The sequence below is a fragment of the Apodemus sylvaticus genome, chromosome 22 (genome assembly GCF_947179515.1).
Source record: "Apodemus sylvaticus chromosome 22, mApoSyl1.1, whole genome shotgun sequence".
NCBI classification, from domain to species: domain Eukaryota; kingdom Metazoa; phylum Chordata; class Mammalia; order Rodentia; family Muridae; genus Apodemus; species Apodemus sylvaticus.
Window position 1 is genome coordinate 34,964,777 of NC_067493.1, and position 129,433 is coordinate 35,094,209.

At 50.0% G+C, this 129,433-nt stretch overlaps 1 protein-coding gene and 1 long non-coding RNA gene across 16 annotated transcripts; one reads left to right on the top strand and one right to left on the bottom strand.

The window, feature by feature from the left end:
* Nucleotides 1-3,801: 3,801 nt before the first annotated feature.
* LOC127672766 (uncharacterized) lies at nt 3,802-8,692 on the bottom strand. Its single transcript, XR_007975010.1, has 3 exons — nt 8,518-8,692; nt 7,002-7,246; nt 3,802-5,009 (listed from the first exon to the last, which is right to left on the bottom strand). It is a non-coding gene; the product is annotated as an uncharacterized LOC127672766 (long non-coding RNA).
* A 115-nt stretch (nt 8,693-8,807) lies between these two features.
* Nucleotides 8,808-110,609, top strand: Gtf2ird1 (GTF2I repeat domain containing 1). Of its 15 annotated transcripts, none has more exons than XM_052168231.1 (31): nt 8,810-9,071; nt 47,853-47,981; nt 51,386-51,527; nt 55,087-55,242; nt 56,840-57,023; nt 61,122-61,432; nt 62,283-62,372; nt 63,730-63,813; nt 71,273-71,456; nt 74,517-74,542; nt 76,394-76,502; nt 77,583-77,620; nt 77,932-78,012; nt 78,731-78,820; nt 81,899-81,946; nt 82,653-82,718; nt 84,003-84,186; nt 86,637-86,686; nt 86,881-86,937; nt 89,169-89,252; nt 91,738-91,921; nt 93,129-93,157; nt 101,253-101,333; nt 104,387-104,464; nt 104,979-105,171; nt 106,028-106,065; nt 106,737-106,814; nt 107,329-107,521; nt 108,173-108,210; nt 109,409-109,533; nt 110,383-110,609. In XM_052168231.1, the coding sequence occupies exons 2-31, from the start codon at nt 47,859-47,861 to the stop codon at nt 110,446-110,448; spliced, it is 3,210 nt and encodes a 1,069-aa protein (XP_052024191.1). In that variant the 5' UTR covers nt 8,810-9,071; nt 47,853-47,858; the 3' UTR covers nt 110,449-110,609. The 15 variants fall into 15 exon arrangements, with proteins under 15 accessions (XP_052024197.1, XP_052024199.1, XP_052024200.1 ...); XM_052168230.1 differs by having other exon boundaries at nt 8,811-9,071; nt 110,380-110,609; XM_052168232.1 differs by having other exon boundaries at nt 8,811-9,071; nt 101,274-101,333; nt 110,380-110,609.
* The last annotated feature ends 18,824 nt before the right edge of the window (nt 110,610-129,433 follow it).

Sequence of the window (129,433 nt, forward strand, 5' to 3'; positions counted from 1 at the left end):
TTTAGCGGGCGGTGGTGGCACACGCCTGTAATCCCAGCACTCTGGGAGGCAGAGGCAGGCAGAATTCTGAGTTCGAGCCAGCCTGGTCTACCGAGTGAGTTCCAGGACAGCCAGGGCTTCACAGAGAAACCCTGTCTCGAAAAAACCAAATCCAAAAAAAAAAAGATTTATTTATTATTTTATATATATGAGTACACTGCCGTTGTCTTCAGACACTCCAGAAGGCATTGGCTGCCATTACAGATGGTTGTGAGCCATCTGGGATTTGAACTCAGGACCTCTGGAAGAGCAGGCAGTGCTCTTAACTGCTGACAATCTCTCCTGCCCTGTTGGGAACCAGAGAGCTTGGCTCAACGCCCCCAGCTGAGCTGTTTGCACAGGTTTCTTGAGAGCAAAACATCCCGTGGCTTAGCTTGATTCCTGCCTTCCTGCCCGGTGTGGTACGTAAGGACTTCCCAGGTGCCTGACCTATGGCTATAATTGATTTTTCCTGTTCCCTTCCCTGGCCTCTAGTATTTATATTGCTGGTCTCTCAGTAAGGCTTGGGCATTCTCCTTGCAGAATGACCCGTGCCTGTGTTTTTTAATCCCCCAGGCCTACGCCCGATACTCGCAGCGCGGGCTAGGATTAGGGGCTTCCTGATGTAAGGTTTCCTGAATAAACTACTTTGAGAAGAGTCTCCCGTGTCGTCTCCCTTATTCCGCTGGATGGATAATGGCGGCGATACTGCCCCAGATTTTGTCTCTTTACCTCTTCTGGTTTGTTTTATCTATGGTATAAAGGAGGAAATCTCAGCACATTCTCAGCGTGTGCTCTGCAGTAAGCTGTGCTCCAGCCTCTCACTGAGGGGGTATCTAACCAGGAGCTTTACCACTGGCCACGCCCACAGCCCCTCCCTGGGGGATTCTAGGCAGGGGCTCTACCACTGGCCACGCCCCCAGCCCCTCCCTGGGGGATTCTAACCAGGAGCTTTACCACTGGCCACGCTCTAGACCCTCCCTGGTGGATTCTAGGCAGGTGCTCTACCATTGAGCCACACCCCCCGGCCCCTCCCTGGGGGATTCTAGGTAGGAGCTCTACCACTGAGCCACGCCCCCAACCCCTCCCTGGGGGATTCTAGGCAGGCATTCTGCTAAGTTACATTCTTGACTCTTTATCTCATTTTCATATTTACTTTATTTATAAAGTATGTTTGTGAGACAGAGTCTCATGTATCTCGTGTTGGCTTGGACTAGTTACATAGCTAAAAATAACCGTGAATTCCTAATCTTCCTGCCTCTACTTCCCAAGTGCGGAGATCTCAGAAGTGTGCCGCCATCCATAGTTTATGTAGAACTGATGATGGCCCAGGACTTTGTTCCTCCTAGGCAAGTCTTCCACCTACTGAGCTACATACACCCCAACTCCTATTTTTTGTTTTATTGAGATAGAGTGCTTCTATGTAGCTTAGGCAGGTGTTGAACTCGCAGCCATCCTCCTGTCTCACTCTCTCAACTTCCGAGATTGCAAACATTTGCCAACAGGCTTGTCTAAGTTTCTTTTTTATTTAAAAATATTTTTTTAAGTTTTTAATGTTTTAAGTTTAAATATTTATTTAGGGATTGGGGGATGTCACTGAGCACTTGTGGAAGTCAGAGAGCAGCAAATAGGAACTGGTTCTCTCCTTCCATCATATGGGTCCTGGAGCCAAACTCAACTCATCAGTCTTACGGAACAGGTACCTTGACCATCTCTCCAGCCCTTAAGATTTAAAAAAAAAAAGAATTATTTTATTTATTTTATGTATGAGCACACTGCAGCTGTCCTCAGACACACCAGAAGAGGGCATCAGATCCCATTACAGATGATTGTGAGCCACCCTGTGGTTGCTGGGAATTGAACTCAGGACCTTTGGAAGAGCAGCCAGTGTCCTTATTTATTTTAGATGTATTTATTTATTATATGTAAGTACATTCCAGAAGAGGGCATCAGATCTCATTATGGATGGTTGTGAGCCACCATGTGGTGGCTGGGATTTGAACTCAGGACCTTTGGAAGAGCAGCCAGTGCTCTTAACCGCTGAGCCATCTCTCCAGCTCCAGCCAGTGCTCTTGACTTGAGCCTTCTCTCCCACCCCAAAGATTTCATTTTTAAAAGGATAGATAAACAGTTAATTATCTGATAAACTCCTGATCCTGAAGACAGCAGAAAAGCCACCGGCGGTGTCAAAAAGGAAAGGCAGAAGTCTGAGGAGCCCTGAGGGGCAGCCCTGCTGCTCGCTCCCAGGCTGCGGCAGAACCGCCCTACTTCTTCGACCTGTAGCTTCCCAACCTGTAAGCCCTCTGGTTCCCTGCTCTCACCTTTTGACCTCTTGTGGGCTCATCCTAAGGAGTCCAGCCTCGGGCTTCCTCTGAGTTCAGACGGGGTAACCAGTCACCTGTGTGCGTCCATTCCATCCTGGTTGCCTAACTCCAGGAAGCGAGGAGCAATGGATGTAGGCTGTCCAGCCTGGCATCAACAGAACTCAGGCTGGCCTATTGGAGGCCAGAGACCCAGGTCTGGGCGGGGCCAGAGACGGGGTCCTGTGGACAGTCGACCCTGCTGACCAGCAGGGAGAGGGCAGAGCTTGTCTGTCCCAGGAGCTCGTGGGGTGACGGGGAAGCAAGGTGTCCCAATACACCCACTTTTACAAACAGCCAGTGGGGTGTGGAATGCGTCTCAGTGGGTAGAGGGCCAGAGCCCATGAACCAGGTACTCTTAGGAGGTGTGTGCAGGAGAATGGTTTTCAGGCCAGCGGGGAACATGATATCTGGTTACACACACACACACACACACACACACACAGGCATACTGCATGCCTTTAATACCAGTACTCAGGAGGCAGAGGCAGGCGGATCTCTGAGTTTAAGGCTAGCCTGGTCTACAGAGTGAGTTTAAGACACCCAGGGCTACACAGAGAAATCGTGTCTTAGAAAAAAAGAAAAAAAAAGCCCGACAACAGAAGTCTCTATCACATGACCAAGTGGAATATTGGATGTAGCAGGGCAAGGTTTCTTTTTTTTTTTTCCTTCTTTTAAAGATTTATTTATTTATTATATGTAAGTACACTGTAGTTATCTTCAGACACTCCAGGGAGTGAGATCTTGTTATGGATGGTTGTGAACCACCATGTGGTTGCTGGGAATTTAACTCAGGATCTTTGGAAGAGCAGTCGGTGCTCTTAACCGCTGAGCCACTTCTCCAGCCCCGCAGGGCAAGGTTTCTATTGTACTGTTCCCTGCTCTTTGCCTGGAAATGGAAATCTATGACTGTCCATTGGGCCTTTCTGGAAGGTAGTGGGAACCCAGAGGCCCAACTTTCCTTCTATTCCTGCTGCCAGATGGCAGACCTCAGTGTTGAGTTCAGAGGGTCTCAGGCCACAACACTGCAGGGCCCTCAGCTCTAGGATTTGGGGTGGAGAAACCTTCTAGAAACCAACAGACCAGCAGAGGCAGCCGGGACCATGGTGTGGCCCCTCACCAGACCGCTGAGCTCCTTGGGTTTTTTTTTTTTTTTTTTTTTTTTTTGGAGACAGGGTTTCTCTGTGTAGCCCTGGCTGTCCTGGAACTCACTCTGTAGACCAGGCTGGCCTCGAACTCAGAAATCCACCTGCCTCTGCCTCCCAAGTACTGGGATTACAGGCGTGCGCCACCGCCGCCACCACCACCCAACCTCCTTGAGTATTTTATGGGCTTCCTCTCAGGGAAAAGCAGACCCTTGTTTTAGGGAAGAAAAGAATTGGAAGATGAGCCAGTGTGAAGAAGAGTTGGAGTTTATTAAAAATTGAAAGAGGATCCAGGTGTGGTGCCCATGCCTTTAATCTCAGTACTTGGGAAGCTGGGGCAGGAGGATCTCTGTGAGTTTGAGGTCAGCATGCTTAACCTAATTCCAGGCTAGCCAGGGCTCCGTAGACCCTGCCTAAATGGGTGATGGGGAGCTGCGGGGGAGAGAAAGGTATTCATTTAAGGGAAATTAAGACACATGACACACATAACAAAGAGTCTGGATGCGGGCTCCTCATGGACGAGTCGCACTTAAATATCTTAGGAGTAGACAAATATACCATTTCGATGGCTCTCAGCATCTCAAAGGGTTGCTAAGCAACTTTCTCCCCCCTCTTAATTTTTCTTTTACATTTATTTATTCATTTGAATACATTTGCGCATGCTCCGGCACCCTAACTTGGAGGTCAGAGGACAGACAACTTGTGGGAATTTTTTTTTCCTTCCAGTATGTATCCCAGGGACTCAAACTTGGGTTTTGAGGCTTGGTAGCAGGTGCCTTTGATAATCGGAATTCTAGGACAGGGACCTTGGGCAGAAAGATAAGCTGACAAGGTAAAACAAGGAGCCACTGGGGTTACTTACCCAAGGGCTTTAATGTGAGACTGATAGAAAATTACAGGTTTGGGGCTGGAAGGAGAGAAGTCTCAGCCAAACGCTGCCTGTGTTGGAGCCTTGCAGTCTCAGTTGGAGAAAGAGGCTTCAACCAGATTCCAGGGGCCTCCTCTCCCTTCCCACACCCTCCTAATTTTCTCATGTGTGTGTGTGTGTGTGTGTGTGTACTTGTATACATGTGTGTGTGCATATGTGTGTATGTGTGATATGCTTGTATTCATGAGTATGTTTGCATGTGTGTGCATGCAGGCATGTTCCCCTATTTTCCACTGAGTTTGCTCATGCATGTGCACATGTGTGTTTGTATGCACATTCATGTGAGAGAATGGGGACACACTGGGCACACGGAGAGGAGAGAAGACGGGCCTCACCTCTACCTGTCTGATAGACCCTGCAATGTATATACCACTTCTTTAATAGGCGGCGTGGGGGTCAGGGTGGGGCAGGTCCGAGACAGGGTTTCTCTCTGTATCCCTCGCTGCGCTGGAACTTGCTCTGTAGACCAGGCTGGACTCGAACTCATAAAGATCCACCTGCCTCTCCCTCCTGAGTGTTGGGATTAAAGATGGCTGGTGTCTGTTTTTAAGTGGGTTCCTGGAATTGAAATCAGGTTGTGAGGCTAATGGGGCAAGCCTGTTATTGACTTAGTCATCTCCCTAGCTCTCTCTCTCTCTCTCTCTCTCTCTCTCTCTCTCTCTCTCTCTCATCTGTTCCTAGAGCTGACACAGTTAGGCTGGCTGGCCAGCAAGGCCCCAGGTATCCTCCTGTTTCTATATGCCAATGCCGGCTTTAAAGGCATAGGCAGCTGCGTCCAGCTTAATACAACAGCAACAACAAGAACAACAATAATAACAAAAACCTTAAATTTAATGTAAAAGGATGTGTCTATATGCGTGTGTCCGTGGGTGTGCGAGTACACGCACTTGTGCACGCATACACGCACGCGCATGTGTAGGTGTTGGATTTCCTGGAGCTGAGTTGTGAGAAGCCCAGAGTGGGTGCTGAGGACTGAGCTTGCGTTCTCTACCAGCACGCATGTGCATGTGCTCTTCCCTGCTGGGCCATCTCTTCAGACTGCACGTCTGGCTTCTTGCCTGGGTTGTAGGAACCAAACTCAGATCCTTGTGCTTATAAAGAAAACAAGAGTCTAAGCAACTGAGCTATCATCTCAGACTCTTTTCATCTTTTTTTAAAAAAACTTTTATATTTATTTATTTATTTATTTATTTAATTCACTTTACACCCCTCTTCCCAGTTCCTCTTCTTACAAATCCTTCCCCCATTATCCCCTCCTTCTCCTCAGAGAAGGGGATGTCCCCCTTCTTGGCTGTCCTAGAATTCACTCTGTAGACCAGGCTGGCTTTGAACTCACAGAGATCCACTTGCCTTTGTCTCCCAAGTGCTGAGACTAAACTCATAAGTCCCCCACAGCAAACCCCTTTCATCTTAAGGCAAGTTTTCACTATGCAGCCTGGGGTAGCTTCCAACTTTTAAATCTGTGTGTCTGAGTTTACATACGCACGTTCATGTGTCATGGCCCAGGAGTGGAGGTCAGAGGGCAACTTGAAGGAGTTGACTCTTGCCTTCCACGTGGGGGGTCCTGGGGATCAAACTTAGGACCTCAGGCTTCCCACTGAGCCATCTTGCCAGACAATGAATTTTTGAATCCCCTGCCTCAGTCCCTGAAGAGCTGAAATAGCAGGCATGTCCCCAGTACCCAAAAGACATAGAGATTACATGGAATGTGACTTGTATCTAGCAGACATTTAATAAGCGATGGCTGCTCTCGGCATTCTACACGGTGGGGGTGGGAGTCAGGCCGTAGCTGGCAGAGAGGCTATGGCAAGGGGGAAGTGGAAACCCAGACAGGGGAAACTGCGAAGGCCAGTCCCGGGTCACTTGGATAGAAGCAGGATTTGAACTCACACACCCCCAGTGGCCAGATCGTTGATATTTGCACTGGCTCTGGTGTCAAACCAGGGCAAGCACCGCGCAAGTGGGTCAGAGGGCCTGGTTAGGTGGCCCCGAGGCTTTAGCAGGTCTCTAGGGGCTCATCACCTATGGCCTTGTTTCTGATCCCTGGTGCCCTGCCCAGACCCCTCTGTAGGCCCAAGAGCTCTTCTGGTTGGCCCACTGAGGACGCTTGTGAGCCTGTCCCCAGAGACAGTCATCCAAGGTCACTTAGTTTGTCACTAAGGTCTGGGCTTAATGTGTACATATGAGGAGATCTGGAAAGGGACCAGGTAGGTTCTGTCAGGATCTGGTTGATTCTTTTTGTCTTGTTTTGGTTCAAGACAGGGTTTCTCTGTGTAGCCCTGGTTGTCTTGGAACTCACTCTGTAGACCAGGCTGGTCTTGAATTCAGAGATCCTCCTGCCTCCCAAGTGCTGGGACTAAAGGCGTGTGCCGCCACTGCCTGGCAGGATCTTGTAGATTCTTTTTTTTAGAAATTAATTAATTTTTTTACACTACATATTTTATTCCCCCCACCCGTCCACCCTCTGTCTGCCCCCTGTCTCTACTCTTGTAGATTCTTGTTTGTTTTTATGACCACATATCATGTAGCCCAGGGTGCCCTCAAACTTACTTTGTTCTTAGAATGACTTTGTCCTTCCCGTCCTCCTGTCCGTGTCTGTGCCATGTCATCCGGTTTTATGTGGGGCTGAAGGTCAAACCCAGGGCTTCAAGCACGCGCACCAGCCATTCCACTCACGGGCTGAGCTATAGCCCTAACTCACCGGGTGTGAGAGTGTTTTCACTTTTGAGACAGGATCTTACGGGCCAGCCAGGCTTCCGACTCTCAGACATCCTCTTGCTTCAAACTTTCAGGCTCTAGGATTATAGATAAATAAGCTTAGCTCTTTAATATATATATGTTTATATATATTGTATATAATTTTATTTATTTATTTTTAAACAAGGATTTTTATATATGTATATATGTATATATGTATGTATGTATATATGTATATATATGTATATATGTATATATGTGTATATGTGTATGTATGTATATATCATATATTATATTATACATTATATATTATATACTATATATTGCACATTACATATTATATATTACCTATTACATGTCATATTATATATTATATATTATATATTATATATTATATATTATATATTATATATTATATATTATATATTATATATTATATATTATATAATATATATTATATATTATATAATATATATTATATATTATATATTATATATTATATGCTTTTGTTTATTTTTAAACAAGGATTCTCTAAGTTCAGACTGGCCTAGAATTTTCTATGCTGCTCAGTCTGCCATGAACTCACGATCCTCCTGCCTCAGCTTCCTGAGTGCTGAGACTACAGGCATATTCCACCATGTCTGTCCTATATCTGTTTACCTTTATCATACTGAATTTGGGGCACAGTCTCCCTGGGTGGTTTGGGGACTTGTCTGGTACCTGCCTCTCTGCTGTGCCTATTCCAGCAAAGGCCTAACTGAAGATTGCGGGGTGGGGGGGGGAGGGGGGGGAGGGGGTGTTACCTGGTTACCAACTGCTGGGTTGACTTGGGGCATATGGCTTTGGGGAGGTTGGGGGTGTCCCCCTCCCCCATTTAATAGTATACAGGAGATCAGATGGAGGGTAAAATAAAACTCAGGTCCCAAAACTCTGTGTGGTTGCCCTCACCTGTAATCCCAGGATTTGGAAGTAGAGGTGGGAGAGTCAGGAGTTCAAGGTCATCCTCAACTACATAGAGAGTTTGAGGCAGGTGTTGGGTAAGTGAAACTGTCCTAAAATAACAACAAGAAGGGTTTTTTTTTTTTTTTTGGGTGTAGTTGTATAAGTAGAATGGTTGCCTTACGTACAGAAAGCTCTGGGTTCGAGTCTTCCCAGGTATAGGCTATAATCCCAGGGCTCGAAGGTAGAGCCAGGGGGATCAGGGGTTCCAGGTTATCTTCATTTTCAGCTCCTGAGTGTTCAGGACCCTAAAACAGTTTGACTGTAACCAGGGCTTTATGGGATTCCGAAATAAAATAAATAAATAAATAAATAAAAGGGCCTGGGCCTGGCCCTCCAAGGTAGAAACCTGGGGTCCCTCCCTCCTAACCTTGGCTACTCCAGGCATAAGAGTGACCAGCAGGGCAAACCACCTAGGGATCCTCCAGGCGTCCTCTGGGTGACCTTGATGTATTCTGGTCTCTCCGGGGAGGGGGTTCTAATCCGTGGCTGGGGGAGTCTCGAGGCCCCGAGGTTGTGAGTCCTCCCCCACGGTGGCACGGGGCGGGCCGTGCGGGCTAATCCCGTATGTAAATGACAGCCAATGGAGGGTGGTGTTGCGCGGGGCTGGGATTAGGGCCGGGGCGAATGGCTGGCAATCTTACTGGGATTACAGAACAAAGAGAGAACCTCCCAGAGCCCGGGCTCGGCTTCGCGCTCGCTCCGCGCCCCGCCCTCCGCCGCAGCCCGCGCCGGGGGTGGGGGCCCCGCGCAGCCCCCGGCCGGCCGCCCGCACCGCGTCCTCCCTCCTTCCCTCCCTCCCTTCCACTGATCCTGTCCCCCATTCCCGGATTATTAACTCAGCAACCAGAGGCGACTGGATCTACCGAGTCCTGGCCACCGGGCCCGGGCCGGGGCGCCCGGAGCGCTTGGGGATCCTGCAAGGTAAAAAAGGAGAAAGTTTGACTGGGGGTGGGGGTGGGAGTGGGGGATGGGAGGGAGGCTGATGGAGAGGGGGTGCTCTGGAGCTTGCTTTGGTTCTGAGCCCTTATTTTGCAACCCCCCCCCCAAACCTCAGTGCGTTGTGTGCATGGGAGGTCCCTTCCCCTCCCCCTCCAGGTGTCTCAATTCTAAGGCCCGCCTTTTGGGGGTGTGTGTGCACGTGATCGGGATTATAATTCGAGTTTGGAGGGGGATGGGTTGGGATGGTCAGCTTCTTCCCTCCGGATACCTGCTGGAATCGGGGAAAGCAGACACCCCTCTCACCCTCGAATTCCCTGGAGGTGGAGAGAGAAGCGCCCCACTGGCCTGGAGCCCAGCAGGCCTGGATACAGTCGGGCGAATGAGGTCAGTGGTGTGCCCTGTCGGGGGAGGTTGGTGGAGGGGGCGTCGGAAAGAAGCTTTCCTCCCCCCACCCGCTGTCCTCTCCCGTTTTCCAACGCTCAAGCTGAGTCCGAGCACTGCCCCAGAGTGGTGGTTTCTTTTTTTGGGGGGGGGGGGGGATCATCCTGTAAAGGGTCTGGTTTGCGTGGTGGGAGCCGGAGCCGGACCTCTTTGGATGCTTGGGGGCGAGTCAAAGAGACTTAGGGTGGCAGTTAAAGGGGCACAGAGGGTGCCAAGGAACAAGTTTGAGGGAGCTTGGGCTGTGGGTGGTCTCTGAGTTCTTGAAGAGGAGGGGGAGGGGCCGAAGGGTGCTTAGAGTCTCCCCATCCGGAGTCTCTAGGAGTGATCGCGACCGGTGTGACACCCAGCTTTGCAGCCGGTCCGGGAGCTGAGAGGGCGACCTTTTCCTGGCCTCTAAGACCCAGGGAAACTGGGGGGACCGTGGCTCTCAGAGTTTGGCTGCTCTGTCAGGAGGCGAGCGGAGCTCCAGCTTGGCATCTGGTCTGGCGACCCGTCCTCCCTGGAGTAGACTAGAGGTGGCAGTTCCTGGGTCCCCATCCTGGGGAAGCGAAAGAACTCAGGAGCTGGGCTCAGCGATGGAGTGCGTGTCTGGAATGTGGGGCGTGAAGGCTGCAAAGGCGGGGGATTCACAAGGGGCTCAGACTGCAGGGCCGCTCCCGGGAGCGCAGTGGTCAGTGCTCCCTGTTCCTCTGTTGGGGCCCTCCAAGACCTCTGGCCTTGGGAGGTGCCCTGATCCGTTCATTTATTTTAGCAGCGTCATTCCCAGAGGGAAAGGGCACCGACATCGATTATTTATTCTATTTGGAGCAAGAGGAAGTCGAAGGAGGCTGGCGGCTGGCAGCTGGGAGGGGCTGGGCAGTGGGGGCATCGAAATGGGGGGTGCCGATGCTATCCCATGCCTCTCCTTCGTAAGTCACCTGCTTGCGACTCCAGGAGTGTGTGAGATCGACTTTGGCCTCTTTAGAAAATCTACCAGTAGACCTAGAAACAGGCCTAGCATGGAGAAGTGTGTGTGTGTGTGTTGGGGGGGGGGGGTGTCAGACCCCCCCCCCCCCAGCCTGCTGGGCTGTGGAAGGCTTGCACTGTATCTCATTCTATAGCCAGCTCTGAGGATGACCTAGAAATTGCCAGTTCCAACTCCAAAGGGTCCCAGTGGATTCTAGCCCAGGAAACAAGGAAGGACCGGATCTGTGTAGCTTCCCTTGGCTGGTTATTGGCCCTGAGAGTTTGGTCTTGGGGACAGTCTCTTGAGGGGCATGCCTAACTTAAGCGAGTGCTTTGTTGTCTAGATGCAGGGCAGAAGAAGGGTCATTCATTTCCAGGGTACCAATTGCCATTTTAGTTATCACTGAAGGCTGGCTCGAAGGAGCCTCTGACACGCGGCAGTCTACGGCTTGGTACTTGGAAATAGTCCGAAAGGCAGACATAATAATAGAGGTCTCGTAAGCAGCTGCTCAGTTGCGGCGTGTGCAAAGATCGGGGTGCGTGCACGCTTGCTCGGGTAATAGCTGGGTTGTTGGAGACCTGAGTCGAGCTTCCCTGGTGGGAAGGCTTGGGGAGGGGGATTCACCATGTTCTGAGTGTGGCCTCGGGACCACAGACAGCATCTCCTGGCCTGGACCCTGGTTTTTTTCTCACGTTGGCCCACCTGTGACAGCCTGGTATCACTTGGGGGACCTTTCAGTCGGCCTGACTTAGGGGGCGCTGTATAAGTGTGCAGTATTTTTCTCTTTTCTTTTGAACTTCAAGACCTGGCTAGTTACGCTTGGTCCCAAGAGCCTGCCACATCTGTGTTTCCTTTCCGTCCTGGCTTTCTCCTGAGCCTGTTTAGCTTGTGTGTCCTTTTGGTTACACTAGATATAAGTGGGAATGAAGGGTAGCCACACACACACTTGTTGAGCGACTGCATGTCGGAATGAATGATTGAGTGTGTGTGTGTGTGTGTGTGTGTGTCTGTAGGCTGACACATGCTCTGTGGTCCCAGGCTAATTACTTTATAGTTCAGGCTGACCTGGAACTCAGGGCAGTCCTTCTGCCTCAGTCTCCCAAATGCTAGGATTACACCATGATAATAGTCCTAGTTTTTTCTGGGACATCTTTCATTCCTGGTTCCCAAGGGACACCCCGTCAATTACTCCGACCTGTGCATTCCCCTAAATACAAGTCTCTCACTGTTTCCCAGTCTTACTGCACCTCTGTGTTCAGGAATGTGTGTGAGTGTGTGTGTGTGTGTGTGTGTGTGAAGCAGCCATTGACACAAGCCAGGTTCTTTGGGACAAGCCAGCTGCCGGGGGTGTGCAGAAACCTTGATGGACACTTGAAAAGCAAGATCTGTGGGGGTTAATTCAGAAGTCCCACAGAACAGAGTGGGAGCCTGGCTGAGAACTCAGACCTCACACAGAGTTGTTTTTTTTTTTTTTTCCTTTTCTTTCTTTTTAAGCAGGATCTTATTATGTAGCTCAGGCTGTCCTTGAACTCATGATCCTCCTGCCTCAGCCCTCCCAAGTACTAGGATTGCAGGCAAGTGTTCTGCCTGAGCTCCGACTGCATAAGGACACTCCCAGATGAAGAGAGGCGGAGACATAGACCAGAGTAGAGTGGTCCCAGCAGAGACCTCCAGAGGAGGTTGAGCCTGGAGAGGGGTAGATTTCGGGCCTCTGGGAGCCGGAGAGCGCTGACCCGCAGGCACGTTGTGGCCTGATAGCCTTAATTGGAGCTGGGGACATAGTGCTTGGCGCCTAATCATGAGGATCTAAGAGCAAGCCTAGCTCCCATGTAAAAAAGCAGGCATGGCCGTCATGTATGACATTCCAGTACTGGGTAGACAGAGACCGATGGACCCACGGGGCTCGCTGCCCAGTCCACGTAGCCCATTTGGTGAATGTCAGTCCCAGAGAAAGGCCTGGTCTTAAACTAAAAAAACCAAGGCAGTTGGGAGTGGTGGTGTGGCCATTGCCTGGGGATGAATCTCTCTGGGTTCGAGGCCAGCCTGGTCTACGTAACGTAGAGAGTTTCAGGCCAGCTGGGGTAATATTGAGATTGGTTTGTCTCAAAAACAAACCAAACACAAAATCTAGAGATGCCTCTAGAGGAGCCATCCTTGAAGTTGACCTCTGGCCTCTGCTTGCACTCACGTGCGCGTGCATGTGCACACTCAAATACACACACACACACACACACACACGCTAAAACAGTAGTTCTACCTTTCTTTTTTTGTTTGTTGTTGTTGTTTTTTTGTTTTTTGAGACAGGGTTTCTCTGTATAGCCCTGGCTGTCCTGGAACTCACTCTGTAGACCAGGCTGGCCTCGAACTCAGAAATCCTTCTGCCTCTGCTTCCCAAGTGCTGGGATTATAGGCATGTACCACCATGTCCGGCCCTGGTTCTACCTTTCTAACACCGAGACACCTTAATTCAGTTCCTCATGTTGTGGTGATTCCCCCCAACCATTAAATTATTTTTGTTGCTACTTCATAACTGTGACTTTGCTACTGTTATGAATCATAATGTAAGTATCTGTGCCTTAGATGACCCCTGAGAAGGAGTAATTGTTCAACTCCTTCTAAATGGGTCCTGTCCCACAATACTTCTCTGTTCTTCCTACGGGCAGCTCTTCACGGCTGTCTTGTCTACCTTTTGGTCTTCCTGTTTTGATGGTTATTTATGTTCAGTGGTTGTTAACTGCGGGAGGACAGGAGCAGCATGGCAAGCTGGGGGGGCCCGGCCTGGGTTCCCCCTTGCAGTTCACCTCCTGCTTTGCCCTATGACCCAAGAGGAATCTTTGCCCCTGCACCTGTGCCTGGCCGTGGTTAGGCTCTCTAAGGACCGAGCTGACCTGGTCTGTGATTGGATGCTAAGTCGGTTTCAGACACAGTGTCCTAGGGGATGGTAATGGACAGGGGCTCAGTGCGGGCTCTGTGGAGACGGTTTAGGTTTTCTTCAGTGGATGGACTTTATCCTTCTGTGGGTGTGGAAGGACTCATGGAGCAGTCCCCACAGGGAGTGTAGGACTCTTCATTGCAAGCACCTTTCTTCCTGACCCTGAGTGGAACCTGGTGGCCCTGGGGCTATTTGCAGGTCCACCTGTCTCCTCCCTTCAGGACCACCTGCTTCTGAAGTCCAGATTTAGCCAATAAAAATAAGGACGCCTGGTTAAATTTGGACTGAAGATAAATCAGGGATGACACAATCCTACTGAGAGCTACTGTTCATTTATAGAGCACCCTGAACTGGAGATCTTGGGGTTTTGTAAGTGTCGCTTTTATTTCCTCAGATGAAGGGATGAGATGAGAGACTTACCCAAGCTTTATGAGTACATGGCTTGGGCTGAGCCCAGAGCCTTTTCCTTCTCTGTTCTAACTATCCCTAGGTCTACACCCGGCAGCTTCCTTACAGTCTACTCTTCGAAGCTGACTGATTTGTTCCAGCTTCTCTTGGCTTCTGCCTGAGTTGCTCTGCCTGGCCTCACACTAACTTCGGCAATAGTCTTCAGGCTCCTTCTCATTCTCTGGCTCGTTCTGTCTTCACCTGTGTCTAGCTTGTCCTCTCTGCCACCTGCCTCTGTAAAAACTATCTTGGTAAAACTGCCATGCACAAATCACAAACGCGCGCACGCGCACACACACACACACATACAAACACATACACACATACACACACAAACACACACACACAAACATACACATACACACACATACACAAATGCACACGCATACACAAACACACACATACACACATACACAAACACACATACACACACATACACATACACACAAAACACCTCTTTTTTCTCTCACTGCTCTTACGTAGCCTCTCTTCCCTGTGCTGAGAGTTGGGCATCTCCTATTTCTGACTTATTCTGTCAAATCTTTTTCTGATTCCTCACTTTGACTGCCTCTCAGTTACACACCACTTTCAAACATGGCTGCTTCCTTCTACTAACTAACCTTACCTTCATTGTTAGGGATTAAAGGTGTGTACTAAGGGCATGCCCATATTCCAGCCAGATCATACTGTAATTCAGGGTGTGTCTGCGTTCTAACTGGGTCATAGAGACCTAGAAGGTCTTTGGAAGTGAACCTTAGCCAGAGCAGCCATGTTGCTGTATAAGAACTGACCCCTGACCCCCCAAGAATCAACTTCATGAGTGTACCAGGGTACACGTATATGTGTATATACACACACACACATACAAACACACACATACACACACATACACAAACACACATACACACATACACATGCACACACACATACACACACATACAAAACACCTTTTTTTTTCTCTCACTGCTCTTACGTAGCCTCTCTTTCCTGTGCTGAGAGTTGGGAGTATTCCTTCTCTGACTCATTCTGTCAAATCTTTTTCTGATTCCTCACTTTGACTGCCTCTCAGTTACACACCACTTTCAAACATGGCTGCTTCCTCCTACAAACTAACCTTACCTTCATCATTAGGGATTAAAGGTGTGTGCTAAGGGTGTGTCTGTATTCCAGCCAGATCATACTGTAATTCAGGGTGTGTCTGCGTGCCAGCTGGATCACATCTTTGTATATGGTCCCTTGCCAGAGCAGCCATGTTCGTGGATTAAAATTACTTTATAGGGTTTATCTGCTATTCCTATAGCTTTGTCCTATAGGGGACTGAGGGTATGCCGGCAGAGGAGTGGGCTGGGGTCACCTTACGGCTCCCGGGACAGTTAGAGCAAGCTGGCTTGATATATAGTTCTCTTAATTGTGTGTGTGTGGGGGGGGGGGGGGGAAGAGGGGAAGAATAGGCCAGAGGTTAACAACCTTGGGTATTTTGTTTCTTAGGACCTGAGTCTGTCTTGTATTGTTTTTTCCACTTTTGTTTCATTTGTCTAGATTTATTTGTGTGTGTGTGTGTACATTCATGTGTGGGCATTTGGAAGACAGAGGGGATGGATCTCCTGGAACTGTAGTTACAGGTGGTTGTGAGCCACCTGCCACATGGATTCTGGGAACTAAACTTGGGGCCCCTTGTATATTCAGTACATGCCCTTAGCTGCTGTGCCATTTCTCCAGCACCTTCACCTTGACTCTTGAGACAGAGTCTCTCACTGGCCTAGAACTTGCCGAGTAAGTTTTTCTGACTAACTGGTAAGCCCTGGGAACCTGCCTGTTTCTGTTTTCTCAGTGCTGGGATTACAAATGCCTACCCCCTCCTTTAGTTATTATTGTGTGTATATCATGGGCAAGTGCACCAGGGTGCTTGTGTACAGTTCAGAGAATAACTTTCAGGTATTGGTTCTCTCCTTCAACTATATGGGTCCTGGGGATTGAACTCACACCAGGACGGTTAACAGCTAAGCCATCTCACCAACTCTTCATCTTTTTTTTTCTTACAGTGGGCTCTGGGACTTGAACTTAGACTTTCATGTTTGTGCTGCAAGCACTTTGTATATGTGTGTGTGTATGTGTGTGTGTGTGCGTGCGCCTGCATGAATGCATGTCTGTACATGCATGGGTGCTCACACACATGTGTGCATGCATGTTCACATGTCACAGCTTGCATGTGAAGCTCAGAAAACAGGAGGTTGTTCCCTCCTCCCACCTCGTGGTTCATAAAACTGAACTTGGTTGAACATCAGCCTGGTGGCAGGTGCCCTAACCTGGAGCCATCCCATCTGGTGTTTTTAACTTCTTTAGTGGAGTTTTAACTAAAGTGGAGGAGTGGTTGACTTCTCCAGAGGTGTCTGGGTGACATGAAGATTTAGGGCTCTTAGATCCCAAGTGTGAAAACCTCTTGTTTTGGGGTCTATGTCTGGGAGGCAGAGGCACAAGAATCTCTAAATTCAGGGCCCAGACTAGTCTACATTGTGAGTTCGGGGTCAGCTATGTGGTAAGGCCCTGCCTTAAAAGATTTATAAAGCCAAAACGGAATACCAGGAGACAGTTTAGTTTCTTTCCTCTCCTCATTTCAGTGTCAAGATGGGGTGTCACTCACGTCTCTTCCTGTGATGGTCACAGGCTGGAGAGAGGCTGCTTCTGCTGTGGGGACATGAAATGGCACAGCAGCTGTCTCTGCCTGTTTACTGTGGCTAAAAGTGAATACTGCGGGCTGGGTAAGAATTCATGAATGAAGATTTTTAGTTTGAGGGTTAAGGGATCCACATCTGGCAAGAGTTTTTGTTTGTTTGTTTGTTTGTTTGTTTTTGAGAGGGGTATAACTCTGGCTGACCTGGAACTTGCCATGTAGACTAAGATGGCCTTGAACTCACAGAGCTCTGTCTAGCCAAGTGTTAAGGTTCTCTGTACCCACTGTGGGAGCCTCTTGATGCTGGTGTGTGTGTGTGTGTGTGTGTGTGTGTGTGTGCGCGCGTGCGCGCACGCTCTGATATGGGTGTGAGGCACACGTGGGGGGGGATACAGAACAAGTGCTAGCTCTCCATTTTATTTTATTTTATTTTATTTTATTTTATTTTATTTTATTTTATTTTATTTTTATTTTTATTTTGAGACAGGGTTTCTCTGTGTAGCCCTGGCTGTCCTGGAACTGACTCTGTAGACCAGGCTGGCCTCAAACTCAGAAATCCGCCTGCCTCTGCCTCCCAAGTGCTAGGATTAAAGGTGTGCGCCACCCCTGCCTGGCTCAGGATTTTATTTTGAATTATCGATGTGTGACTGTGGGTTTGCGCATGTGTGGAGGGGGCTGTGGAGTTCAGAAGAGAGCCTCAGCTCCCCTGAAGCTGGAGTTACCTACAGGTGGTTGTGAGCTGCCAGACATGAATGCTGGGAAACAAGCTCGGGTCCTCTGTAAGAGCAGCGAGTGTTTTCAATCATGGAATCATCTTGCCAGCTTCTCTTTTCCTTTTCTTAAAAACCTACCCTTGCCGCACAGGGTGGCTTCAACCTTGTGACAGTATCTAACTCAGTGCCGTCATTTAGGTCCCATCTCTTCCTGCTGTACAAAATGAGGTTAAATCCCGCCCCACCTCCACCCCCACCCCCCAAGCCCTAAGACAGGGTTTCTCTGTGTAGCCCTGAGTATCCTGGAACTCGTGTAGACCAGGTTGGCCTCGTACTCAGAGATCCACCTGCCCCAGCTCCTGAGTGCTGGGATTAAATGTGTGAGCCACAGTTGTCCCGGAAATTTGCTTCTTATAAAATGTAGACTGGGCTAGGGTCAGGGAGATAGCTCAGCGGGTGAAGACATTCACTTGATGTACAAACTTAATGACCTGAGTTAAAGCTTTGGAACCCATGTGATGGAAGGAGAGAACCAACTTTTTGGTACCCTGGCATATTAATGTCCAGCACATACCTTACACACGCGCGCGCGCACACACACACACACACACACACATCAATGATAAAACTATAACAAATGTAATATGTCGATAATGCTTCTGATCTTTTTGTTGACAGAATAACTCTGAGAGGGGAGTTGGGTTATTTGTGGTAGCATTGACCTGGAATCCCAGCACTTGGAAGACTGAAGCAGGAGGATTATGAGTTTGAGGCCACAACTGGGCTGTGTAGCAAGATTGTTTCAAAACTAAAATCCACTCTTTGGGATTGTGGCTGGAGAGATGGCTCAGCTGTTAAAAAGCTTTTGCCCTTCTTACAGAGGACCTGGGATTGATTCTGCTCACAAACACCTGACATTCTAGTCCCAGGCTATCCAGCGCCACCTCTGGCCTCCTTGTGGTACTGCATGTGTACACATGGTACACATAAATTCATGTTAGTGCATGCACATAAACATTGAGAATGAAATGAAAATAAAGGGAGTGTTTATTTTCTCATCCATTCATTGGTCATTCCACCAGCCAATGGGAAATGCACAGGGTGTATGCCCTTAGTGGTACTCTGTAGGAAGCATGGAGGAGACCCTCCCACCGGTCATGGCTGTGTATGTTCTGGAGGGCTGGCTGCAGGGTAGCTGGTGACAAGCCTGTACCAACACAGGTCTTTCTTGGTACGCACACCAACCAACGTGATCCCACCTTAACCAGGACAAGGGGCAGTCCTTCAGTTCCTTTGTAGTGGGTAGCACGCTGCCATACCTGACAGTTACGTTCTGTCTCTAGTCTTAACATTTCTAGATTGTCACATGGATGGCGTGACAGAGTGTGTAGGCCTTGGAGACAAGTTTCCTCTACTCATTATTGTCCTTGGTGTGGCTCAGACTGGGAATAAATCCTTTTGATATCTTCCTCCCCGCCACCATTGAACCAATGGCCTCGCATTTGCTTGGCAGACATCCCATTGCTGAGCCACGCCCCCAGCTCCTCCCTGGGGGATTCTAGGCAGGGGCTCTACCACTGAGCCACACCCCAGCCCCTCACTGGGGGATTCTAGGCAGGGGCTCTATCACTGAGCCACGCCCCCAGCCCCTTCCTGGAGGATTCTAGGCAGGGGCTCTACCACTGAGCCACACCCCAGCCCCTCACTGGGGGATTCTAGGCAGGGGCTCTACCACTGAGCCACACCCCAGCCCCTCACTGGGGGATTCTAGGCAGGGGCTCTATCACTGAGCCACGCCCCCAGCCCCTCCCTGGGGGATTCTAGGCAGGGGCTCTATCACTGAGCCACGCCCCCAGCTCCTCCCTGGGGGATTCTAGGCAGGGGCTCTACCACTGAGCCACACCCCAGCCCCTCACTGGGGGATTCTAGGCAGGGGCTCTATCACTGAGCCACGCCCCCAGCCCCTTCCTGGAGGATTCTAGGCAGGGGCTCTACCACTGAGCCACACCCCAGCCCCTTCCTGGAGGATTCTAGGCAGGGGCTCTACCACTGAGCCACACCCCAGCTCCTCCCTGGGGGATTCTAGGCAGGGGCTCTACCACTGAGCCACACCCCAGCCCCTCACTGGGGGATTCTAGGCAGGGGCTCTATCACTGAGCCACGCCCCCAGCCCCTCCCTGGGGGATTCTAGGCAGGGGCTCTACTTCTAAGTCACTCCTCCTGCACCTTACTGGGGGGTTCTAGGCAGGCAGTCTACAATACAGCTAGATTCCTAACCATTCTGTTTGAGACAGGGTCTATCTGAGTAGCCCATTTTGTAAGGGTCTGAAACTCTTAACCTCCTGCATTGGTTTTCCAAATGATGGGATTATAGGTGGTCCACACCAGGCCTGTGGCTCCTCTCAGTTACTTGGATAGGACCCTGTGTCGTGGTTGTGCCACACAGACATACACACACACATCCTAGCTATGTCTCAGTGACAGTCTAGGCATTCCTAAAGAACTTGTGTGCTCAGTTTGGAACTATCCGAAGTGGGAGAACCTCTTTTTCCTTTGTACAGGGGCATCTCTTATACCCGCTTTGAGAGCAGACTCTGGGCCAGGAATGCACCCACCCCTGGTCTCAGGAGCTGGAATTTCATCCCTCGTTTCTGGTGACTCACACAGCGAGCTCCTGAGATGAAATTACACCTTCCCGCTGCTGCCCCCGGGGCCTCTGGTCCTGGATCCTCTGCAGCCCAGGTGGGCTCTGGAACAATCTATGCTGTAGGGCTAAGGAGAGCGGTGGTTGGGATGGTGCCAGGCAGGGTACCAGGCAGGGAGCCGTCTGCCGGGTGATGTCATGTCCATCTCTTCTGTTCCCTTGCCCCAGGAGTCAGCTGGGAGGAGGGGGTGGTCCCGGTGATGTGTCAACAACCGTAGCTGTTTGCTGTGGACATTCTAAATTTCTTTTGTGGGTAGGGAAGCAGGATGGAAGGGCCATGTGGCCCTCACAACTGTGACTGATTTATGCGAGACAGGAGAAAGCTGCATTTCCTTGGTTAGCGGGGGTGGGGGTGGAGGGGTGGGGGAGTGGGGGGTGGAGGTTTGGGGGTGCATGTGCAGTGAGGGGGGTGTCTTTGTATGAAGAGCCTTCCTTCTCCTTCCTCTTTTCTCCCCTTTTTTGAGACAGGGTCTCAGGTTGCCCTCTAAATTGGTATTTAGGCAAGAATGACCTTGAATTTCTAATCCTCCTGTCTTCGTTTCTTAAGGGCTGGGATTATATGCGTTTACCCCTCATGCCTGGCTTAAGTGCTGGGGATCAAACAGTGTTTGTGCATGCTAGAGGCAAGGTCTTTACAATTGAGCCCTTGTCTGTCTCTGTCTGTCTGTCTGTCTGTGAGTGTGTGTGTGTGTGAGTGTGTGTGTGTGTGTACATGTACCACAGTGCACATGTGGAGGTCAGAGAGCAATTTGTGGAACTCTGTTTTCTCCTTTCACTGTGTGGATTATGGGGCTCAAAACTCAGGATGTCTGGAATGGTGGGAAGCGCCCTTGCCAGCCAAGCCATCTTGCCTGTCCTTTTTTGAAATGACATCTTGCTATATATAGCTCAGGCTGGTCTTGAACTCTGGGTCCGACTCTCTCAGCTTCCTGAGTGCTGGGGCCACAAGTGTATACTACCGCTCCTGGCTTAAATGTGCTTTTTGTTTCTTCTCATGCCTATTGGCCTGCCCTCCCTCTCCCTTCCTGCGCTCTGCCCTCTCCCTCCCTCCTCCTCTCCCTCCTGGTACTATGTCTAGAGACCAGGGTAGGACACATGCTAGACAAGCTCCCCCAATTAAGCTACAGCCCCAGTTATGAGTTTAGGGGTTTCAAAACTTTTCGTGTATGCATGGTTATTCTGGCCTTACTCTGACAAGTTTGGCCAGCCTCAGCACCCACCCCCACACCACTGTGTCCCTGTACTCTGTCCCTGTCTCATGAAGCCCATAATGGTTGGACCCTTGGGGCCAGCACTCATCAAGAGCCTTGGGAAGCTCTGGGCCAGTGACTGGTGCAGATGGGACCCAGAATACTCCCAGGTGGCTCGTGAGTAGATCGGGACCCCTGCCAGCCCGCCCACCTTCAGGGTGGTCCTTGCGGCTTCTGGGGGTTCTTGCGACTGGGCCAGGTTGGTCTCCTGTTTATCTAGGAGCTGGTTTTTCAGGAATAGCAGCTTCGGGCAGCAGGGCCCGGGCTTAGGGTGAGTGGGGCCCTGCAAGGGAGGCGACTCCCCTCTTTGTGTACCCAGGCTTCCAGGTGTCTACGACCCAGCACCCGCCCTGCTCCAAGGCAGGTGGGCAAACCGCATCCTCCTCTTTGATCCGGATCCATCGCCCGCCCACCCTGGGCCAGCCACAGCCTGAGACTCTGTGGTCTCAGCACCTCCAAGCTGAAATGCTCTTTGGTCTTCCTGAGTCAGAGGCCATGGCCCTGCCGCAGGGCGTCCCCAGCTCACAGGGGAGTTCAGTGCAAACGTCAGGGCCTTTGAAGCCAGGCAGGAGTGGGTTCAAGTCCCAGCTTGACCACTGACCTGCTGAGTAGCTTTGGGCAAGGGGCTTCACCTTGGGGACAGAGTAAAGCATCATGGGAGCAATGAACAATCTTAGGGGGAAATTTTCTTGTTTGTTTGTATGTGTGTGTGTGAGTGTGTATACACATGTACGTGTACCCTGGTACACTCATGAAGTTGATTCTTGGGGGGTCAGGGGTCAGTTCTTATACAGCAACATGGCTGCTCTGGCTAAGGTTCACTTCCAAAGACGTTCTAGGGCTCTATGATCCAGTTGGAACGCAGACACACCTGAATTACAGTATGATCTGGCTGGAATATGGGCACGCCCTTAGTACACACCTTTAATCCCTAATGATGAAGGTAAGGTTAGTTTGTAGAAGGAAGCAGTCATGGTTGAAAGTGGTGTGTAACTGAGAGGCGGTCAAAGTGAGGAATCAGAAAAAGATTTGACAGAATGAGTCAGAAATAGGAGATGCCCAACTCTCAGCATAGGGAAGAGAGGCTGCTTGAGAGAAGAGGGTTGGGGGTGGGGAGGTGGGGGAAAGAAGGAGGGAGAGGTGGGGGGAAGGGAGAGGTATGTGTGCAGTTTTATAGAGACACGGGTTGCAGAGAGAATAAACAAGATGACACGGGTGAAGACAGAAGGGACCAGAGAACAGATTGCAGAGCAGTTCAGGCAGAAGCCGAGAGAAGCCAGACGGAATCGGTCAGCTTGGAAGATTAGACTGTATGGAGGCTCCCAGGCAGAGGCCCAGGGGTAGTGAGGCCACAGAATAAAGTGCTCTGGGCTCAGCCCAAGCTAAGTGTGGCTTGGGCATATACACCTAAGAAAATAAAAGGGACATTTATAAGATTTCCCATCTTACCTGTGGGTCCCAGGGACTGAACTTGGGACATCAGGCTTGGCAGCAAGTCCCTTTACCTGCATAACCTCCCCCATCTCTCTTTTGAAATGGTATCTTATGTTAGCCCCTGATGGCTCATTTAGTAGCCAAGAATGACTTTGAATTTTTGTTGCTTAAATGTTTTGTGTATATGCATTCTCTCTCTCTCTTTTTAAAAAAGATTTAATTATTATATGTAAGTACAGTGTAGCTGTCTTCAGACACCCCAGAAGAAGAGGGTGTCAAGATTTTATTACAGATGGCTGTGAGCCACCATGTGATTGCTGGGATTTGAACTCAGGACCTTAACTGCTGAGCCATCTCACCAGCCTGTGTGTGTGTGTGTATGTATATGTATCTATATATGTGTGTATGTGTGTGTGTATGTATGTGTGTATGTATATATGTATGTATGTATGTATGTATGTATGTATGTATGTATGCGTTCTTGTGTGTGAATGTGGATGCATGCATGCCACATCATGGCACTCTTGTGGACATCACAGGAGGACCTGTGGTGTCAGATCCTTCTGTTATCTTCTTTGAAGCAGGGTATTTTGTTCCTGGTTATGATCTCACAGATGGCTAGCCGGTGAAGTTGTGGGATTTCTCCTGACTTCACCTCCTATCTAGCAGTAGAAGTAATGGGCTTACGGGTGTGTGTTTCAGTGTCTAAATTTGTACGGGTTCTGGGACTTGAACTTGGGTCCTTACACTCACACTGCAAGCACTTTATCCACTGAGCCATCTCTCCAGCTGATAGATCAGTTGTTTTAGAAGCCAGGTACTGACATGGTTACTTAGGGCAAGCTGGTTGCCATCCCAGATAACAGTTGCTGTTTTGTTGGCTTGAGATAGAGTTTCACTATGTAGCCCAGGCTGTCCCCCTGCTTTGGCCTCAAAGGCATCACCGCACCCAGCATAAAGAATTTTGGTTGTTTGGATTTGTTTTTGACATTTTGAGGCAGGGTTTCTCTGTGTAGCCCTGGCTGTCCTGGAACTCCCTTTGTAGACCAGGCTGGCCTGGAACTCGTAAAACTGTGCTCGCCTCTGCCTCCTAGTCCCTACCTCCTCTGTCTCCCAAGTGCTGGGATTAAAGGCGTGCTGCATTCGCCATCAGCGCCACCTCCTCCAGGTTATAAAGAATGTTTTTATGTTACCCGACTGTTTCCTGGGCCCAATAACTGCTTGCAGGTCTCAGCTTGGAAGGCCTTTTTTTGTGGTGAGTGCCCTTGATCTTCTCGGCTTCTCCAAGCTTGTGTTATGAGTTTCTCCTAGGAGTCCTGTCGCCTGAGTCTTGAGGCCCAGCCACAAATGAGAGAGGTGGCCTGCTGTCTGTCATGTTCACGGACGGAATAGTCAGTTTCCATCCAGTCAGACTGGACAGAGCTAGTCTAGCTCACAGCTGCGTGCCTGAGCACCTTGCCCTGTACTTAAGAGGGCCCAGGGTATTCCTGCAAGCGGACATAGATGCCAGATTAGGATCACAAGTACAAGTCCAGTCTGGGCTGAAGAGCAAGTTCAAGGCAAGTCTGCACCACTCACTGAACCCGCTTCGAAATAGAAAGTAAGCCCGGTGTGTTGGCTCGTACTTTTAATCCCAGCACTTTGGGAGGCAGAGGCAGGGGCATCTCTGTGAGTTAGACGCCAGTCTGGTCTGCATAGCAAATTTCAGTGCAGCCGGGCTACCTAGTGAGACCCAGTCTCAAACAAAATAAAACAAAGAATAGAAAGTAAATCCAGACTCAGGTGGCGCAGACTGCTGGGATTAAGATCAAGAGGATCAGGAGTTCAAGGTCAGCCTCCGTTGTATAACAAGTTCAAAGCCAGACCAAGCTACTGAGATCCCATCTCCTGCCACTGGACCCCCTGGACTTACTGCAGGGGGCTGATGGCCTTGAATCTTCTGAGAGGCTGTCAGCCAAACCATGGGGAGCAAGACAGGGATGGCTCATCTTTAAAACTGGCCAGGGCATCGTCTAAAATACTTCGTGGAGGAAAAGATCTTGATGGGGGTAAATGGGATATCTTGGATGTTGTCCCATCCTGGGATGAGTTCTTGCAGTCTTGGAATAAAAACCCTAGCTTTTCTATTTGCCCTTAAACTCAGGATCATCCCCGCCAATGGAGGGAGGAATGTCTCGCATGAGTCACACACCCAGCTGCCTGGGTTTTATTCTGGTATAGGTGTTGTGTCTCTAGTGGATGGGCTGTATCCATTCCCTCTCCTTCCCCCTCCCCTTCTCCCGTCCCCTCCCCCTCCCCCTCTCTCTATAATTTATTTTGATTTTATGTGCCTTGGTGTTTTGCCTGCATATTTATGTCTGTGTGAGGGTCTCAGATCGCCTGGAGGTAGGGTTACAGACAATCGTGAGCGGCTGTGGGTGCTGGGAATTGAACCTAGGTTTTCTGGAAGAGCAGTCAGGGCTCTTGACTGCTGAATCACCTCTCCAGCCTTCTGTATCTATCTGCTGATGGTTTCCAAGGAGCTCTGAAGGCTTCTGAGCATGGGTGTGAGGAGGAAAGGTGGGCAGGGCAGGGGCGGGGCTTAGCTGTAGAGTATTTACCTAGAATCCCCCAGGGAGGGCTGGGGGCGTGGCTAGTGGTAGAGCCCCTGCCTAGAATCCCCCAGGGAGGGGCTGGGGGCGTGGCTCAGTGGTAGAGCCCCTGCCTAGAATCCCCCAGGGAGGGGCTGGGGGCGTGGCTAGTGGTAGAGCCCCTGCCTAGAATCCCCCAGGGAGGGGCTGGGGGTATGGCTCAGCTGTGAGATACTTGGCTTGCCTTCAGGAGGCCTTGAGTTGAATCCCAGGCAATTGGGAGGTCAGTGAGAGTAAGCCTAAAGGATTGGAGCATGCTTGTCCACACCTGCAATTCCAGCACTCCAGAGAGTGAGGCAGGAGGCTAACAGGTTCCCATGGTAGCAGTGCCTGTCAGACCTTAGCCATGTGGCCTCAAAGCCCAGCTCCTTGGCGAGCCTCTCTTTGGAACCTGGTGGATCCTTTCTGACTTAGCCAATGCCCCTCCATAATTGCTTTTTCCAAACTTATCATTTCACCCCCTCTAGCTCAGTTCCTAGTTTTTCAGATCCAGACTGCCATCCAGTCGCCGGTATCAGTAACCAGTCACTGAAAAACCAGGAGCAGAGCCAGCTGGGATAGGACTGTCTTCAAAAGTAAAATAAAAACGTAAGCTCTTCTGTTTCTGTCCTGGGAATTGTAGCCTGCTCATGAAGCGTGGGTTTCTGCCCATTTAATCAGAGTCACCCAGCATTAGGTAGACTGGCGTAGGACTGAGGCGGGGCGAGTGGGGCTTGGGATAAAATCCATGAAGATCTGCTTCTTGGATGTTGTGGTCTCTAGGGGTTAGAGTAAGTGCTGGGGAGCCCAGTGGTCAGGGAGAAGCAGGGGAGGTGAGTGGTTAGCAGGACTGTGTGGCCGAACGATTATAGAGAATATCATGGCATTGATTCAGAGAGTAGAAGAGACCCGACTAAGGAAGAAAAGGCTGTAGACTGTCCTGCTGGGGCGGAGGCCGAGCGAGCCCTCAGATAACTGACTCCTAGTTTAAGTTCCCTTGGCACATAGTGAAACTGAGGTTGTAGAAGCCAGGCATCCTGCTCCTTACTGCACAGCCTTTCCTGGGGGCTCCTCTCTCATCCCATTGGTTCAGAGGGTAGAAGGGCGGGGCAGTGGGCGGGGCAGCCAGCTCAGAAGAGTGAGTCGTCCCTCCGCCCCCCCCCCACCTCCGCCCCCCAGCCAGCGCCCAGGGTTAGATCATCCCAGAGCCTTTGGCTGTTTTCCATGCAGCCTTCATTTCCCGACATGAAAGGACCTGATGCCCCTCCACCTCCTGGATCTTCTCAGAAGGCGTGTTTACGTCTGGCAGGGGGGTCTCCAGAGACACCAGCCAGGGCCTCCCACCACAGCCTCGCCCCTGGGGCTGGCGCTGCCTCAGTTCTGCCTTTTCTGCACTCCATCCTGACATCCATACTGTACTGGAATAAATATATTGGGATACCAGTGTGGAGAAGCATGCATTTCCCGCTGGGAATCGGGGTCTCCTGGGCTTCCGGCTGAAAGATAGGCTTTCATGTCCTGCTCTGTCCCACCTGTCTATGGGGGCCACATGGACGGTATGGAGGTGACGTCAGAGTGATGGAGGTGGGGGAGAACTTGGTTATCACAGTTGCTCAGGAATCAGCACTCATGGTTGCCTAGCCTGGTGTCAGACGGTGACCATGTGGTCTCACATGTATCCCTTCACCCTGTCGAGAGCTGTTGATAATCATTTGCCTGTGAGGCTGCAGAGGTAAGGAGAGGAACTTGTGAGGTGAGCCACGCCCCCAGCCCCTCCCTGTCGGATTCTAGGCAGGGGCTCTACCACTGGGCCACGCCCCCAGCCCCTCCCTGGGGGATTCTAGGCAGGGTATCTACCACTGAGCCATGTCCCCAGTCCCTTCCAGGGAATTGTAGGCAGGGGCTTTACTACCGACCCACGCCCCAGCCCCAGCCCCTCCCTTGGTGATTCTAGGCAATGTTAGTATCTTCAGGAAGGTTTAAAATGCCAGTGCTGGCACCTTCTACCTCATCTGCCATCTGTCACCCAGATATAACCATTTATGTTGAAGATGTCTCACCTGTATTACGATGATCCTGTCAGAATTATCTGGCCTAGAGCTGGGGGTGCAGTTCCATTGATAGAGTACTTGTCTTATATACAGGGGACCCTGGGTTCCATTCCCAGCACCACATAAACCCGGTATAATGTCATATACCTGTGACCCCAGCCCTGGTAAGGGGAGGCAGGAGGATCAGGAGTTCAAGGTCATCCTCAGCTGCATTGCTAACCTGGGCTATTTGAAACCCTCTTAAGCCATCTCAAAGCTGTTTGACAGCACTGTCTTAGTGACGTGTACGCCGGGTGTGCACCTAACACTGGAACTGGCCAACAGCGCTTTTCTCTCAGCGTTTTGTGGTTGTCCCTTGATGTGTGTGACTGCTTATAGAGTACCTGTTGTGTAGCAGACCCTGTCGTTGGCTCCGTCTATCGGCAGTGGTCAGAATGAGAAAGGAGGTTGGTTGGGGCCGCCGTCTCCCGCTACATCGAGCTTTTGGGTCAGACTACCACACTGCTTTCCCACCGGATGGCGTATGAGAGACAGGCCCCGGTGTGGGGTCCTTGACTGTGCTTTCAGATGGTCGTCTGAGTTTCTAACCAGTGTCTGGGCCCGTGGAAAGGCCGTGGGCTCTGGGTGTCCCGCTGGACGTGGGTCCTTCAGCTCTGCGTGTAGGTGGCTTCAGGAAACACGGTCCCTAACCCTGAGTCGTGCCTCTCGCCATTCAACCAGGCTTTCCTCCCTAAAGCAGGAAGCTCTGTGAAGCCCACCATGACTCCCACAGCTTCCACCCTCCGCTCCGATGACCTCTCAAGTCCCTGCCCGCTACGGTTTTGGTGTCCTTGTGTCTCTCCGTCTCTCCTGACCTTTGACCTGTCTCCCCCGAGGTTGTCAGTGGCCAGTCTCCCACCTCCCTAACTCCGTCTTCCGATTCTTCTCTCTCCTATACCTCTGCTGCTTTCTTGTCCTCTGTGGTATTCTCCATAGCTCTCTCCAGCCCAGGGGCCCCGCCTGAGGCCCAGGAGCTGCCTCCGTGGCCCTTGAGCATCCTTTATTCAGAGTCTCAGCCTCTTCCTTCCCCCCTTCTTTCTATCCCAGGGTATTGGCATCCCTGTGAGTGTTTGAGTTGGGTGTCTCTGGGATTCCTTCAGCTGTCTTTCCTCAGGACCTGATGTGCCCCTAAATCCCTGCTCTGACATTTCCCTGCCTGCTTCAGGGTTGACCTCATCCTCGCTTGTCTTCTCAGAGTTCAGTCCTGAACCTGGACAGCTTTCCGTGTGCCGCCCTCACCGCTGCTGGGCATTGCACCTGTTTTACGGCCTTCTGTGTGAGGCTCCTGTTTGCTGGGATGTCCTCGGTCCCAGGGCCTTAAGGCCCGTCGCGGTTGTCCTCACCCACCACCTCCTGCTCCTCATCCCATCACTGCCAGCCTGATCCCCGCCTCGCCCACTCGCCCAGCCTCCAGCCGAGGCTGCTGCCCTGCTCAACCCTGACCGCGACCCGTGGGCGGTCCAGGCTGGCGGCTGGGTTTCCTGGGCAAGCCAGTCATTTGGCAAGCCTTCAAAGTCTACTCGGCTCTGTGGCCTGGGAGGTGGGTGCTTTGGGCTGGGGTGGGGCAGGCGTCCCCCTTGATGACCGCATTGCTGAGGTCAGCTCTGGCATCATCTCCTGTGGGGAGCCACTCCCACTCCCCCCTCCCCCTCCCCCTCCCCCCGCATCGCCTCCCATCATTTTGTGCTTCTTGCTTGCCACTAATTTGGTCTTTTGACGGTTTTTGTTTGTTGAGGTCAGGTCTTATATAGCCCAGGATGGCTTCAAGCAGGCCAAGTTTACGATCGAACCCAGGGCTTTGTGCTTGCTGGGGAAGTATTCTGCTGAGTTCCTACTCCACCACGTTTCTACCCTGGATGGAATGCAGTTATAGTCAAAGGAACAAATACTGCTGGTGCACACTTGTAATCCTAGCATTTGGGGAAACTGAGGCAGGAAAACCAGGAGTTCAAAGCCACATTGAATTCAGCTACATTGCAAGTTTGCAGCCAGCCCTGGGTCCCATCGTTAGCACCACGTATGTTGATGTGATATATGACTGTCTCTGGCATTTTTCGGGATGAACCAGGGGAATCAGGATTCAGGGTCCTTTTCAGCTATGTTGAGAATTAGGGGCCAGCCTGAGCTGAGACCTAGCCTCACAAAACAAAATAAAACAAAACAAAACCCCGACCATTTCTAATTTCTACCTTCGTGTGTGTGTGTGTGTGTGTGTTTGTGCGTGTGTGTGTGTGTATGCACACGCACACACAGAGGGTATGGCTGGGGCTCGTTCCTTCTCCCAGTCACAGGCTGCCCTGTGAGGAGCAGTCACCCGCCCCAGGAGAGGCCCCGCTGCCTAGAGATTAGTCTCCAAGGCCACGCTGCCAGTTGCCATAGGCACTCCGGTCCCAGATAGCGCTGTGATTTCTCATCCTGGTCACGCAGGCGGCTGCCAGTGTCGCCTGTGAGGAGCCAGTGAGCCAGGAACCAGGAGCCAGGAGCCAGGCTTTAAATAACTGGTGGAAACCTGACCCTCCAAAGGAACTGTCTGCTTACCAAGGCCTGGCCTCCCCTTCTGGGGGCATGTGCAGGGCACCTGCACCCCTTCCGCTATAACCAGGGCTTCTGGGTGGGGGTAGGGGGGCCTTGGAGAGACATGACAGAGTCTCCGTCTGAGGAATCCAAGTCTCAGTACATAGGGAAGGACTCAGATCCCTACCCTGAGACTGACCCTTGCACTTGAGGACTGTGTAGCCTACTCCCTAGGATTCCGGACTTGTGACGATGAGGGACTTCTAAGAACCAGACCTGAAACACATCCCCGGCCCCCACTCCACTGCCCCAGTATGCTAGAAGGTGGCGTGAATCCTGGACCTGAAACCTAGTTCCTGCTTCCTGGCTTTGGCCTTCCCCGGGGCCCTGTTTTCCTGTCCTGAGGGTGAGGCCACAGTGCTGCCTGTTGGTGTCTTTTGTTTTTAATTTTTAAATATTTACTTTAAATATTTTTTAAAATTACTTTTATTTGTTTCTGCCTGTGTCTGTAGAGGTCAAAGGGCAACTTTCAGGAGTGACTTCTCTTCCTTCTTCCATGTCGGTCCTGGGGATTGTACCCATGTCATTGGGCTTTGGAGGCAAGGGCCATCTCCAGGGATCCTATTTTGTTTTATTTTGAAGGAACGAAGCTTCTGTCTTTGCTTCCCAAGGTAGTTAAGTGCCTGCAGCAGGGCGCCTTAGGTCATTTATGAAACAGAAAACAGTATAGAGGGTCAAGGGGTAGTGTTGCATGCCCGAGATTCATGCACTTCGGAGGGGGCCACAGCCTTCGCTACTTGGCAAGTAGGAGACCACCTCTACTAGAGGGGACTCGGCTGGGGACTCGAGGATGGAGCTCAGTTGGCGAAGTGCTCACCTGAATGCGACGCCCTCCGTGGGCTCCATTCCGAGCACCACGGGCCACAAACTGTCACCATGGTGACACACGCACACAATCATAGCCCTGAGATCAGAAGGATGAGAGTTCAGGGTCATCCTAAGCTACATACTGAATTTGAAGCCAGCCTCAGCTACATGAGATTCTGTCTCACAGGGGAGGAAGTGGGGAGAAAAAAACAAACAAAACCTGTGCAGGGCGTGGTGGCCCATACATGGCATCCTAGCTACTGAGCAGGTAGAACACAAGTTCAGGGTTAGCCTGGGTGACTTACCAAGAGCCTGCCTAAAAGGAAAATGAAATAAACGTGGAAAACACTATTTATTCCGAGCGATGACTAGAATAGAAATTTTTTTTTACACCCCAGATCCCTTTACCAGCTCCCCAGTTGCCTACTGTCCCTCACTCTCCTTAGATACCCAACCCTTTGCTTCTCTCTCCATGTGTGTTACGTGGTGTCTGCGTGTGTACGATGCGCTGGGCTTGTCTACATGTGTGCAGTGCACACGGGTGGAGACCCGAGGCTGACGTTGAAACCTTCCTTCCATTCACTGACATGGCTTAGTTTTTATAACTTTGCTCTGTGGGTCCCTTGTCTCTGCCTTTTTTTTTTAATTTATTTAAAGATCTATTTGTTTGTTTTGTGTATATGGGTACACTGTAGCTAGCTGTACAGATGGTTGTGAGCCATCATGTGGGTGCTGGGGATTGCGCCTTCCGACCCAGAGATTTATTGTTATATGTAAGTACGCTGTAGCTGTCTTCAGACACATCAGAAGCGGGCGTCAGATCTCATTACGGATGGTTGTGAGCCACCATGTGGTCGCTGGGAATTGAACTCAGGGCCTCTGGAAGAGCAGTCAGTGTTCTTATCCGCTGCCGTATCTCCAGCCCTTGTCTCTGCCTTTTAAGGCTAGAGTTGCAGGGAGGCCGCCACACCCCCCTCACCATTTACTTGGGCTCTAGGGGCTCCCTTCGCTGGTTCTGTGTGTATGGGAAGCATCTTAACCACGGAGCCATTTCTTTAAACATTTATGTTGTTTAAAAAAAAAGTCATGCATCTGTTTTTACATTTCCATGTAGAGGCTGGAGGGCAGCCTCCTGTGCCATCCTCAGCTACCAGCCACTTTGAGTGTTGTGTGTGTGTGTGTGTGTGTGTGTGTCTGTGTGTATGCATGTATTCCCATGTGCATACACACGTTCTTTTGTGTACATTGTGCATATGCTTGTGTGTCTGTGTTTGCGCGCGGGCACACGCGCATGGTACGTGCATTTGCATATGTAAACATGCAAATGTTTGTGTCTGCATATGTGTCTGTGTGTGTGTCTGTGTGTGTGTGTCTGTGTGTGTGTGTGTGTGTGTGTGTGGCCATGGCACAATGGTCAGAGGACAATCTCCTGGATTGTTCCTCCATTCCATTCTCCGTTGAGTCAGGGTCTCTTATTTTACCACCGTGTTCTCCGGCCTAGCTGTCCTGCTAACTGTGTCCGGCTTTTTCACGTCGTCTCAGGATTCAGAGTCTGGCATCTGTGGCAAGAACTTTTCCCCACTGAGCCACCTCCTGGTTCTCTGTGACACGATCTGTCACTCACTGGCCTGGGGCTCATCAGTTAGGCCAGTGAGCCCCAGGGATCTTTCTGTCTCCTCAACGCTGAGGCACCGCCACGCCCAGCCTGATGCCACATGGGTACTGGAGATCGGACTCAGATGCTTACATGGTAAGCACTGCGCCCGCAGAGCCATCTTGCCATCTCCCCTTGCCGCCATTGCTGCCGCGGCCACCGTCTGACTTCCGAGGCCTGGGTTTGACCTGGCTTTGAACTCTGTATAGCGTGAACTTTCGCACCTGGAATCTTTCTTCATCATTTCGACATCCAGCCCTGATGTTGCGTGAGGTGGAGGTTGGCCTGCCTCTGATGTGTTTTCCAGTAGAGGAGGCTCCAGGGAACAGACAGGAGGCGTACTGAAATCGTGAGGTGGAAGGTTTGTTTCTCTAAAACACCTCATCTGCTTGAAGAAGAAAGGATGTCCCCATGAATGATGGGGCATGCCTGTAATCCCAGCATTTGGGATGCTGAAGCAGGGGGATTGTAAATTCAAGGCAAAAACTGGGCTACATTGAGAACCTCCCTCAAGAATCTATAGGCTGTGGGACTGGGTAGGCTCAGAGGGTAATGACATGACATCAGCCCTGTGAGTTTGCCCCATCTGGTGGAAGGAGATGTGGACTCCTGAGAGTTGTTCTCTATTTGCCACATACTGCCTCTAATAGACTGATAAATGTAAATCAAACTTCAAAAATAACCAGACAAATCACAACACAAAAACAACCCATATGTTGTAGATTTAGTGTTGTGGTAGAGCATCTGCCTAAAATCCCCCTTTGAGGGTGTAGGGGCGTGGCTCACTGGTAGAGGCCCTGCCTAGAATCCCTCGGGGAGGGGCTGGGGCGTGGCTCAGTGGTAGAGCCCCTGCCTAGAATCCCCCAGTGAGGGGCTGGGGCGTGGCTCAGTGGTAGAGCCCCTGCCTAGAATCCCCCAGGGAGGGGCTAGGGGTGTGGCTCAGTGGTATACACTGGTCTATTAAGCGTAAGTCCTGGATTCTATATCCAGTCTTAAAGGGAAAAAGAAATTTGCATTGGTGAGTGACATAAGAGTTATGCCATGGGAGAGCCTGGGGAGTCCTGGTGTGACCCAGGGTAAGGATGCAGAGCTCTTGAGACATCGCCTGTCCCTGCTGGACCTTCGTGGAGGTAGCTGGCCGAGGGGCACATCTGTCTGAGTGTCAGGACACACTGTACGCACATACTCAGCAGCTGAGGGATGGGTTTTGCTTTCTTCAAAAATTATATTATTATCTATTTGCTTATTGGTTTATTTTATGTTATTTGAGAGAGAGTCTGATAGAGGTCAGACTCCAGGAATCCATTCTCTTCTGCTACATGAGTCACAGCAGGACTTGAACTCGAGTCCCCGGGCTTGGTGGAGGTGCCATTGTTCACTAAGCCACCTCTCTGGCTTCAGGCGTGGTTCTCTCTCCTCCTCCTCTTCCCCTTCTTTCTCCTGCATTGTCTTTTGGAGATAGGACATGTCGTCGTAGTCTACACTGCCCTAGAGTTCACTATGTCACGAGGCTGACCCTGAACTCCTGATCCTCCTTCCTCTGCCTCCTGACTGCTGCCATCGCTAGCTTGCCCAGCACACTTGCAGAAGAGGCATGTTTCTAAGTTGCATGAACTTTTCTTCTCATTTTATTTCCCGTCATAGCTGACTCAGAGAGACAATGTGAGCTGTTGTGACCTTGGCTATGTTTTATCTGAGCCAGGTTGCACAGAAGGGGCCAGCTGCTTGTGTGTGTGTGTGTGTGTGTGTGTGTGTGTGTGTGTGTGTGTGAGTGTATGTGTGTGTGAGTGAGGGGGGCAGAGACCATCTTCAAGTGCTTATTTTATGTTCTGTATGCTCACATGTATGTCATGCGTGCATGGAGAGGTCAGAGGATAACTTGTGAGAGTCAATTCTCTCTGGCTGCTGTGTGGATTCCTTAGATCAAATACAAAACAAACCCTTGGGCTCGGTGGCAAGTCACCTTCACCCACTGAGCCATCTCACTGGCCCTGGTTGGTTTGCCAAGGAAAGGTCTCCTGGATAGCTAGCTTAGGCTGGTCTCGAACTCACATTCTCCATCTTCCTCCTCCTGAGTGCTGGGATAAATGTGTGCCACCTGAGATCCTCTTTAGAGGTCAATGGGGGGGGGGCTGATTCTGTCCATCCAACCTGATCTGTTTCCCACCCCCAAGAGGAAGGCTTCCTTGGGCTGTAGGGATATCGACGTCTCTAGTCTTTCTCCCATGTGATGTGTGTGAACTCGGAAATCCTAGACTCAGATCTTGTGGAGAGAGAGGGTGGGCCCCTCCACACCCAGATGTTAGCCTTAGGATGAATTTAGGCGGTGCCTGTGGAGTGTACACAGTAAATTTTTGGACTCATATCTTACTTGTGGTCCTCAGCTCCTGACTGTCTTTATCTTGTAGAACTGAAAGGCTGAGCTAGGTGTGGTGGTGCGCACCTCTGACCCCAGCCCTTGGGGCACTGAGGTAGAAAGAACCGGAGTTTGGGGGCTGTCTGGGAGACTTAGACCTTATCTCTCTAAGCTAAGCTGGGTTGGACCTGGTTAGGACTTGGATGGGAGACCCTATCTTAAAAGATCTTTGAGCGGTGCACACCTTTAATCCCAGTATTTGGGATGCCGAGGTAGGAGGGGCTCTGGGAGTTCAAGGTCAGCCTGGTCTACAGAGCTAGTTCCAGGATAGCCAGGGCTACAAAGAGAAACCTTGTCTCAAAAACAAAACAAAACAATAACAACAAAAATATATACGGACACTCAGGTGTCTGAGAAGTCCAGAAGAGGGTGTCAGATGCCATAGACCTGGAAGTACTGATGGCTGGGAATTGTCCAACATGGATTCTGAGAACTGAACTTGGGTCCACTGCAAGGACAGCACACGTTCTCAACCACCATGTCATCTCTTTAGCCTCTTGCCTTTGCCTTTAAATTTTTTTAATTTAAATAAATATAAATATATATTAAATATAGTAAATATTAAATATATTAAATTATATTTTATATAATACCATATTAAATATAATATATTAAATGTAAACATTAAATAATATATATTGATTTTACTTGTATGGATACTTTCCCTGCATGACTGTGTGTGTATTAGATGAGGGTCTGGGGCCCGAGGAAGTCAGAAGGTCCCTTGGAATGGAGTTACACAGATAGGTTAGCGGAGCTGAGAACTGAATCCGGACTCTCTGCAAGCGTGAGTGAGCGCCTTGACTGCTGAGTCATCTCTACAGCCTCCTCACTTTGTTTTTAGAGACAGTCTATTACCAGGACCTGGGGCTCACCAGTTAGTCTATCCTGGCTGTCCAGTGAGCCTCAGAGACCTGCCTCTCTCTGCCTGGATAGACAACCACCAACCCCAGCCTTTTATGGGGGTCCTCTGGGATGAACTCCAGTCTGTATGCTTCTATGGCAGACACTTTACCATCTAAACCTTCTTCTCATCCCCTCATAAAGTATCTTAAATGATGAGCCAAACAAGGACCAGCAACAGGGCTAGGCTGGTAAAGGCGCTTGCTGCCAAACATGACAACCGGAGTTTGATCCCTGGGACCCATCGCGAATGAGCCAAACATTGTCCTGTGACCTCCACAGGCGCACCATGGTATGTATGTGTGCACACACGTAAACAAATGTAATAGAAGTAAATCAAAAGAGACCGATCAGGCTGGGTGTGTTGGTTCTGAAGGGAAAAAAAGTGAACTAACACCAGTGGTCACCTCTGTTTCCCGGTGGCGGAAGTCGTCTGACCAGCTGCCTCGCGGTCCTGCTGCTGTGACGGAGGACTGTATCTCTCCACACCGTGTGTCCGAATTAACTCTTCCTTAATGTATTAACTAATCCTTGCAGGACTCTCACTGTGTAGTCCTGGCAGTCTGGGAACTCCCACTGTAGACCAGACTGGCCTTGAAATCTGACCTACCTTCCTCCTCTTTAAGGGAATGAGTGTTGGGACCAAGGTCGTTCCTACACCACCTCACCCAGCTTATCTGGTATTTTATCAAAGCCAGATAAGTAAGATGTCTGAACTGTTAGGATATAAACACCACCAGTGGGGAACTGTGAGTCTTCCAACAGATTCAGACTATATCGTGTGTGTGTGTGTGTGTGTGTGTGTGTGTGTGTGTGTGTGTGTGTGTGTGAGAGAGAGAGAGAGAGAGAGAGAGAGAGAGAGAGAGAGAGAGAGAGAGAATGGGTATATATCCAAAGCTAGGTGGAATTCTTAGTATATCGTAGGCCAGGGTGGAATCTGCTATGTAGCCCAAGTTAGCCTAGAGCTTGCAGCAATCTTTCTGCCTTTTGCTTGAGTGTTGGGATAGCGAGAGTTAGCCATCATACCTTGAGACGTTTTCCATAGGAATGCGAATCCTTAATTTTTGGGAAAAAATGTCCTCATCCTAATTTATGTGTATTTTGCCTGCATGTGTGTTATGTGCATAGCATGTGTGCCTGGTGCCTTCAGAGGCCAAAAGAAGGTATCAGGTCCCCTGGAACTGGAGTTAGACAAGGTTGTGAGCCACTATGTAGGAACTGGGAACCGAACCCACTGAGTCCTCCGTGCGACTTCATCCATCACAGCTCCCTGCCTTGTTTCTTCTTTTAGGCTCTGGTAAAACGCCTGCAGTAAACAGAGGTGGGTCAGTCTCTGCGAGACTGTCATCTTCCTGGAATATCAGGAAGGGTCCCGAGCCTGGTGTAAACCCATAAAGACGACCACCAGACCATATCCGGTACTTAGCGTCTGAGTGTATCGCTCAGGTCTGTGGATAGAGATCTCTGCTTTGTGTGCATTGTAGAACCCGGTACACCAAAGACCCCACCACCTTGTCAAGGGCAGCTCACAACACAGGCTTTGGGCTCTCTGGTGACCAACCAGAGATGGGCTATGTCCATTATGAAATGCTCCAGGAGACCAGCTTGTGCTGCCGAGACTCAAACTCGGGACGTCACGAATACTAGGCAAAGATTCTACCACAGAGCCGCATCTCTAATAACCTAACTCTTTGAGACAGAGTCTCTCTTCGTAGCCCAGGCTGAGGCACAACTTGCTATGTATGGGGGCGCCTCCACCCATCTTGAATGCCTGTTTCTCCTGCCTCCCCCCCAGTGATAGAAATTTAGGCCTGTGCCACCGTGTCTGGTGTATGTGATACCGAGGACGAAACCTGGGTTGTCGCCCATTGGCCAATGCTCTACTCACTGAGCCTTCCCATTCTCACAGCCACAGTGGTGGCACACACCTTTAATCTCAGCATCGGGGAGGCAGAGGCAGGTTGTCAGAGAAACCCTGTCACCATTCCTGCACCCCCACCCCCACCCCCAAAAAGAAAGAAAGAAAGAAAGAAAAAGAAAGAAAGAAAGAAAGAAAGAAAGAAAGAAAGAAAGAAAGAAAGAAAGAAAGAAAGGCCTAGGCAGCCGGGAGCTGGACTGGAGCGTTCTCTCCCAGCTATGGGTAGAACACTGACAGGGTTCTGGAACCCACGGCCCTGGGCAATTCCTTCCCCTCTGGGCAGCTCATACAACAGGAAATGGGGACTGTGGGTTGCTGAGGGCCAACAACCTTCTTCCCCCTCAACCTGGATGGGAGACGCTGACTTTTGTTTGTTCTCTCTGCCTTCTTTTTTGGAGAAACACAAGCATATGGTGCGGAGGCTGTGTTTGGGTGGCGTGCGTGCCTGACTCTGCCTCTCGCATTTGCCTTGTGAGTTTTCTCTCCCGCATTGGCACCGCCACCTGCTCTTCTGGTCCTCGGGACAGTGATACTGAGTCAGAGAACCTTTCCTGGCTCCAGAAGATTCTAGATCTCTCCAGCAGCTCTTGTTGGGGTTCCAGTGGGGAAGAGAGTAAGGAGTTTATTAGTAGCAGACCCAGACCTGCGATTTGCGGAGTTCTGAGCCCCTTGGGAGGCCTTGTGTGTCTGTACCTGGGGCCTGAGGACAAGGGGCGGGGGGTCTGTCTGCTGAACAGTGTAGGAGCCTGTCCGGATGGCCCCGGAGTGTAGCAAGAAGTACAAGCCAGACCCTTGAGACCACAGGCATCTCAGATTTGAGGTTTCCTTGGATTTTGGAATATTCGTGTCTGATCACGAACTACCTTGGGGACGGGACTCAAGTCCGAACAAGGAATTGGTTCCTGTTGCAACTGTACCTTATGCATGTAGCCTGAAGGTAATTCGATATTTTTTAAATTTATTTTTTTTATTTTTAATTATGCATACACGGATGTGTGGGTGTGTGCACGTGAGGAGGGGCTTTGTCTAGAAGCTAGAATGACAGGGCGGGAGCCAGCCAGTGTTGGTCCTGGGAACTGAACTAGGGTCCTTTGGAAGAACGGTACCTCGCCTTAGTCACTGAGCTTCCTCTCCAGCCCCGTGATTTAAAAACACCATTTATTACATTTTTACCAGGTGAGGAGGGGCAGGCGTGTGCCACGGACAGCTTGCAGGAGATGCTTCTTAGATCATGGGGGTCCCAAGGACTGAACTCAGGTTGGGAGACATAGTTCCAGTGTCTTCATCTTGCTGGCTGGTGAATTGGGCTTTGTATTGTTTTATTTTATTTATTTATTTTTCTTATGTTTGGCGTTTCTTAGACAGAGTCTTGTGTAGTCCATGCCGGCCTTGAGCATGCTATATATCTATGGCTGGTTTTGAACTGTGTACTTGGGTGTGGGCGCCTCTCCGTGCCTCTGAAGGTGCATGCAGAGTCCAGAGGTACCTGTGGGGATGTCTTCCCAGATCCTTCTCTTCCTTATCAGTTTGGGACAGGGTCTCTCACTGAACTTGGAGCTGGCTGGGTTTTTTGGTTTGTTTTTTGTTTTGTTTTTGTTTTTGACAGTCCGCCTGGCCAGTGAGCCTCCTGGGATCTGCCTGTCTCTTCCTCTCAGCACTGGGAGTAGAGGTGTGTGCTGCTGCCGCACCTGGCTTTTCTGTGGATGCTGGGAAGCCACACTCGCGTGTTATGTTTGCACAGCCGGCACTCTCCTACTGAGCCTTCTCCCCAGGTCCCTGGTTTTGAACTCTTGGATCCTCCTAAGTGCTCTGAACACAGCAGGATGCCTTTATACCCAGAGGATCCACTGGTTAATTGGTAGATATTTCTGAGACAGAAATCTTATACAGCCCAAGCTGCCCTGCTTCTACCTCCTAAACGCTGGATTCTCAGCAAGCCCAGCCATGCCTAGCAAGTTTTTTTTAAATCTGTTTGCTTGTTTATTTAGAGCTAGAGTCTCATTATATAGCCATGGGTGGTCTAGAACTCACCCTGTAGACCCTGCTGGCTTCAAGCTTAGGCTGAGCCACAACCTTTACCTTCTGAATGCCAAGACTACAAGGACGCACTATTGTGAAGGTAATTTTGGATGATCTTTACCTAGGCCTCCATAAGGCTACAAGAGGTCAGGATAGATTCCTGTGGCATCTTATCAGCCAGCACTCAAGAGTTTTAGCTTCTAGAGCATTTTGGATATCACATTTTCAGATTAACGGGGCTCAAGCTATAAACAAGGCACCGGAGACAAGAGAATCTGTATTACCTCCTTTATGGAGGTAGGACCCGGCTCCCTCTGGTGGGTCAGGGAGAATCATTCCTGGCCTCTGACCTTTCGTGGCATTGGCGTGCCTTGGCTTGGGGGCCATGTGTGTTGGTCGATACTGTGACAAAATACCCAGAGAAACTGTTTAAGTGGAGGAAAGGTTTATTTTTTTGACTCATAGTTTCTAAGGACTCAAATTCCGAGGTCTGCTGATCCTTTTATTTGGATCTAAGGTGAGGCAGGGCCTTATGGTCCTGGGAGCAGGAGGTGTGGGGATCATGGGGATGGAGGAGGAGGAGGCTGCTGTCCGCTGGTCTTACGGCCTCCAGGAAACAGAGAGAGAGATGGAGAGGGAGAGGGCAAGGTGGGAGGAGAGAAGAGGGGTGGAGGGAGGGAGAGGGAAAGGAAAGAGACAAGATACATCCATCAAAACCCAGGCCCCAGTGACCCACTTCCCCCGGCTGAGCCCCACTTGCTCCTAGTCCTCTCCACTGTGACCCTTCCGTGGGTCAGCGATGGAGTACCCTCCGGATCTCACCACTCTTCAGTAGCATCATCAGCTAGGGACCAAGCTGTCAACAGACGAGCCTTTGGGGAGACACAGTATTGCTAAGTCACAACACCAACCGCGTTCGGTTCTTCAAGCTAACCCTCCCCTTCCCCCCACCTCCCCGCCCCCTTTTTTTAATCTGAGAAAGGGTCTCACAGTGTAGCCCTATGTGGCCTGGAACTCACTGTGTATGCTGGCCTTGAGATCACAGAACCACCACCACCACCACCACCAAACACACACAAACACACAAGCTCTGTGATGAAAAGCGTTGTGTTCAATCTACCTGTTCTGTGTCTGTCCTTGTAAGAATGTGGCACGAGGGGTGGTGGTGGTGGTGGTGGTGGTGGTGGCAGCGGCTTTAACCCCAGCACCCAGAAGGCTGAGGCAGGTGGGTGTGGTGGCGCACGCCTGTAATCCCAGAGGCAGAGGCAGGCGGATTTCTGAGTTCGAGGCCAGCCTGGTCTACAGAGTGAGTTCCAGGACAGCCAAGGCTACACAGAGAAACCCTATCTCAAACAAAACAAAAACAAAACAAAACAAAACAAAAAAACAAAAAACAAATGGGCTATTGAATACCCAGGAAGCCCAGGGTTCTATTCCCAGCAGCACATAAAACAGGGTGGAAGTCTACAATCCCAACACTCAAAGAGGAGGCTGGAGAATCTGGAATCCTAGGTCAAGGCTTGATAGGCGTTATAACAGCCTTGTAGCCTTTGGCTACATAGTGACCAGCCTGGGCTACTTGAACAGTCTCGAAAACTTTTTTTTTTATTTGCTTTGTTTTGTTTATTTGTTTTTGAAACAGAGTCTCTCTGTGTAACCCTGGCTATCCTGGAACTCATGTGTAGACCAGGCTGTCCTCGAACAGAGAGATCTGTCTGCTTCTTCCTCCTGGGTGTGGCTTACAAACTATATTAGAGTCCTCGAGACTTGTACTTGTGCTTATCCAGAACTTGGGAAAGAATGGAGGACTCTGAGATTGCCTCTCCCTCCCTCCTGCTGGCCAGTGTGGACAGAGCGGCGTGAGCCCCGGGGCCTCTGCCAAGGCTGTGCTTTCTTGGCATTGACCCTCTTGGCTTCGCGCCTCTTGGGTGTCTTCACTTCTGTGGCTCCGCCCCTGATCTCTGTGCATCAGCCCATCAGCCTTCCTCGTTCTTTTCCAGTTGGGATGTACTTGTATTTTCATTGTAGCATGTTTATTTATTTGGCGAGTGTGTGTGTGTGTGTGTGTGTGTGTGTGTGTTGACCTGCCCAGGCACACACATGCAGAAGCCCAGCAGAGACATCCTGTGTCTGCCTCTGTTGTTCTCACCGAGCCAGAAGCAGGTCATTTTGGCTGGCCTTGTTGGCCAGCGAGTGCACGCTCAGTCAATCTCAGCTTTTCAGATAGACACCGGGGATTTGAACCCAGCTCCTCACTTTTATGGAGTGGGTTGTTTTACCCACTGAGCCATCTCTCCAGGAGACAGTACAGAAGAGAGAGACGGCAGGTGAGCCCAGCTCCCGCAGGGCCTGCCTTGGTCACAAGGCTGTTGGATTTCTTTGATACCTTTTCATTGTATTATGTGTGTGCACATGCGCACACTGGTGCTCGCGGTGTCGCTGCACGTGTGTACGACTCGTGGAAGTCAGTTCTCTTTTTCCGCCACGTTGAGTCCTCGGGATTCCGCTCAGATTATCAGGCTGGGTGTCAGGCACCTATGCCAACAGGGAAGCCATCTTACCTGGCCTGGCCTTGTGTCTTGAGGTCCACTCTCACTGTGTAGTCAGAGGCACCTGTACCTCGCAATCCTCCTGCCTCAACCTCTCAAGTGCTAGGATTATAGGCATTAGCCACCACACTGGCCTTTCATGTCCCTTCTGGTGGCCTACTCTACTTGTTTTGGGGCTGGGGCTTCTCTTTACTGGTCTGATCCTCTCCCCTCCCCTCTCCTGACCTTCCCTCCCCTCCCCTGACCTCCTCTCCCCTCCCCTGGCCTTCCCTCCCCTCCTCTGCCTTCCCTTCCCATCCTTTCCTCTCCCATCCTCTGGGCGCTTAATTTGCTTATCATACTTTATATTTCCTGTTTTTCATCTAAGTTAAAAAAAAAAAGTCAGGTTTTTACTTTACCTGGCTTATGTATTGATTAAAAGTCAGTTTTTAAAATTAGTGTTGTGTGTGTGTTCATATACGTGCATGCGCCATGATTTGTACACGTACAGATCAGAGGTCAGTTTTAAGGACTTGGTTGTCTTCTACCATGCAAGTTCCCGTGGATCAAACTCGGCATTCTTGGTGGCCGGCGCCTTCACCCATCCTGCCTGCCCTGTTTCCCCTTCACATTTGTTCTCCTAACATATCTGGGCCTGAGGTGTCTCTTGACTCCTGTATACAGCAGGCCACTTCCCAAGGACCTCACCGGGACTGTCCTGGAGACAGGAGGGTCCTGTAAGCCGAGCTAGCTAGATTTAGGATGGCCCCACAGGCCAGCTCCCTTCTGTCTCCCAGGCCCTCTGGCTCGGAGTCCCCGGTTCTCTCCTAAGTAGATTAGGACCTTGGCCAGGAGGAGTCAGGACAGTCTGGAATGAACTGGAGGTCAAGAGTGCCAGCTACTGCTGCTTGCCTGGCCCTGATTTGATTTGGGCCTGGGCAGCTGGGGGGTTGGGACTGACCCAAGGGCTCAGAGGAGCTGGCAGCCATTGCTGTAGGGCTTGGCTGTACGGGAAGCCTCAGGCTCCTGGGCTCCTGGATGTCTTGGCTATGAGTGAGTACAGTTAGCCAGCTGACCCTCCCCAGCACCCCATCAGGGGTGACCTAGGGCCACAGAAGGACCAGGACAAAGTCACCAGCAGCCTCTGTTTTTTCCAGAGCATCCTCACCATGGTCCCTCTTCCATATCCCCAAGTGGTCTATCCTCGACGTCTCTTCACAACACAGAGTTTTCTTTCAGTTTTTTGAGACACTTTCACGGTGGAGCCCTGGCCGGCTTGGAACCTGTTATATAGACCACGTTGGCTCCAAACTCAGAGACAGGCACACCACTTGCCTCCCAAGTGCTAAGACTAAAAGTGTGTACCATTACATCCAGCTGTTTTTTATTTTCCTTGTTAATCTGTTTTGAGACAGGGTCTCCTATCCCGGCTGGCCTTACACTCACTGTGCAGCAGATGATGTCTTTGAATTCCTAGTCATTTTGCCTATTTCCCAAATGCTTGGAATCATAGGTGTGTACACCTGGCTTGGCTTATTTATTGATATATTAATTTATTTTTGTGATGCAGAGGATGGAATTTAGGACTTTGAACTTGTCAGGCAGGTGCTCTACCACTGAGCCACGCCCCCAGCCCCTCCCTGGGGGATTCTAGGCAGAGGCTCTACCACTGAGCCACGCCCCTAGCCCCTCCCTGGGGGATTCTAGGCAGGGGCTCTACCACTGAGCCACACCCCCAGCCCCTCCCTGGGGGATTCTAGGCAGGGGCTCTACCACTGAGCCACACCCCCAGCCCGTCATTAGAGGATTCTAGGCAGGGGCTCTACCACTGAGCCACACTCCAGAGTCTCTCTGGGAGATGGTAGGCTGCTGGTCTACCATTGAAACCATGCCTCTAGCTCCTCCCTGGGGGATTCTAGGCATGTGGTCTGTGGCTGGACCATATGCACAGCCCTCCTTTTAAATCGTTTGTTATTGGTAGAGATGGAATTTCACTAAATTTCTCAGGATAACTTGAATTTGCTCTGTAGCCCAGGCTGGCCTTGGCCATCTGAGTAGCTGAGATAATGAGGGCCAGTAGGTTCTGATAAAACCATTTTTTTTCCTACATTTTTACTTACTTATTTTGGTGTGTGTGTGTGTGTGTCTGCGCACATATGCCTGTGGAGGTTAGAAGACAACTTGCAGGGGTCAGTTCTCTCCTACCATGTAGGCCCTGGGGGATCAAACTCAGGTCCTTAGCCAAGTGCCTGTATCCTCTGAGCCATTTCACTGGCCATAAAACCAGTTTTTTCCAGTAGTCCAAGAGCAGATCTGAGCCTGTAGAGGAACTTTAATCCAGCAACTTGGTTATTCTGGCAAGGGATCACATTCGGAGACCTAGGTCTATATGATCTGACCGGAATGCAGACACGCCCTGGATTACAGTAAGGTCTGGCTGGAATACAGACACACCCTTAATATGCACCTTTAACCCCTAACAATGAAGGTAAGGTTAGTTTGTAGAACGAAGCAGCCATGTTTGAAAGTACCATCTCATTGAGGGGCAGACAAGTAACGACTCGGGGGGAAAGGTGACAGAATGAGTGAGAGACAGGACACGCCCCACTCTGGTACAGCCTGGGAAAGAGAAGCTACATAAGGCAGCAAGGTGGAGAAAGGCGTGCGTGTGGAAGTTTTGCTGGGAAGGGTGGCAGAGAACAAGCTAGACACAGGTGAAGACAGAACGGGTCAGACAATGAGGAGGCAGAAGATGAGGACATATTGCCAAAAGTACGAGGCCAACCGGGGGCGATTCAGGCAGGAGCTGAGACTGAATTGAATCAACTTGGAAAATTAGATTGTACGCAGCTTGGGAATAGGTTTCATCTCCTCCTTTCCTTTGAGGAAATACAACATTTACAGGGCCAAAAACGGGTCCAGAGATGCTCTCTGATCTGATGTAATGATCTGGTGTTTTTTTTTTTAAATATTTATTTATTTATTATATGTAAGTACACTGTAGCTGTCTTCAGACACCAGAAGAGGACATCAGATCTCTTTATGGATGGTTGTGAGCCACCATGTGGGTGCTGGGATTTGAACTCAGGATCTCTGGAGAGCAGTCGGTGCTCTTAACCACTGAGCCATCTCTCCACAGCCCGATCTGGTGTTTCTTGCTGAGGCGTTTTCTTATCCCCCTTATGATACCTTACGGCCCCTGCTGTTATCTTGAGTTTCCCAGGTCACAGCAGCCAGGTTTGGAGAGTGTCTGGGATTCTGTGCCTGGCCCGTTGTATACACACACACATCAGACAATGAGTTGGGCCCTGAGGGTCAGCCGTGGTGGACAGATGCAGTTTGGCCCTTGCAGTGTTTACTGTCTGGGAGTCAGTGGTAGTGACAGTAGACATCCTCAGCTTGGTGCCTTTTTAGGCTGTGGGCCTGAAGGCCTTGCCACCTGGCTGTTGGCTACCCCACCCAGCGAGTGTCTAGAATCCCTGTTGACAGGTGGCAGACAGGTGGCAAACAGGGTGTGGATCCACAGCTCTATGGCTGGGTGACACACCCATCCGGGGCCTCAGAGGGCCCTGGCGAACAAACCCAGAGAGTGTCCTGCCTTTGTTCCTTGCCTCCTTTTACTCAGGCTAGTGAGGGGCAGGCACTCTCTGGGGCAGCTAGTGGGACCCCCTCACCATCCCCTTTCTTAGGATAGCTCTGGAAGAACAGGTTCTAGCAGGCCACCAGCAATCAGCAACCCTGCCTTTGGATTTAGGCTTTAGATCTTCAAAAGAGGAACTGTGAGGAGCCTCAGTGAATCAGTCCAAAGTCCTCTCCTAGAGAATCCCTAGTTTGAGGAAGTAGCGTGTGGCTATCTGCACCTGCTCTAAGTCCATGGCCCCCGTCCAGGAAGCAGACGCAGGCTTCAGCAGTGGCCTTGATCTGGGAGCTCTTGACCAAGCCCAGAGGTGTGTGCAGAGCTGAGGGGGGGCAGGCAATGCCCAGCTAAGCCACGGGTGAGGCAGTCAGGTGCCTTTCCCACAGGATCAGTCATAGGGATGTGGACACAGGCTGGTAATCTCCATTCTTCCCCCCTCCCTCCCCAAGACAGGGTGTCTCTGTGTAGTCCTGGCTGTCCTGGAACTCACTTTGTAGACCAGGCTGGCCTCGAACTCAGAAATCCACCTGCCTCTGCCTCCCAGAGTGCTGGGATTACAGGCGTGCACCACAACCGCCGGCTGGTAATCTCCATTCTTGACAGGCAGAAAAAGGAAGATCTTGAGTTCAAGCAGCCGGAGCTAGAAAGTAAGGCCTTGTTCAAACCACGTGGGCAGTGGGCAGCCATGAGGGGTGTGAGCAGGAGAGGGCTGTGACTGGCAGTCAGAACCTGTCATGGTATTAGGCTCATGACAGACTAGTATTGGGTTATGGCTAGACAGCCATGGTATTGGGCTCAGTTTGGTGATGGATTGAATCCCTAGGTACTTTTCCTTGGAGCGTAACCCTCAGCTGTGTTGCTGGTGTGTGCCTTGTTGTGAAGTGACGTGACCGAATGTCTTCCCCAGGAAGTCACTGACAACAATAGATTGAAGAAAGAATTCTATTGGAGGCTAGCGTGGAGAATGGGTGAATAGTTATACCCAGAACATGGGTGTCTTGGTTACTGTTACAGTGCTGTGAGGAGAAATCATGGCCAAGACACCCTACAGGAAAACAAAATCCACTTAAGAGAGGGCTTGTTTGCAGTTTTAGGGGGTTAGTCCATGGTCATGATTGGTAGGAAGCAGACAGGCGTGGTACTGGGATAGTAGCTGAGAGCTTTATATCCATATCTGTGGGTAGAAGGCAGACAGAGACACACTGCCTGGCTTGGGCTTTCGAAGCATCAGAGCCTACCCTGAGTGACACACTTCCTGTAGTAAGCCACGCCCACTCTAATAAGACCACACCTCCTAATCCTTCTCAAACAGTTCTCCAACTGGGGCTAAAGCATTCAAACATGAGCCTGTGGGGGCTCTTCTTTTTCAAACCACCACAATGGGCAAGGGGTTACTTGTCATAATGGGGTGACATAATGGACCGAGAGGTTATGTCCGTCAAAATCTCTTATTGCTGGAGACTAGAGAGATACCTCAAGTGGTAAACTTCTTGCCTTGCAATCAAAGGTAGCCGAAACACCCATCTCATCATGGTTAATGTCACTTATAAAAAGTTGCATCTCTGGAACTCTGCCCCATATTCCTACCCCATTCTCTTACACACAATTGCTCCACATTTATAATCTTTGGGAGGGGCCTTGTGAATCTTACAATTCTCTGAGCTTCCAGAGCTTTGGAAGCTTCTGAGTTTCCTGGGTCTTGAAAGCTTCCTGAGCCTTATGAGTTTCGTGAGCTTCCTGAGTTGCATAAGTTGCCACCTCCTTGAGTCTCAGGAACCCTCTTCTAAGAGGGAATGTTTAGATTCTCTGAGAATGGTTCATTCAAATAGGAGCAAATAATTATACTTTATTCATTTAGATACCTGTAGGTTTCTACAGTAGCTGCTGTCTCCTGGTCTGTGGAAGTTCACATCTCTGCCGTAGCTTTGAGGCCCTTGAATAGTGGGCAGAAAGGCCAGCTGGCACTCTGACCCTCTTGTGAAGTCCAGATGACCCTGGGAGCCAGGTCTGTCTGCCTACCCAATTATACCATGTGTCTACTACCCACAGTGTCCTCTCTGTTCTCTCTAGGTGACCATGGCCTTGCTGGGGAAGCACTGTGACATCCCCACCAACGGCTGTGGGTCTGAGCGCTGGAACTCCACCTTCACCCGCAAGGACGAGCTCATTAATAGTCTGGTGTCCGCCCTAGACTCCATGGTGAGTGTCTGGCCTGGTGGGAAGAGGGCCCAAAGGCAAGGTGGGAGAACTGAGAGGTTATGTCCATCAAAATCTCTTATTGCTGGAGACTAGAGAGATAGCACAAGTGGTAAACTTCTTGCCTTGCAATCATGAGGACCTGAGTTCAATCCTCCAGAGCCCAGATAAAAAGTCATGCCTGGTGGCCCACACCAGGCATGTCGAGCAAGTTCGAGCTGGTAGATGACCTTGCCTTAAACATAAATAAATTGAGGAGCAATAGCTGAGGTTATCCTCTGGCTTCTACACATGCACACTTATATATAGTTACCAGGATATGCATGTATGCATACATACATACATGCATATATACATGCATGCATGTATACACATATACATACATACACATATGCATACACACATGCATGCACACATACATACATATATGCATGCATGCATACATACATACACACATGCATACATACACACATACATGCATGCATGCATACATACATACATACATACATATGCCTGGAATCATAGTTGGGAGGGTGCAATAGGAAAATTTTGAGTTCAAGACCAGCCTGGACTACAAAGTAGATCTGCCTGTGTTCATTAGCATTTTAGGGAGGTCACCCAGCGTGATCAAGTACGTGATCAAGAGTTCCTGGTCTCCTAAGCATAGAGAGCCTCCTTTCTAGATAGTTCTGAGCCCCGTGTATCCTGAGTGTGACTGTCATGGGCCCTGATGGACCGAGCCACCAGCAATGATTCGCATTCTCAGCATTTTGTCTTGGGTCCGTCTCTCACACCTTAGGCCGTCCTGAAACTCATGGCGTCCTCCCTAGATATTCCTGTTTGCTTTTGGCAAGTTCTGTGCTGTGTGACCCTAGGACAAGCTCTTCTTAAAATGCTCATTGGCATGAAGACCAGCTTTTGTTTTATGTTATTTTATTTTATTGTTTTGGTTTTTTGAGACAGGGTTTCTCTGTGTCGCCCTGTCTGACTCTGTAGACCAGTCTCAAACTCAAGGGTCTAGACCCTCTACCACCCAGGAGCTGGGATTAAAGGCATGTCATACCATGCATGCCTCAAGACCAGCATTCATTCATTCATTCATTCATTCACTTATTTATATTTTATGTGCACTAGTGTTTTGCCTGCATATATGTCTGTGAGGGTGTTGAATCACCTGAAGCTGGTATTTCAGACAGATGTGAGCACTCAGACAGATGTGGGTACTCAGAATTTAACCTGGATCTAACCATTCATTGCTCTATGTCACCAGCCCAAGAGCAGCATTTATTAAGTGCCAACTGTGTGCTACTGGGTTTACAGACAGGATTTTGCTTTTGGGGGGTTTTATATACTGTAGTTCTGGTTCTAACCAGGTAAGCCAGTTTGGTTAGCCACCGAAAATTTTGTGTGTGTGGGGGGGGGGGGGGGCGGGGATCAGGGGGGAGTTGTGTGCACACATGTACAAGCCACAACTCCACCTTGGGTTTCATTCTTCGGGTGCCATTCCCCTTGTACTCTATAGTTCAGACTGATCTGGAACTCACTGTATAGCCCAGGCCGACCACAAACTCATGGCAGTCCTCCTGCCTCAGAATCCCTGAATGCTGGTATTACAGATGTGAGCCAGCTAAGCCTACAGCACCTAGGACTTACGGGGTGTATATCTCCAAGTACTGAGCAGACCCACCCCTGCTTAGCTTCAGAGGTAGGATAAGGCCAGGTGCACTCCGGGTGGGATGGCTGTAGATCACCTTGTCTTAGTTTTGAGACAGGATCTCACACTGGTTCGAACTCATTAAATAGACGAGATTGGCTGGCCAGAAAGCCTCATGGATTCTCTTGTGTCAGCCTCCCTAGTGCTGGGATTGCAAGTGGGTGCCACCGTGTGTGTGTGTGTGTGTGTGTGTGTGTGTGTGTGTGAGAGAGAGAGAGACAGAGAGAGAGAGAGAGAGAGACAGAGAGAGACAGAGACATGTGATTGCACCTGTGTGTGTGTGACATGTGATTGTACCTGTGTGTGTATTACATGTGTTTGTGTGTGTGTGTGTGTGTGTGACATGTGATTGCACCTGTGTGTGTGTGACATGTGATTGTACCTGTGTGTATTACATGTGTTTGTGTGTGTGTGTGACATGTGATTGTACCTGTGTGTGTATTACATGTGTTTGTGTGTGTGTATGTATGTGTGACATGTGATTGCACCTGTGTGTGTGACATGTGATTGTACCTGTGTGTGTGTATTACATGTGTTTGTGTGTGTGACATGATTGTACCTGTGTGTGTGTATTACATGTGTTTGTGTGTGTGTGTGTGTGTATGTTACATGTGTTTGCATCTTTGGCAACACACAGCAAGAATAATCTAGAAAGGATTGTATGCTTGGAAGGCCAGTGACGACTTGACCATGCTGTGTGTGGAGGCCAGCGTCTTCCTCCATTGCTGTCTGCTGTCCTGAGGGGGATGTTGCCCTAGAACCTAGCCCTTGCCAACTGGACTAGCCTCTAGCCAGCTTGCTCCCAGGATCTCCTGCCTACACCTGTCAACTGGTGGGACACACCCAGCATTTAGAGAGGCATTTAGAGATCCAAACCCCTGGTCATTACACTCTGCTGCAAAAGCTTTGCCCGCTAACAGCCCCCCAACCTCACTCCCAGCGTTTTCATGTAAGTGCTGGGGATCGAACTGCAGTCTTTGTGCATGGAAGGCAAGCAACTTATCTACTGCGCCATCTTTTTTTTGTTTTGTTTTTGGTTTTATTTTTGTTTTGTTTTGTTTTTCGAGACAGGGTTTCTCTGTATAGCCCTGACTGTCCTGGAACTCACTCTGTAGACCAGGCTGGCCTTGAACTCAGAAATCCACCTGCCTCTGCCTCCCAAGTGCTAGTATTAAAGGCGTGCGCCACCACCACCCGGCTCTACTGCACCATCTTGACAGCCCTTCTTCTAGAGATTTCTTTTTCCTGTAATCAGGATATTGAAATTCTACTGCCACAGTCTTGGATTTGGTTTGAGACAGGGTTTCTCTGATAGCCCTGGCTGCCTTGGAACTCACTCTATAGACCAGGCTGGCCTCGAACTCAGAAATCCTCCTGCCTCTGCCTCCCAGAAATGCTGGGGTTACAGGCGTGCGCCGCCACCACCCGGCCTACTGCCACAGTTTTGAGAAGCAGGCTGCAGGGTACATTTCTACAGTTTATGGAAGACGGTCACTACCCTGTGTCCCAGTGCCAAGTGACCAGATTGGTCTAGAAGGTGCATCTCATCAACAGCCTTGTCTCTGTAGCTAGGGCTGGCCTCCAATGCCTAATCCTGTCTCAGCTTCCCAGGCGCTGGATTACAGGCACACACTGCTATGCTGGGTCCCAGGCTGGTCTGGATTTAGCTCACATACCCACCCCTCCCCCACAGTGCTCGGCGCTCTCCAAGCTGAACACGGAGGTGGCCTGCGTGGCGGTACACAATGAGAGCGTCTTCGTCATGGGCACCGAGAAGGGAAGGGCGTTCTTGAACACCCGGAAGGAGCTCCAGTCAGACTTCCTCAGGTTCTGCCGTGAGTACCCTATGCCTTCCATGGCCGGGACCCTGCTCTTTCTAAAGGACAAGGGTTCTGACCCATCCCTTGTTTCCCCTGCTTTGTCCAGCTTAAAGACACAAGGTTGTTCCAAATGGAACCTGCAGAAACTGCCCAGCAACTCCTGTCACTGAGCCTCATAACTACCCACAGCTACGTGCCCATTTTTAGAGGGGAACACTGAGACCCAGTGCAGTCACCCAATTCTACAATTCCACTGTAGTTTTCAATGGTGCTCAGGATCGAACCTGGATCCTTATGCCGACCAAGCAAGTACAATGGTACTGAGCTTAACCACACCCTCAGCCACTGGTCTACTTGTTTTTGATGATTGTTCTCTTTTTGTCTGTTTCGTTTTGACTTTATATTCTGTGTATATAGGCAGTTGCGCGCTATGGCAGGAATACAGACATCAGGAGATTTGCTACAGTCAGTTTCCTTTTCCACCACTAGGAATCGAACTCAGATCTTTAGGCTTGGCAGCAAGCTTCTTTACCTGCTGAGCCATCTCGCTGACCCCTTGCTGTTTTAAGTCAGGGTCCTCCTGTAGCCCAGGCTGGCTTTGAACTCCTGGTCTTCTTGGTTCCAATTTCCCAGGAGAGGAAAGCACTCACCACCAGTTCTGCTGTACAGGATGCGGGGGTGGAACTCAGGATTTCACGCCTGCTTGTCAACCATTTTGCTAAGTGAGCCACATTCCAAGCCCCAGTTGATACTTTTTGACTGAGTATAATTAGGGACCAGCCACAGTTGTTCAGTTATTTAGCCACGTGTGAGTGTATTGCACGTGTAAGCTCACACCAGCCTTGTGCGGTGACGTATTGTTGATCATTTTGGCCAGGAAGTGCTCAGTATACATGGGCTGTAGGTAAGAAGGCTCTGAGGCAGGATGGCCCCAGACGTAGTGTCTGCCTAGAATCGCCCAGTGTGGTGGCCCAGAAGTAGAGTGCTGTACTTAGCACTCCCAAGGCCCTAGGTCCCATCCCCAAAACTGAGCAGCACTCCATGCTGGGCTCTTGGCCTGAAACCTCTTTACCTCTCCCAGAGGGTCAGGAAAATGTCACCCATGGTATGCAAAGTGAGAAACTGAGTCACGGTGGGCCTATTATCCTAACCCAGAGGCTCAGCTCAAGATTGAAGATATGTGTATATTAGTCAGGAACAGAATTTATAGGGGAAAAAATTATTACATATGTATAGGTAATAATTTTTTTTAGGTTTTTTAGAGTGGCTGACAGGTTGAGAGCCAGCTAGTCCAACAATGGTTGTCCACCAACAGAAGGTCCAAGAATCCAGTAGTTGCTCATTTCCTGAGGCTGGAGGTCTTCAGTACACACTAGAATCTGGAAGAAGTAGGCTCTAATACCGGTGAAGGAGTGGGCGTGCTAGCAAGCCTTGAAGTGAGCAGGCGAAGAGTCAGCGAGATTTCTTCTTCTGTGTCCTTTATACTGGCTGCCAGCTGAAGGTGTGGCACAGATTAAAGGGTGGTGGTGGCTCTGCCCACCTCAAAAGATCTGGATTAAAGGTTGATCTTTCCACCTCAAAGATTAGAAGCTTTGAGTCTTCCAACTTCAAATGATTTAATTAAGAAAAAGTCCCTCAGGCTGGAGAGAGGATGGTTCAGCGGTTAAGAGCACTGACTGCTCTTCCAGAGATCCTGAGTTCAATTCCCAGCAACCACAGGGTGGCTCACAAACGTGTGTAATGGGATCTGATGCCCTCTTCTGGTGTGTCTGAGGACAGCCATAGTATGCTCACAAATAAAAATAAACACATCGGAAAGGAAGGAAGGAAAGAAACAAAGAAACAAGCAAACAAAGAACTTCTTCACTTACTTGTCCTTTGGGTTTTAGTTAATTCCAGATTTACTCAGTTTGACAACTGTCTTAGGGTTTCTGTTGCTGTGTGAAGACACACCATGACCAAGGCAATTCTTATACAAGAAAACATTTAATTGGGGCTAGCTCACAGGTTCGGAGGTTCATTATCACGGCAGGCAGACACGGTGCTGGAGAAGGAGCTGAGACTTCTACATCTGGATCCTCAGGCAGCCGGAAAAGAAAGTCTGGGCTTGACATGGGCTTCTGAAACTTCAAAGTCCACCCCCCCCCACTTCCTCCCACACCTCCTAATCATTTCAAATAGCGCCACTCTCTAGTGACCTAGCATTCAAATATAAGAGCCTGTGGTGGATCAGTCTTATTCAAATCGCTGTAACAAACCGGAGTAGCCACCCCACCCCCACAGTGTGCAGGTTCAAGGTCAGGACTCCAGTTCTCAGATCCTTCCTTACTTCTTCAAAGTCGAGATAGATCTGGGGGTGGGGTGGGGTGGGGGGATGCCAGGGGTCCCCGTGGACACCCAGACACTAGCCATGGATGGTTTGCTTGGTGGCCACCCCAGACTAATCCAGCACTGCATGTCCAGTTAGCAGATCTATAGGTGGATCATATAGATACTTCCCAGACTGTAGCCTCTACGGCTGGGCTCGGGTACTGGGTGTGGCAGGGTCTTCCAGCCTCCCACCCCAAGCCTCCCTAGGGACAGTGTATCTTGTTTTCCACAGCCAGAAAGTCACTATTTCGAGCATTCAGAATTGAGATCTTTTATTTCAAGCTTGGAAGGTTTCTAAGGAGAGCTAGCTCCAAGCCGGAAGGGGCCACGAGGCCCCTTTACCCCTGTTCTCCCCTCGTTCATCCTTAACGTAACTTGACGACGTAGCTTCAAGTATGTCTTTAATCCCAGGACTTGGGAAGTGGAGGCAGGTAGATCTCTGTGAATGCAAGGCCAGCCCCACAGGCTACATAGAGAGATCCTGTCTCCAAAAAACAAACAAACAAACAAACAAACAAACAAAAAAACCCACCAATATTTCATAAAGATATGCTAACATCTCCCCCAGTGGGGAGGGGGAACCCTGGGAAGCTGGGGGCTGTGGGTTAATTTGGCTAGCGATTCCTGTTTGCAGTCTTACTGTTTCAGAAGCTCAGGCAACTGGTCACGTCACACATCACATGTCCAGAGCAGGGAGACTTTTTGCCCTCATCTCTGCTCCCTCTGTTTCATACAGCTTGGAATCCCATTTCCTAGAAAATGGTGCTGCTCAGCTGGGCAGGTTAGCCATCAAGACAATTCTCCACTAATATGCCTGTGCCCATAGGCCCATGGATATTGATCCGTGGTTTTCAACCTTCCTAAAGCTGAGACCCTTTAATATAGTTCCACATGCTGTGGTGACCCCCCCCCCCTCAACCATACAATTACTTTGCTGCCCCATAATTGTCATTTTGCTGTTGTTGTGAATTGTAAATATTTGTTTTCTGATGGTCTTAGAGCAACTCCTGTGAACTCATTCACCCATCCTCAAAGGGAGGGAAGGGTGGAGACCCTCCGGTTGAGAAACGCTGGTCTCGCTAATTCACCGGAGACTTGACCTTTTGAGATTGTGGCGAGTTGACAGTTAAAGCTAACTATTTAAAGTGCTCGGATGTGCCCCTACTTGACACCAACCTATGGCCCGTGTGCTCTTGTCGCACAGGGGGACCCCTATGGAACGACCCAGAAGCAGGACACCCTAAAAAGGTGCAGCGCTGTGAAGGTGGTGGCCGGAGCATCCCGCGGTCCTCTCTGGAGCAGTGCTCGGATGTGTACCTGCTGCAGAAGATGGTAGAGGAAGTGTTTGATGTTCTTTATAGTAAGATCCTTCCTCATTCCATTCCGGAAACGGGTGGGTGGGAGACCAACCTACCCACACCTGCCTTGTGTACTTCAGTCCCATCCCGCTCTGACCACGCTCAGCCACGCAAACCTTACCCACCTCATCCGCCACACTCCTCTCTGCTTAGCTCCACCCATCCCACCTCAACCAAACGCCTTGTTTAGCCCCACCCACCTCAGCCTAATCACACTCTACTCTATTTAGCCCCACCTACTTCAGCTATTTGGCCCCACCCACCTCAGCCCCGCCCTCATTCTACCCAGCTCAATCCAATTCGACTCCATCCTGCCTATCCCTGCCCACTGGGGTCAGATCCAGTCCTTCCTCGCCCAGTCCCACCATATCCAGGTCTGCCCAGTTTTGTCCTGTGATCCGCGTCCTAGGTCCTAACCACACCCACCGTAACCCAGCCTTATCCAGCCATACTTCCATGCTAGTCCCACCTGCTCTGCCGGTCTCCGTCCCGCCCTAACCGATTTAACTCCTCCTACCCCAGCTCTGCCCTGCCCACTTCTGCTCCGAGCTGTTCATCCCTTTCAGCCTGGGTGAAATCCCTGCCAAATCCAATTTAGCCACACCTATCTCCAGCCAAATCAGCCTATTCCTGTCTGGCCATGCCCTACCTAACTCAACCCTGCAGCCTCGCCCACCTCAGCCTAGCTCTGCCCAGCACTACCACGGCAGCATTAGCACAGCTCTATCCATACCCAGCGAAGCCCCACCCACCTGCCCAGTTGTGTGCAGCTGTGCCTCACCCAGCCACACCCCACAGTGCTTAGCCCCACTTACCCACCCCTCCCACCCCCCTACTCTCGCTCTCCACCCTCCTCAGCTGTGTCCTACCCACCTTAGCCCAACCCGCCCTAGCTCAGCCATATTTCTAATCCAGCTCTTGCTCTGTCCCTCCTAACCCAGCCTGTTCTATCTAGCCCTGCCTAGCCTCGCTCTACCCACTTTAGCCCTACCGTACCCTGGGCAGTCCTGTCTACTCCGATCCACTGTCCTTCAGCTGTGCCCTGACGCACTCAGCCTACCCAAACCCAGCTTCCCCCTGCCCAGCAGTGCCCCACCCAGCCCTGCACACTTCCGCCCAACTCCTGCACTGTGGGTACCCCCACCCCCTGAGCCAAACCAGAACCCCCAAGACATGGCTTTCCCTACTCTCTAGCCCTTTTCCAGCCCCAGCTCCCTGGCATGAGTGTCCCTTTCCAGTCACCTGTCTTGGTCAGCCACGTCTTACCATCTCCCCACCCATATCCTGCCTCCTGATTATTCTGGAACCATAGCTATGTTTCCAAAAGATGAACCTGAGGTTGAGCTTCCTATCACCTATGAAGTTCGCTCCACCAGCCCGGCACTTGGCCCTTCCTTGTCCCTGGCTCCAGCCCTCAGATGTACACAGTGGGGCTCTGTCTACAGCCTTGTGTCGTTCATTCTATAGTGTGTGTGTGTGTCTTCAGAAAGGAGGGACCCAGAGCCCCTCTCCCAAGGGGAGTCACCTCGCATTGCCTGGCTCCAGATGTGCCTAGCCAAGCCCAGCCAGTACTGAGCCTCACTGTTCACTCTCTGACAGGTGAGGCTATGGGCAGGGCCACCGTGGTACCTTTGCCCTATGAGAGGCTGCTCAGGGAGCCGGGGCTACTGGCGGTGCAGGGGCTGCCCGAGGGCCTGGCCTTCCGGAGGCCAGCAGAGTATGACCCCAAGGCACTCATGGCCATTTTGGAGCACAGTCACCGAATTCGGTTTAAGCTCAGAAGGTGAGTAAGCCTGTCCTGGTTTCATTTCTTTTTGCTGTGTTAAAAATACCTTGACAAAAGCCCATGAAGGGAGAAAAGGTTTGTTTGGCTTGCAATCCTAGGTTACCATCCATCACTGTAGGGAGGACACGTCAACAGGAATTTGAAACAGCGGCTCACATTACGTCCACAGTCGAGAGCCAACAGCGATGAATTCAGGCATGCGTGCCAGTCCTCAGCTTGCTTTCTCTATTCTTAGACAATTCAGAATCCTCTGCCTAGGGAATAATGCCACCCACAGTGGGCTGGGCCTCCCTGTTTTAGTGTACCCAAGACAGTCTTCCTACAGACATAACCACCGGCTAACCTAATCTAAATCTCTTTGAGACTCTCTTCCCATGTGATTTTAGATAATGTCAAGTTGAGGGTTAAAATGGTGTGGTGTGGTGGTGTGAGGCAGGCGGATCTCTGAGTTTGAGGTTAACCTGGCAGATTCCAGGCCAGCAAGGGCCACATAGTGAGACTGTCTCTCAAAAACAGACAAACAAAGCCATAGCCAGCCAGAGAGCGGAAGGCTGTAGACACCCTGAGGGGATCCTTTTGGGAAAACCTTGGGTCTAACGGAGGCAGCTAGGGTACAGCCCAGCCGTGATCTGAGTCAGGGGCTGACTAACATTTTCCCAAGGGATCAATGTGTTAGTGTCCAGAAAAGAATTCTGGCTTAGGGGCGAGTCACATATAGGGTTTATAGGGTCAGGGACACATGATGACGATGTGTAGAGTTGATATTGTCACACAGGATTGCATGTCTATAATCCCATCACTTTGGGGAAGTAGAGGTAAGAGGATCCGGAGCTCGAGGTCATCTGCAATTGCATAGTTAGGGCTTCATTGCTGGGAAGAGATACCATGACCAAGGCAACTCTTACAAAGGACACCATTTAATTGGGTCAGAGGTTCAGTCCATTATCATCCTGCCAAGAAACATGGCAACATCCAGGCAGTCATGGTGCTCCAGAAGGAAAGGAGCGTTCTACATCTTGATTCAAAGGCATTGAGAAGGAGACTCTTCCGCACTGGGCAGAGCATGAACACTAGAACACCTCAGAGTCCACCTACATAAGGACACACTTCCTCCAAAAAGGCCATACCTTCTTCTAGTGTCATTCCCCATGCACCACCATATCCCACTCCCTGACCCTACAGACTTGTTCAAACACACAAGTCCATGGGGGTGAAAGCAAGTCACAGCATAATATAAAATACATTCAGTTCAACTTCAAAAGTCCCCATAGTCTATCACAATCTCAACAATGTTTAGAAGTTCAAAGTCTCTTCTGAGATTCATGCAATCCCCTATAAAATCCTCTGTAATCCTCTATAAAATCCAAATCAAAAAAGCAGATCACATGCTTCCAACATCACAAGATGTACTTTATCATTCCAAAATGTCACAGAGAGGAAATGATGGACCACAGCAAGTCAGGAAATTAGCTGGGCAAACTCCAAGCTCTGCGTCTCCACGTCTGATGTCAAAGCGCTCTTCAGATCTCCAACCCCTTTCATCTTCGTTAATTGCAACAAACTCCTCTCGCTTAAGCAGCCTCCATTGCCCAGTAGTGGCCTTGCTCAGCAAGTAGCCCACGGCTCTGGTGTCTCTAACATCTTGAGGTATCCGAGGCAACTTCAACTTTACAGCTTCTTGATCCAGTGTCTGGGCTGCACACACAATCTTCTGGGCTCCTCCAAAGGGCTGGTGTCGCTTCTCCAGCTCTGCCCTCTGCAGCGCTGTGGGCTTTGGTTGACTCCACTCCCATTATTGTTGCTGTTCTTGGTGGTCATCCTATGGTACTGGGATTCCCAATGGGTGTGTGTGTGTGTAGGGTCTTCCATTGCAAATAGGCTTCACCAATGGCCTCTCATGAGTTTTTTTCTTGGTGCCAAGTCTCAGCTAGTTTGCATGACCCCTTCAGTTCTGGGCAGTCACTTGCAACTGAAGCTGCACCTTCACCAGGGGCCTTTCCACAGTGCCAAGCCTCAGCTGCTCTCCATAACCCCTTCGTGCCTTCCAAACCAGTACCATCTGGGTGATTCTTTCCTATTATCAAGTACAGCTGCAGCACGAGGTACTACCTTAGCTATCTCTGGAACTCAACTTGTTTGTCCTCTCAGAAAACAATTTCCAAAAGATTTCACCTCAGTGATGCTGGTTTCTTCTTAATCATCACCAATTTTTTAACTCCAGCTAACCAGCATCAGTTGTCCCAGTGGACCCTTCCATTCTGGACTCTAAAGCCAGAGCCACCTGGCCAAAGGTGATGAGTTCTGCTGCTTGCTGGGGCTGGAACATGCCCCCACCACCACGCCCCCTTTGTTCTATCACATTATCACCAGGTTTCTGTTTTCTAACTCCTTCACTGCCTAACCTTGGCTCTCCAGGCACCTGCTCTTAGGCTGACCTTGAACTCATAGATCTGCATGCCCCTGTCTCAGTGCTGGGATTAAAGGCATGTACACTGGACTTAAACTTTTCTTTACCTTTTCACAAGATCTTTATAAGTTCTGGATTATAGTTCATTCCATATATAGTCACATTGACACCTGAGAATAACCATCACAACCCATCCTTTGTCATTTTGACACATAATGGTATCTCCAAATGAAAACAATAGCCAGGTCACAATAACACCTAATGTGATATAACTATACTTTGCTATAACTATTCAACTGCAAAGGCATAAATCAGCTTAGCTGGGTGGGATCTTGCCCTGAAGTTACCAGTCCCTTAATTCCATTTAATATTGAACACAGGATTTAGCTACATTTTTGGTGCCCCTTTAATCTTTAAGCCATACATTTTGTATTTTTCCTTTCTAACCTTGCTATCTTTCATGAAAAAAAATGTTCCTTGTAAGAGTGAACCAGGTGACAAAGTGTAAACTAGGCATTTTAGAGATTTCCTTTGTCGGGGCAATTAATCTGAATCTCTTCACCTTAGCCTCAGGTAGACTGTTCAAAGACAAAAAGCAGCTACATTCTTTGTCAAATTATCCCAAGAAAAGTCTCTAGGCCATACACTAAAATTCTCCTCTTCTGAAACCTCTTGAGCCAGGCCCACACTGTTCAAATCACCCTCAGCTTCACTGTCTTCCATGCTGCTACTAGGATGGCCCATTAAGCCCCACTTAAAATATTCACTGCTTTCCTAATCCCCATTCCTCTGAACACAAACATGGTCAGACCTATCATAGCAATACCACAGTCCCTGGTACCAGTTTCTGTCTTAGGGATTTCATTGCTATGGAGAAACACCATGACCAAGGCAACTCTTACAAAGGACATTTAACTGGGGCTGGCTTACAGTTTCAGAGGTTCAGTCCAGCATCATCATGGTGGGAAGCATGGCAGCATCCAGGTAGACTTGGTGCTGGAGAAGGAGCTGAGAGTTCTAACATCCCCGATCCAGAGTCAGCCAATAGGAAATCTTTTCCGTACTGGGTGGAACTTGTGCTCTTAGACAACTCAAAGCCTCTCTACACAGTGACACACTTCCTCCAACAAGGCCACACCTTCTTGTAGTGCCACTTCCCATGGGCCAAACATATTCAGATTGCCGTAGTGAGTTTGAGGGTACCTTGCTTAAATGAGAGCCTGTCTCGAAAACATGAATGAATTGTAAATGTTTTGAGTTGAGAGATCCAGATGGCCTGGATGTGAGCCTGGGCCATGATGAGATTCCTAAGAGGCTGATCGAAGGTGAGGTCGAGGCTGGGCCCAGGTGGATACCACAGAACCAGCATAGCCATGGAGTTCATCTTCCCAGCAGTGCAAGAGCAGGAAGGACAGATGGGATGGGAAAGAGCCCGATGGGATGGGATTGGTAGCTTGGAGCACTGAGGCGGGCTTGGTGCAGGCCTGGGTCTTCCAGTGGTTGACCCTTGGTACCAGGTGCATTGTACCCACAAGGTGGGGAGCCTGGCTTCCATCCCACCCCATCGGAATACCTGTAGTAGCCCAGGTCTGTTATATCCTATACAGTGTTACTTTGTCTGTGGTGGGAGGCATTTACAGGGAAGAGTAGATATTTAACAAAGTCCCCATCTCTCCTCTCTCACCCAGGCCTCCTGATGACAGTGGGCAGGACACAAAGGCGCTGGTGGAGATGAATGGTATCTCTCTGCTACCCAAGGGGTCCCGAGACTGTGGTCTGCATGGCCAGGCCTCCAAGGTCGCTCCCCAAGACCTGACCCCCACCGCCACGCCATCCTCCATGGCTAACTTCCTGTACAGCACTTCGATGCCCAACCACACCATCCGGGAACTCAAGCAGGAGGTGCCAACCTGCCCGTTGACCCCCAGCGACCTGGGCTTGGGCTGGCCCGTGCCTGAGCCCCATGTCCCCAGCACCCAAGATTTCTCTGATTGCTGTGGTAATGCTGTAGTGGGGAGCTACATGTCTCTCTGGGTGGTTACCTCTCAGGAGGAGGTATTTCTGGGCAAGGGTGGGGTTTGGCCAGTTGCATTCTGTGGGGACCCAGTTAAACTTCGGCCTCCACAGATCTTGCATGGGATCAAGAGGCATCTAGAGAGGCTCCCATGAGGAGACTGTAAATAATCTAATCAGGGATGATAAGATAGTTCAGCAGGCAGAAGAACTCGCCAACCAGTTTGACGATCTGAGTTCAATCTCTTGGGGCCCACGTGGTGGAAGAAGGAAATCCCACAAGTTATCCTCCGACCTCCACACATGCACCAGGTGTGCACGCCTATGGGTGCACGGAACAGCTGGGGTATGAAGAAGATGTGGGCTCTATCCCGACTGTGTCCGACAGGACAAACCTCTCACAGGGCCTCAGTTTCTTCATTTGTAAAATGGGGATGCTTATATGAGCCCGAGTATCCCTTATCGAAGATCCTCGGGATCAAGATTCCTCAACTAGACATTTCAGCTTTGGGTGTTGGGTGTTGATATAGCTCAGTTGACTGAGCTCTTGCTTAGCTAAAGGCATTAGTCTCCAAGCCTGATGATGTTCAATTCGTGGGACCCATATATAGACGGAGAACTGCCTCCCACAAATTGTCCTCTGATCTTTATAAGTAGACGTATAAATGTAATTAAAAGGGTGAGATTCTAGTGTCATGGCGCCCGCCTCTGGGAGAGCAGCTAAGATAGTTAGGGATCGAGCCTAGAGCCTCAAGATCACTGGGCTCAGTTCTAGTTTCTCTTGAGTATGTGGGGGCCCCCTCCAAAATGTACGCCTCTCTTTCCCCCTGGTTTAGGACAGACGCCTGCAGGGCCTGCTGGGCCTCTCATCCAGAATGTCCACGCTTCCAAGCGCATTCTCTTTTCCATTGTCCACGACAAGTCAGGTAGGCTGGTGTCCTTGGCGAGGACCTGGTCAGAGTGGTTTTCTGCTCAGACACTCCTGTGAGAAGGGAGGAACAGGTTTTTTGCACAAGGAGTGACAGCCATGGGTGTTACAAATATCTCTAAACAGTAGCTTAAATTGTTTGTAGCCTGATATATATAAATATAAGTAATCTGGGGTCTTAGTGTACAGGATGGTACCACCCATAGTTGGCATAGGTCTCCTCACAAACATACCTAGAGGTTGGTTTTCCTGGTAGTTCTGAGTCCTGTCAGGTTGTCAAGCAGGGCTGATGACCGCAGCAGATGAGGAAGTCCGTTTGAGTGTAGCATCCCTCGTAAGCCTGTAAACATGGTGTCAGCCGGGCTGGGACTAGAGAGCCATGGGTAAGGTCACTCTTGCAGCACCTGGGCTAGCTTATATATCGGGTCAGCTGACCAGGCTCGCAAGATGGCAGCTGGCATTCTGAGTTAGTGACCCACCACTGAGGACAGAGGAGGGAGTCTGTATTTTCATGACCTCACTTCAGAAATTACTGTCACAGCTGCTCTATGTTATCCATGAGAAATCCAGAATGTTCCCACCAGTTCTCAGAGAGGGGGAAGAATTAGATTCTTCCCCGTGAGAGAAGAAATATCAAAAAAAGCTAGGTGTATGCTTTTAGTCCATCATCCAGGAAGCAGAGGCAGGAGGATTTCTGTGAAGGAAAAGGGAGTCATGTATGAAGCTGAGGTGCAGGAAGCTCTTGTTTGAGGCCAACCTGGGCTATACAGTAAGGCCCTGATGAAAAAGAAAGGAAAACTGTATGTGGGGCCTGGGAACGTGGTTGATCAGTCACATATTGTTTTAAGAGTCCCCCAGTGTGGAGGTTGGGAATGGGCCTAGAACTACTCAATGAGGGGCTGGGAGCTTGGCCCAACGATAAACCACGTATCTAGCAGGTACAGGGTCCCTTAGCTTCTTCCACTAGCACTTGCCTAATTTGCTAGACATGGTCATCCTAGAGCTCAGGAAGGCTGAGGCAGGAGGATTTCAAGTTCCAGTCTGGCCATGTCTACATAGTAAACCCCTCCTTTCTCAAGAAATGTGGTGCTTTCCCAGGCTTTTGGTCTGGGGAGCCTCAGGAGATGCAGACGTGGACACGGGGTGGGGGTGGGGCGCACGTGAGGGAACAGGGGGCGCTGTCTGAGCAAACCCGTATTTCACAGGGGCTGAGGTGACAGTGAGTGGGAGGCCTGGGTGCTGTAGAGTAGCACCCTAAGCTCCTGGAGGGAGGGTGGCAGGAACGGGGGACTCGGACAGGAGGCAGCCCCCCAGTTTAGGGACCAGTCCTCACTGGGCCTTCCGTGTTTTGATAGAGAAGTGGGATCCCTTCATCAAGGAAATGGAGGACATCAACACCCTGCGGGAGTGCGTGCAGATTCTGTTTAACAGCAGATACGGTGAGTGGGCGGCCGGCCCACCGGGTGAGCATCTCATTATGTGTGGCAGTCGCTTCTGTTCCCCAACACAACAGCATGAGCCATATGCCGGCGCCCGCGCAGCGTCAGCGGGGATGACATCCTGGCATCCGGCGTGGGCTCTCCCCTGTCTGGGGAGAGGGTGGTTGTGTCAATATTTCCTTCGCAGATTCTTTGTGGGGGTGGATCGATGGCAGATCCCCAGACCTTACGTCACCTATGGGGAGATAGATGGGCAGGGGTATTCATTGCTCTCTGTTGACTTAGAGTGTACCTGCAACCCTCTGCTGTTTTGGTGTGTGTGTGTGTGTGTGTGTGTGTGTGTGTGTGTGTGTAGGCCAGAGGAGACCCTCAGGCATCATTTTTTAAGCATCATCTACCTTTTGTGTGTGTGTGTGTGTGTGTATGTGTGTAGTTGTATATGAGTGTGCAGGCATGTGTGTGTGTGTGTGTGTGTGTGTGTAGGCATCATTTTTTAAGCATCATCTACCTTTTGTGTGTGTGTGTGTTGTTGCTGAGACAAGAGTCTCTGCAGCCTAGGCCAGGCTGACACTGCTGTGTAGAGGAGACTTACGTCCCTCTTGTGATTCTCCTGCCTCTGCCTGACAGCTGGGTTTATAGGCACGCACCACCACATCCAGTTTTACATGGAGCTAGAAGTAGAATACAGGGAGGGATACCTTAAAAGTTCTAGACCAGTGAGGTGGCCCTGTCCCCCCCCCCCCCCAAAAAAAGTTGGGGCTAGAGAGATGGCTAAACAGTTAAGAGCATTGGTTGCACTTCCAGAGGTCCTGGGTTCAATTCATGGCAACCACATGTGGCTCACAACCATCAAGTTATTAGGTAAACATGGGGGGGGGGGACACACGTGCGCACGCGTCACAGTGTAAGAGCAAAGGTCAGAAGATAGCTTATAGGAGTCAGCTCTCTCCTTCCACTTTGTAGGTTCCGGATCTGAAGCATGGACTGACAGACGGGCCTGGCCCTTTTAGCCCCTGAGCAATTGTCTTAGGCTCCTGTTGCTGTAATAAAACACCATGACCAAAATCAGCTTGGGGAGGAAAGGGTTTATTTTTCTTTCGGCTAATGTGTCTCAGTCGCCATCCATCACTGAAGGAAGGCAGGCTAGGAATTGGAGCAGAAGCCATGGAGGCAAACCGGTTAGTGGCCTGCTCGCCTGGCTTGCCCAGAGCTGCCATCGGGGTGCGACTCTGCCCATCTTGAGGTGGGCCCTCCCACATCAACCATCAGTGGAGAAAATGCACCACAGGCTTCGCCATAAGCCAATGGGGGCGTTAAAACTAGCCAGCGCAGCCATCTTGCTGGGAGTCCCCTGTAAACGTTATCTTCTATCCTCCTGTTGTAATTGTCACCTCAGAGGCCCTGCCTCCTCCTGCTAACCCAGCCTCAGTCCTATACTATCCCATGTAGGCCTAAAGGGTTCTCAGCCCCGAGACTTAACTGCTGAATGAGCTCGCCCTTTTCTCGTCCTTTCTGGACTCGGGCTGCCTGATTCAACTCAGTTGTTCTGGCTCAAACCTCCTCTCTAAGCTGACTGAGTTCAAACTGGCTTCTGACTGAACGCTCTGCCTGGCTGCATACTAACTTTGACAATGCTTTCATCTTTTGGGGCCTTCCCCTTCTCTAGCCCATTCTGTCTTCACCTGTGTCTAGCCCGTTGTCTGTCTGTCTGTCTGTCTCTCTTTCTCTCTCTCTCTCTCTCTCTGCAACCCATCTCTGTAAAACTATCCTGGTGCCGGGCAGTGGTGGTGCATGCCTTTAATCCTAGCACTTGGGAGGCAGAGGCAGGTGGATTTCTGAGTTCGAGGCCAGCCTGGTCTACAGAGTGAGTTCCAGGACAGCCAGGGCTACACAGAGAAACCCTGTCTCGAAAAAAACAAAAACAAAAACAAAAAAACAAAAAAAAACAACTATTCTGGTAAAACTGCCTTTCTCCTTCTGCATTGCTTTCTTTCTCTCTCTCTCTCTCTCTCTCTCTCTCTCTCTCTCTCTCTCTCTCTCTCTCTCTCTCTTTTTCTAGACAATGTTTCTCTGTGTAGCCCTGGCTGTCCTGGAACTCACTCTGTAGACCAGGCTGGTCTCGAACTCAGAAATCTGCCTGCCTGTGCTGGGATTAAAGGATTGCGCCACCATTGCCCGACTGCATTGCTTTCTTAAGTCACTTCCCTCTCCTCTCTCTCTCCTGAGAGTTTGCATACCCTATTCTGTCAAATCTTTCTCTGATTCATCACTTTGTCTGCCACTCAGGTAGGCATCACTTTCAAACATGGGTGCCTCCTTGTACAAACTAACCTTACCTTCATAGTTTGGGATTAAAGGTATGTATTAAGGGTGTGTCTGTACTCCAGCCAGAGGGATTAAAGATGTGTGCTAAGGGCTGAGCCTCAGCTTTTCCAATAAACGACAGTCTCAGGATTCGCAGTGCGATCAAATATCCTGCAACAGTCCTCACTTTGTCCTGATCCTTTGAGACAGGGTCTCTTACTGGCTTGGAACTCACTAAGTAGGTTAGTGGAGCGGACCAGTGAGCCAGGGGCTCCATCTGTCTCCATATCTCCAGTGTTGTAGTTGCAAGTGCAAGTTGTCTCTCCTGACTTTGTTTTGTTTTGTTTTGTATGGTTGGGACAGAGCTTCTCTGTGTAGCCCTGGAACTCGCCCTGTAGACCAGGCTGTTGAGTTCAAGAGATCCTCCTGCCTCTGCCTCTCAAGTGCTGGGATTAAAGGCATGCACCACGACTGAAGGCCTCTCCTGGCTTTTTCCGCACTAGTTGTTAGCATCCAAATTGGATCTGTATGTTTCTAAAACACTGAATTTCAAAGTGCAAAGCACTTTACCAACTGAGCTAAGACTCTGTGTGTGTGTGTGTGTGTGTGTGTGTGTATTTATTTGCATGCGTGTGCATGTGTCCATTACATGTGTGTGCAGGTCAGGGGACAGCTTTCAGGATTTGAGTCTCTCCATCCATCACTTGGATACCAGGTTTTGAACTCAGGTTTCAGACTTGGTGCTGAACGCCTGGTGCTGGTTCCTGCTGAGCCAGCATCAAGACCCCTTGTCTTTTTTGTGGTGTTGTCGTTGTTGCTTTGTGTGTGTGTGTGTGTGTGTGTGTGTGTGTGTGTGTGTGTGTGTAAGCTGGATTGCTGGATTGTGAGGACAGACTTCAGTTCATTCTCTCCTTGTCCCAGGTGTGTCCCAGGGACCTAGTCCAGGTTATTGGGCTCTGCAGGAAGCACCTTTCCCGCCAAACCATCTCTCCTCTCCTCTTTTGGATTTTTGGAGGCTCGGTCTTACTCCTAACCTAGGCTAGCCTTAAAATCACCATTTAGGCCAAAGTGCCTCAGCACAACAAATACTGGATTATATCCATGACCAGTTTACCTGCCTACCTTCTTTCCTTCCTCCCCTCTCTTTCTTTCTATATGTAGTTGCTTGTCTATTTATTTTGAGACAGGGTCTCACTTTACCTAGGCTGCCTTTAAACTCCCAGCGTAGCCAAGGATGACCCAGTGCTCCTGATCATCCTGCCTCCACTTTCTGACTGGTCCATCACAGGTGTGCACCACCATCCCCAGTTTTATTCAGTGCTGAGGATGGAACTTGGGACTTTGTGTGCTAGGCAATCGCTTCCCGAGTCCCATCCCAGCCCCTTCACTTGTTGTTTTTGTTGTTGTTGTTTTTTGTTTTTGTTTTTGTTTTTGTTTTTTGTTTTTTGGATTTGGTTTTTTTCGAGACAGGGTTTCTCTGTGTAGCCCTGGCTGTCCTGGAACTCACTCTGTAGACCAGGCTGGCCTCGAACTCAGAAATCTGCCTGCCTCTGCCTCCCAGAGTGCTGGGATTACAGGCGCGTGCGCCACCACCGCCTGACTCCACTTGTTTTTTTAGACAGGTTTTTTCCCACTACGTAGTCCAGACTGGCTTTGAAATCATAGCCATCCTCCTGCCTCTGTCTCCCCAGCACTAAGATTCCCAGGTATTCACTACCATTGGGCTTCCTCCTTTGTTTGCCTTGCTTTAATGTGCTCTGATTGACAGGTCTTTTAAACTTTGGGGAAGTAAACTCTGTAGGAGATGACTCAAAAGCTGAGTGTTGTAAACTGTTAGGAGCTTGTCTCAGGGACAGAACACCTCAGAAAATCGTGAGACACAACATGATGGGCATGAAGTTCTCCATACTGGAGGATGGGTGACTTTGTGTCCAAGTGCCATGGTAGCCAATGCCTAAAGGGCACAGGCATGCAGATGCATGCGGCAGTGGGCACTCACACGCAGATGCATGCAGCAGTGAGCACTCACACGCAGATGCATGCAGCAGTGAGCACTCACACGCAGATGCATGCAGCAGTGAGCACTCACATGCAGATGCATGCAGCAGTGAGCACTCACGCAGATGCATGCAACAGTGGACACTCACATGCAGATACATGCAACAGTGAGCACTCACATGCAGATGCATGCGGCAGTGGGCACTCACATGCAGATGCATGCAACGGTGGACACTCACATGCAGATGCATGCAGCAGTGAGCACTCACATGCAGATGCATGCAGCAGTGAGCACTCACATGCAGATGCATGCAGCAGTGGACACTCACATGCAGATGCATGCGACAGTGGACACTCACATGCAGATGCATGCAACAGTGGACACTCACATGCAGATGCATGCAGCAGTGGCCACTCACATGCAGAAGCATGCAACAGTGGACACTCACATGCAGATGCATGCGGCAGTGGGCACTCACTCACATGCAGATGCATGCAGCAGTGGCCACTCACACTCACATGCAGATGCATGTGGCAGTGGGCACTCACACATGCAGATGCATGCAGCAGTGGCCACTCACATGCAGACGCATGAGAGGGTCCCAGAAGTGTTAGAGAGGGAAGCAGACCTGTAGTAAAGAGATGGAAATGAAAACCCAGTGCAGATTGACTATCAGCCTGGAGTAGATTTCAGGGAGTCTAATGCCAGGCAGTTCAGGGTCAGCCTACGTAAAACATACTGCAATCCGGGGAAAAGGTTTCCAGGCAACAACCACACCAATCAGTCTGATTCCTGGGATATAATAAAGCTTAAGGTGTGACTACATAGAAACTCTTTTACAAAGTCCATGTGACCCTGAAGGTGGGATCTACAGCTAAGAGGCCTAGAATCTAGTGTGGTCTCTGACCGATAGCATAGAGGTCAGCAGGCCATAAAGTCCGTGTGACAGCTCCTCCAAGGAAGACTAACTGTCCAGGGAAGGAGGAGTCTTGGGTAATTATTCTGGGGATTTGATTTGCTTCTATAGACAGAAGTCACCCAGTCATTAACAAATCCACTCCCTGCCTTCTGGGCGGGAAACCAGGTATTTTATCTCCTCCTCTAATAGAGGCCCCCTCATGTTTACATTCCTGATTTCCCTGGTGATCTGTGGGCACAAGGACTTTTGTGTTCTCAACTGTATAGTTCTATAGTGTTCTCAACAGATAGATACAGCTATGTGTGCTTGTATGCAAATGCATGTAGCTGTGGGCGGGCCTTTATGTGCAAAATTGTAAGGTTCCTGGGCCCTTGTGTGCAAATGCATACAATTGTGAGAACTTGGATATGGCTGCCTACCGCAGTTGGCATGAGGGTCCGGGAGTCCACAGTGCTTGCTGAGGTTGCAAAGATGCCTTAGAGGAGGCTAAGGTCTCAGGCTAGAGAGTCAGGTGCCTTCCTGAGATGGTGGTGCCTTTGCTGACTGGGCTGGGACTGGTGGCCTGGGCCTCCTGCGTAGGGTCTGGGGCGACCTAGTTGGCTGGCTGTCCAGGAGTTGCCTGACATAATCAGGGGAACCCCCTGGGCTGTAAGGAGGTGATGTGGAGAAGCTCTGGGTCTATGCAAGAGAAGGAGGCCTGGGTCAGAGCTGACAAATGCTAGGCTACAGTTCCAGCCCCTAGTTCTATCTTTCTGGTTTCCGCCTATGCTTGTGATAGGCCAGTGACAGGGTAGGTAGGTGCATATGGTGGACAGAGACACAGACAGAAAGACAGACACAGGGACAGACACGAGGCATGGTGGTGCACACTTGGAATCCCACCATTTCTAGGGGCTGAGGATTAAGGTGTACAGGCCTGCCTTGGCTATAGACAAAAGACCCTGTCAGGAAAGCTGAAAGAGGCTGGGATATGGCTGTCTTGGTAGAGTGCTTCCTTAGCATGCTTGAAGCCCTGGTTTCCATCCTCAGCATCATATAAACCAGGTATGACGGTGCACACCTGTGATCCCAGCTCTTGGGGGGAGGGGGATCCTGAATCCAAAGAGACCCTCCCCCATATCAGGACAAAAAAAGTTTCTTGAGGCTGTCCCCGCGTGGCCATGAGGGTCACATGAACTCCACAAATCGCTGGCCCAAACCCTGAGGGCAGGGAGGGTGGCTCCCCAGACAGGAGGTGGGGGGTGGGGGAGAAATGACTTGACAGCTGCCGAGATTTCCAGGGTTTAATTTGACAATGAGCTAAGTGTGACTTCACAGTGTAGAGCTCGCTGCCAACGCTGCCAACAGACAGGCCTGGGACAGGTCAGAAGGAATACAATGAGCTGTTCTTGAAGCAGCCTGGTCTGTTGTGCCCAGTTCTGACTTGACCAGCGAGTGCCTTGAAGGGCAGCTCTGGGCTACACCACGCAGCCCTGAGGAAACCAGAAAAAGGCCAGCGCAGGGACTAGCTTGCCCAAAGAAAATAAGTACTATTCAGAGGTTGGAATGATGGTGTACCTGGTCTGCAAGCCCAAGGCTGGAAGGCTGAGCCAGGAGGATTGCTATGAATTTTATGCCAGACTGGGGACTAGAACAGGATCCCGTCTCAAGGAGATCCAGGAGGGGCAGCAAGATGGCTCAGTTGGTAAAGGGGCTTGCGGCTAAGCCTTATACCCTGGAACCCACATGATGGAAGGAGGGAGAGACCTGACTCCTGCAAGTAGTCCTCTGACCTCCACACGGGCTGCGGCCCTTAGCATTGACTCCCAGTCAATAAATATAAACCTTCTAAAGTGTTCAACCAAGGATGCTGGGCCGGGCTGTGGTGGCATAGACCTTTAAACCCAGCACTCAGGAGGCAGCTGGATCTCTTAAGTTTGAGGCTAGCCTTGTATATAGAGTAACTTCCAGGATAGCCAGGGCTACACAGAGAAACCCCTTGTGTGTGTGTGTGGGGGGGGGGATATGTGGATGAGGTGGTACTGTTCTTTAATGCCTGCATTTGGGAAACAAGACAAATCTCTGAGTTTGAGGCTAACCTGGTCTACCTAGTGAGTCCCGAGCCAGCCTGGGCTATTTAGTGAGATTTTGTCTAAAACGAATGGAAAGAAGCACAGCCAGCAGTGTTAGACGGACTGTGGCTGACGCCTTATCCAGGGACTTGTCTCTGACACTCACCCTTGTTCTTACCCTTCCAGCGGAAGCCCTGGGCCTGGACCACATGGTCCCCGTGCCCTATAGGAAGATCGCCTGTGACCCCGAGGCTGTGGAAATTGTGGGTATCCCAGACAAGATCCCCTTCAAGCGGCCCTGTACCTACGGAGTGCCGAAGCTGAAGAGGATTCTGGAGGAGCGACACAGCATTCACTTCATTATCAAGAGGTGTGTGAATTGGCTCAGTTCTATGAAAGAAGAGCTGCTTAGAACGGCCCAGGGAGGGCCTGGGGGCGTGGTTCAGTGGTAGAGCCCCGCCTAGAATCCCCCAGGGAGGGGCTGGAGGCGTGGCTCAGTGGTAGAGCACTTAGCTTGCACACAGGAAGTACTGAATTTTTCATCCTCAGAATCACAAAAGCAAAAAGAGGAGCAGATGCTTCTAGAACTCAGGACTGTGCTCTGGGGACCCTAAGTCTGTGAAATGTGCCCTCCAGCTTGGGCACCCTGTGAGGGCGTCTGGCTTTTCCCCCTGCCTTTACAACATCTCTGAAAAATGATATGAAACCCCTCCTAGTCTGACAGTACCTCCCCCAACTCTGCACTTCCTAAAGAATGGTCTCCTTGTTAAGTCTGCAGCCGCTGGGTCAGGGGGTGGGGCTGAGAGGGGAAACAGGGCCCCCAGACAGGAAGCGGGTTCCCACTGGGTTACTCTCCGGCTGGCTGCTTCAGGCCTTGTGATGTCCAGATGTGTGTGCGCTCCCGCAGCTCCGGGAATAGCAGGGACCCCTTGATCTCTTAGAGGAAAAACCGGAAGCCGCCTGAGCGTAATCTAGACACCCATCTTAGTCTCCCTGACTGGTTTTTTTGTTTATTTCATTTTATTTTATTTGTTTGTTTCGCTGTGTAGTTCTGGCTGTCCTAGAATTTGAGGCTGGCCTCAAACCTACCAGATCCACCTGCCTCTACCTCCCTCATGCTGGGATCAAAGACGTGCACCACCACTGCTGGCTGTTTTGGTGTCTTTTATTTTCTGTTGGCTTTTTTCATTTTTAAAGACATGATCTGTATACTGTGAGCTCACTGTGTTGCCCAGGATGACCTTGGATTTCGGATCCATCTTTTTCCACCGTCTAAGTGCTAGGATCACAGGTCAGCATTCCTGTGCTGTGCATTCCCAGTGGCTTCCTAAATTATGTCAGACTGATCGGCTAAAATAGGTTTGTGACATTTCCACACATTCCTATCAGGCACTCTGACCGTAGTCTGTCTGCCTGTCTCTCTCACGCAAGCACGCGCACACACACACACACACACACACACACACACACCAGTTATACACTAATTTCCCCTGTCCCGGTTTCGTTTTTGTTGCCGACTGGAAGGAAGCAGTGTCGGATTTTATTTCCACTTCCGGGTTACAGTCCACCATTGAGGAAAGTGGGGCAGGAACTCAGCACACTAACTCACTGCCTGGCTCAGCCCTTGCTCTAGCTGAGCTTTCTTATACAGCCCAGGACCACGCCCAGTGAGGGCACCGCCCACAATGGGTAGGGCATCAGTGTACACGATTCCTCACAGACACGTCCACAGGCCAGTCTGATGTGGGAAGCTTCTCAGGTGACTCCACTTTGTGTCACATGGACTCTTGGAAACTAACAGGTGCGCGCGCGCGCGCACGCGCGCGCACACACACACACACACACCACCCCTGGACTCCTTTTTCTTTGGAATGATTTTTTTTTCTATATTCATGCCTATAATAACTGCCGTTAAGCACCATGTGGCGGTGGCAGCACACACCTATGATCCCAGCACTCTGGAGGCTGATGCGGGTGGATCTCTGAGTTCAAGACCAGCCAGAGCAACACAGAGAAACCCTATCTTGAAAAACCAGAAAAAGGAAAAAAGCAAAGCTACTGTTGTTAGGTTTTTGAGACAAGGCTTGAATACATAGCTTATGGCTGGACCTCAGGGTCCTCCTGCCTTACCTCCCAGATGTTGGGATTACAGGGCAGTACCTCCGTCCCTGTCATTGTTGTTGGCTTTAGATGTTTTGGATCGTAAGCCACGCCTGGGCCTCTTCCCCTGCAATTGGTCCATCAGTGGCCTGACCTTGTCATGGGGTTCAAGGTCTCTGTGGGTCCCCTGTGGTAGAAGCCTGTGTGGATGAACAGACATATCACTACAAGGGCCTTTCTTCTAGATGTCTCTATGATACCCTAGTGTCTGCCCTCACATGCCTACCTTCTGAGAATGCCTCTGAAGGAACCCTCATCAGCGTCCATAACTATGACCTGTCCGGTGGCTTCGAGTTGCTTTTTACTGAGCCTGGCCCTTAAAGACACGGGTATAACAGGGTCTTAGTGAGCAGGTACGGGGTGGTGGTGGTGTGATTCAGTGGCTAGAGCCGCCTGCCCTGCATCCACAAAGCCCTGGATTCTATCCCCAGCACTGCAAAATCCAGGCACAGTGTTACAGGCCTGTAACCCCAACACGTAAGAGGGGGAATCAGGAATCCAAGGTCACCTTTGGCAGCCTACGGAGTTCAAGGTCAGCCTGGGCTCCAGGAGACCCTGTTTCACAAAGAGCAAAGCAGAACGACAGAAAACCTCTACAGGTCTTTCATGGCTGGAGCAGTCACTGGACAGGAACTTGAATTGTTCCGCTGCAGCCAAATAGTGTTGAGAGCTGGCCCCTTGTTGGCATAAAGACCAAATAGGTCATGGGTTATGCCATCCGTGGCTCTGCAGAAACACGTTCTGAGATTTCAGATTTTCTCTGTTATAGTTATACAGTTCCTTGTTGCTGTGACAGAACTCTGGACAAAAGCTACTGAAGGAGGAAAGGCTTCCGTGGGCTCACAGTTCGCCGGTGCATTCCATCACGGCGGGAAGGCGGGCAGGGGGGAGCGTGGGGTCGAAGGTCACTCAGTGCATTCCCAGTTGGGAAGCACAGACACGAGCGCTGACTCTCAGCCATCCTTTGTCTTTTGATTCAGTCCAGGACCCCAGCCCATCGGCTGCGCAGCCCACACTTAGAGTAGATAGTCCCCCTCAACCAACCTAATCTAGAACCCCCTTCGTGGACTTGTCTAGAGATTTGTTTCCGTGGCCATTCTGAGTCACATCTGGTTGGTAAGATGAACCATCATTTCCCAACTCCTGCCTGCATGGGAGGTCAACCCCCGTGCCCTGGTCCATGGCTCTAAGAGGCACGCTGGTGGCATGTGTGGCATCTCTGAAGGGACCAGCCTGCGCCGCGCTCACACTCTCTCTGCTCTCTTCCCAGGATGTTTGATGAACGCATTTTCACAGGTAAGTGGGTCCCAGCAGCTGGGCTGTGTTCTGGAGTTGGGCTGACCCTGTTACCCTGAGTCCTCTTCTTCATCGTGGGCTTTTGTGTGGTCTCTGGGATCTGGATGATTGACAGACTGGAATCCTGCAGAGTTTAGAGCCTCCTTGGAGAAAACTGCAATCCCATTTGCTAAACACACAGCCAGGTTCCTTTTGGAATGACCTTGTTTTTTGTTTCTGTTGGTGTGTTTGTGTGTATGTGTGTGTGTCTGTCTGTCTGTCTGTGCCCTTGTGTGTGCTTGTGTGAATATGTGTGAATGTGCCCAGGTGCATGTGTGTGTGTCTGTACCCTTGTGTGTGTTTGTGTGAATGTGTGTGAATGTGCTCAGGTGCATGTGTGCGTGCGTGTGTGTGTGTGTGTGTGTGTGTGTGTGTGTGTGTGTGTCTGTGTCTGTGTGTGTCTGTGTGTCTGTGCCCTTGTGTGTGTTTGTGTGAATGTGTGTGTCTGTGCCCAGGTGTGTGTGTGTCTGTGCCCAGGTGTGTGTGTGTCTGTGTGTCTGTGTGTCTGTGTGTCTGTGTCTGTATGTCTGTGTCCTTGTGTGTGTTTGTGTGAATGTGTGTGTGTGAGTGTGTGTATGTGTGTGTGTGTTTGTGTGAATGTGTGTGAGTGTGTGTATGTGTGTGTGTGTGTGTGTGCACGCGTGTGTCCATGTGGAGGCCAGAAGTTAACACTGGGTGTCTCTCCTACAGCCAGTCTGTGTTATACTTTTGGGGGACAGATTGCTCAGATTGTGATTTGTGTCATTCCCCCCCCACCCCATGTCTGTATTGAGTGTAAGTCACTGCATCTTCTCCCGTGAAGGCTGGGGCTCTCTGGACAGATTTTCTGACATGGCAGGCACCTGTATTGTATCCACCTTGTGCTCACCCTTAACCATGTGCAGACACGAGTCTGTTCCCACTCTCACAGATCGATAAAGCAGCTGAGGCGCAAGAGAAGTGAGGCTTTGGCGTTTCCCTTAGGTGCCGTGGTTCCCAAGCCTGTGCCGTGACGGTAGGGCACACCTTGTACAGGGAGGAGATCGATTTTACCTCAGCCACAAAAGCTATACATGGGGCCTGGTACCCCGAGCCTGAGCCTGAGCCCCAGGAACAGCTCTGCTCCCTGGCAGCTTTCTAGCCTTGGGCATTGTCTGTAGGCCTCAGTTTCCCCATCCGTGACATGGAGATGATAAAAGGAGCTAGGTAGATAGGCGGTGGTGGTGCACACCTTTAACCCTAGCACTTGGGAGGCAGAGGCAGGAGGATCACTGAATTTGAAACCAGCCCGATCCACAGGACAAGATCCAGGACAGCCAAGGCTACCCAGAGAAACCCTGTTTTGTTTGTTTGTTTGTTTGTTTGTTCTTTTTTTTAAGGTGGTACCCACCTTCTAGTTTTTGGTTTTATTAAACAAGAAAATGACCCTTTGGGACAAACCTGGTAGTGGTTGTGGCCTTTCTCCTGAGGCTCATACATTATCATGTCCTGGTAGAGGGCAGAGATAGCCTTCCAGATGAGGGCAGCATATAGACGGATGGATTCCTGCCTGTTTCAGACACAGCCCCAAAGAAGAGATCAAATGCACACCCCACCCTCCCAAGTGCCCCGAGAAATGTCCTGCCGAAGCCACTGCCCAGGTGTCTCCTACCAACCAGAGAGGCCCTGTCTTTAGGGGTTCACAGACAGGTCTTAACTGTTATAGCCCAAGCTAGCCCTGAACCCATGGCAATCCTCCAATCTCGGGCTCCCGAATATTGGGATTACAGGTATATGCCACCACATATTTGGGGGTGACTGAAGAGCCATCATTTTAAACCCATCTTCCCACAGGGAACAAGTTTACCAAAGACCCCATGAAGCTGGAGCCAGCTAGCCCACCAGAAGACACTTCCACAGAAGTCTGTAGGGACAGCATGCTGGACCTGGCTGGGACTGCGTGGTAAGGGCCCTCGTCTGCTCTGGGTTAGGCCTGTGTCTGTGCAGGGTAGGAAGGGCAGGCTGAGGCCTGGCTGGTCTCCATCACCCCACGCAGGCACGTGGTTTCCACACGAGGACCCCAAATACGTGTCTTCCAGGCCAGGGAGAGACGAAGTGGGGCAAGAAAACATGGAGGACAAGGTCTTTCAGCCGTCAGGATCTTGAGCACCTTCCTTGGTTCCTCACACTGCTTGTCCCTGTGTACAACCCGCAGCCACTTCGCTGGCCCTATTCCCCAACCCAGGCTGGGAACTGAGAGGGGCAAGATCTGGCCTTGTGGACTGCAGGTGTGGCTCAGTGGTAGAGCCCCTGCCTAGAATCCCCCAGGGAGGGGCTGGGGGCGTGGCTCAATGGTAGAGCCCTGCCTAGAATCCCCCAGGGAAGGGCTGGGGGCGTGGCTCCCCTGGCTGAGAAGATGGAGATGAGAGTGAGAACCCAGGGCCTCAGGAAGCTGGTGCCTCGGGATGCTAATGTAGGGTAGTGAGCCCGGTTCTGTGAATGCATAGGCTCCGGGACGCATGATGTTCTTATTTATTTTTGATGGGTTTTTTGAGACCAGTTCTCAGTATGTAGCACTGTTTGGTCTTGAACCTCCTATGTAGACCTGGCTGTAATCTCTGGGTCACAGAAACTCACCTGCCTCTGCCTTCCAAGTTCTGGGACTAAAGGCGTGAGCCACCGTGCTTGGTTTAAGGTTTTTATTTTGTGTGTATATGTATGTGTGTGGTGTGTGCATACGCACTCTTTGAGTATAGAGGCCCAAGAACACCAGAAGAGGGCGTTGGCGCACCAGAGCTGGAGTTACAGACGTTGTGAGCCCACCGCGTGGGTGCTGGCATCTGTGTTTGGTTCCTCTGCTGGAACAGCAAGCCTTTCCCTGCTGAGCCAGCGCCTCGGCCCCTTAGCTGAATTTTCTGAGACAGACGCTCTTGGACTTGAAGCAGCCCTCCTGAGTCTCAGGAGTCTGCCGCCCTCAGACTTGGGGGGCGCTTTTTTGAAATGTGGTCACCCTGGGTCATTATTGCCCCTTCCTTTCTCTCAGGTCAGACATGAGCAGCGTCTCGGAAGACTGTGGGCCAGGTGAGGAGCCTCGCGACTCCCTTGTGTATGTTCTGTGGCCCCAGAACCAGGAGGGTGGCCGCCAGTCCCCAACTGACAGCCAGGCAGAAACCAGCCCAGGCTGCGAGCCCACAGTAATTGGGATAGCTCTCTACCCATGGCCATGCCCCAAGAATTGCATTGCAAGCTGCAGAGCATGCTGGGAACTCTCTGGGGAGGGGAGGAGCCTAGCAATCAAATCCTGGTATCGCGACAGCCTAGGTCTGCAGATGCGCACCCCATCTTCACCCCGTCCGTGCCCGTGCCTGACTGGGTTCTTGTTCTCTTTGCAGGAACCTCAGGAGAGATAGGAATGTTGCGGCCCATCAAGATCGAGCCAGAGGAGCTGGACATTATTCAGGTTACTGTCTCGGGTAAGAGATGCATCCAAGGACTGCTGGTGTTTCTGTTCATGGCCCGACATGTTGGCAGGAGCTGCACTGCTCTGCTGCCCTGTGCCTACACCATCAGGCCAAGTGCTCCAGCACGGGGCCACGCCCCCAGCCCCTCCCTGGGAAATTCTAGGCAGGGGCCCTACCACTGAGCCACGCCCCCAGCCCCTCCCTGGGGGATTCTAGGCAGGGGCTCTACCACTGAGCCACGCCCCCCAGCCCCTCCCTGGGGGATTCTGGGCAGGGGCTCAGCCACTGAGTCACGCCCCCAGCCCCTCCCTGGGGGATTCTAGGCAGGGACTCTACCACTGAGCCACACCCCCCAGCCCCTCCCTGGGGGATTTTGGGCAGGGGCTCTGCCACTGAGCCACGCCCCCCCAGCCCCTCCCTGGGAGATTTTGGGCAGGGGCTCTGCCACTGAGCCACGCCCCCTTCTCACTTTTCATTTTGAGATAGGATCTCAAATCCTGATAGGATATCAACTCCCTGAACCCACTCTGTGGCCCCGGGAGACCCTAAAGCTTTCAGTCCTGCTACTTCACCTTCCTGAGAACCCAAGTCATCAGGTCACAGGCTGTCCCACCTCTGACGGCATGGATTCGTGATCTGTAGACCTACTCAGCTAACCCATTGGGACCTCTAAGGGACCATGATGGGTGGGACATGTAAGACACCCTCATCATTCAGAGTTTCCTTTTAGATCCTTCACCTACCTCTGAGGAGATGACCGACTCACTACCTGGGCATCTGCCCTCAGAAGATTCCGGTTATGGGATGGAAATGCCGGCTGGTAAGAGGTGGGCTGGGGCTGGCCATACTGGGGACTTACCACCCTGGGGGACCACAGGATGGACAGGCGGGTCAGGAAACCCTTGCCTTTACTGGAGAAGACTCGACACACATGGGGTGTGTGGGACCATCCTTGTCTGTGACTTGGGATGTGTCTTGGATTTTGAAATATTTTCACTTGATCAGATGCTTTGGGGAACTGGGTCGAGGCGGTGGCGCATGCCTTTAATCCCAGCACTCGGGAGTCAGAGACAGGTGGATCTGGAGGTGTTCAAGGCTAGCCTGGTCTACAGAGTGAGTTCCAGAATAGCCAGGTAGCCTGAGCAACACAAGTCTCAACAATCAAGGGGGTCTGGGGGAGCATTGCCGTTGTGTCTCCTGAGTCTACTGGTCAGTTCCTTTGTTGGAGGTTGAGGTGCTTTACCAGACCAAGAGCACAGCATGTTTGAGGGACTGGGTTTCCTGCCTAGCACCACAGGGTGTGAAAAATTAACATAGGAACATATAACTCTCTGAACAAGCCAAACCTCGAGGAGCATTAGTCCCAGCACTTGCCGGTAGAGACAGGAAGATCAGAAGTTCAAGGTCATCCTTTGCTGCATAGCAAGTTCTAACCACCCTAGGCTGCACGAGACCCTGTTTCAAAATACCAAAAATGCAAATTAGAGTCTGTTCAGCCCAAAGCTCCTGTCACGCAAGCTTGATGACCTCAGTCTTCCCAGCCTCACACATACAACAAATAAAATAAATTCAATTAAAACTTCTTTTTCAAATGCGCTAGGAATGTGGTGCCGTTGGCTGATGGTTTGCTTTTTTTTTTTTTTTTTTTTGGTTTTAGTTTTTTTCCGGGATAGGGTTTCTCTGTCCTGGAACTCACTCTGTAGACCAGGCTGGCCTCGAACTCAGAAATCCACCTGCCTCAGCCTCCCAGAGTGCTGGGATTACAGGCGTGCGCCACCACTGCCTGGCGATGGTTTGCTTGATCATGCGTGAGGCCCTGGGTTCCATCCCCTGCATCACATACATTGGGCGTGTTATCACATGCCCCATATTCCCAGCCCCCGGGCAGAGGAGATGAAGAGGATTAGTAATAGTAAGTCCACTCTGGCCTTAGAGAATTCAAGCCCAGCCAGAGGTATATAAGAGTCCATGTCACAATACTGAGGGCTGGAGCGTTGTTTCAGATGTTAAAAGATGAGGATGTTGGATTCTCTGGGGCTGGAGTTACAAACAATTCTGAGCCCACTGATAAACGTACGTGCTGGGAACTGAACTCTGTTGCCCAATAAAGCAGTGATTGCACTTAACCATGCAGCCATCTCCCCGGCCCCAGGAAAGTTCTTCTGTCTTACTTTATTTTAGGCAGGTAACTTAAAGGTGTGCTGTGTACCAAACCCAAGGCCTTGCACAGCCCAGAGAAACGCTGTCCAACTGAGCTGCACCCCCAGCCCTGTGTGTGTGTGTGTGTGTGTGTGTGTGTGTGTTTCTTTCTTAAACTCTGAGATAGGACCTCACTAAGTCCGGCAGCTAGTCCCAAACTGGCCTCAAACTTCCTATCATCTTGCCTCAGCCCCCCATGTTGCTGGGATGACAGCTGTTCTTGTTTTATTTCTTTTGCATGATAATATTCACTGCTAAAAAAGCAGTGTGGGCTGGGCTGGAGAGAAGGCTCTTCAGTTAAGAGAACTGACTGCTCTTCCAGAGGTCCTGAGTTCAATTCCCAGCAACCACTTGGTGGCTCACAACCATCTGCAATGGGATCTGATGCTCTCTTCTGGTGTGTCTGAAGACAGTGACAGTGTACTCACATACAGGGAATGTTGGGGAGGGGAGGGTTTATTTGACTCAGCCCCGGTTACAGTCCACCATTGCAGGGGAGTCAACCTTGAAGCCTCTAGCGGTGTCCGTCACATCTGTAGACAAGAGCACAGAGACTGCTTAGTGCTTAGTGCTCCTTTTGCTCACTCTGTTTTACACTCGAGGACCCAGACCCAGGGCATGTGGCCACTCCCTTTCAGTCTGCCTCGTCCCACCCATGTTAGATTAACCTAATCGATTCAGTCCTCCACAGACATGCCCACAGGCCCGTTAGGGTTAGGGGAATCCTTATTAAGGTTGTCTAACCCCAGCCGGGGCGGCGGTGGTACACACCTTTGATCCCAGCACTTGGGAGGCAGAGACAGGCAGATTTCTGAGTTCAAGGCCAGCCTGGTCTACAGAGTGAGTTCCAGGACAGCTAGGGCTACACAGAGAAACCCTGTCTTCAAAACAAAACAAAACAACCCCTCCCCCCAAAAAAAGAAGAAAGAAAGGAAAAAAAGAGGTTGTCTAACCCCTGGTGATTCAAAATACCTATAAACAGAGGCCAGAGAGATGTCCCTGTGAGGAAAGGCATTTTTGTGTGTGTGTGTCACATCAGCAATTAAAACAAACCCATCACAGAGGGTATGCATTGCCTTGGATCTTGAGACAGGTTCTTGCTACACAGACCAGGCTATCCTGCAATCCATTGTCCTCCTGCCTTAGCCTTCCCGTGCGGGATTATGCCGCAATGCACAGCCTTTTTCCTGTAAATATATGAGGTGTGTTCATGTCTTTAATGCATCTTTTGGCGCCAGAAATGGAACTCAAGGCGCAGTGCATGCCAGGCAAGAGCACTGTTGCTTAGCTGCTAAGCTGTGTTCCAGACTCTTGGATTTTTTTTTTTTAACACATAGTCTCACTGTGTGGCTCAGGCTAGCCTTGAACTCTGAAACCTCCAACCTCAGACTCCCAATTCCTAAGATCACAGGTGTGGGCCTCCCTACACTGAATCCTGGTGCGTTCATTTCTGTCATGCCAGGAGAATGGGCCCTTCTGTTCTTATTCTTCCCTGAGCTCCTAAGTGTCTAGGATACAGTGGCAGCAGGCTGGTCCCTGCAGGGGTCCATAGAGGACGATTGTGAGTCTATATGTGTGTCCTGATCCCATCTGGAGACAGTGTCCTCAGCCTCAGAGTTGAGGCTCTCTGGCCTGGCTTTCCCTCGTGTAGTTTAGCTTCCCCGGGCAGCGTTTCCTAATGGCCTCTGTTTTCTCATAGACAAAGGCCCCAGTGAGGAACCGTGGTCAGAAGAGAGGCCGGCGGAAGGTGAGGCCCTGCCTGTATCCCATAATTCCCTCTCCGTGCACTCTAGCCCCAGAGAAATTCTCCCTTCTACTCCATCTCTAACACCCTAATTTATTTAGGTTGGGAGACCCATGTGAGGTGTACCAGATGGGAGAACTGTGTTAGAACTGGCAGGCATCGGTCAGAATAAAGCTTTAGCTTAGGCTTACATGCACAATATAGCTGCCTTCCTTGAAGGATTCTAAGCTGAGTTGGGCCCCTCAACTTCCTGAGCAAGCTATTAGGTTTCAATATGTAAAACTAGCTTTCTGTATAGAAGATACATTAAGAAAAACTGCTTTTTCTTTCTCTGCTGAGCAAAAAACAGGGTAGGTGGTAAGAGTACAATCCTGTTAATTACTAGCATGTCTGCCCCTAGAATAAAACAGCCTCTTGTCAGAGGTGAATGCCACCTTGTAGAACCCAGCTTGATATAGGTGGATCCCTGTAATTAGGAAGTCTTTACTGCCCCCTAGTGGCAGCGTGTGCAAATTACAGGCTTGTTTTGCACCCACTAACTAGGTAATACAAAATCCAGAAAGTACAGGCGTGGGTAGAGCTGCCTTTTTCCTTGTTCCGTTCCAAAGTCTCACCACAAGTTCATTTCTGATGCCTCCAGAGCTGGGGTGTAAGCTAAGCAACAAGTTTCTGTACCCAGGAAACTCATTACGCTGCCTATGCCTTTCAGAGAGCCCTGGTGACGTGATCCGGCCCCTGCGGAAGCAGGTGGAGATGCTGTTCAACACGAAATATGGTGAGTATGGAAAGGGACAGGCTTCTAGGACAGAGACAGAGACAGGACTGGGAGCCGCCTTCATGATGGGATCACTTAACTGATTGGTCCACATAGTTCACCTATGGTAACAGCCTCTGGCCGAGAACCCCACCCTGCTGGCCTTTTGGTTCACACCCTCTTCCTCCAGATCATTCCCTGGCTCATGTGCTCTTAGCCTCGGCCACAGGCCTCGTGGACAGCTGTAGGCCTTCCTGGAAATTCACAGCAAGAAATGGCCTTACTTGGAAAAGTCCGGGTGTGACTCAGTGGTTTTCTTAGACTCCAAGGGGCATGGCACAGAGGTAGAGAGCCCATTCATATAATCTTGTTAGGAGGGGTAGAGGCGTAGCTCAGTGGTAGAGCCCCTGCTAGAATCCTCCAATGAGGGGCTGGGGGTGTGGCTCAGTGGCAAGCCCCTAGAATCCTCCAATGATGGGCTGGGGGCATGGCTCAGTGGCCGCACACCTGCCTAGAATCCCCCAGTGAAGGGCTGGAGGCGTGGCTCAGTAGAAGAGCCCCCAGAATCCTCCAATAAGGGGCTGGGGGCGTGGCTTAGTGGCCGTGCACCTGCCAGGAATCTTCCAATAAGGGGCTGGGGGCGTGGCACAGTAGGCGCACCCCTGCCTAGAATCCTCCAATGAGGGACTGGGGGCGTGGCTCCGCAGTGAAGTGCTTGTTTAGCACACATAATGCCCTGGATTCCACCCCCAACCCTACAGTAAAATAAGGAAGAGTCCAGGAATGGACGAGATGAAAGAGCCTGCTTTCTTTGGCTCCTTGAATTTGCCAGGTGCTGGCTTCTCACGCGGTCTCTCGCCCCTTCCTCACACGGCCCTGTACCCTAAGACCCATTTTACAAATGAGGAAATCCGAGGTTGGCTGCAGCCATGATGATGAGGCTGCTCAGGGCAGAGAGCCTCAGACATGGCTCCACCTAGGTCCGGCATGCCACGGGGCTGTGTGAAGGTTTGGGGGTTTTGAAGGCAGTCGGGGAGAGAGCAGCAGTCCCGTCCCCGCAATACTCGGGTTTCTATGCTATGAAGGCATGAGTGGCTTTGGGGTTCACATTCCTGGGCTGTATGCCTCCAGGCGAATCAGGACTTTTATTCAGCCTGCCGACTAGGCGTGCTTTTCTCTCCTCTGGCAAGTTTATAGGGCTCACCTGAGCGCTGGCTCTAAAGCCCTGCCACCCGCAGCTTGCACAGAGAGATGGGGGCAGGCATTGGGGTTCCAGGTTGCCTCACGGCAGCCATGTATTTGCAGCCAAAGCCATTGGTACCTCAGAGCCGGTCAAGGTGCCCTACTCCAAGTTCCTGATGCACCCAGAGGAGCTGTTCGTACTGGGTCTGCCTGAAGGCATCTCTCTTCGAAGACCCAACTGCTTCGGGATTGCCAAGCTGCGGAAGATTCTGGAAGCTAGCAACAGCATCCAGTTTGTCATCAAGAGGTAAGGTCTGGGTCGGGCGTTCTAGGCTAACCAAGGATATACGCAGTAAGACCCTGTCTCAAGACAAAATAAACAGAAATTTTAAAGGACTTGAGGGCGGGACTGGGGAGATGACTCAGCCAATAAAGGCCTTTGTCGTTTAGCTTGATGGACCTGAGGTTTGTTCTCCGGATTAGTGGTTCTCAACCTGTGGGTAACTACCCCACAGGCATGGTTAGGGGTAGGGTGGGAAGATGGGGGGGGGATCCAAAAGACACTTTCACAGGGGTTGCCTAAAACCATGGGAAAGCACAGGTATTTTCATCATGATTTATAACAATAGCAAAATTGTGAAGTTAAAGCGTAAATGTTGTGGTTAGCAGTTACCACAGCATGAGGGACTCTATTAAAGGGCCACGACATTAGGAAAGTTGGGTAACACTGCCTCAGACCCAAACCATGGAAGAAGAGAACTGACTCCCTCAAATTGCCTTCTGACCTTGACATATGTGCCATGGCCTACATGCCCCTCACTCCCCACCCCACCCCCCAACACACAATAAGTAAATAAAATGTAACCAAGAAAGGGCTGGAGAGATAGTGTCTTAGGGTTTACTGCTGTGAACAGATACCATGACCAAAGCAACTCTTATAAGGACAACTTTTTTTTTTAAGATTTATTTGTTTATTTCATGTATAGGAGTACACTGTAGCTGTCTACAGACACACCAGAAGAGGGCATGGGATCCCATTACAGATGGTTGTGAGCCACCATGTGGCTTGGCAGGCAAAGGCGCTTACCTCCAGGCCTGATGACTTAAATTCTCTCTCCGGGCCCACGTGGTAGAAGGAGACTCTTGAGCTCTGTTCTCTGACCTCCACCTGTGAGCTACGGCCTGAGTGTGCATGCACACCCATACAGTGTTGTTTTTTAAATTAAGTTAAAAAAGAATAGAAGGACCAGCTGGACCCACGAGGGACCCCGAAATAGCACCAAGACTGCAACAACTTCTTTTTCCTTTTTTATTTACTATGGTTTTGATTTTACTGTATCTGGCTTTGGAGGGCTTTGTTTTGCTTTTAAGATAGGATCTTGCTTTCTAGCTCAGGATACTCTGGAAATCATCGTGTAGCCCAGGCTACCCTTCCTGCTTCAGTCTCCCCAGGGCTCTGGGATTATAGATGCAAGCCACCGTGGCCTGCTGATTCTAAACTACTTTAGAACTGGATGTGACGGTTTATAACTATGTAGCAGCAGGCAGGAAGATGAGGCGCAGGGGCTCTCAACCTTCTTTATGTGGTGACTCCCCCATAATACAGTTCCTCAGGCTGTGGTGACCCCCCCCCCAGCCACAACATTATCCCCATTGCCACTTCATAACTGCAACTTTGCTCCTGTTGAAACATCTGTGTTTTCCAGTGGTCTCAGGTGACCCCACCCCTCCCCCCGGGTGTTGCGACCCACAGGTTGAGACCTACTGGTGTTGTAGTTCGGACTGTATCACAGTATCTCATCTCAGCAACAAAAACCAAACCAGGAGAGATGCTTCAAAGGTGGCTCATTCAGTAAGCAGAAGCCTGAGGCGCTGTGTTCAAATTCCCGTGCCCAAAGTTATAGTACTGTCACAGTACCCGTAACCCCAGAGCTGACTAAACAGAGCTGGCAGAATCCCGGGTTTGCTGACCCATCAGTGTGACCAATATATGGCCTACAGGTTCAGGGAGAGACCCTGTCTCAAAACATACTGGGGGGGGGGGGGGGGCGGGGTGCTGGAGATTGCTCAGTGGTTAGTGCTTGCTGTTCTTAACCTGTATTAGGAGTTCCTGAGCTTGGTTCTCAGAATCCCGGTCAGGCCTCTCCTAACCACCTGGAACTTTAGCCCCCGGGGTTCCAGCGCCCTCACCTGGCTTCAGCAGGCACTACACACACTCTCACACACATACACATAATTCAAAAAAAAAAAAAAAAACTTTCTAAAAATTAAAGTGGCCAAGCAGTGGTGGTACACACCTTTAATCCCAACACTCAAGAGGCAGAGAGGCCAGCCTGGTTTACAGAGTAAGTTTTAGGTCAGCTAGGGACATCGGAAAAACAAAAAAGTATAGATTACTAAGATACCAGATGTTGACCTTTGGCCTCTACGTGCATCTTTCCACGTGTGGAAATCTCCCTGACAATTGCTCACGAATACATGCCGTGTGTTCGAACGCTAGGCAGTAGGAATTGGAGGAAGTCCAAACCGGGGCATTGGCCAGCCCAGGATGTGGAGAACTTCTCAGAGCTCAGAGCTGTTGACAGCTCCCCTCTACACGGGATGGTCCTCCAGTCTGGCAAGGACCTTAATTCTATGTTGGTCGGGGATAAGGAAAGCCCATTGCACAGATTTGTACACTGAGGCCCAGAGGTGCCCGCTACACAGCCCTGGGGTGCTCGGATGAACCTCACTAATGGTGCTGCTTATGTTTTCTAGACCCGAACTGCTCACTGATGGCGTCAAAGAGCCTGTTCTGGACACTCAAGGTACCTGGGCATGGGGGAGACACCTGGTGGGTGGGGGGGGGCATCAAGTCTCTGCCGTACCCCTCCTGATGCCCCTGTCCTATCCCCTACCCTAGGTATTTCCCCACTGCCCCTGTCGGGTTTGCCCCCTCGATGCCACCTGGGAGCCCAGGTGCTCCCTCCTCACCTGCCTTCTCTCCCCACCCCACCCCCAGAGAGGGACTCCTGGGACCGTCTTGCGGACGAGACCCCGAAGAGACAGGGCCTTCAAGGTAAGTTTAGGCCCATATAAGTTTAGGCATTCCAGGGTCATGAGCTTGTCTCACCTTAGAGGGGGAGGGGTGACGGTGGAAGTGGAAAGAGGCTGGACCCCACCCATGGGCTCCAGGGTACCTGACTGGGCGCTGGGGCCTGACAATAGCCTGGTGTCTCAGAGTTAGAGTCTGGATGGCACTATGCGGACAGCCAGGCACAGGGCTCCAACTCTGACTGTTCTGTCTGGTGGTGGCAAAGCTATCTATAGTCGTTCATCAGCCCAGCTCTGCTCTTGGTTTTTTTGTGTGTGTTTTGTTTTGTTTTAACAAAATCTCAGTCTCTCTATTTTACCAATGAAGAGCTGAGAGCCAGAGGCTGGGGCGAATCCCGCTCACTCAGAGAGGCAAAGAAAGCACCCAGCTGAGCTTCCTCCTCAGTTCACACCCCAGCAAGAATCCCCTCAAAAAACCTTCTCATAAAACCTCCTTAAAGGGAGGGTCTGAAGAGATGGCCCAGTGGTTAAGAGCACTGACTGGTCTTCCAGAGGACCTGAGTTCAATTCCTAGCCACCAGTTCCAGAAGGATCCTCACACAGACACACATGCAGGCAAAACATCAGCACACATAAAATAAGGGCTGGAGAGATGGCTCAGTGGTTAAGACCACTGACTGCTCTTCCAGAGGATCCCAAGTTCAATTCCCGGAAACCACATAGTGGCTCACGACCATCTGTAATGGAGTCTGGTGTGTCTGAAGACAGCGACTGTGTACTTACATACATACATAAATAAATCTTTTTAAAAAATTATTTTTAAAAATGCACATAAAATAAAAATAAATTATTTATTCCTTCAATGCACATAAAATAAAAATAAATAAATAACCGTCTCTTTTACTGCCTGTGCCTCTCAGTCTTCCTGACTCCCTCTTACTCTCTATGGTTTCTTCTTAATAATCCTGTATTATGTTTACTTTCTGTCAACTGGGTGCTTGTTCTGCCTCTTGACCGATGGTTGACTTTCTTTAATCCTGTTTAGAATATTCAAGCAGAAAGTTCTTGGATTAAAGGTGTGTGCTAAGGCTAGACCACACCACAACTAATAAGTTTTTCCAGTAAATAACACAGTCTCGGGGTTGGAGGTGTGATCAAATATCCTGCAATGTAGTTCTTACTGCTCTGAAATTGGAAGAGCAGAAAATCTGGCCCTGGAGAGCCAGAAAGGCAGGCAGGAAGGCAAGCAGGGGAACATGGGAAAATGCTGTAGGACCGCTTGTAGCTGGACCACAGAGTGTGCCCCTGGCAAGGAAGCCCCATGCTGGCACCAGTTTCGTGAGAGGCCAGCCAACATCCTGCAACAGGGGTACAACTGAGAACCTAGTACATCCTAGGAATGCAGTGGGTTAATGGTAGAGCCCCTGCCTAGAATCCCCCAGTGAGGGGCTGGGGGCGTGGCTCAGTGGTAGAGCCTCTGCCTAGAATACCCCAGTGAGGGGCTGGGGGTGTGGCCCAGTGTTAGAGCCCCTGCCTAGAATCCCCCAGTGAGGGGGTGGGGGCGTGACTCAGTGGTAGAGCCTCTGCCTAGAATCCCCCAGGGAGGGGCTGGGGGCGTGGCACAATGGTAGAGCCTCTGCCTACAATACCCCAGTGAGGGGCTGGGGGTGTGGCCCAGTGTTAGAGCCCCTGCCTAGAATCCCCCAGGGAGGGGCTGGGGGCGTGGCCCAGTGTTAGAGCCCCTGCCTCAACTCCCCTAGTGAGGGCGAGGGGCATGACTCAGTGGTAGAGTATTTTTCTGAGTGATCTGCAAGACTCTGTGCTGTTTCTTGTACCACCTAATAATCAATCGTTCCTGGTGGGGCAGACAATCCTATTCTTCCCCTCTGTCTCTGTGAGCTCTTGGAAGACCTCACTCCAACTCCTACACAGCTGAGGACACAGGAATCCCCTCTCTCTGGTATCTCACCTCTGGGCTCATTTATTCGTTTGTTAGTTTTCAAATGTCAACAATTAGCTTAATTTCATTTCATTGCTGTTGTCGCAACAGTGTGAGTCCTTCCAGGAAATCAGAAAACACACACATACACAGAGTCTCATGAAGACTGGTTCTGAAGGACTCTGAGGGGCCCACTCCAAAGATCTGCTAATTGCCAGACAAGGAGTTGCCTGTAATTAGGAAGTCATTTTCCTGTAAAAGTCACCAAGTGCCTTTTAATGTAATAGCCTCTGTCCGTAATTGTATTCACTTTGCAGAAAATTACAACACCAGACTCTCTCGGATCGACATCGCCAACACACTTAGGGAACAAGTCCAAGACCTGTTTAACAAGAAATACGGTGAGTGACTGGCAGGGCTCCGGTGGCGAGGGAGGTGGGCAGCTTCCTGCCTGTGGCCAACTTCACATTCAGCAGAGGCTGATCTGTATCTTAGGTATTTCTTCACTTTTTTTTAAATGTATTTATCGTGTGTACAGGCGTGTAGATGTGTACAGGCGTGTACGTGGATTCGCACTTGCAAGGGTTGCTTCTTCCTTCCATTCTGTGGGTCCCGGGAGTCAAATTCAATTCCCCAGATTTGATGGTACCCACCTTTGTGCGCCGAGTCATCGCGCTAGCTCTCTTATATTTCTTGAGCATCTACTGTGTGCCAAGCACTTGGAGCACAGTGTCACAGAAAACAAACCCAGTGTAGCATGTGATTGGTGGTGTGTACCTGTCACCTTATCACTTGGGAACCCAAAACAGAAGGATTGCTCTGAGTTCCAGGTCAAGCATGAACTACAGAGAAAGATTTTGTTGAGATACAAATAGAAAGTGTCCATGGATTCAGGCTGTTGGGGTGGCTTACAAGGTATGGGTGTCTACTGCCGAGCCTGATGACTGGAGTTCGGTTCCTGGACCTCATGTAGTGACAGGAGAGAGCCACCAATAGCAGTGTCTCCCTCTTGCCTCTACTGTGTGCACTGAGGGATGTCCACACACACACAGGTGGCTGGGGTGTGGCTCGGTTGATAAACTGCTAAGCGTGTGAGCCCTGGGCTCCATCCACGACACCACGACACCACATAAACTGGGTCTGATGGCAGACACCTGTCATCAAGGCGCAGGAGCTAGAGGCAGGCAGATCTGAAGTTCAAAACCAGCCAGGAGGTGGTGGTGGCACACATCTTTTTTTTAAGATGTATTTATGTATTTTATGTATATGCATACACGGTAGCTGTCTTCAGACACACCAGAAGAGGGCATCGGATCCCCTTACAGAGGGTTGGGAGCCACCATGTGGTTGCTGGGAATTGAACTCAGGACCTCTGGAAGAGCAGTCAGTGCGCCTAACCATTAAGCCATCCCTCCAGCCCCTGGTGGTGCATATCTTTAATCAAGAAGGAAGGAAGGAAGGAAGGAAGGAAGGAAGGAAGGAAGGAAGGAAGGAAGGAAGGAAGGAAGGAAGGAAAGAATTCAAAGCCATTCTCAGCTTCATAGAATGTTAGAAGTCAGTCTGAACTACATGAGACCTGTCTCAAAAAAAAACCAAAAAACAAGAAAAACAAACAAACAAACACCTTAATAATTGCTGGTGAGGGTGAGGGGCTGGAGAGACTGCTCTTCCAAAGGTCCTGAGTTCAACTCCCAGCAACCACACGGTGGCTCACAACCATCTGTAATGGGATCCAGTGCCCTCTGGTGTGTCTGAAGACAGCTACCGTGTATAAATAAAATAAATAAATCTTTGGGGGAGGGGAGTTGCTGGTGAGGGTAATGGAGAGATAGCTCAGCCGTTAGCATTGGCAGAATTTGGTTTTCATCACCCACAGGTGGCTCACAATCATCTGTAGCTCTAGTGTCAGGGGATCTGATGTCCCTTTCTGAACTCTGAAAGCACCAGGCCGTTCACATGCTGCACAGACACACGTGCAGACCAAAGACCCATGCACATTTAATTAATTAACCAGCTAATTAATTAATTAGAAGACTTTGCATGCAGAAGAGCCCATCATGATGGTGTGTGCCTTCAATCGGAGAACTTAAGAGACAGGGGCTGGTGGATCTCTGTATGTTTGAGGCTAGCGCAGGAAGTCCCAGGCCAGCCAAGGCTACATAATAAGACCCTGTCTCAGAAGGAACAGAGGGAAAGGAAGAAGGGAAGGGACTGAGGCTAGGTGGACATTGGCCCCTGGGACGCAGACAGCACCCTGGCTACCATGTCTATCGTCCTCCTGGCTGGGCGGAGTATGTCATTCATTCCCTGGGGTCAGATTCATAAGGTCCTGGCTCTGTGACTCTGAATACCTCAGGACTCCCATCCAAGAGGAAGGTACCCAGTGGTTCAGCCTGGACTCTGGGAAACAACAAACACTGCCTTAACCCAGGCCCTGGAGCCACGTATTTGAGGTCCACCCAGCGTGGATTCCCACCAGAAACTCTGCACAGTACACATATTAATCTCTAAGTCCGATCCACGTACAACTTGTCCCGTCCTCCTTCAAGGGCCTGAGCCCTCTGGGAGAGAAACACCGTACCCCTCCTGCTCTGGGAGAGAAACCCCATACCCCTCCTGCTCTGGGAGGGAAACCCCGTACCCCTCCTGCTCTGGGAGAGAAACCCCATACCCCTCCTACTCTGGGAGGGAAACCCCGTACCCCTCCTGCTCTGGGAGAGGAAACCCCGTACTCCTCCTGCTCTGGGAGGGAAACCCTGTACCCCTCCTGCTCTGGGAGGGAAACTCCGTACCCCTCCTGCTCTGGGAGAGAAACCCCGTAGCCCTCCTGCAGAGCCTGTTGTACTTCTTGCCCCTGACTGGGACAACTATCTTTCTCGTATCCAGGTGAAGCTCTGGGCATCAAATACCCAGTGCAGGTGCCCTACAAGCGAATCAAAAGCAATCCAGGCTCGGTAATCATCGAAGGCCTACCCCCCGGGATCCCATTCCGCAAACCCTGCACCTTTGGCTCCCAGAACCTGGAAAGGATCCTCTCTGTGGCTGACAAGATCAAGTTCACGGTCACCAGGTACTTGATGAGGAAGAGTTCAGACTAGACTGGCTGAGATTGAGAGCCGGCTCCAGAAGTCCCTATAGTAGGGTGTTGGAGAGGGACGACAGACCAGAGCGGGTGCCGGGGATCTCGCATGTTGACTAGGGACCCGTCTCACTGTATGTCTCGCAGCAGCCCGGTAGACATACCCAGCCCCCTGAGAAAGCAAAAATTCCATGTCCATACATGGCGTGAACATCCGGTTAGAATGTAGATTCTGGGCCTTGGGAGCCCATTTGGTGGGGAAGTGCTTACAGAGCAGGCACCCGGGCAAGGCTGTGGGCATGCTGGCGTGTACCCGTTACCCCAGAGATCACACGAGAAAGAGAAGAGGGCGCAGGGGCTTGCTCCCCAGCCGGTCTAGCTAAATGACTTGCTCCGTGTTCCGCGAAAAACCTTTTCTCTGGGGGCTGGAGAGATGGCTTAGTGGTTAAGAGCACTGACTGCTCTTCCAAAGGTCCCAAGTTCAAATCCCAGCAACCACATGGTGGCTCACAACCATCCGTAATGAGATCTGACACCCTCTTCTGGAGTGCCTGAAGACAGCTACAGTATACTTACATATAATAAATAAATAAATCTTTAAAAAAAAAAACTTTTCTCAAAAAGGAAACAAAGAAAAGTAGACTGAATAAGGAAGATTCTGGAAGCCGACCTTTGGCATGCATGTGTGCACACAAACTAGAATACTTCTCTCCCCCACCCCTAGTGCACATGCTTACATGGTACAGAACCCAAAACACGCCTCTCATCAGCACACGGGAAGCAGAGGCAGGAAGGGCATGAGTTAAAGTTAGCCCCTGCCACCCTTTTTAAAAAACAAAACAAAAAACAACTAGGGGTGTGGCCCAGTTTTTTGTCTAGCACACAGGAAGCCCTGGGTTCCATCCCCAGCTCCTCATAAACCAGGAGTAATGGTGCATACCTGTGATCTCAGCACTCAGAGGTAGAGGCCAGAGGATCAGAAGTTCAGGGTCAGCCTTGCCTACAACATAGGGATTCAAGGCTAGTCTGAGCTACATGAGACCCTCTCTCAAAGAGTCAAACTTTAAATGCTAATGTCTGAAACGGACCCTGGGCATTTCTTACCAATTCCTTGGCAAGCTGGTATCATCATCTCCCTGGTGGTAATCGTGTCCCCTATCCCGTTTTTCCCTGAAACTCACTTCTGTTTCCCTTCCAGGCCATTCCAAGGACTCATTCCAAAGCCTGGTAAGTGATACTTCTGTGGGCGTGGGAGGTACTTGGCGTTGGGGGTGGGGGTCCGTGCACAGTTCTGGGAGCTCAAAGCCGCCGAGTCCATCATGGGACACACCTGCCTGGCTCAGGATTAAGACCAGTTACCACCCTGCTGTTCCTACAACTTCCTTTGCGTCTGCCTTAGGTTGATGTAGAAAGGCTGCAGATGCCCTGGTCTTAAGACCCAGAGAGCCTGTTGAGATAGCATTGGAGCCATGGGCTTCACCCAGTCAGAGGTCGCAGCTGTGTCGGGATCCCCACAATGTCCAGGAGACCAGGCTAACTCAGGGAATCTGGGGGAAATTGATGGCAAATGTATTTGAATGTTGTCATGGAGTGCAGGGCGCTTGGTGGTAAGATGTGAGGAAGATAATGTAGTCTATAAAGTACTTGATGTGCAGACAAAAAGACCTGCGTTTGATCTGGGGAACCCACATAAAAAAACTGTGTAGGGGTAGATGGAGTAGTAAAAAGAAACAAAAACAAAACAATAAAAACGCAGCTATGGTGTAGTGGCGGAGTTTGTAATCCTGTGCCAGGGAGGTGGAGCTTTGCAAATTACTAGGTAGGGCTCGCTGAGCAGTCTGCCCGGTCTGTTCTGCAAGCTCCAGGCCAGTGAGAGACAGTCTCAAATGGACAAAAGAAAAACAAAAGAAATTCCAGGAGAAAGAGCACCTATGGAATCCCTAGGGAAAGGCTGGGGGCGTGGCTCAGTGGTAGAGCACCTAGAATCCTCCAATGAGGGGCTGGGGGAGTGGCTCAGTGGTAGATACCCTGCCTAGAATCCCTCAGGGAGGGGCTGGGGGCGTGGCTCAGTGGTAGAGACCCTGCCTAGAATCTCATAATGAGGGCCTGGAGGCGTGGCTCAGTGGTAGAGCCCCTGCCTAGAATCCCATAGTGAGGGGCTGGGGCGTGGCTAAATCAAACTTGCTAAGATTACATGTATTTCACCAAGCCTGCTGGTTTATGAGGTGCTGGGGATGGAACCAGGGCCTTATGCATTCTAGACAAGAATCTATCAAATCAGGTATATCCCTAGTCCCCAAGACCCTATCTTGAAAAAAAATTTTTTAAACAAAACAAACAAAAAAGCCCCTGGCCTCCTTTTAACCTGCTGCAGCAGTCCACGGGGTGACTCCAGGATCCTGTGCCCACTGTGGAGAGAGACCAGAGGCTCAGCCAGAGTTGTCAGTCAGACCATGGGGGAAATGAGTACTTCCTCAGGAAGGAAGCTCGGGACAACACAGAGGGCTGCCTTTCCACCAGTGAGAAATCCAGGAAGTCCCCTCTTTGGGACTGACCCTGGCCCAGCCTCTCTGACCAGTCTCATAGCAAGATCGTCCCTTCCACCTCCTGCCCCAGCTCTTGAGTAAATGCTGACCACTCGGACCCTGGCTGATAGCCTAAAGCCAGACCCTAGCCAGTGGCCAACCCTGACACGTGACTGCCTAAGCCGATTGTCCCTGCTGGGTGCTGCCGCTCCTGTCCTTCTGGGGTCCAGGAAGTGTGGCTGGACCTGCAGCCTGGGTAGGAACCCAGTATATAAGTCAGCCAAGCCCCCAACAGCTCCCATGGCCTCCAAACCGACCCGTTTTGGGAACAGAGTTCTGATAGGTGTCCCAGACTGGCCTCAAGTTTGTGACCTTCCTGCCTTGGCCTCCAGAGTGTTGAGGATACAGTTGTGGGCCACCACGCTGGGGTCAGTTACCTTCTCCCAGGAGAACACATAGAGTCATGAAGTCACAGAGCATTTGCCTAGCCTGGCTTGAGATTTGAAAAGAAAGGACTTCCCTACTTGCAGGAGCTAGGTTGTACCTTACTGTGCTAAATCGGATTCTGCTGAGTATCTCTGTCGCCCCCTCCTGACCACTAGGTGCAATGACATGGGTCCTATGGTCCTATCTGCAATCTCCCTGTTTACAAACTCCCAGTTTAAACCGGTTTATTGACTTGATGGATAGGGTTTGGTTTTAGGATTTTTTTTGCTTGTTCGTTATGTTTTTCTAGACAGGGTTTCTCTGTGTAACCCTGGCTTTCCTGGAATTTGCTCTGTAGACCAGGCTGGCCTTGAACTCACAGAGATCTGCCTGCCTCTTGGCTCCAGAGTATTAGGATTAAAGGCATGAGTTACTAACATCCGGCCCTGGTTTTAGAATTTTGAGGTGTGTGTGTGTGTGTGTGTGTGTGTACATGGAGGCCAGAGAGCAACCCTAGATGTCAGTCCTGTGGAGCTGTCCTATTAATTTTATTTGTTTTTAATTTAATTTTTTAAAGATAGTGTCTCTCACTGGCCTGAAGCTAGGCTGACCAGTCTCAGTCATCCTCCTGTCTCTGCCCCTCTGGTGATGGGATTACAATTTCACACTATCGTTCATAACTTTTAAGAAAGGAAAGGAAAGTGGTGGGGACTGTGAGTGCAATGCCTTTAGAGACCAGAAGATGGCACCAGATCCCCTGCTGCTGGAGTTACAGTTTTGAGCTGCCTGGCACAGACCTTGAGAACTGAACTCAGGGCCTCAAAGACCGCTGAGCATTCTAAACCACTGAGCTGTCTCTCCCACCCTATGCCTAGCTTTAAAAAAATTAAAAAAAAAATTACTACATTGTGTGCGCCCTCAGGTCCGCAGCCTTAGAGGCAGTGGGTGTCTTTTCCTGCTGGGTCCGTGGCTGGCCCCAGGCGGTGCTTTTTCCAGAGGATGTGGAGCTCAGAACCAGGTTTTATGTTTTCAAAATGAGTGCTTTACCCACTCAGCCTTTTGTCTGTTGTGGTTATTGCAGCAGTATTTGGGGAAAGGGAGTATTTATCTGTCTGACTGTTTCACCCGCATGTGTTTATTTATATACACCGTGTGTGTGTGTGTGTGTGTGTGTGTGCCTGGTGTCTGTGGAGGTTAGAGAACTGGAGATATAGATGGTTTAAGCCACAATGCAGGCTGGGAACTGAATCTTGTTCTCTTGCAACCATTGCTCTTGACCACGGAGCCATCTCTCTACCCCCACCCCAACCCCAGTTTCTTCTTTAAAAAAAAAAATATTTATTTATCTATTTTATGTATATAAGTACACTGTCGCTGTCTTCAGACACACCAGAAGAGGGCATCAGATCCCATGATGGATGGTTGTGAGCCACCATGTGGCTGCTGAGAATTAAACTCTGGGGCTCTGGAAGAACAAACAGTTGGTGCTCTTAACCGTTGAGCCATCTCTCTAGTCCTCCAGTTTCTTCTTTGAAAAAGTTTCTTTTTTGTGAAGTAGACCAGGGCAACCTGGAACTTGGTGGCGTTTAGCTGAGAATCATCTTAAACTTAGGATCCCCCTGCCTCCACCTCATGGTGCTGGGATTCCAGACATGTGTTATGTTCTGTCAGACTGGTCCACTCTTGTCTGAGGATTTCTGTTGCTGTGATAAACACCGTGATCAAAAACTCCTTAGAGCAGGAAGGGGTTGTTTCAGCTTTTAATTCCTGGGTCACACTCCATCACTGAGGGAGACAGGGCAGGAACCTTTCTCTCTACCCCACCCCCACTTGCTCGGCCTGCTTTCTTCACACCTCACAGTGGGGCTGGGCCCTCCCCCCATCAATCACTAATTTAAGAAAATGCTCGACAGGCTTACCTACAGGCCTTCTGATGGAGGCCTTGTCTCATTTGAGTTTAATTTATGTCAAAGAAAGGTGCCGGGACCAGGTGCAGTCCCTTCTGTGTCTGGAAGGGTCCCGCAGCTGGGGAGGTCCCTGTGGGGAGGACTGTGGGAGGCACAGTCCCAGAGGACTCACTGGAACAATGTGGGATGCTGAGGGAAGGATTAATAAGTTTTGTGGAGAGGGAAGAGGAAGGTGGGCGGGGCCTATGTGCACACATGAACAGTGTGCACAGTTGAAATCCTCCAAAAGTGGGTGCAAATTAGTCTCTCCAGATCCACACAGTGGTGACCTGCAGGCAGGTCTCACCAGTTGTTCTCACCAGTGACAAGCCGGACTCACATGCAGGCCAGGGTAGCTCTCAGCCTAGAGAGGTGACCATTTCCAGTCTGAGGAGACAGCCATGAACTGGACTTCTGGATCTGTGTTTGCTTCCTTATTATTGTTTGAAACACAATGTCTCCGGTATCCCAGGCTGGCCTTGAACCCAGGTACCCCAGGCTGGCCTTGAACCTGTTGGACATCAAGGATGACCTTCAACTCTGACTCTCCTGCCTCAGCACTACTTCCAAAGTGCTGGGATTGCAAGTGTGCACACCATGCCCTTTTGTGCTCTGCTGGGGACGGAGCCCAGGGCTTCCTGCACGCTAGGCAAGCGCTCTACCAACAGAATCCCATCCCTAGCCAGATTGAATTCCGTCTGTCTGTCTGCCTTTTGTTGTTTGTTTATTCATTTGAGACCATTTCTCTGCGTAACCCAGGCTATCCCAGAACTCGATCGGTAGATCAGGCTGGCTTTGAATTTACAGAGATCCACCTGCTTCTCTGGTGCTGGAACTAAAGGGTGTGAGCCACCACCACCCAGCTTTGTCTGTCTTTGACCGTATCTCACTGTGTAGCCCAGGCTGGCCTTGAATTTACAACCCTCCTCCTCCGGCCCACCAGGTACCTAGGTTTTATGTTCAGGCCTCAGCACTTTGTTTTCCAAATGATGTCAGATTTGAATGTTCTCCTGGTAGCTATGGTAACCAGCTTCCACCTGGGGCAGGTGGCCTAGGAAGGTAAAGTCCAAGCCAAGAACAGAACAAGGAAGGTCTACAGAGGCCCGCGTGCAGGGGGAGGGGAGGAAAGAGAAGGGGGGGAGGACTACAGAGTGCAGGTGGGTGGGGGAGGGGGAGGGGAGAGAGACACAGAGAGAGAGAGAGAGAGACAGAGACACAGAGAGAGAGAGACAGAGACACACACAGAGAGAAAGAGAGAGAGACAGAGAGAGAGACAGAGACACACACACACAGAGAAAGAGACAGAGAGACAGAGACACAAAGACACAGAGAGAGAGACAGAGAGAGAGGAATTGAGATCTAGAAGGGATGGGATGACTGAGATGAGGATGGTGGTTAAAAAAAAAAGATAGAAAATAATCTAAAAGCCTGGGTCTGAGAAGAAGCTTGTCGTCGGGGAGAAGCTTTTTTAAGTAGTGAGCTCCCTGTCACTAGAGGCATTCAAGCTGAGGTTAGGTAGTCACTTAGCAAAGAGAATATTCTTGAGCGGTTTGCTGCAAAGGAGGGTGGGAAGACCTGTTCCCACTGCACAATACCTGACAGGATCCTCTTCCCTTCGTGCCCACTCAGGACTTCCAAACAGCCAGTCATTTCCCCTGCAGGATGTAGTGATGCACATCTGTCCTCCCAGCACCTGGGAGTGGTTCAAGACCAGCTTCTGTTACATAGTAAGTTTGAGGCTGGCCTGGGCTATACGAGACCTTGTCTTGGAACTGAATCCTAGGGACCTGAGAGATGGCTCAGAGGTGGCTCACAGCTTCCTGTGACTCCAGTGCCTGAGGATCAGATGCCCATTTCTAGTCACCATCAGCTCCCGCAGACAGTTGGCACACACACAGACACCCGTCAGGAGCATTACTGTTAACCTCTGGCACTGGGGTGCAGCTTCAGTGCACTGTCAGGGAAAACTGGGGTGCACTAGGATCCCCACAGCTTCCTGTGGGACTCCAGCGAGCCAGGTTCAGCTCTTTGGTGCATCAATGCCTTCAACTATAAAACATAAATGGGGCTGCTTTCTCTGTAGTCTGGAGCGCAAGGCCAAGGCTAGACAGGTCTCAGAAGGGCTGGCTGGTTCTGCAGCCTGGATTCGATCTTGTAGATGTATGTCTAGCAGGTCTTGATGCTGGCTTCCTGCTGCCCGGAAACCTGAGCAGCCTAGGGAGCCACAGCCCAAGTCCCAACAGTCCCAGTTTAATCCAGGACACCCCACAATCAACTTCCCAGCTCAAGTTCAAAGTTGAGAAACTGCTATGGCAAATTAAACCCCCACCCCTACCCCCACCCGTGAGAATTTACTCCAATCATACAGAGAACAAGGGGGAAATTTTTTAATTTCTTTCATAATATTGTGTTCCCAAAGAGAAAGAGTCCCAGGACAGGCATCTCTGGTGGCTCTATGGGGTTCACACTGTCCCGGCGCAGTCTCACCCAGCGTTCATCTGTGAGGTGTTTTCCAGTTCTTGAGTTACACCTTGGGCAACTGAATGTGTTTTACAGAGACAGAAACTGCCATTTTTAGACATTTCTGCACAAGTGGGGAGATTAACGGTGTAAAAATATTGTCACACTTACCTCAAAGACAGAGCAAGGTCGCTATCCCGGCAGAATTCTGCTTGTCCTGGTGAGAGGCTCTTGGCTTAATTAACGGCTGTCAACCAGGGTCTTCTCCCAAATGCCTGGCAGAGGCAGTGGTCCTGTACCTGAATTTTACTTGTGTATATATTTTCTTTCTTTTATTTATGTATTTTTTTTTTTTTTGTAAATATGAGAGTGTTCTGTCTGTAGACATGGAGCCAAGGGTCTGGGAAACCCTGACCATTTCCTAGTCTTTGGAAACTCACCCTGAGCCACTGTGGCCTACCCTGCCCCTGGATGGGGTAAAGATCAGTGGTGGTGGCCCACAACTTCAGCATAAGTGCCCAAGAGGCAGAAACAGGCACATCTACAAATTGAGTTCCAGGACAGTTAGGGCTACACAGAGAAACCCTGTCTTGAAAAAGAAAACCAAACAAAAGGTTTCATGTCCTACACTCCATGTGTGGTTGGAAAGAAACTTCTATGTTTTCAGGATCATTTAAAAAAAAAAAAAAGAGGCCGTGCCACCCCATGAGGTTGAGGGGGCCTCAGACTTTTCAATAAGATTCCAGAAACCCTTTCGTAAACATATGAAGCAGAGGGGCTTGGGATGGCTAAATCAGCAAACCCACAGAGCAAAGGACCAGATATGGTGGCATCCACTTACACTCCCAGCTCTGCAGGAGGAACAAGTGGATGCGCAGTGCGTCCTGCCTAGCCTGCTGGCCAGTTCCACATGAGAAACTCTCAAAAGCCTAAGTGTCTTAAGGAAAGTCTTCATTGATATAAAGGTGTAAATAACACACACACACACACACACACACACACACACACACACACAGTTACCCTGAAGACCACCCAAGTCGATAAGAGCAACCGACACCTTCCCTTGAGTCCGTGTGACATTGCCACAGAGTGGCTGCCAGCCACGTTATTTGTCTTTGAGCCACATTAGAACAGTAAGAGTGATCCGGGTAATGGTGGCTCACACCTGTAATCCCAGCACTCTGAGAAGCAGAGGCAAGCGGATCTCTGAGTTCAAGGCCACTCTGGTCTACAGAGTGAGTTCCTGGACAGCCAGAGCTACACAGAGAAACCCTGTCTCGAAAAACAAAAACAAAAAACAAAAAAAACCCCGCAAGGGTGGGCAAAGGTGGGCCTCAGCTCTGATTGTTGGACACTCGGGTCTTTGCAGGGTGTTGAGGAAAGGTTAGATGACAAGGTAATTAGTGGGGAGGGGTACACCGTAGCCAGACTATTGGCTGCTTTCTGGGTTCTTTTCTCTTTCACCCCTCTTCTTCTACCCTTTCAACTCCCTAACACAAGGTAAGAGAGAGAGAGAGGGAGAGGGAGAGAGAGAGAGATCATTTAATAAAAGTCGGGGGTAGGAAAGGAGCCTGATATCTTTAGGCATTTCCTGCTGATCAGGGTTGTAGATTTCCTCAGGGGCAGGTTTGATCTTTGCCATCAGGATATCTAATTCCCTCTTGTTTCTTCTTTGTGCACAATTACTTAATCAACAACAACCAACCAAGAGCCCACCAACAGCAACCTACTCTCTCGGGGGACCCTAGCATTCATATCCTCTAAAAAGTCTCCAGATTTCCAAACGTCACACACTTACCAGAAACTATCTGCTGCTGACAAAACCACGCCCCAGCCAGAGCACGAGGCAGACCACAGTCAGCCAGTCAGCCACTGTGGATGGCCAGAAGCAGTCCCATCTCCCACACATGGGACTTAAACAAAGACACATTCTTACAATATTTCTGCATTTTTTTTTTTTTTAAGAAACCAAAATTCTCACTGCAGGACATGAAGCTGGAAAAACCACCAGACCAAGGCGACTGCAACAAGACAGCTGGCAGCCAGGTCAGAAGGGTCCCCGGGGCACAGATGCAGGGGTCGCTGTCTGTGCCGCTATTCGAACAAATTTTGAGCTAAGCATGGTGGCACACACCTGCAGTCCCTAGCACTCGGCAGTTCAGGCAAGATCAGGCCATTTTTTGAGATCATCTTTGGCTATTTACTGAATTTGAAACTCAAGTAGTAAGCTATTTGAGACTCTGGTTCAAAACAAACTAATGGAAGGAAGGAAAAGAAGGAAGGAAAGAAGGAAGGAAGGAAAATGGGGAGACATAAAGAAAAATAACACCCCGGGCTTGGCTCAGCTAGAGGCACAGGACTCCAAGCCAGACAACCTGAGTTCAGTCCCTGGGACCCACTTGGTATATAAGAAGAAACAGACTCCTACAGGTTGTCCTGAGTCCAATATGGTGGCACACATGCCATTCAGCATACAGGAGGCAGAGGCAGGCAGATCTCTGTAAGTTCCAGGTCAGCCAAGTGGACATAGCAAATTGGAGAACAGCCAGAGTTACATGGTAAGCTCTGTCTCAAAGACAAGCCTGGTGACGCATGCCTATAATCCCAGCACTGGGAAGGCAGAGGCAGGCGGGTCTTTGAGAGTTCAAGGCCAGCCTGATCCACAGAGTTTCAGGTCAGCCAGGGCTACACAGAGAAACAAACAAAAATTAAAAAGCCCATCAGTTGTCTTTTGAGCTCTGCAGGCCTCCCATGGTCCACATGTGTGGACATATGCACACGAATAAAATAACTAAAAAACAAACATCCAGTGGAACATACCCAGCACCAGGGAAGCTGAGGCAGGAGGTTCATGGGATTGAGGCCCAGCTGGAAAACAAAACAGTCATCTTGAACCGTGTGGTGGTTATTCTTAGATTTAATCGTGTTATCCATAAAAGGGAGGAAGTGTACAAGCTGTAGGCGGGAAGAAGGACATGGCTTTTTGTCCCCTGTAACTTGCTGTCCCTCCTTACCATAAATACTCTTGAGAGTCGCCCCTGCTTCCTGCAGGAGGCAGCCTGTTCCACTCACTCGAGGCCCAGTCTGGGCACTTGCAAACATCTGGCTGTGATTTCACATGTCAGGCCCCTGCGAGTACGTATGCCCCGAGTACATGCATGCAGGTGCATTCCTCAAGGCAAGCATGGCTATCTTTCAGGCTAACATGGTGGATTTGAAAGAGTAAGATGACAACTTCTAAGGTGGATAGCCCCCTCAGAAAAGAGACTAAAACCCAGGATTTGCTAAGCTTCAGGGTCTGTAATCCAAGCACTATGGAGGCTAAGGGTCTCCAATGACAACAGCAAAAAATGGTAGGAGTCGGGTGGGGCCAGGATGCAGCGCAGTGGGTAGGATGCTTGACTTGCATGAAGGTCTGGATTCAGTTCCCAGCATTCAGGAAACTAAGGCAGAAGGACCAGGCGGTCAAGGTAATCCTTGGCTACATAATGAGTTCAAGACCAGCCTGGGCTACATTCAATCATGACTTCCCCACCCCAAAAGAGGACCCGTGCAGCCGGGGTGGCGTGCCTTTAATCCCCACAGAGGCAGCAGAGGCAGGTGATGTCTATGAATTTGAGGCTAGCCTGGTCTATAAAGTAAGTCCAGGACAGCAAGGGCTGGTTATATTGAGAAACCCTGTCTCAAAAAAACAAAAGAAGAGGGGGGGGGGAGAGGGAGAGGGAGGGAGGGAGGTGTACTTTTCAAATTTAAGGGAGGGGCTGGAGAGATGGCTTAGTGGTTAAGAGCACCAGCTGCTCTTCCGAAGGTCCTGAGTTCAAATCCCAGCAACCACATGGTGGCTCACAACCATCTGTAATGAGATCTAACGCCCTCTTCTGGAGTGTCTGAAAATAACTACAGTGTACTCACATAACAAACAACCAATTTAAAAAAAAAAAAAAAGAAAGAAACGTCAAATTTAAGGGAACTGATTTCAGATATCTAAGAAATGAAACACCTGAAATAGAATTTCTTGAGGTGACAGGAAATTTGAACAGTGCATGGTAAGAGCTTTTTGTTGTTGTTGTTCTTAGGTATTGTGTATGGATACGGTGTGTGTGAGTACAGGGGTGCCTGTGCAGCCAGATGTGTGCAGGCCAGAGGACAGCCTCCCAACAGGCTGCTCCCAGGGGATCCATCGGTCTCTTCTAGCCTCTTCAGACACTGCACACATAGGATATATATATAAATAATATTATATAAACTGGGCATGAATACCTTTAAACCCAGCACTGGGAAGCAGAGGCAGGCAGGCAGACAGACAGACAGACACACACACATTCATACATACATATATACATAACATACACACATACAAATAAAAGAAATTAAAAGTGCAGACCCTCTATCCAGGGCCAAAAATCATCTTTTAAAACAAAGTGAGAGCGGTGGTGGCGCACGCCTTTAATCCCAGCACTTGGGAAGCAGAGGCAGGTGCATTTCTGAGTTCGAGGCCAGCCTGGTCTACAGAGTGAGTTCCAGGACAGCCAGGGGCTACACAGAGAAACCCTGTCTGGAAAAAACCAAAAAATAAAAAAAATAAAAAGTGAGCTGAACCGTTTAGCTCAGTGGCGCCAGCGGGACACAGTGGACCGTCCCTCTAATCCCAGCACTCAGAAACTGTCCTGGGAGGATCATGGGCAAGGCCGGCAGGGCAGCAGCGTAAGACCCTGTCTTAGAGAAATGAGAACACGAATGAATACCAGACAACAAGTGTTCCAGTCTCCTGGGTGATGCCTGGCGTCACCTCCTGAGCGTCCCACGTGTCAGGCTTGATTCTGGGTTATGACTGATGTCCCCGCCCTGTTGGCTCCGCCTGGGGTATCGCTAAGCCTGGGCTGTGGGAGGGCGCTGCTTCGGAAACTCAGGTGGATGGAAAGATGAATGGGTGGACAGATGGATGAGTGGGAGGTGAGGAGGTGGGTGGGTGGGTGGGTGTGTCAGTCTGTGGATGAATGGGAGCGGAAGTGAGTGGGCGTGTGGATGGTAGATTCAGTTGTGAGAGCGCAGCAGCTATAACAGAGAAAGCTACACAGCAGGTGTTTGTCTCCCTACAGATGAGGATGATGCCAACAGGCTTGGGGAGAAGGTGATCCTCCGAGAGCAGGTGAAGGAACTCTTCAATGAGAAATACGGTCAGTGCTCCCCAGTGCCCGGGCGGGTCTACATGGTAGCACTCATGACCTCGGTGGCTGATGTCATGTGTGTTGGTTACGTTTTTCTAATTGCCGTGACTAAGTACCCAACTTAAGGAAGGAAGGAAGAGTTTACAGATCTATAGACCATAGGGCAGGAGAGTGAGGCCCGTGGTTATATCACATCTGCAGTCAGGAAGCAGAGAGATGGGCGCTGGTACCCAGCTCACTCCATCATTTCATTCAGTTCTGGACCCCAGCCTGTGAGATGGCGCCATCCACATTTAGTCAGGGTCCCCATCCATTAAGGCCACCTAGACATTTGCTCACAGGTGTGCCCAGAGGTGTGTCTCCTGGGTACGTCTAGAGTCTGTTGGTGATGAGCATTAACTGTCATAGCATCCCTGGGACGGGACACTGCTCAGCTGGGCTGTCAGAGTCATAATCCTTTCCCCAGACTGTTCCACCGTCTGACACGGGCCGCCTTTCTCTGGCTCTGACCCGTGTTCTTCAGGTGAGGCCCTGGGACTGAATCGGCCTGTGCTAGTTCCTTACAAACTGATCCGGGACAGCCCAGATGCTGTGGAGGTGAAGGGCCTCCCAGACGACATCCCCTTCCGGAACCCCAACACCTACGACATCCATCGGCTGGAGAAGATCCTGAAGGCCAGGGATCACGTACGGATGGTTATCATCAACCAGCTCCAGTGAGTGCTGGGGGACAGCGGGGCGAGAGTCGGGGGGCAGGGTCCCACAGTGGGCAGGCACGCGCGTCAGCAGGTCAGCAGGATCCTGCAGCAGAAGATCAAGTCCAAATGTTGTTGTTGTGAGACAGCATCTCATGTAGTCCAGGCTGAGGTTGGACTTGAACTCCTAATATTCCAGCCTCTACATCCCAAGTGCTGGGAAAGAGGTTCAGGGATCTCGTGCCCTGGTCACTTGGACCAGGTTTCAGTGGGAACATATGTACAGTAGAAGGAGCTGTCTACCTCATAAGAGCCAGTGAGCAGAGAGAGAGACAGACAGACAGAGAGACAGACAGACAGAGAGAGACAGAGAGAGAAACAGAGAGAGGCAGGAGAAAGCAATTGTACCAGTATCCTCACTGAGGATGTTTCTCATGACCTATGCCTCCCACTAAGTCCCTCCTCTTTTTTTTTTATTTAGAGATTTATTTATTATATGTTAGTACACTGTAATTGACACCCCAGAAGAGGGCATCATATTCCATTACAGATGGCTCTGAGCCACCATGTGGTTGCTGGGATTTGAACTCAGGACCTTCAGAAGATCAGTCAGTGCTCTTAACCGCTGAGCCATCTCTCCAGCCCCTAAGCCCCTCCTCTTAAAGGTCCACCACCCCGATAATGTGCCAGGTTGAGGACCACAGATTTCATTCATGGACCCTTGAGCCACACTTAGGATGCCGACCTACAGCTTGACCTGGCCTGGCTGAGGCCACAGCCGCTGGCGTCTTGGCTATGGAGGGATGCTGTCTGTATCCTATGGAGCCAGCGAGGAGGGGGAAACTTCTAACTTCAACCTGGCTTCTGTCTTTTTCAGACCCTTTGCAGAAGTCTGCAATGACCCCAAGGTGCCAGGTGAGTGAGAGGCAGGAGAGGCCAGCCTTCCCCCTCCTGGGGACCACAGTCTATTGCCTTCCAGTGAAAAATCTTAAATAAACAAAGAGAGGCTGGAAGTGCTAGCCCTGCCCCCACACCAGTCTGAAAATCATCCTTCCAAACTAAGTGAGCTGAGCTTTACCTCAGTGCCTCACAGCACATTGTACATCTGGTCCCATCCCCAGCACCAAGCAGGACATGGTGGGATGTTCCTCTAATCCCCACACTCAGAAGGATGACCGTGTGCAGGGCCAGCACAAGCAGTAAGATCCTGTCTTAGAGAAATTAAACCATGAATACAAAACCAAAAAAAAAAGAAAGTGTTCCTGGGTGATGTCTTGTGTCACCTGAGTGTCCCACACATCACACTTGTTTCTGGGGTCCTGACTGATGTGACTAGTATACCGTTAGCTTGGGGTAACGCTATGCCTGGGCTGTGGAGGGGGTGCTGCTTCGGAAACTCAGGTGGATGGGAAGATGAATGGGTGAACGGATGGGTGAATGGGAGGTGAGGGGGTGAGGGGGTGGGTGGGTGTGTCCATGGATGAATGGGAGCGGAAGTGAGTGGGCGTGTGGATGGTAGACTCAGTTACGAGAGCACAGCAGCTATAACAGAGAAAGCTACACAGCAGGCGTTTGTCTCCCTACAGATGAGGATGACTCTAACAAGCTTGGCAAGAAGGTGATCCTCCGAGAGCAGGTGAAGGAACTCTTCAATGAGAAATACGGTCAGTGCTCCCCAGTGTCCGGGCGGGTCTACATGGTAGCACTCATGACCTCAGTGGCTGATGTCATGTGTGTTGGTTACATTTTTCTAATTGCCGTGACTAAGTGCCCAACTTAAGGAAAGAAGGAAGAATTTACAGATCTATAGACCATAGGGCAGGAGAGTGAGGCCCGTGGTTGTATCACATCTGCAGTCAGGAAGCAGAGAGATAGGCGCCGGTACCCAGCTCACTCCATCATTTCATTCAGTTCTGGACCCCGGCCTGTGAGATGGCGCCATCCACATTTAGTCAGGGTCCCCATCCATTAAGGCCACCCAGACATTTGCTCACAGATGTGCCCAGAGGTGTGTCTCCTGGGTACGTCTAGAGTCTGTTGGTGATGAGCAGTAACTATCATAGCATCCCTGGGACGGGACACTGCTCAGCTGGGCTGTCAGAGTCGTAATCCTTTCCCCAGACTGTTCCACCGTCTGACACGGGCCGCCTTTCTCTGGCTCTGACCCGTGTTCTTCAGGTGAGGCCCTGGGACTGAATCGGCCTGTGCTAGTTCCTTACAAACTGATCCGGGACAGCCCAGATGCTGTGGAGGTGAAGGGCCTCCCAGACGACATCCCCTTCCGGAACCCCAACACCTACGACATCCATCGGCTGGAGAAGATCCTGAAGGCCAGGGATCACGTACGGATGGTTATCATCAACCAGCTTCAGTGAGTGCTGGGGGGGCAGCGGGGCGAGAGTCGGGGGACAGGGTCCCACAGTGGGCAGGCACGCGCGTCAGCAGGTCAGCAGGATCCTGCAGCAGAAGATCAAGTCCAAATGTCGTTGTTTTGAGACAGCATCTCATGTAGTCCAGGCTGGCCTGAAACACACTATGTAGCTGAAGTGGACCCTGAACTCCTAATATTCCTGCCTCCACATCCTCCGTGCCTGGATTATAGGCACTCGCTAATGTATTCCCATAATCCTGGTAATGGATTCGCAGAGGCAGGAACAGAAACCGGCCTTGGTCTATGACAAGACTGTCTCAAAAGAGTTTCAGGGATCTTGTGCCCTGGTCACTTGAACCAAAGCATATGCATGGTGAGCTTCCATGAGAGAGAGACAAGAGGAAGTGATTGTACCAGTATCCCCAGCTGAGGACATGCCAATCATCTCACCAAGCCCCGCCTCTTAAAGGCCTACCGCCCCCAGTAATGTGCCAAGTAGAGGACCGTACATTCCACACACACGGTCTGTTGAGCTGCGCTCCGGCATAAAGCTATAGCTTGACCTGTCACCAAAGCTGACCTTCATAGAGCCGCAGCAGCACGCGAGGACGGGAACCCTTCTAACTGCGGCCTGGCTTCTGTCTTTTTCAGACCCTTTGGGGATGTCTGCAACAAGGCCAAGGTGCCAGGTAAGTGGAGAGGCAGGAGAGGCCAGCCTTCCCCCCTCACGGGGACCAGTCTGATGCCTTCAGAAAAGAGAGAGAGGAAAGGAAAGGCACAGGCAGGCATGACATGGGGGTGGTCCGGTGGGTAAAGGTGCTTGCTGCTAAACCTGATGACCTGAGTTCAATCCCCGGGTTCCACATGGTGGAGAGGGCCAACCACTCCTGCAAGCTGGCTCTTACCACCATCCGTGTGCCATATATATGTATATATGTATATATACATACATATATGTATATATGTATACATATATAAATAAATACATATTTATTTATATATATAAATATATATGTGTATATATATTTATATATATATACACTGTGTAAAACAGCTACAGTGGCACAAACCTGTAATCCCAGTACTCCGGAGGTGAAAGGCTGGAGGATCAGGAATCAGGGTTCAGTTACACAGTGACTTGGAGGCCAGCCTGGGCTACATGAGACCCTGCCTCAACAAACCAAGCCAAAAGACTTGGATAGAAGCGGGTAGCAGAGCAGATACAGAGGGCTTTTAAAGGTCTCGGGTTGGCAGGTAGACTGAAAACTGAATGTTGTAGGTGAGGCTGTGAAAACAGCGGGAGCCCGCTAAAGTGGGTGAGGCTGTATTTTTATCAGCAAGACAGGTAGATAGATGAACAGGAGCCAGGGGTGGGACAGCTGGTCTTCAGACCTGCTTAGGAAATAAAGCTGGACAAGTGAGGCTCAGCCACTGAGCCCTGGATGCCAGGCCCAGGGCATTAGAATAAAGATGTAGCTCAGAGGTAGGTAAAGCCCTGGGGAGAAACACCCCAGGGAGGGGCTGAGGGCGTGGCTCAGTGGTAGAGCCCCTGCCTAGGATCCCCCAGGGAGGGGCTGGGGGGCGTGGCCCAGTGGTAGAGCACCTGCCTAGAATCCCCCAATGAGGGGCTGGGGGCGTGGCTCAGTAGTAAAGCCCCTGCCTAGAATCCCCCCAGGGAGGTGCTAGGGGCGTGGTTCAGTGGTTGAGCACCTGCCTAGAATCCTCTAATGAGGGCCTGGAGGTGTGGCTCCATGTATACAAAACCCTGGGTTCTTTCCCCAGGACATCAAAATGAGTAATACACCAAAAATCTAAAAGCAGGGACTTTCTCCCTGGAGCTCAGAATGGCCCCTGGCATCAGCCCTCAGCAACTGTTTCTTCCACCAGCCAAAGACAACATTCCCAAGCGCAAGAGAAAGCGGGTCTCTGAAGGCAACTCAGTCTCCTCATCCTCTTCATCGTCGTCCTCTAACCCAGAGTCTGTGGCATCCACCAACCAGATCTCCCTCGTGGTAAAGTCAGGCGGATCCGAACTTCACCCTAATTCTGTGTGGCCTCTGTCCCTCCCTCGGGCAGGGCCATCCTCAGCTCCAGGAACTGGGAGGCCCGGGGCTGTGAGGGGGACTCAGCGAACCACAGAGGTGCAGGCACATCCACTTGTTTTGCCCACGAGATAGACTGAGGGCCCGTGCAAGCAGTGCGGTGCTTGAAGTGTGGGTATCACCTGCGACATGTATAAATGAGATCAGCAGGAGCCAGAGGGGGACGGTCACGTGACAGAACGCAACCTCCACCTTCTGTCTACCACATTGCTTTGATTGGCCCTTTCCTGATTCAGAGGAATTCATGTTAAAAATAAACCCACCCTGGGTGTGGTGTCTTATGTCCTTAGTCCCAGTATATACGAAGCACCACAGAAACTGAACCTGATGGTACACGCCTGGGATCCTAACACTGGAGAGGTAGAGTCAGGAGGATCAGAAGTTCAAGGTTAGCCTCAGCTACTTAGAAAGTTTGAGGCTAGCCTGGGCTACCTGAGACTGCTTCAAGAAAAAGGAATGGAGGAAAGAAAGACTGGTTTTTCTTTTTTCCTTTTTCCCTATCATTGACTACTCCCTCCCGTCACCCCAAGAGGTGAGACAGTGTCTGTGGGGTGGAGCTGGGTGAGCGATGGCTTCTGCTATTCCACCTGTGTGACCTCGGACAGGTCTCTTTCCCTCTCTGGGCCTCAGTGGCTGCAAAATAAGTAACATTTGAATTCACCCTCAAAGAAAGCGTGCTAATGATTCTGGGAGTTCCTTGTGTCACCTGGAGTCCTAATGTGGTCCCTCTATCCCCTTTTCCCCCCCTCTCTCTAGCAGTGGCCAGTGTACATGGTGGACTATTCCGGACTAAATGTGCAGCTTCCAGGGCCCCTTGATTACTAGACCTCAGAGCCGAATCAGGACCTCAACTCAAAAGACTAAAGGAAAATGTAATTTATGTACAAAGTATATTCGGATATGTATCGATGCCTTTTAGTTTTTCCAATGATTTTTACACTATATTCCTGCCACCAAGGCCTTTTTAAATAAGTAAAGAAAATGAAAAAGAACGAGTGTCACTTATTTATCTTTTTTCCAGTTATATGTTCACGTTTGGTGGTGTGGCCCCAGCCGATGGCATGGTTCCATCCAGGGACTGAATCAGACAAGACACCACCAACTCAGCTACCCTAGTTCCACCATACCCAGAGGTCTCCTATTCCTGAGGGCTGGGCTGTGGTGTGCAGGGACAGAAGTTATTTTCTTGACTGCCAAGTGACTGTGGCCACAAGAGGAGCCATGGGTCCTTGCCTGGCAGGCACAAAGCCATGGGGTCCACCCCAGCGCTGGGTGTGGTGGTGCGCACCTTTAATTCCAGTGCCCATGAAGTAGAGACAGGAGTGGGGTCAGATTTCCCCGTCTCGGGCTGGGGAGATGACTCAGTGGGGAGTCCTTCCTTTGTGAGCCTGCTGATCTGACCTCAGATTCCCTATATCCATGTTAAAAGCTGTGCAGTGTGGTGGTATACGCCTATAATCCCAGCATTGGGAGTTTGGAACTGGAGGATCCCCAGAGCTTGCTGGCCCGCTACCCTAAGTGAATTAGCTCTGGGGTCACCAAGGGATCCTGTCTCCAAAAGAAAGATGGAAAGGGAACCTTAGTGGGTAAAGGCGGCTCTTGCTGGAGGGGGGGGGGGTAGAAAAACCAACTTCTATACCCTCCAACCTACACACACACACACACACACACACACGGTGTGATTTTTGGTTTGGTTTGGATCTTTCTTCCTTTCTTTTAGGATTTATTTATTGTATGAGTGTTCTTTATTTATTTTATGTATGAGTGTGCTAAATGCATGTATACCCCAATGCCAGAAGAGGGCATCAGATCCCATTACGGATGATTGTGAGCCACCATGTGGTTGCTGGGATTTGAACTCGTGACCTCCGGAAGAGCAATCAGTGCTCTTAACCGCTGAGTCATCTCACCAGCCTCTTTTCTTTCTTTTTTTGGGGGGACAGGGGGCAGTTAGTAGGGAGGGTTTGAGACAAAGACTCTGTGTAGCCCTTAAATTCAAAAGAGATCCGCCTGCCTCTGCTTCCCAAGTGCTGGGATTAAAGGTGTGTGCCACCACCACCTGGCTTCTAAATGTGATTTTTTTTAAAAAAAGGTATGTGTGTGTGTGTGTGTGTGATATGTTTCTATCATGAAGTAATTGAAGCAGACACCTATTGTTGACTGTTGGCCTCCAAACACCCATGTCCAAGCACATCTGCACACATGTTCCACACACTCACATACATGCACATTCACATGCATGCACATTCACATACATGCACATTCACATACATGCACACATACCGTAGAATTTCAGCAGCAGCTTGTTCTGCATGAAACTGTGAATCTCCACCTCCTCCTCTTATTTTATTTATTTATTTATTTATTTATTTATTTATTTATTTTGAGACAGGGTTTCTCTGTGTAACCCTGGCTGTCCTGGAGCTCGCTCTGTAGACCAGGCTGGCCTCAAACTCAGAGATCCATTTGCCTCTCAAGTGCTGGGATTAAAGACGTGCACCACCACCACCACCACCACCACCACCACCACCTGGTACAATCAGTGCTCTTAACAGCTGAGCCATCTCCACAGGCCTAAAATTAGACACACTCACCGCCACCACTGCCGCCTAGCTTTTCCTTTTCCTTCCTGGAACCATATGTTAAGGAAAACAAAATGCCCTAGAAATGAGAACTACCGTATCATCTTTATGTCCGCAAGAGTAAATGTTGATTGTACTGGAATTCTTGACCCCTCAGCCTCTGCCAAAGCTTTCAATGGACACCGCCCCCAACCCCCCACCTCCGCCTGTCACAGGAACTGCTTCCCTTTCCTGTATCCCTTCCATGCTCCCTGTCTCTCTGTCTTGTCTGAGCATTGCATGCTGGTCATTAGAAAGGACAACAGGATGACCCAGGACCTGGCTCTAAGGCTCTGGCATGACTCATGACAGACAAACCAGATACTTCTCCCAGGCCTGCCTGGATGTGGCTCTGTGCATCTCAAAGATGGCACACCCCTGTGGACTGTCCCCCGCCCCCTCTGCTGGCGCCTAACCACCACCACACACGCACACGCACGCACGCACACATGCGCGCGTGCGCGCACACACACACACACACACACACACACACACACACACACGCCAGTCAGCTCCTAGCTGGCGTTCCTTTCCACATCTCATAGATGGACCGGAAAGGGTGGAGACGCCACACCGGCACACTCTTCACTCTCTTCTTCTCTGTCCCGGCTCCTCTGCATTTGGGTGGGGAGGCTTGACGGACAGGATCTCATGTGGTCTAGCCTGACCTCAACTTCTTACATAGCTGAAGATGACCTTGAGCTTGAGGTCCGCCAGTGTCCACCTCCCAAATGCTGGAGTCGCGGGCTTTCAGACCCTCACGCCCATCCCTCTTTGTCTTCAAGCTCCGTAGCTCCACCAGGACCACCATCCTTTCCACAGGAGCTGCCTCCTCCGATGGGGATGGCTGGACGACCGTGAGTTGAAGACCAGCCCAAGGCCCACCTTGAAACCCTGATGAGAGGGTGCTATGAGTGGCACCTGCCACCCAGCCTTTGGGACTTGAGGCTAGAGGACCAGTTCAAGGTCATTCTTCTTTACACGGCAAGGCAGGGGGCTAGCTTGGGCTACATAAAACCCTTTCTCAGAAACAAAAACAGACTTTGGGTATAGTGAATCTGTTGTGAGGTTGAGGCCAGCCTGGTCTATACAGAGGAAACCCTGCACTGGAAGAAAACAAACTGAAAACATGGGGCTGGGAAGTCCAGCCCAGCCATTTTGGTGTGTCCTTTCGGCAAAGTGCCAAGCTTAAATACCTGCGCCCATGTCCCAGGGCTCATAACTGCCTGTAACGCCAGCCCCACAGGTGTGTACATTTCTTTTCTTTTATTTATTTATTTATTTATTTTGGTTTTTTTGGATTTGTTTTTTTCGAGACAGGGTTTCTTTGCATAGTCCTGGCTGTCCTGGAACTCACTCTGTAGACCAGGCTGGCCTCGAACTCAGAAATCCGCCTGCCTCTGCCTCCCAGAGTGCTGGAATTACAGGCGTGCACCACCACCGCCTGGCTGGTGTGTACATTTCTATACAGGTGCACACACACACACACACACACACACACACACCCGTCTTCTAGCTGAGCCTCACAGCCACCCTTTACCCACAACCGGAACCTGGGTTTTGGTTAGACAGAAGCCTTGGGTACCTGGCGCCCTTATACTGGGAGCAGCCACTGGCGCCTGTCTGCGGTCTAGACCCACCCACGCTATGACCCAAGGCAACCAGCTCAGAGCACGTGGTTGGAGCCCCAGGGTGGAGCCGGCGCTGGGAAACCGATCCGGAGGCTGTGAGCAAAACACAAGCAAACCAGTGGGTCTGGGCTGCGGAGCCCCTGGCGCAGAACAAAACGCGCCAGGAGAGTGAAGCTCAGGCGGTGGGGTGCTTTGGCCCAGCATGCAGCGAGCCCTACATTCCACCCCAGCACCGCATAAAAGTGGGCTCAGTGGGTGGGGCCACAACTGTAATCCCAATTCTGGAGACGGCAACAGGATCAGGAGTGGGAGACCCGTGGGACTACATGAGACCCTGTCTCGAAGCAAAAACCCCAAATCTAAAAAAAGGGGGATATCCCTCCAAAGCAAAGCCTTTTGATATTTGAGACAGGGTTATCAGGGTTACCCAGTCTGGCCTCTAACTCATCTTGCTAAAGATGGCCTTGAATGTACGAGGGAGGGAGGGAGGGAGAGAGGGAGAGAGAGAGAGAGAGAGAGAGAGAGAGAGAGAGAGAGAGAGAGAGAGAGAGAGAGAGGAAGAAGAAGAAGAAGAGGAGGGGGAGGATGGAGGGGAGGACGTGGGGGAGGTAGGAGGACAGAGGGAGGAGGGGGGAGGCATGTGTGTTGAGACAGGGTTTCTCTGTGTAGCCCTGCTGTCCTGGAAGTAGACCAGGCCTGCCTCTACCTTCCCAGTACTGGGATTAAAGTTGTGCATTCCGAGTGCTGGGATCAAACACTGCTCACCCATGAACCTTTTGATCCTCTTGCTTTGACCTCTCAAATGCTGGGGTTACAGGTGTGTCTCCATGCCTGGCTTCATCTAAGACTTTGACTACCCGTGCCCGACTGTCCCCGTTTCCAGTCCCCTCCCTGCTCCACCAGCTCCCTCCCCCCACCCTCACCCCCACCGTATCCCTACGTCCTGGTTCCTGAACTTTAGGAGCTCTGGCCCATCACAGGTCAGCCCCACAGAGCTGACCTATGCTGGTCTTCTCCCTCATCCCTCGGAACCCCTCTCCTGGGTGTTTGTCTCCAGAAAGCCTCCAGATGCTATCTACGCACTCAAGAATCTGAGCGTGCCACACTTTGTAGAGTGATTTGCTTCAAAGCACTTATTCTTTAATTAAACTTCATTTAAACTGCCATCTGTCTCCGTTCAAAATGGCTTCGTGTTTTGCAACTCGAAATGAGAATTGTTGTTGGTTTTTGTAAACACATCTCTCCACACATACACCCCAAAGGGGGGAAAAATCACAAAAAACACTTTCCAAAATAATAAATGAGGGCTGTGGATCGCCGAGCTGCATTCCAAACGCTCTAATTGCCTGGGGGATGTGTGCTGGTGGGAGTCTAATCATCCCATATACAAATTCTTTGTATAAAGACCTAGTATCAATGAAAAGATCGAGATTATAGAAAATGCTAGAATTATAGCTGACTGAAAACAGTAATAAAGCCGTCGTCAGGCAGAAACGACACCAGGACGAGGCGGAGGGAAGAAGAGGAGGGTGGCTGCCCACACCTGCTCCTCAGACCACACCTGCTCCTCTGGGCGGGGCGCCCTCTCCGCGCAGGTGCGCCCAGGGCACCGAGCAGACCAGGGTGGGCTCGTGGGCTCGCGTTCTTGGGGGCAGGGGCTTCCTTAAAATGTCTCTGTCTCTGTGCTTCTCTGTGTATCTGTCCCTCCTCTCTTTGTGCTCTCTCCCTCTCTCTCTCTTTAAAGATTTGTTTATTATAATAATCTTTAAAGATTTCTTTATTATATGTAAGGACGCTGAAGCTGTCTTCAGACACTCCAGAAGAGGGCGTCAGATCTCGTTAGGAATGGTTGTGAGCCACCATGTGGGTGCTGGGATTTGAACTCAGGACCTCCAGAAGAGCAATCAGTGCTTTTGTTTGTTTGTTTGTTTGTTTTTGTTTTTTGAGACAGGGTCTCTCTGTGTAGCCCTGGCTAACCTGGAACTCACTCTGTAGACCTCGAACTCAGAAATCTGCCTGCCTCTGCCTCCCAAGTGCTGGGATTAAAGGTGTGCACCACCACCGCCCGGTGCAATCACTGCTCTTCACCGCTGAGCCACCTACCTCTCCACCTCTCTCTCTCTCTCTCTCTCTCTCTCCCTTGTTCTTTCACTCGCTCTCCGTGTCTGTATCTCTGACTCTCTCTCTCTTGCTCTCCGTGTGTGTGTGTGTGTGTGTGTGTGTGTGTGTGTGTGTGTGTGTGTGTGTGTGTCTGTATCTCTGGCTCTCTTTCTCACAGACACACACACACACACACACACACACACACATTCATTCCTTAGTCCAGTGCTGTAGAAGGCTGTCTTCTAAACATAATAACAGACTATTGTAATCAAGATAGCTTCGACTATTTACAAGTTCCAAGGACTGCTGATACTTATTCACAGTAGGAGGGAGTGGCGGGGATCCTGGGCCCATCCCCCCCCACCGCACCTCTCCCCCCCTCCCCCCCATTTCAGACAGCTGTATGGAATTCTGCACTAACTGCGTGTGGCCCTCATGGTCTTGGGAAGTGCTTGGGGTCTGGAAGCTTAGTTGAAGCCAGGACCCTTGTCAACAAAGCTGTAAGGAGGTTTTCATCCGCCCTGTCTGTGCTGGGGTGAGACTTCAGTATTGTGGCTGCTTTGCCACCGCTCTTGTCAGTACCCTCCCCCCATTAAACCCAATAAACTCACTGGCTCCCCCAAATTGAACTTGGGTGGAACGGTACTTTGACTTGTGTCTCCCAGGTAAGGAAGGGTAGACATTGTAGTAGAGATCATTAAAAATTCCTAGCCCAGGGGCTGGAGAGATGGCTCAGTGGTTAAGAGCACTGACTATTCTTCCAGAAGTTCTGAGTTCAAATCCCAGCAACCACATGGTGGCTCACAACCATCTGTAATGGGATCTGATGCCCTCTTCTGGTGTATCTGAAGACAGCTACAGTGTACTTATATATAGTGAACGATTTTAACAAAAATTCCTAGCCCAGAACTTCTATCCCACCTTTAGATTGAGTTCCAGGATAAAAAAACACACCCAGCCTTGTATTTTTACAATATGCCTCACAAGAGCTACCCTCCATGCTGTTAGAATCTATTTCCTAGCGATAACCCCGAGTTATTACTTATTACGTTCCGTTTGCGCCAGGTCTTGGGACAATACTCAGTCTAGCCTCAGATTCTTGATCCTTCTGCCTTGGCCTCCTGTGTGCTGGGATTAGCCAGACAGCGGTGGTCCCTACCTTTAATCCCAGCACTTGGGAGGCAGAGGCAGGCGGATTTCTGAGTTCGAGGCCAGCCTGGTCTACACAGTGAGTTCCAGGACAGCCAGGGCTACACCTGTCTCAACAACAACAACAGAAAACAAAACCTGGGCTGCCTCCTATATTAAGGGGTCCGAGCTTAATAAAGTCTACTGAGTCCCAAGGAGTTGGCCCCTTGCTGAATCAGCTGCTTTTTTCTTCTTGTTACAACAAAAGACCTCACACAAACAACTCAAGGGAAGATCTGTTTGGGCTCACAGTTTGAAGGCTCCACCTTTCCATCATGGAGGGAGAGGTGTGGAGGGAGGAGCCTAAGGCAGCAGGTCACAGTGCATCACAGTCACACGCGGCTAGACGCTGGTGCGCAACTCTTTTCTTTTCTTGAGACGAAGTTTCCCTGTGGCTGTTCTGCAACTCACTCTGTAGACCAGGCTGGTCTCGAACTCAGAGATCCATCCTCTGCCCCTCTGCCTCTTGTGCCACCATGACCCAACACTCAAATTTTCATTTCTGTTCAGTCCAGGATTCCAGCCACACAAGTTAGAGTAAGTCTTCTCACTTCAGTCATCCTAATCCACACAGACTTGGCAATACTAAACCCCATTAAGTAGATAAAATTAACCATGGCACTCGCCTTATTTATGCATTTAAATATTTATTTATGGGTGTTCTATGTGCATGTACACCTGCATGCCAGAAGAGGGCAGCAGACCACATTATAAATGGTCATGAGACACCATGTGGTTGCTGGGAATTGACCTCGGGGACCTCTAGAAGAGCTCTTAACTGCTGAGCCGTCTCTCCACCCCTGGCCGTCTGACTGGGTCGAGTAACAGCGAAGAATGAAGGGTGTCAGGAGCTCCCTCTTTGTATTTTATTTTATTTTATTTTATTTTATTTTTTTTATTTATTTATTTATTTATTTATTTATTTATTTATTTATTTATTTATTGGTTTTTTGGATTTGTTTTTTTCGAGACAGGGTTTCTCTGTGTAGCCCTGGCAGTCCTGGAACTCACTCTGTAGACCAGGCTGGCCTCGAACTCAGAAATCCGCCTGCCTCTGCCTCCCAGAGTGCTGGGATTACAGGCGTGCGCCACCACCGCCCGGCTGTATTTTATTTTTAATTTTACTTTTATGCATATGGCTTGCTGTGTACCGGTATTATTATGGCTGGTGCATTTGGATCCCCAGAATCAAAGTAAAAGCAGAGCGAGCGGGCAAGGCAGCCTGTTTATAATCGAGGCACTTGAGAGGCAGAGACAGGTCCACACCTGGGGCAAACTAGCTAACTAGATTAACCAGAATTGACAAACTCCGGGTTCCGCAAGAGCCTTTGCCTCAGTAAATAAAGTAAGTAGAGATAAGGGAAGGCACCATTCATGCACTCCAGGCCTCCGCAAACACGTATGTAGATGATTAACACGAGCACACACACACACACATCACGGACACACCACGGGATAGAGACGTGCCTCCAGCAGCGCCACCTGTTGGCAGCCGGGCAACAGGACAGGCGCCAGGGGCAAGGCTCTGTAGTAGATGATTCCCTGTGCGAAGTGGGCCTGGAGAGCTAACTCAGAGATTAAGCGCCCTTGCTGCTCTTGTAGAGGACCTGAGTTCGAGTCTCAGCTCCCACATCAGGTGATTCACAAACACCATCTCCAGGACACCTTTTTCTGGCCTCCTCCAACATCCGCACACATGGATATACACACACACAGATGTGTACACGCGAATAAAAATAAAAGAAAGCAGAGGCAGAATTCTGCCTGTCTGGATGGTAGAGACACCGTTGGTGCGGGAGATCTGTGTCCTGCGAGCCTGCACTTACCAGCTCAGGAAGGAAGCAGTCCTTAGCCCCTCCCAGGGCCAGGAGCAGGCATCCCTACAGAAGTGCTGGATCGGCACATGACTCTTAACCCCATTACTAGAAAGATAGAAGCAGGAAGATTGGGAACTAAAGGGCAGCTTCGTGTACATATGGAGTTTGAGGCCAGCCTGGGCTACCTGAGACCTGTCTCAAACAAACAAACAAACAAACAAACAAAACAGACTGAAAATAAATAAAAACAGGGACTTCAAGACAGGCCTGGCTAATAAATCATTCTTGGTAGGAATTCTGATCCATGCAAAATATCTGGGATTTAATGATTTGGGCTGGGCATGGCAGAAGGCGGAGGCAGGTAGATCTCTGAGTTTAAGGCCAGCCAAGACAACCGTAAGACCCTGTCTCAAAAGCAGAGTAAGGGGCTGGAGAGATGGCTCAGCGGTTAAGAGCAACGACTGCTCTTCCAAAGGTCCTGAGTTCAAATCCCAGCAACCACGTGGTGGCTCACAACCATCCGTAACAAGATCTGATTCCCTCTTCCGGTGTGTTTGAAGACAGCTACAGTGTACTTACATATAATAATAAACAAATCTTTAAAAAAAAAAAAAAGCAGAGTGAAATAAAAATTAAAATAATAGTGATTTCCGGGGCCGGTTAGATGTCCCAGTAGGTGACGGTACCATCAAGTCTCAACCTGAACGGAATCCCCGGTCCCCATGGGAGAGAGAAAACCAACACTTTTGAGTTGTCCTGTGACCTCCAGATGTGCTCCATGCACACATATATACAACACACAGATACCACACAGAGAATAATATAAATAAAATACTACAATATAAATAAAATTTTTTAAAAATCTAAAAACCAAGGCAAACCAGGGAAGCAGAGTGCGGTGGTGCATGGCGGTAATGCCCACCCTTGGGATGGCAGCGACAGCTGGATCTGTATCAGCCCAAGATGAGGATCCCTACACAGCAGATTCCAGACCGGCCGTGGCGCCCTACAGTGAAGCCAGCCCTCAGAAAGATAAAAATTAAACAACGAGAGGCAGGGGACAGGGGAAAGGGCTCAGCAGTTAAGAGAGCTCGATTTCTCCCAGAGGACCCAGGCTCGGTTCTCAGCACCCACGTGGTTGATCACAAGCATCCTTAAAATTGGACCCGGGAATCTGATACCCTCTCTGACCTCTGACCTCTGACCTCCCCTGGTATCAGGCATGTATGTGGTGCAGGTTCCTGCAGGCAAGCAAAACACTCAGATGCCTAAAAGAAATAAACTTAATTTTTTTTTTCAATTAATGCTGGGCAGTGGTGGCACACACCTGTGATCCCAGCACTCTGGGAGGCAGAGGCAGGCAGATTTCTGAGTTCGAGGTCAGCCTGGTCTACAGAGTGAGTTCCAGGACAGCCAAGGCTATACAGAGAAACCCTGTCTGGAAAAACCATAAATAAATAAATAAATAAATAAATAAATAAAAGAAGGATTTATTTATTCTATATATGAGTACACTGAGGCTGTCTTCAGACACATTGAATCCCATTCCAGATGGTTGTGAGGCACCATGTGGTGACTGGGAATTGAACTCAGGACCTCTGGAAGAGCAGCCAGTGCTCTTAACCGCTGAGCCATCTCTCCAGCCCTGCACACACATTTCTAATAAATAATTTCAACGAGAGGTTCGGGAAGGAGGAGGCAGAAGTCCCGCTACCTTTGAATGGTGAGAAGCGGGTGGGGGGCGGGGGGGGGGGGGAAGCAACCGCATGAAATTCTGAAAAATGTCCCCAGAGCCTTGCTTGTTCGCCGCGCAAATATTCCAGCGCAATGCCCTATGGCCTGCCTCTGCCGAGGAGAAGCAGCACCGGGGAAATAGGAGCCGAGAGGCTGGAAGGTGAGAGGCCATTGCTACCCAGTCCCAGGCTGCAGAGCAGCCCACGCAGGGAAGGTGGCGCCAAGAAGGTTCTGAAGAGCCAAGACGGCTAACACCAGACAGAGGCCAAGCCCGCCATCAGCTACACTGTGGGTGTGGTGCGTATCCGTGTGTTTGTGGGCGGTGGGTTCACGTCTATACATATATGGGTGTGGAGGTCAGAGGTCATCCTTCCGGTTTCTTCCTCCGCAGCCGTCTATCTTGTTTGTTAGGTTTTGTTTGTCGATTTTTGATTACTGTTTATTTATGTGTGCGTTTGTGGGTGTGCCCTTTCTCATGCACGGGCACCGGATGGCCCAAAGAAGTCCAAAGAGGGCTTTACTGCTAGAGTTATCGAGCCTTCTGATGTGGGTGACGGGAAAGGAACTCCGGTCCTCTGTAAGGGCAGCAAATGATTTTCACCTCTTAGCCATCTTTCCCAGCCCTTTTTTTAGTGGTTGGCTGATTGGTTTGTTTGGTGTTTGGTTTTTTGAGAAAGTTTCTCTGTGTAGCCCTGGCTGTAACTCACTTTGAGCCCACAGAGATTGGCCTGCCTCTACCTTCCCAGTGCTGTAATTAAAGGTGAGTGCCACCACCGACTTACTTGTAGTCATTTTTGACCAGGGTGTCTCAGTGAGCCCAGGACACTGCCACTGTCACCTCTCCAACCTTGGGTTACAATCATACATCACCACTCCTTGCTTTTGACATTGGCGCTGGGGAACAAATTCGAGCCCTCAAGCTTGTAAGACAGTACTGTGCTGCTTAGAGCCAGGGTCTCAGTGTGTAGCCCTGGTTGTCCTGGAACTCACTCTGTAGAGCAGGCTAGCCTGGAACTCAGAGATCCTTCAGCCTCTGCCTCCCAAATGCTGGGATTAAAGGCGTGCGTGCACCTCCATTCCTGAGCTGGAGAGAGGCCTCAACAGTTAAGAGCACTTACTGTTCTTACTAAAGACCAAGTTTTGTCCCTGGCATCTGCATCAGAACTCCAGGGGATCTGATGCCCTCATCTAAGAACCGAGATGTCTGTCTCCGATGGTGGGTTTAATCAGAGGTCACTAAAGAGCTCATGTGCGTGCCCAAATGGCGGCTTACACAGAATCTCCACGAGGTGGCAGCAGTTCTTCACATACATGTGAAAGTTGATTCACTCGAAATGTTAATGATTTTTCCTGGCAACTAAGATCATCAGTTTTTTTACGCACGTCAACTTTGCCTGCCTTGAAACAATACCTACCATTTAAAAATATTGAAATTGTGCGTGGCGATGTATGTCTGTAATCTCAACATGAAGATGAAGGTCATCTTCGGGTTTCGAGGCTAGCCAGGGGCTACACGAAATCCTGTGCCTGAAGATAATATGTATGGGCTGTCAAGATGGCTAGGTGGGTAATGTGCTTGCTGCTGGGCCTCATGAGCTGGGTTAGATCTCTGGAACCCTCATGGTGGAAGGAAGAACCAATTCTCCTGGGTTGTCCTCTGATTACCACATGTGCACCATGGTACACATGTGTCCCAAACACACACATATGTAAATAGATGTTAAAAATGATTAAGGAAGACACGGGACATTGGCCTCTGGCTCTCTCTCACACGTTAAAGGTGCACACAAACGCAGAGAAGGTTTTTTGTTTTATTTTGTTTTGTTTTTATTGCCAGGGACTCACTATGTAATCCTGTCAGCCTTAGAAAGTAGTGCATAAGCCAGGCTGCCTACCTCTACCTCTGGAGTGTGCATTGTCAGAGTTAGTCCCAACACTGGAAAGGTGGAGGCAGGCTGATCTCTGTGAGTTCGAGGCCAGCCTGGTCTACAGAGTGAGTTCCAGGATAGCCAGGGCTACCCAGAGAAACCCTGCTTTGAAAAGATAGAAAGATAGATAGATATATAGATAGATAGATAGATAGATAGATAGATGGATGGAAGGAAGGAAGGATAGAAGGAAAGAAAGAAAGAAGAAAGAAAGAAAGAAAGAAAGAAAGAAAGAAAGAAAGAAAGAAAGAAAGGAAGGAAAGGAAGGAAAGGAAGGAAGGAAGGAAAGGAAGGAAAGGAAGGAAGGGAAGGGGGGAACAACGAAAAGAAAGATAGCGTTGTGTGTGTGTGTGTGTGTGTGTGTGTGTGTGTGTGTGTCCTGCCAGTATGCAGGAGCACATGCATTTATGGGCACAGGAACATCATATGTTTGAAGGTCAGAGGACTGGAGGACAACCTGTTGGAGTTGGTCTTCTCGTCTGAAATGTGAGTTCTATAGGTCAACTCAGGGCATTAGGTTTTGTGGCAAGTACCTTTACCCACTGAGCCATCTTGCAAGCTTATTTTTGAGTTTGGGTGTCTTAGTATTTTACTGCTGTGAACAGACATCATGACCAAGGCAGCTCTTATAAGGACAACATTTAATTGGGGCTGGCTTACAGGTTCAGTCCAGTATCATCAAGGCGGGAGCATGGCAGCAACCAGGCAGGCGTGGTGCAGGAGGAGCTGAGAGTTCTACATCTTCATTTGAAGGACACTAGGAGAAGAATGGCTTCTACATGGTTAGGAGAAGGCTCTTAAAGTCCACCCCTTGGTGATACACTTCCTCCAACAAGGCCACACCTCCTAATAGTGCCACTCCCTGGGCCAAGCATATTCAAACCACCACATTGGGTCACTAGTTATACCTGGAGTTCTCTAAGACTGGCTGACCCGTAAGTTCCAGGAATTCTCTGACCTCTGAGGATCACAGGCAAGCACCCATGCTCATATTTTTAAAAAACTTCAGATATATTCTTTTATGTGTATGAGTACTTTAATCTGCATATACATCTGTGCACCATATGTGTTCCAAATAGCTACAGAGGTCTGAAGAGGTCATCAAATCTCCTGGAATTGGACTTAGGGGACTGTTGTAAACTGCCCTGGAGTGCTGAGAATTTAACAGGAGTTCTCTGCAAGAACAAGAAGTAGTCTTGGAGCTGGAGAGATAGCTCAGGCGTTAAGAGCACTGACTGCTCTTCCAGAGGACCTGAATTCAATTCCCAGCACCCACATGGCAACGCTGTCTATAACTCCTGTTCCAGGGAATCTGACACCCTCACATAAACATACATGCAATAAATAAATTATTTAAAAACAAGCCATGCCTGGTGGCACACGCATCTAACCTCTGCACTTGGGAGGCAGAAGGATGGTGGGTCTCTCTGAGTTCAAGGCCATCTTGGTCTATATGGAGTGAGTTCCAGGACATCCAGGCCTGTTAAACAGAGAGACAAAGAGACGGACCCTGCCAATAAACAAACAAACAAACAAACAAACAAACAAACAAACGAACAAAAAACCCAAGTGCTGAGCCATCTCTTCAGCCCCATGCCTACATTTTACACGAATGCTGGGATCTGAACTCAGGACCTCACACTTATTCAGGGACCACTTTGTTAATTAATCTATCTCCCCAGGCCCAAGTGTTGCTTCTTTCAGTTTCATTTTATTTTATTTAGGTGTGTGCATGTGTGTGTGTGTGTGTGTGTGTGTGAGAGAGAGAGAGAGAGAGAGAGAGAGAGAGAGAGAGAGAGAGAGAGTATGTGTGTATGTGTGTGTGCTGCTAAGGATTGAATATTGGCACCTCCTTCATGCTGTACAAATGTTCTACCCAAATGTGTACCCTACAAAGGTTACACCCCAGCTCCCATTTTATTTATTTATTTATCTATCTATTTAGTTTTGATTTTTTGAGACAGGGTTTCTCTGTAGAATCCTGGCTGTCCTGGAACTCACTCTGTAGACCAGGCTGGCCTCGAACTCAGAAATTCACCTGCCTCTGCCTCCCAAGTGCTGGAATTATAGGCGTGCGCCATCATACCCAGCTTTATTTATTTATTTATATTTTGTTTGTTTTATGTATATGAGTATACTGCCTCTCTCGTCAGACACATCAGAAGAGGGCATCAGATTCTACTACATATGGTTAGAAGCTACCCTCTGGTTGCTAGGAATTGAACTCGGGACCTCTGGAAGAGCAGGCAGTGCTCTTAACCGCTGAGCCATCTCTCCAGCCCCATCTTTTATTTATTTATTTATTTATTTATTTATTTATTTATTTATTTATTATTTATTTATGCTGAGAAAGGGTCTCACTGGGTTACCCAGGCTGGACTTGCATTCACGCAGTAGCTCAGTCAGGCTATGAACTTTCGATCCTCCTGCTTCCAGTTCCCAAGGGTTGTGGTGACAGGTCTGGGCAACCGTGATAGTGATGATCTTCTCCACCTTCTGATTCCCTCTGAAGTTCTTCTGTCTTATTGGGTCATTTCTAAGTTAAAAATTCAACTCCTATCCCAATTCCTGGAAATGCTGTTGTATTTGTTGCCCTGCTGAATAAAACGAAGCAGGGTGAGTGTGGTTTTATCTCCTGAAAGTGTTTCATGCTTTGGAACTGAAGTTTGTCCTCTTTCCCTCTCTCAGGCTGGCTGTCCTGATACTATCTTCTTCTTCTTCTTCTTCTTCTTCTTCTTCTTCTTCTTCTTCTTCTTCTTCTTCTTCTTCTTCTTCTTCTTCTTCTTCTTCTTCTTCTTCTTCTTCTTCTTCTTCTTTTTCTTCTTCTTCTTCTTCTTCTTTTTCTCCTCCTCCTCCTCCTCTTCCTCCTCCTCCTCCTCTTCCTCCTCTTCCTCCTCCTCCTCCTCTTCTTCTTCTTCTTCTTTTTGGATTTGGTTTTTTCGAGACAGGGTTTCTCTGTGTATCCCTGGCTGTCCTGGAACTCACTCTGTAGACTAGGCTGGCTTCGAACTCAGAAATCCAAATCCACCTGCCTCCGCCTCCCAGAGTGCTGGGATTACAGGTGTGCGCCACCACCACCCAGCCCCTGATTTTTTCTTTTTCCATTAATTTATTATTTAGTGCCACGCACATTTGTCGAGTGTGCCCTCACATGCCGTTGTGTCTGTGTGTGTCACGTGGCACGCATGTGGAACTCAGAGGACAACTCGCAAGAGCTGGCTCTCTCCTTCCGCTGAGTGGCTTCCAGGGGTTCGACCAAAGGTCGCCAGACTTGGCAGCAATCGCCTTTACCCACTGAGCCCTCCCTCCTTTCCTGGGCTCTATTGTCTCCAGATTGATACTCATCTCAGCTTACACTGGGAGGAGGCCTTAGGAGATTGAGACAGAGAACCAAATAGAGTGGGAGGCGCTGACACAGGAGAAGGGTTTCAGCCTCAGAGCCAAGGCCTGGGAAGATTAAACAGCAGAGTAGGGGCTCCCCTTCTGACTAGGTAAGGGTGTCACCTGAACTTTCTAAGCAGTTTTGTTTTGCAACAAGTTCTCATACAGCTAAGAATGTCCTTGAATTTCTGGTCCTCCTGCCTCTACCTCTTGAGTACTAGGATAACAGACAGGTCCATCCAAGCCTAGCTCTGTGTTTTAATATGTGTATGTGTGTGTGTGTGCTTATGTATATGTGTATATGTGTGCATGTATGTGTGTATGTATGTGTATGTATGTGTATGCATGTATATGTGTATGTGTGTAATGTGTGTATGTATATATATGTGTATGTATATGTGTATGTATATGTGTATGTATGTGTAATGTGTATGTGTGTAATGTGTGTATGTATATATGTATATGTGTATGTATATGTGTATGTATGTGTAATGTGTATGTGTATATATGTGTGTATGTATATGTGTATGTATGTGTATGTGTGTAATGTATGTCTGTATATATATGTGTGTGTATGTATGTGTGTATGTGTATATATGTGTGTATGTATATGTGTATGTATATGTATGTGTGTGTATGTATGTCTGTATATATATGTGTGTGTATGTATGTGTGTATGTATGTATATGTGTATGTGTATAATATGTGTATGTGTATATATGTGTGTATGTATATGTGTATGTATGTGTATGTGTGTAATATGTGTATGTGTATATATGTGTGTATGTATATGTGTATGTATGTATGTATGTGCGTCTGTCTGTCCGTCTGTGCGTGCATCTACCACAGTATGCATGTGGAAAGTGAGGATCACAGGAGTTAATTGCAATTCTTTCCTGTTGTTTTGGACCTAAGACCCAGACTCAGATTTTCAGGCTTTTTTGCAAGCACCTTCACTGGATGAACCGTCTCGTCTGCTCTGCTCTGGATTGTTTACCAGAGACAGCCCAGGCTAGTCTGGAATTCACTGTGCAGCCCAGGCTGGCTTTAAACACCTGTAAACCTCCTACTTCAACCTCCTGACTGTGAAGCTTCTTTATTAAGATTCCACAGAGCACTCTCTCTCTCTCTCTCTCTCTCTCTCTCTCTCTCTCTCTCTCTCTCTCCAGCCCCCCCCTATTTTTCTCCCCCTTCATGTGTTCCCAGCCGGTCTTTCCCCGTCTTTCATTCTCCCCTCTCTTTCTGTCCCTCTCTGTTCCCCGCCCTTCCCACAATCTCGTCTCACCCCTCTTCTTATGCCCCAAATAAAATTAATTTTATTCTTAAAAAAAAAAAAGACTTCATAGCAGCTGTGTAATGGTGATGGTGTACCCCCTCGGTCTCAGCACTCAGGAGGCACTGGTAGATGGATCTCTGTGAGTTCAAGGCCAGCCCGGTCTGTAGAGTGAGTTCCAGGACAGCCAAGACCTCATAGAGAAACCTGTGTTGAACCAAATGGGAAGAGGGTGTTTCACAGAAACATTTACATTTCTTAAAAAAAATACATTTATTTATTGGGCAGAGGTGCATATGCCTTAGCAGTGGTGTCAGGTCAGAGGACAGGCTACAGGAGTCGGTTCTCTCTTTCCAGCACGTGGGCTGAGAGGCTCGAACTCACGGTCCCCAGCCTTGGCAGCAAACACTTTCATCCGAGGAGGACCACGGCAACACCTCAAGCCTGCCTCTTTGCAGACTGACTCACCATGGAAAGTGGCTCCCGGTGAGCTATAATTTGCCAAGTCTTTAATTTAATATAATTAGAACACTCCTAAAATTCATGCCTGTGCCACAGAAGTCACTGAGATGATTCCTCAGGGACGTGACCGCCCTTGCCCCTTTTCTGTCTTTTGTGTCTCTGCTCTAAAGTGGTGCCAAAAAGAACAGTTAGACTCTGGGCTGCTGTTGCTTTCCTGCATATTTATTTATTTATTTATTTGGTCTTTTGGATTTGGTTTTTTTCGAGACAGGGTTTCTCTGTGTAGCCCTGGCTGTCCTGGAACTCACTCTGTAGACCAGGCTGGCCTCGACCTCAGAAATCTGCCTGCCTCTGCCTCCCGGAGTGCTGGGGACTACAGGGCTTTTTTGGTTTTTCTAGACAGGATTTCTCTATACAGCGCTGGCTGTCCTAGACTGCCCCCTTAGACCAGGCTGGCCTGGAACTCACAGAGTTCCACGTGCCGCTGCCTCCCGAGGGCTGACATTAAAGGTGTGTGACACCACCACCCAGCTTTACACTTTTTTAAATTAATTTTTATTGTGTATGTGCACATGTGTGTGTGTGTGTGTGGTGTGTGTGTGTAAGAGAGAGAGTGAGGACACACAAACGTGCCATGGTGCACACGAAGGTCAGAAGCCAATCTTCAGGAGTTGTTTGTCTCCTTCCTTCCCACAGTGGGTTCTGGGGATATGAACCCACGGCACGAGACCTGCATGGCAAACACCTCTACCTATTATATTAGGCCAGTTTGCCAGTCCCTTTTCAAATTACATTTGTTTGTGTGCAGGGCCTGGCATCTCATGCCTTTCCAGCGCTTGGGAGGTAGAGGCAAGAGAATCTCTGTGAATTCCAGGCCAGCTGGGTCTTCCTGGTGAGTTCAAGTCAAGGCTACACAGTGAGACCCTGAAGCAAACAAACAACACTCTTTTTCTTTCTTTCTTTCTTTCTTTCTTTCTTTCTTTCTTTCTTTCTTTCTTTCTTTCTTTCTTTCTTTCTTTCTTCCTTTCTTCCTTCCTTCCTTCCTTCCTTCCTTCCTTCCTGACTTTCTTTCTTTCTTTCTTTCTTTCTTTCTTTCTTTCTTTCTTCTTTCTTTCTTTCTTTCTTTCTTTCTTTCTTTCTTTCTTTCTTTAATAAAAGATACTGGAGTTTAAAATCAGGTTCTTGGCAACAGCCCTGGATCTGTGAGGCTACATCCTTAGCCTAAACATGGATCATTTTAACCATATTTTCTTCCTTTTAGGAAGACCTCGAGCATGATTTACCACTGCTACCTTGACAGCCCATCTCAACCACTTTAAAAACATCTTTACAGAGCCAGGCAGTGGTGGTGCACACCTGTAATCCCAGCACTTGGGAGGCAGAGGAAGGTGGATTTCTGAGTTCGAGGCCAGCCTGGTTCTACAAAGTGAGTTCCAGGACAGCCAGGGCTATACAGAAAAACAAAAACAAACAACAACAACAACAAAAACAAAAACAAAAAACAAAAAAACAAACCAACCCAAACCAAAAAAACATGTTTACATAGCCAGGGCTCCACTGAGAAACCCTGTCTTGAAAAACAAATCCAATCAACCAACCAACCAACCAAACAAACAAACAAAAAACCCTACATTTTTACATCTTCAGTGTGTATAGTGTGGTGGTGTGTGTG

Excerpts from the sequence above, each read along its gene's own strand:
- Gtf2ird1 (XM_052168227.1), top strand. The coding sequence starts at position 47,859 with ATGGCCTTGCTGGGGAAGCACTGTGACATCCCCACCAACGGCTGTGGG. Across the intron at positions 47,982-51,385 it reads TGTCCGCCCTAGACTCCATG|TGCTCGGCGCTCTCCAAGCT; the intron begins GTGAGTGTCTGG and ends CCTCCCCCACAG. Across the intron at positions 51,528-55,086 it reads AGACTTCCTCAGGTTCTGCC|GGGGACCCCTATGGAACGAC; the intron begins GTGAGTACCCTA and ends CTTGTCGCACAG.